We start from the raw sequence: 144,179 nt of genomic DNA, 5'->3' as shown, positions 1-144,179 counted from the left end.
TGGCAAAAATGTAACATCTTTAGAGTAATGTGCTCTAATAAAAGAAATGATGCCCTCCAGAAATTCATATTCATCCTTTGGCAAAGGCTTGTAACCCTCTGGGTTTGGGATAAAGCTACAGATAAATAAAAATCTCCTTTCTATTGCCTCTTACAATGGCAGTACACTAATTTACACTGGCTGATAGTCTGATCCATAGTCGGACATTCGTTGTGGTCTGGCTTGTGAATAATACTTCCAGGCTTGCCTAGTGGAAATGGTCTCTCTCTCTCTCTCTCAAGGAAATAAAGAATTATTTTCTTATCCATTAGTAGCTCCTAGACTATTGGAGGAAACAAATTGGCCAGAGTGGGAGGACTGTTTACAGACAATCCAAAGTTAACATCATGGAAAAAATATCAAATATGTATGAAGCAAAATAAAGTAGAAACAGCTATAAGGTTTTCATGTGTATATTCATCTGCTGAAAACACTGCACTTGTAAAGTTTCTTTGAATACTAATAGGTATGACAGGTTTTTTAATGCACTAATGTGGGTTAAGTCAGACTTGTCTGAGTTTTCAGTGGAAGATCTAGAATCATGGAGCTCTAGGTTGCACAGGGAATTGCATCCTGTAATTATTGTTAGCCTGAAATATACCAGTAACTGGAGACTGTGCACTGAGTTATATGTTTCCCTAAATGAAAATGACAAGTTTATGTTTGTAGGGCCAGATCCTCAGCTGCAAAACTGCTGTGAAAGTCAATGAAACAACACTGATATACCCCATCTTCCACAGCAGCTGGGGGGATTGGGTCACAAGGGCCCAGCATGGGGCCCTGGGAAGAGCATTAAAAACAGCTGTTGTACATGAAAGACTGATGTTTACACCATGGGCCTCTGCTCTTTCTGCACCTGCCTGCACCCTGAAATGGTGTCAGGACTGGCTGGTTCCCATTTGCAGAGAGTGGAGAGGGAAGGAGAGAGAGAGAGAAAGGAAGAGAGAGAAAGGAAACTCCTCGTCCCTGAGAGAGGGCTTGTTTCCTCATTTCAAATGCTGGAGCAGGCCACAGGATAGTCTGGCCTGAGAGGGTATGTCTACACTGCAATTAGACACCCATGACTGGCCTATGCCAGCTGACTCGGGCTCACAGAGCGCAGGCTAAGGGGCTGTTTAATTGCGGCGTAGACAGCTAAATTTCTGAATTGTTTTTACTTTTTCACTGCAACAAAATAACTATGTTAAAGGACTGTTAAAGTTGCACAAGCGAAACACTCAAAAGTTAGGAAATGCCAGAATCAAGGTTCCCTGTGCAACTTTAGCACCCACCCACACATCTATGCATGATGATGACAGATTTCACCCAGCATAACATAGGAAGCCTGTGGCAGAGCCAGGAATAGAACTGTGCTTCCCTGGGAGCCCAGGCAGTGCCTTAACATACGAGAACATCCTCTCTCTTCATGTATTGCTCTCCCTCACTGGCTGCCTGCGCTAGCCAGTCTGCGGAATGATGCAATGGAGGAAAAGCTAGGGGGACAGAAGGGAGGAACAGGCTAAAAGAATAGTGGCTCAATGGAAGACTAATTGGGTTGGAGAAAGAAGGGTGGACACTTATCTGTAGCCTTTTTATCCCCATTCTTTTCCCCCTTGATATCCTTTTTCTCCACAGAGATTGACAGGTCACAGGCCAGTTTCAATTTGATCAGACCGGTGGGAAAACTTAACACAGACAGCACCCCCAAACATACTGCCATGGCTCTTGCCTCCAAGTGTTTTCCTCAGATTGTTAGGTGAGTCTCCCTGAGTAGATTTTTCTTTCTTAGTTTAATGAGATATTCAGTCTCAATTAATAATTACTTTTAGGCACCTTGGGCAAAACTTTGCTAGGAAGATACAAACAAGAAATTCACAGACATAACTAAAGGACATACTTTTTGAGTATTTAAATTAATATAACCTAGTTGTCACTGTGACAGGATGGAAATACATATATAAGAGAGCTCTTGTTACTTTACAATGAAAGCTGATGTCGAGGTGGATGCTTTCAATTCTTTTTAACAATTTGCAATGACTTCCCTACCCTAGTCTAGGTAGAAAAAAAAAGGTGTTTTTTAAAATCAAGTTAATTAGCAGGACATGAAACATTGCCTTTGCATCTACTCCATCTTAATACATTTTAAAATGAAATTAAGCAAAACCACAAAACAGATGAGAAGTGGGGCAGTCCTCAGAGCCTCAGTTACTATTCGTGGCTGCTTGTTGGGTCTCCCACCCACCCCCCACACTGTTGGGTAAAGCCCAATCCTTACTCACCCAAGCCATACTCACAAATTGTTTGACCTGGTAGTGGTCAAGTGGGTGCAGATGAGGCCTCTCGGCTCGACTGCTGTTGACAGTTCTGATGTGTTTCTGCCAAATCTGTTCTGGCCTGCCAATTACTGTTGCGGACTGCTCTGTCCGCTGATGTTAGCTGTATCTGATCTGTTACTATCTGACTAGGTCTTCCCTGTCCCACAGCTGCCAGCTCCTGTTTGGTGCACGGGCAAAACCAGATTTAGAATTCAGGTGTTCCTGTCTCCCAAGCCTGAGTACAGTCCACTAAACCAACATTGCTTCTCAGCTGTTAGCAGCTTTTGCCTGTTGATGCTGTATGTGGAATTAGTAAAGTGAGTACAGTCTGGCCAAGGATTAAATAGGCATTGATGTGCACTCTTACTCTGGATTTCTTCTAGGACACTATTTGGGAAACTTGAACTTCCAATGCCAGTAGTGTACTTGTTTTACAGGGAAACAAAGAATTTCAGTCTGCAGGACTCAGCATCTTTCACTTCCATTCAAGGATCTCAAACCATTTTACAACTATTAATTAATGATTAACCAGAAGTAGGGCTGGTTGAAAATTGTCTATCAGAACTGTTCTTTCACAGAAAATTGGGTTGTAAACTACAAAAATCTGTTTGTGAAAAGTGTCTGCTTTCCATTGAAAATTTTAATTTTTGTTGAAAAACAAAAAACAACAAATCAAAAAATTTTCTGACAATTTTTGGTTTTTAATTTTTTCAGCAAAAACTCAACCTTTTCTATGATTGGGGAGAGGGAGAGAATCATTTTCTGGCCAAGTCTACTCAGAACAATCTAGTAAGGTAAGGAAGAAATTTTATCACCTTTTAAATAAAGGGAAACTGAGGCACAATGGTTAAATGATTTGCCCAGGCTCAAACAAGATAATTTCTGGCTCAGATGAAAACACAATCCAGATGTCCTTAACCACTAAACTACCATTTCCCTCTAGGTACGCGCAATCATGCTGCTTAGGAAATGAATGCAGCTCCATAGCCTTTAAAGGTACTGCACTCATTTACACCAGCAGAGAATTCAGCCCATACTATTTATGGATTAAGGACTGTAGCATTTAGCTCAGAGACAGTAATTTACAAAATGCATTGGAACGTAACTACCTGTATCATCTTGTTTTCAGTGCGATCATGTAATCAGAATCAATGAGGCCACTTGGTTACAAATATCAATTATTAATGACATTTTGCTCAGGCTGTCTGACCTTTTGCAACAATAGATGCCATTTCAGCAATTTTTGTTCACACTCTTGTTTGAGCATAAACTCAAGCATAATTTGCTTTGCTCACTGAATGTAGGAATCGTGATGGTATCTGGAGCAAGTATATAGACAGCAAGTACATGGACAGTGAATTTAAAATAGAGAGAGAGATGGCACCTTTCAAGAACTAAGTTATCAAAGATTAACATGACAGAATTTTCCTTTAAGGAAACACTTCTTGAGTACTTACCTCATTGAAAAATTCCAAGCAGGGTAAATTTATAACCCAGCAATGGACAACGCACAAATAAAAGGTATCTGTAATCCCCAAATTAGAAACTAATACCATTTTTCAGTGAGACGATTAAAATAAATAAAGATGCTGTCATCAGGCATAATGCAGTTTGGAAAAATCTTTGCTTTTTTATTCTTTTTTTGTTGTAACTTTTCAAAACATTTCAAATGTTTGTTAAAATATAACAGTAATAATTTATGTTGCTGTTTTTAAACATATCGTACATGCTGTCATTGACTAGAATTATAATATTTTGTGAAACTGAAAAATTCTCTCCCGTGTTCTTTATTGAGCAGTTTGTCAAGTAACATTACAGTTAACCTCTGCAGAAAAGATAATACTGTATCATACCACAATTCTATTTGGAATTTCTTCAAGCAGAGAGGTAAGAACTTCTGACAGGCCTAGGTTGACTTTATATTTCCAAAACCAAAGCAGAGCATGTCAAAAGTCTCTTTTGTGTTTGACATATGGTGTATTCTGCACACAAGCTACTCTTTAGCCTTTATACTAAAATGTGTGTAAATATAGCAGCACCAAATTAAGAAATTATATAACTTATCTTACATTTATTCAGATTCTTAATTTTTTCTTATTTTCATGTTAAAATGTGGTGAATGATACATTTCTAATTTACTAGATGAACTTTTTACTTGTAATCTGTGTCAAGCTCTGTCTGGATGAAAACGGAAATTCAGTTAAAACACACAAGCAGCATTAGTTTTCATCTTTAAAAAAACTACCTTAAATGTGCTTGTTACAAACCTTTTTTACTTATCAAAACATTTTGCATTTAAAACTAACTGACATATTAAACAAAAGAAGTATCATTTGTAGTTAGTGTATTGAACTGATTGTTTTGGTTACATGACCCTCTAGATTGGCCTATGTTTGGAATCAAATTTTAGTATATGATATATTTGTATTATCATGGCACCTAGGAGCCCTACTCATTGACCAGGAACCCATCGGCTAGGTGCTGTACAAATACTGAACACAGACAGTCCCTGCCTAAGGCGCTTACAATCTATGGTGGGCCTGATTCTGATTTCACAAGTAAAACAGGAGTAGCCACACTAAATTCAATGGCATTGTAGTTGTATAAACCTGGACTAAGTGATATCAGAATCAGGCCCCATAGCATTAGAGTCTAAGGATATAAACAATGATAGCAATGCTTGTAATCTAAATTCCAAGAGGGAATATTGTTACCAGTGTGTGTACAGATCAGAAGGAATAGAAAGTCGTTTTATGCAATCTTATCAAAAGATTTCATTGAAACTTTCCTGTAAGAAAACTTTTCAATTTTCCAAAGCAACATTTCAAAATAAAGCAAAGTTTCATTCTGACATGTTGATCTGGAATGAAAATGCAAGTCACTGATACTATGGGATGGCATTTTGGGAAGGGGGCATTGGTTGTTTTTAATCCCATATCCATAAGTAATGTCCAAAATCCAGATTTCTAGAGGAGAATGAGTTTTAGTAATGTAAATAAAAAAGATAAACCCAACAGGAAATTGACTAAAAGGTTGGATTTGGAAATACCGGACCAGGTTAGGTGCCTAAATACTCTTAACAATCTGACCCACCAGTCTTTTTACAAATCTCTTCAGAGGTGTTCTTTTCTTGTGGTCTTTTGAAAGGACAAGCTGAAGTCACCACCACAGTTCTCAATTCTAAGAGTCTTGTTTGCCTGAATAAATGCATAGATCCCTGTTTGCCAGAAGCTGGGAAATCGGCAACAGGGGATGGATCACTTGATTATTATCTGTTCTGTTCATTCCCTCTGGGGCACCTGGCATTGGCCACTGTCAGAAGACAGGATACTGGGCTAGATGGATCTCTAGTCTGACCCAGTATGGCCATTCTCATGTTCTTATAGATAGGATTTCTTTCTACAAAGCCCTTTGAAGCCAAAGCAATGGTATTGATGGGCTTTCACTCACCTCCAGTAAGAGCACAATCAATTGTCTAATTTCATGAAAGTCAAGCACAGGAGAGCCAAAGTGCATAATGGGAGGTACATTCCTTGGGGCTGTGTTGGATATTTACGGATCTTGAAAAGTTAGCTAAAAGTAAGTGATTTAAAAAAAAACAACACCTGTTTTTAGAAGTTAAACAATGGACTATAACAGGCCTCAGCGTCCACTACATAAGTCTTAAGAAGGACAAGCAGACCCTAATAGGTCATACACATAAAATTCATGATACTAAAGTGTTGGAAACAAGGATTGGAAATGGAAGTTAAAAGCTACCCTGAACATTCTCCACTGTTAAGAGGGCAACAGGACGCTTGGTGGTATAGGAGCCTCACACCAAACATGTGTCTACTCCTCAGAGCACTCACCCAATGACATAAAGTTGCTTTCTAGAGACAGAACATCAGTGCAAAACTCAGCCTGACTCTTACCAAATAAGAACAGGGACCATAAACTAGAGGAATCTGGGAAACCTAAAGCACAGTCCAAACATAGAGGCGTGACTATGAAATAACTGTTTCTACTCTCCTGTCCAAAATATGGGTAAGTGATACATTAACTCAAGTTAGCAGGAATGATAAATTATTGAGGAAGTGATGAGGAAAAGCTGAGTAAAACCCAGGAGGTCAGTGTGGGGGTGGGAGAGAAGAGCAGAGGGCAAAGACAGATTTTAGTTACCTATCAGAGAGCAGCCTCTCTCTTTTTTGGCAACACTTGGGGAGAGAGAGAGAGAGAGAGAGAGAGACTCAGCATCTGTTTAAGAAGTCCTAGCACCATCAATTTAACATAGCCACGTCAATCTCATCTCTGCTTCTCCTGGGGTTTTTTCATCCCCTCCTTCCAGGGCTTGGGTGGGTGGCAGGGTTTCCCCTTCCACATGTTTCACGGGGCAGTTCACCACCCTCTGCCCCAGCTTGGTGCAGCTGGGGAAGAGTAGGGAGGAGTTGTGCTATTGCTCATAGGTGGCGATGGAAGCCACCCTAACCTCTGGAGTCTTTAGCTCCTCCCCTCCTGCATGGCTTGGGGTTTGCTGGGGTGTGTGGTGTGGTATGAGAGAGCTCTTCCTGTAGCTCTGATTGGTTGCTCAGTCCAAGGGTGCAGGCAGCCAAGCAGAGAGAGGGTCTCTTCCTCCCATCCTCCCCCTAGCAAATTTGAAAGCTGGAGCTTCTCCCATCATCATGAGACAGGCTCAAGCCCCTCACTTGCAAAAGTTGGCAACAGTGGGCCTAAGACATGCTATTACCAAACACAGCACCAGTCCATAAAAGTAAACTGCAGACAGCAGACCTATTAAGAACTGTGAGCATTGAGGTTCACAATGATTCAACTTTGTTGGGAAAACAATGCTTCAAACCTCTTTCCCTCCATGCAAATCAAAGTAATTGTGTGTATAAATTTTCCATTTGTGTCCTCTAGCAAGTTGTGTTGGATTAAAATTGTGTTTTTGTCCTTTAATGCCACCTCTCTTCCTTCGGCTTCTACTTTTCATACAGCAGAGGGATGATCTATCACTCTTATTAGATTATGTGCTTTCCAAGTTTCTTATTTTTGAATATTAAGTCATAGGGGTAGAATAGTAAAACAGAAGTGCCATGCTAACACATCCCCATATATTTCAAGAGGACAAAAAGCATCTGGTGCAATATAAAGGAATCATCAAATGGTGAGAAAAACACACAACTTTCTTGGTGAACAAAGAATTCAAATTTTGATCACTGCATGAGAACAAGGTATGATACTTAACATTTTTTTTCCAGCTCTCCCACCCAAATGCAGATTCTCATTTATGTACAAAAACCTAAAGCGTATTGAAAATGTAATACCATAAAATAAATTAATTTCTGAACTTTAAGAAGGGATTAATGTAGTATTATTCCCCATATTTAGTTTACTTAACTACTTTTGAATTTTCCTGTGCTGGCATGCTGCAGAAAATTGGGAGGTGGGGGAGGGTTCCCTGTTTTATGCCACTCTTACATAGGGGCCTCACATACCAAGTGTGCAGAAATTAGTCTCTGCTTCTGCAAAACTCAGGAGATCCAAAGGAGTGGAAAATCTGTAGCTGACTAGAGGCCTATGGACAGTAAACAAAGTGACAAATAAAGTCCCACCCATGTGCACCTAACAATCACATGAAAAATTTCATACGTTGATGTGGTGGTCAGCTCTGCATCTTCATTTCAAAGTGCCACTGCAGTCTGCCACCAAAACAAAAAACAAACAAAACAGTGATCATAGACAGCAAGAGAAAAACGAAACTTGCACCATTACAGATCAGCTAATTCCAAAACCCATAAAAATCACAATTAAATTTAGTGAATCATAGCAACTTTATTGGAATCCAGAGACAGAGTGAGTTGAAGCTAATCCTGAATTTATTAACTGTATTAAATAAATTACATTAATAGATACAGAGTTACAGAAAGTAAAATAAAGCATGATGTTTATGACAGCTGCAGTTAAACCTATGAATTTAATATGGAATATTTAAAGTTTTATCAAATAACAATAGTCATTTCACAAATTCTTATCACAAAGTGGTGATTTTAGCAAAATAATATTTTCAGTATAGAAGAGAATTAATTTCTAAAATGAAGACTCTTTTAATACAGATCACTGATCAACACCTAGCTGACTGAACTGTTTTCTGCAATTATTACACTTTGAGTTTTTTAAATGTTCAAGGGATCCCTAAAGTGCTATGGGGCCTGTGCAGATGCTCAACTCTTGAGGGTCTCTGTGAATATAAATTCTGCAGAGCCCTCTTCATCCCACTTTGGAATTAGTCAAAAGATCCCTATTGATCTTACAATCAAAACGCTGCCACGTTCAAACACCCACTCTATGTTAACTTTCACACCATCCCAACACCACCCCACAAGCAACCTCAACTTGCCCTCTAAGCTACATCTAATAACGTACACACACAAAAACATCTATAATTTTCAACAATTCACACCCCTTTTTCTTACTAGCCCTCAAAAAGAGTTATCACAAAACACTGCACTTCTACACTAACAATAGCGATAGCTAATATTTGACAGAAATTCCTACATAAAGCTTCCACAACATCATCCCATACACTTTCATTTAATACAATATAAAAAACAACCTGATAAACAACCACTACCACCACTTATCTCAATATGCTCAACTATAAAAGAAAATACCCTAACACAATAGATGCAAAGTTAAAATTGAATATGCAGTGTAATTTGGTTGGTGTGACAGTTAAAGCAGAGTAGGTATTTGAAAGTTGCTAAATAGCCGGGATACCCTATCTCCTAGTTTCCAGACAAACATTTAGTTTTGTTTGCTTCTTTTTACAAGCATGATAGGGAGCTTTAAAATATTAGCTGAGGCATTATCTGGAGTAAGCATTAGCAATCCTTTCAACTTTAAACTATCTCAGAGGGTTTTTTGTGTGGAATACAAATACATGCCTTCCTTCCAGTTACATCTTTGCACTGCTAGTAGGAAACAGGGGTTTTGTTTATCAGGAATAGTGAGCTATGATCATATAGCATTGAATTTAAGATCTTTGCTTCATAGATTCACAAATATTCCTCTATACCTAGTGAGAAATCTGTTAGCAAAAACAGAAGTACACATTATATAGTTGGGCAACTAATGTTTTAAGTCACGTATTCAGAACACATTTTCTAAGAAGTGATTATTTGTTTAATCTAAAACCAGGTAGTCACCTAGATAAAACATACATTTGAATTATTTTTTTTTTACTTATCAAAATGGTATCAACGTTTAGGTGGAAATTCTTCAGTTCTGTTGACTATTTCTAATTGGCCAGATCCTCAAAATAGGTAGAAATTTAGTTCAATTCTACGTCACATAACTGGCACTGTTCTGGTATTAAAAGAGGGTTTTCTTAAGGGCTGAGAGAAGAGAGAAGTACAAATAGTGTGCACAATGGCAATATAGGTTCCTCAGTGTCCTCTTTAGGGTGGCCACAGGGCATCTTGGTTCTTTTTTATCCTTTCCAAATGGTTCTAGCAAGAGACTAAGAATGTCAAAATGACTGCTTGCTAAACATAGAGCCCAGATTCCTAAATAGCCACATCTAAATGGCTATGAGGGAATGGTAAAGGTTACATTTCATAAATTAAACCCAAAAGCCCTGTCCTGCTTTTTTACCAGAATGTGAAAACATGATACACAAAGCATGCTTTATAGGCTGATTGCAAAGACCTTTTCTTGGGAGGCCATACATGCTATCAGATAAGATGTATTACCAGTGTTCTCTCACATGGCAAAGGTAGTTATAGAAACAGTGAAAGGATGCAGCAGGAAACTCTTCAATCACCAGTGCTCTGGTTCATCAACAATTTTCTTTTACTTTAACTAATTACTTGAGATTCAGTTTGTTATATACTACTGCCTTTTAACAGCATTTAATAGGTGAGATATGAGTCACTTTGTTGAATTTATCCTTCCAATGCATTTAGATACTATGATTATAAACCTGAAGAGAATCAAGAAAAAAAAAGTTTTTTTACAACAATACTTATTATGAGGTACATAAGGAATACTTAATATTGCTTTAGAAACTCCATTAAGGCATTAAGTTAGTTTAAATTTTATTCACTGTGTGAGATTATTGTACGATTTATGCTGGAAGTATCTCATAATTAAAGGGTTTTCCAATTACTCTGTGCTCTCAGCATGTATTTCCCCTCTGCTTTTCCATAGTTTCTTTTCATTCTTTTTTCTTACTTTTTACCTGGGGGCTTCCACCTTGTCCAGTTGTCTGTATGATGCTGGAAAGAGTACTCAAGATAGTTTTAACAAAACTCCAAAGCAGCTGAAAATTCTCAAAACAAAAGCCAGAAACAAATGATTAAAAGCAGTAAGAAATGAATTACAAAATCAAAGGAAAAAAGAATTGTATACAGATTCATTTATTCAAATAAACCCAAGATGGTTTAAATGATCTGAAATGGACACAATCTCTGGAAAGTAAAACTGGGGCAAAAGCAATGACTTATAGCTATAAAAATCACCGGCAACACCAAAGGAGTGCTTAGTCAGGACTTTGCCCAGGATGTAAAAGGCAAACGATAAATAATGCCTATAATATAATTTAGAGAAAATAACACTGATGAGCTAGTTAAATTTACACACTACCAAGAACGATAAATCACACAAGACTATTATCAAAAAATACTACTCCAAAGTCAAGATGTCCAAATTTCCCCAACACAACTTATACACAGCACAGTTTAAAATTATGAATACAAAACTTAGCAAGATCATTAAAGACACTGTGAAATAACTGACATATATTACAAGATCAATGGCAAAAAAGAATACTTACACTGACTGATTGATTCCAAAACTCGCAAAGGAATCTCTTTTTTAAAAATAACCAGCAGCTGCTGCAAAATATTTTGTCTCCAACTCCAAGTGCGGAAGAAATCACAAAGCTTGGCTGCACAGTCCCAGGCAAGCTGGGAAAGACTGCAAAGGGTCAAGACTCTGGACATAGTTTATTTGGATGGGGAGAGGGCATAAAATTCATCAACATCATTGACTTTGGAATGCACAACACCAGTACTGGTTCTGATCAATGTTATTCCAAACTGCCAAAGGAGCCGCTCTTTTGGAACTTACCAGCAACCACTGCAGAACGTCTAGTCTCCAGCAGTGAAGCGGGATAAAAGCCACGAGGCTTGGCTGTGGAATTCCAGACAGACTGGAAAGGGAGTGCAGTGGGCTGGGACTCTGGACAGAGTTTCTTGGGGGCACGACAAATAGTGACTGAGGAGGTTTGTACCCGCTTACAGGGTGTTCATTCTGACCAGTGGATTACAGTAGCATAATGTCAAGAGACTAAAGGGTAGGAACTCGATTCCTAGTTCAGGGAGGTCACCCGGCACAAATTACTAAAATGCCCCTAATCCCCCATGTACATCAAGGAGGGAGGCAACCTAGACCCTGAGTTACAGGGTGATCAGTCAAATTTTCCAGCTAAAGGGTCACTAATGCCAAGTGAGAAGGGGCAGAGACCTTGCCCTCAATTACAGAGGGGCACACTGCTCAGGGTTCAAAAGAGTTCAATATTCCCCATAAGCCGCAGCCAAGCGATTTACAGCCTCCTTAAAGGGTAGTCGCTCTAACTAGCCAGCCACAAGAGCTTAATATCAAGAGGCCAAAAGAGCCGACCTGAACCTTCATTACAAGGCAGTCAAACAGCTCAAGGTACCAAAGAGCTCAATATTCCTCAGAAGTTAGGAGGAGGCAACATGCACCCTCATTACATGCTGGTCGCTCTCACTAGCCAGCCACAAGAGCTTAATATCAAGAGGACAAAAGTGCCGACCTGAACCCTCATTACATGGCGGTCATACAGCTCAAAGATACACCCCCTGTCTAAGGAAGAGGATGGCAACTCTTACCCTAATTACAGGGTAGTCACTATGACTAGCTGAACAAAAGAGCATAATTGCAAGACAAAGACACATACCCTGAATTACTGCTGAGGGTTCCAAAGAGCTCAATATCCCCATAAGCGACAGGAATGTAACTTGCACCCTAATTACAGGGTAATCATTCACATTAGCAGTTAAAGAAGCATAATGCCAAGAGGCCATGAGAGCACAGAGCTGAACCCTAGTTACAGGGTGGTCACACTGCTCAAGATATTAAAAGGCTCAACAGCCCCACGTGACCCGAGCCTTAATTACTGGGAGCTTACTCTGTCCAGGGTCCCTTTCCTTCTCCTCCACCTTCAGTGACTTGCTTTCCTTCCTCCTATTTCCTTGCCATTTCTTAAAGGCTTCCTCCTCCTTCTCTTCCTTGGAGGTGCTGAAAAGAGAGAGAGAGAGAGAGAAAAGTTAAGACCGCCTTGGCACAGGGCTCAGCAGTCTCCATGTTCCCAACACAACCTGAGTGTGAATGAGCGAGGCATCCTTGTTTTCCCTGAGTCTACAGACAGCCTGAAAATCTGGCCCCAAAAGAGTTCCATGGTGTCCTCATACTCTGCACTGGGATTCCATCACCTCCCAAGCTGCCCTGGTGAGAACACTACCTAATAAAGTCCTACTTCAAAGATAAGACCTCCAGGTCTTCCCTTGACAAATACTACACTAAGCTTCTCTAAATTGTTAATACAAAGTTAGTAGAGGTCAGATGATTAAGACAACTTTGAATTAACTGACATCAGTACCAAAGTCAGTGACTAAAGCAATAGTTATGCTTGCCAGCCTTAGCCTACATTCTCCACTTCAGTGTTTTCTGCATTTGCCTTGCTCCTCATTCATCTCCCATGTCAGCATTTTCCTTCTTCAGCCTGGGATCCCCCAACTGCTGTTGTGTTAGCGCTTCCCACCCCAGTCTGAGCCCCCATCCCTCCCACCACCTTAGAACTTCCTGACTCAATCGGGCCCTCTGCCCCTTCCCCTCCCTCCTCACCACTAGCTCTGTTCCAATCTGCCTCAGTGTTAACCCCTGTGATGGGTTGGATCACAAAAACCCCCTGGGGGCTGCCAACTGATGTGCCAAGACTACTTCTGCCCCTGCTTTCCCTGCCCTCCCAGGGACTTCAGTGCCCTGCCTGGTCTGAGCCAGACCCACTAGCCTGCTGCAAACCCAGACCCAGGTCTGAACCATGTCCCCTAACAGCTGTAGGCTTAATTGAAAGCAGCTTAAGAAGTGTTCCTGTCTTTAACACTCAGATGTCCAACTCCCAATGGGGTCCAAACCCCAAATAAATCTGTTTTACCCTGTATAAAGCTTATACAGGGTAAACTCATAAATTCTTCACCCTCTATAACACTGATAGAGAGATATGCACAGCTGTGTGCCTGCCCTGCCCCCGGTATTAATACATACTCTGGGTTAATTAATAAGTAAAAAGTGATTTTATTAATCACAGAAATTAGGATTTAAGTGGTTCCAAGTAGTAACAGACAGAACAAAGCGAATTACCAAGCAAAATAAAATGAAACACACAAGTTTAAGTCTAGTACAGTAAGAAAACTGAATACAGATAAAATCTCACCCTCAGATGTTTCAATAAGCTTCCTTTTAGAGACTAGTCTCCTTCTAGTCTGGGTCCAGTAATCACTCACACCCCATGTAATTATTGTCCTTTGTTCCAGTTTCTTTCAGGTATACATGGGGGTGGAGAGGCTCTCTCTTGAGCCAGCTGATGATAAAATGGAGGGGTCTCCTGGGGTTTAAATAGACTTTCTCTTGTGGGTGGAGAACCCCTCCTCTCTCCTATGCAAAGTCCAGCTCCAAGATGGAGTTTTGGAGTCACATGGGCAAGTCACATGTTCATGAATGACTCAGTTTTTACAGGCAGCAGCCATTGTCCACATGCTACCTTGAATGTCCTCATGTAGACTTCTTATGTGGATTGGAGCTTTCCAAGATCCATTGTGCATTAATTGCTTCTTGATTGGGCATTTAACTTGCAAATTCTATTCTAAAGAAACTGACCAAATGCCTTACTAAGGTTATTTAAAATCAAGCAAGTATACAGCCAATATTCATAACTTCGAATACAACAATGACAGATGCATACAAATAGGATGAATATATTCAGTAGATCATAACCTTTACATAGATGTGTTACATGGCATATGTAGCATAAAACATATTCCAGTTATTTCACATATACATTCATAAGCATATTTCCATAAAGCCTTATGGGGTGCACCGTCACAACCCCATTCTCCCCAACCTAAATGTGAGCCCTGTACTCCCCCAGCGTCAATACTTCCCACCTTATTGAGTCATACCCCCCACCTGCAGAAAACACTGAAGTGGAGGCTGTTGGGTTGGCTTCAAGGGGCTCTTGACCTTCTTCTGCCCCTTCCCAGGCAGAGGAAGAGTGGAAAGGAGTGAAACTGCTCCCTCTCCACTTATGAGAAGAGCACCCCTGAGCAGCTAGGCTCATTAGCTCCCTCTGAGCCCCACCCTCTAATGGACAAAAGGGGGTCAGAGAGCTGGAGGAGCATGACCTGGGGCAGGGAACTCCATCCATCCCTTTGGGGGATGAGGCACGGGCTCCATGCCTGGGCCTGGGGCCAGGATAGCCCTGTGCAGAGGTGTGAGGGCGGAGCTGACCCTGGCCACCACATCTCTTCCTGCAGGGAACCAGGCCATCCTCTGCTGTCCCGGCATAGCCACCCACCCCACCACTTCCTTCAGGACTAGGCCATCCCGTGCTAGCCCAGCCCCCCTCTACTTTCAAGGGCTGGGCCATCACCCATTGTGCCCCAACACTGAGCCCATCCTGCATCTTCCTTCAGGGCCATGCCATCCCCTGCTGTGCCCCACTGCTTCCTTAATTGCAGTCCTTGATTCGTTTGGACAATGATGATGATGATGGATTCTGGAGATTGTCCTTTGCTGGCTGTCCTCGGGGGTCAAGCATTACAGCTGTTGTAACTGTGCCCTGAAAAATCAAAAAGCTAAGTGTTGTAGCCAAGGATAAAAGGTATCCAGTGTAATTAGGGTATAGAGGTAAAATATAAGAATTAATATTTTAACACAGGGCCTACAGGGCTCAGGCTTGTAAAATATTTACCATAGCCAAATTAGCATTTCGGATAAATGAGCTATATTGCAAAGATAAATTAACATAAGTAAGTTAATAATTAAACCTGCTGAGCTGGTGTCTATGTCCGTGATATGCTGATGTTTTGAAAATATCGGCTAAGTTTGGATAATAATGTCTATGAGAGATCAGTAGACACCACAACATGACTAGCTGGGGTGAACTGGCAGAGACTTCCTTATCTGTTACTGTGGTGATAAGGTGACATAATCGTTAATGAGTAGAAGAGAAATAACAAGTTAGCCTATGAAAAATGGGGCACCCAAAAAGGAGTGAGGTGTGGAGGTTCAAATAAGGAAAAGAAGTTAAAACTTCATAAATATGGATGAGCCCCAGCTAGTGTCAGTGTAACACATTATAAAAGCTGTATCCTGGCCCGCATGCCTTGGTGGGGGAGACACCATGATGATGACCACCGGTGGTGCTGATCATGGTGAGGATAATGATGAACACATCAGGTTTTTCCACAAGGCATGTAGTAAATAATGCAAACACAGGGGAACTCGGTTTATCTCATGCAATTGGGACCGGGGCCAGATTGGATAATCAAAAATTCAGATAATCAGCAGAATGGGCAGAGAGGTTATTTTAAGCTGCGGAGTTGCTTTGAAACTAGCTGACCCTCCCAGGCAGCAGGGCTGCAGCTTGTAACTTCGCTTCACGGCTCCCTGTGGCTTGGGGTCCTGGGCAATTGCAACAAAAAGGATGAGAAACACTGTTCTTGTTTGTGCACTGGTGGTTCGGTTACTACAGAGAGCCGAATAACGGAGGCTCGGATAAGCGGGGTTCTACTGTACTAAAATAAAAGGGATAACTGGTGCAAACACACAGGTGGGGCTACAATTACACGTCACAGATGAAATCATAATTACACTTTCACCTCAAATTTCAAGTAAGGGCATGGAAAAGGGGTCTTTTCCCTTCTCCTCTCCAAATATACATTATGGGCTAAATTTTGTCTTGGCCTCCATCAATAAAGAGAAGAAAGTTGCTCCAGAATTAGCACATCTCCAGAAACATGGGCCAGTGGAGACTCGTTTCTATTTATAATAGTATAGGACACAGCTGAAGCCCGTCTGCACCTGTTCTTTACCAGTGCTGAGCAGCAGAGAGAGAAAGGGAAAGCCCTGGCAAAAATATATATATATATATTACCCCTACCAGGCTCCTTCAGCACAAACCCTGCACAACTTAATCCATCTAGAAGGTTGAATATGTCAGTCCAGAAAACCAAAGCTGCTTCTTTACCTCTCCAACCTCCCTATCAACTTGTAAGATCCTGGCTAATTTGGAGCAGTTTATTGGACTAAGCATCCCATCGTGCTGATAGGGACTGATCCAGCTCTTCCTGAGGTCAATGGAAAGACTTGGATCTTACCCTCAAATTGTGTTACAAGAATGTGAAGCACTTCCAGGAATTAACATTGTACCTTAAAACTTAATGGTATTTCTGCTGTATTTGTATGAGAGAGAATTTTCAAATGTTCACTGTTTTGTCACCGTAGTACTATTTTTCTTAAAATGTACCAGAACAGATGCTACACGTTAAGTACTAGTCACATGCCAAATTCCATGTTTCGAGATTCAGTTGTTTTGAGAAAAGGAGGACTTGTGGCACCTTAGAGACTAACCAATTTATTTGAGCATAAGCTTTCGTGAGCTACAGCTCACTTCATCGGATGCATTCAGTTGTTCTGAGTTATTTCAAACATATACAAGTCACAATAATGAACAGGAAATGTATTTTCTCCTTTTCATAACTAAAAGGTCAAAATGTCTTTTTGCTCTAACTTTCCAAAATATTCACCTCTGTACAAAGATCAAATATCGAAAATGTATGCCCCAAAGGTAAATATTTTAGTAAGTTATGGCCTTTGAAAATGCTGTGTTAGCAAGGAAATGGTTTGCAACCTTAACTATGACATTTACTTGCTTTTGTGTTTTAAAAAGAAATATGCACCCCAGTTCTTAGGAACACTCATACCTGTATCTGTTTAGTGATGGGCCTGGGCCACAAAGTTTAGATCTGGATCTGAACTTGTTTGGGTTGTTCCAGTTCAGGATTTTGGGTCAGTAGCCATCTCTAATTTCAGTATGTGAATGAGTCTGTTCTCTTTCAGGAAGTGATGCCATTTTGATGATACTGCAAAGAAAGGATTCTATGTAACTGAAAGTAAAGTAGGCTTGAGATACCACAGCACCATTAGAAAGCAATTTAAATCAATTCTAAATCATTTGTTTAAGTTAGCATTTGATTTAATCATTATCAAATCATCCATTTTCCCTTCCATTATAGATCTTCACTTATAACTCTGAAGCTTCCTAATGTCCAGTGTCTTCACAGTTTTCTTTACATTTGTATATTTATACTGTTTGCAAGGTAGCATGACAAGCATCAGACAGGACGTAACATTTTCAAAAGCTGAAGCCAATTCTTTCAATTCAACTGTGTAGGAAACAGACACCTTCCAAACTGATTGGTAATGATTCATTTTTATTTTATTTTGGACACCTTTAAAAGCATTTTTAATGATTTACTCTTCTCTGTAGTTAGACACAGAAATTAGGAACCTGTTTCTGCTGCTATTGCCTTCAGTGGGAGCAGGATGTGGATCCTAGAATATTTTTGATATTACACTAGAGATTTCATTTATTGTGAAATTGTTAGTTATCATGGAGGTAACTTCCTTTCTTTCTGCTTTACTATTACTAGTTAGGTATTTTAACGTTCTTACAAAAGGACTCATCCCTTGCAAACTGGTGGAAACAGTAACAGACTTGGGTAACCTGAGAAAGCTCTTAATGGGATCTGAGAAGGTGCATAGCCACAGTTCATCAGGAAGTAGCCACCACACTGAGTGGTCCATCTCACCTTTATGATCCTAAAAACAAATCAAAGCAACATGCAATTACAAGGAATGCTTACTAAATACAATGCAGTCTCTAGTGGACAGCTAATTCCTGTCCATGCCAAACAGTAAAATAAATAAATCAGATTCAGGTAAGAACATTTTTTTGTTTGTTTCACTGGCAGGCAAATTGAGAAGAGATTTTAATGCAAGGGGACAATCTATTTCCCCTCTTCTATTTCTAATATGAGAAATTGGAACCAGGTATTTCTTAATTTTAACCACCTAGATTTTGGGTTAGTTGGCCACAAGATCTGGGGCTTAGCCTGCTGGTCAGAAGGAATGATGATCTAGCATTCTGATCAGCCACACCCTTACTAGTCGGCCTCACTTTATCCAGTACAACTCTCAGAACAATAACAATAACAATAACTCCAGATCTGAAATATTTTGATTCTACTGAGCTCGCCAAGATGGAAGCACAGCCCTGAACACACTGAAGCCACTTTTGGGACACATGAAGAAAGTGACCAACTACCCCTAATTTTTTTTAAGTGCTTCCTATGATTTGCAGACATAAGACCAGATTGTCCTCTACACTGGAAAAGTACAGGAGACAGGAAAACTCAGCGAATGAAATCTTATGACATTTGCACAGCTTTGCCCTGTATGGGAAGAAATTTGGCTCCACATACCTACAAATTCCCTGCGCAACAATGCTTTCTGGTATCACAGCCTTCATGAATGACACAGTGCCCGAAGAACAAGTTTTTCCCTTAGAAATGTGCTAGACTTCACTGTGTTACTTATATTTTATAAAGCTTCCTCAGAGTTGTCATTCAAGATATCCATAGATGGGCCTCATTCCCTGTTTCTTCTACAAATTTCTGTCTAAAGACTAATAAGAATAAGTTCTTTTGTGTGCATAATAGAGTGTTTTTTCATTACCTATCAACTTAATTTTTAAAATAATCTCATAAGAGCTCTCTGTGACGTTGCACTCCATATGATTTATGAAAATATGCTAATAAGTGTGACTAGAATGTAACTGGAATATGCTTCATGCAAAAGGTCTCTTGTAAGGTATCATTACAAAGCTTATAATCTACTGAGTGTGTTCATCCTATTTGTATGAATGTATCGTTCTTGTATCTGAAACTAGAAATATGAAATATAATTCTGAGGTCCTATTGTAATTATGCAAAGTGTGGGCCATTAATGGTGGTTTGGAATCTTGATGGCTCCGATTAACCAGGACAATTAACTGTAGATGGCTCTGTTTACTTGCAAGCCTTCCTGTGCGTCAGGCCAGGAAGAATGAAGGCTTGGGGTCTCACAAGACATGTCACCTGGTACTGAAATCCATTTTAAACCTGGTGCTTTTCCATTTAGAAGGAGGGGTGGGGACCCAGAGAGACAAAAGATTCCTGCCTTGTGCCAAAGCTATAAAAGGGGGTAGAACAGAACAAAGGGGCTGCAGCCATAAGACTACCCTAGTTACCACCTGAGTTGGAACAAGGACTTTAACAGGGGAAAGGACTGGGCCCAGACTAGAAAGGAGTCTAGTCTGTGAAAGAAGCTTATTGGAACATCTCTGAGGGTGAGATTTTATCTGTATTCAGTTTCTTAATGTATTAGGCTTACACTTATGTGTTTTTGTTTTATTTTGCTTGGTAACTTACTTTGTTCTGTCTGTTATTACTTGGAACCACTTAAATCCTACTTTTTATATTTAATAAAATCACTTTTGCTTATTATTGAACCCAGAGTTAGTGACTAATACCCGGGGGAGCACACAGCTGTGCATCTCTCTCTACCAGTGTTATAGAGGGCGGACAATTTATGAGTTCGCCTTGTATAAGCTTTATACAGAGTAAAACGGATTTATATGGGGTTTGGATCCCACTGGGAACTGGGTATCTGGGTGCTGGAGACAGGAATACCTGCTAAGTGGTTTTCAGTTAAAGCCTGAAGTTTTGGGGGACGTGGTTCAGACCTGAATCTGTGTTGGCAGCAGGCTAGCGTGTCTGGCTCAACAAGGCAGGGTTCTGGAGTCCCAAGCTGGCAGGGAAAACGAGCTCAGAGGTAGTCTCAGCACATCAGGTGACAGTCCCAAGGGGGTTTCTGTGACCCAACCCATCACACTCCCCAGTTCTCTCTCTTCATAGAAATTTTTCATAAAAATATAGATATGAAAGTACCATTTTGCTATTCATATAGCAGATACATCAATAGAAAATGTGTTCGAATTAGAAAATAGAGATTCAAATGACCAGATTGAAGTACTACAAACTTTACTAAAAAAGTAAATAAACACATAGAGCAGTTATTGCCTTGATGAATTTGATTAAATATTTTGCGCTGACAAGATCCTTTATTTATAAAGACTGGATCTGTGGTCAGTATAAAGAGAGATTTCAAATTTCTGCAACACCAGCATATTTAATATGCAGCTAAGTAGCTGATGCAGTCACTTACCCAATTTACTGTTTCCTCAAAACCTTGTGTTGTTGGAGTCAAACTCTGAGTCAGAGAGAGATTATTCTGGAATGCCAGAGCTACGTGAAAGTCTATTTGTTTGGTAGTAGAGAGAAATATATGAGGAAAAAATGAAGCAACATTTCCATTTGGCCAAACTATTAATAATCAGAATTACAGAAATTAGAGATGAAAAAGAGCTGTTAATGTGTTTAGTTTACCTCTGGTCAGGGCAGGATTCTTCCCAATTGCCTTTAATGTAAAACAAACAAACAAAAGCAGCAGTAGCATACAGAAAAATGTATTTGGTGGTTCTAGGTATCAGTATCTTGTGATAGTGCCAGATTTGCAAAAGCTGGTCTCCCTTTTTATGACGGCAAATATGGGGGCACTGGGTTGCAGACCTAATTTGTACCATAATTGTGTGTGTGTGTGTGTGTGTGTGTGTGTGTAATTATTTGGGCACAATCATTGTCACGTGGATGCCTGAGTACCTGACCTGCAGGAGCAATTAGATATTTACACCTGCATTTACATTAGTTGGATGTCTAAATAACTATGCCGACAATTTTACAGGTAAAAAAAAAAAGAGAGAGGCTGGTAAAAGCCAGGAAGAAAATGCTGGTGCTTATTCTTTAAAACTAATTTAAATGCAGCACTAGAAAATAATAGTCCCATATTAGTAGGAGGATAGATTACATGGCTTTAACAGGTCTTTTCCATCTCTAATATATCAGACACTCCAGCTGAACAGCATCATTTTGGCAAATACTCATTCAAATTGTATTCTGTCTTAGTCAGTGGTGCAATTATTAGTTGAATTATATTCATTTTTTCTGTCACTACAGCTGCTAACAGACCAACTGAATTATACTTACTGTACATTTAAAAAAAAAATAATCACACATTTGTCAGTCCAAAGGCCACACACGAGAAAGCCTTTAAAACTCTGAAATGTCATACACCATCCTAAATACATTGTCAGTGTCTTCTGGAAAATGAAAAATGCCAACTTTGTAATGCCACTGCTGGAACAGACACACATTTATCTTTGTACATGGAAGACAATATCGTCAGAGATTCAGATGGACCATAATTTCAAGTACTCATTACAGGAGAATATTAAGAGTGCAAGTGTCCACTATATTTCCATTATAGACACAAATTCTGTAAGCAGTTATGTAATCAACCAACATATAAATAGCAGTGTGTCCTAGCTCCTAGGGAGCGCCTTAATTCAAGGCACTGATGCTCGATAGTGAGTTGCAAGGCAGAGCTGTATTGATCATATCTACACTAATTGAGCATGCACATGACACTGAATACATTCCCAAACTCTTGTCCCATCATTCACTGGGCTCAATGTAACTCCTGGAATAGATTTTCTGAGGGCAGACTCTTCTTTGGCTGGTCAGGAACTGGAAGGAGCTACCCCCAAGGCATTATGAGTAGACAAAACAGATTTGATTTATTCAGATGTTCTCATCTGGCTGAAAATCAAACTAAAATACTTCACTAAAACCAGTCCTTATAATCATCTGCACCAATTATTGCTGTTTGGTAAATAATGCTCATAGCAGAAAGAACAGTCACCAAAACATGCCATTTTCTCTGCTACTTTGGATGAGCACAGGAAACTCTTACTCTCAATTTTTCAATCAGAATCTGTGGAACCAGAAATATCCCCAGCATATTCTGGTTACGTTTGCATGTAACCTACCCTTGTACAGTTTTATGGATCTCTTGACTGACCTATTTACATTTCATTGGCCTTCAATTGAGGTCCACAGAAAAACATTTTAATATTTATTCTAATGGTTTTTTTAAAAAAACATTGTAAAAGATGTTTATTAAAGCCACTGTCTTGGAATAGGTCTCTGAAGAGTGACCACTTATTTTTAAAGAAAGGTGACCTGTTTCTCCACAGCAAGACATTGATTTCTACCTTGAATTTCAAAAATTGTTTTGTTCATTTAGGATTGATCTTGTTAGATCTTACATGGTAGAGTCAGGGCTGTCAATATTTATTGGAGGCCTCCAAGGAAAGCCAAAGTTGTTGCAGGACATGGTATTGGCAATTTAGAAAGTGTCATTCCCCTTCTAAATCAGGACTGTCCCAATGCCCAAGCACACTATAAAGAAGCATTGTGATGCTAGAAGTGATGTCTTGCAGATGAGATGCAAACCCACAGTCCTGACTATTTCTGGTCTTTAAAGAGCTTAGCATTTTCATGAGAGGGCCTACAATGAGAATCAAGGGCTCCCAGCACCTCTCTAAAGTTGTTTGGTACCTTCAAGAATCAGTCCTCACACTAGATTTTATCAGAGAAAATACCCATATTACATAAGACAAACGAAAACTGAGGAAGTAATGGGCTTAGAAATAACATTTAGGGTTTTTTTTAAGTTTGTTTTTATCTTTCTGTTCTTCCCTACTGTTGTCTGAATTTATATCATCTTCAGATTCTCTAATCTGTATTGTTATAGTTTATTGATACTTCAGGCTACTGTTTCTTTTTAACTCTCAGGTCAGCATCTGTTGATTATCACTCAATTTTAGTTCCCAGGACAGAGAAAGCACATGGAAAATGCAAAAAAGGTAGGTAGGTAAATGGGAAGGAAGCTCAAGTGATTAATAGGAACATACTGAGTAAGTGAAAATAAAAATACACAAAAAACGTGTACATGATTCCTATTGCATATCCTAATAAAAATGCTATGGACTATTAATATGCTTAACACATGTGCGCACAGATTTTTACATACAAGCATTAGTGGTTTGCACAAAAGCTACTGATGTGGCTTGATAATTAGGTGGTTTCTGCTGAGCTTTTGAAGATGTGGTAGGTTTGGGGTGAGGATGTGCTTTCATCTGTCTGGAATTGACACAGCCGACAGAAAGAAGGAAGTTTTGATAATATTATGGAAGTTAGAGGTATAAGTTAACTGTTAGATAATCAAATCCACCAATCTTACAGCTGATGCTACAGCTACAGGGCAAAATTCTCTGGTGGAACTCCCTGCGACAGATATGGCAATTTCCTGCAATATCCTTGAAAAACCTTATTGAATTAAGTTTAAGTATCTTTGGAGTCTATTGTATTAAATGCAAAGGTTATGTGTTAGTGTGGTACTGGATCAAAGGACTATACTGTACAATGTGGTATAAAAGATCTTTTGGGACAATACATGTAAAGTGGATTTCCCGGGAAAAATCTAGGAGGTGGTGAATGCAAATTCGCCACCCCAGGTTATGCAAAAACCCAGCCTTTTAAAGCTATGCTCTGAGGAGTGGGCCTTTGTCTGTTGATGACCTGTCACATGAGGTCAAGATCAAAGGCTCAAACTGCATAAAGAAAAGACTGATCTATTAATGTGTGTGCGCTTGTTCTCAGCTAAGACTGTATGAATGGGTAACCACAGAAAAAAACCCTATATGGGGTTTGAAGGACTGGCTCCCACCAGAGCCTTTGTGATCTCTGGTAAGTTGTAGGTTCTTTATTGTTTCAATGTTTTTGCTGTAATGCTTTCACCTTAAGAATAAATGTGCTTGCTTTTAACAAGCCGTGTGGTAACTCATAACCATTGGCAACTACATTGTTTGTAGCCTTCTGAAGAGAAAGCAAAGTGAAGACCTGGCCTGTTTAGGCAGTCTGACTTGCTGAGAATATCACAGTACAGGCAGGGATCTGTGCAGAAGGGAAAGAGACATGGGTCTCTGCCCAAGAGAGATGACAGCTGAGGAGCTGGGAACCTTGGGGGGAAAACAGTTGCAGTTGTCCTGAACTGTGACACTCCCTACCACCAGAAATGAGGATGAGCCCATGCCTCAATTCCCTTAGACCAGGGGTTCTGATACTTCATTGCACCGTGATCCCCTTCTGACAAAAATTACTACACAACCCCAGGAGTGGGGGCCAACGCCTGAGTCTGCCCGAGCCCCGCTGCCCTAGGTGGGGGGACCAAAACCCAAGCCGAAGAGCTTCGGCCCCGGGTGAGGGGCCTGTAACCTGAGCCCCGTCAGCCACAGCTGAAGCCCTTGGGCTTTGGCCCTGGGTAGTTGGACTTAGGCTCTGGATTTGGCTTCAGCCCCAGGCCTCAGCAAGTCTAATGCCAGCCCTGGCCACCCCATTAAAACAGGGTTGCAACCCACTTTGCGACCCACAGTTTGAGAACCACTATGTTGGACCTTAATTAAGCAAGGTACTTAAACACATGCCTAATTTTAAGGAAACAAGTAGTCCTGCTGAATTGAACCGCACTGACTAAAGAGCTTACATCACAATGCAAAGCGCACCTCTTTACACAGACCATCCCCCAATAAAATAGCCTCAACGTGGCCAGAGAACTTTCTTCACCCAAAGATACCTTCCCCTAAAGCATTCAAAAAGATGCAAACTAATGGAAGGAGTGGAGACAAATAATCAGCTATGCTTTCTCTCCCCAACTAGGTTCTCAGTTGTACCCATCCTCATAGTGTCTGAGTGCCTGACTAGAGAGTAACTGTCTCTAGTCTTTGCTCACATACTTCAGCAGGTTAAAAATATCTAGGTGATAGGCACAGTAGAAATACATAGATAGACAGCTACTAAAAATAGGATGTGGGGAAATGGCAAACAAATATGAGACCTTTGGATCCCAAACTTGTCAGCTTACTCCTCTTTCACCTTAACTAAATGAGAGAGTTATTAATATATTGTACATTTTAGGATTAGGATTTGCTAGGAAAGGAAGAAGCCAAATTTAAAGATCAGCCGCAAGAAATATAGGTTAAGAACCACATGAAACCATATACTACAGCCAAAAACAACATAGAGGAACTAGGAGAAATACAGTGAAATGTTAGGTCTCAAAAAATCTGTAAGTTCCTTACAGAAAGGAACACTGCTGTAGTTCTTTATGAAACTGCTATTACTGAATCACTCTATGATGAGCTAAATAAGGCAAGATTGCAACTGATTGCATTTCTTGAGCATTCATCCTGTAATGACCCTGCAACATTTCTAGTGGGGACATATTCAGAGTAAACACAGAGGTCTATTGAGAAATGGGCTGGGTGAGCAATTTTAGCATATCGCTAGCATATTTGCATTGTTAATGTGGGATGGATTTCTGGCACCATACCAGGTTATGTACTTATCTAAAGTGAAAGTCTAATTTGTGCACTCATCATTAGGCTATGCACTCTGTGTCCAAAAGCAAACTTTATGCAGGTATCTACTGATAGGAACATGTCTATTATTGAGTTATTGAGAAAACAAGAATTGATAGAAGCTCGTGACTGGAGGAATGCTAATGTGCCAATATTTAAAAAGGGAAAATGGGCTGACCGGGGTAGTTATAGGCCTGTCATTCTGACATCAATCCGGGCAAGATAACAGAACAGCTGATACAGGACTCGATAATTGATTAATGCCAATCAACATGGGTTGAGGGAAACCAGATCCTGTCAAACTAACAATATCTTTTTTTGATGGGAGTACAAGTTTGTGCGATAAAGGGAATTTTGTTGATGTAATATATTTAGACTTCTGTAAAGCATTTGACTTGGTACTGCATGACACTTTGATTAAAAAAAAAACTAGAAAGATATAAAATTAACATTGCACATTAACTGGATTAAAAACTGGCTAACTGATAGGCCACAAACTGTAATTGTAAACAGGGACTCCTCATCGATCAGATTTGTTTCCAGTGGGGTCCTGCAAGGATCAGTTCTTGACCCTAACATTTTTATTAATGATCTGGAAGAAACCATAAAAAAAATTACGGCTAAAGGTTGCAGATGACACAATAACTGGGGAAGTGATAAATCATGAAAGGGACAGGTCACCTATAAGAGCGATCTGGAACGCTTGGTACGCTGAGTGCAAACAAACAATATGCATTTTAATAGGGCTAAATGTAAACATATACATCTAGGAAGAAAGAACATAGGCCATACTTACAGGATGGGGGACTCTATCCTGGGAAGCAAGATCTCTGAAAAAGATTTGGAGGTGTGGTAGATAATCAGCTGAGCATGAGCTCCCAGTACGATTCTGTGGCCAAAAGGGCTAATGTGACCTTTGGATGCATTAGCAGGCGAACCTCGAATAGGAGAGAGATTATTTTATCTCTGTACTTGGCACTGGTGCAACAACCGCTGGAATACTATGTCTAGTTCTGGTGTCCACAATTCAAGAAGGATATTGATAAATTGGAAAGGATTCAGAGAACACCACCACAAGGACTAAATGATTAGAAAACATGCCTTATAGATACAGACTCAGGGAGCTCAATCTATTTAGCTTAACAAAGAGAAGGTTAAGGAGTTAACTTCATTACAGTTTATAAGTACCTACACGGGGAACAAACGTTTAATAACGGGCTATTCAATCTAGCAGAGAAACATGTAACAGTCAAATGGCTGGCCACTGAAGCTAGACAAATTCAGATTGGAAATAAGGTGTACATTTTTAAGAGAGAGAGTAATTAACTATTAGAACAATTTACCAGGGGTAGTGATGGATTCTCCATCACTGACCATTTTTAGATAAAGATCGGATATTTTTTGAAAAGATCTGCTTTAGGAATTATCATGCGTAAGTTCTATGGCCTGTATTGTACAGGCGATCAGACTAGATGATCACAATAGTCCCTCTTCTGGCCTTGCAATATATGAACCTAAGAAAGAGCAGGAAGCAGCTGGAAGAAGTTGGGGGAGAGGAGCACTGTCCTTCTTGCTGACCAGAAGAGTGGAAGGGGGGGGGTATTAATACCCCATCCAGCCCCAAAAAACCCTCTCTTACCTTGACTGGGCTTGCACCTGTCAAATATAAAGGGAAGGGTAACAACCTTCCTGTATACAGTACTATAAAATCCCTCCGGGCCAGAGGCACAATATCCTTTTACCTGTAAAGGGTTAAGAAGCTCAGGTAACCTGGCTGGCACCTGACCAAAAGGACCAATAAGGGGACAAGATACTTTCAAATCTAGTGGAGGGGGGGTGGAGAAAGGCCTTTGTCTGTCTGTTCTGTGTGATTGCCGGAGAGAGATCAAGAAAGCAAGCAATCCAACTCCATTAGAATTAGTAAGTACTAGCAAGGAAATGCGTTAGTTTACTTTTGTTTCAGCTTGTGATTTTCTCTGTGCTGAGAGGAAGGTGTATTCCAGGTTTTCTTTTTGTAACTTTAAAGTTTTTGCCCAGAGGGAAATCCTCTGTGTTTTCAATCTGATTGCCCTGTGAGATTAGCTTCCCTTTCTTTTACCATTTTTCTTTCTAAAAAAGTTCTGTTTCTTTTAAGAGCCTGACTGATTTCTCTATTGTCCTAAGACCCAGGGGTTTGGGACTGTGATCACTTTGTAACCAATTGGTTAGGATATTATTCTCAAGCCTCCCCAGGAAAGGGGGTGTAAGGGCTTGGGGGGATATTTTGGGGGAATAGGAACTCCAAGCGGTCCTTTCCCTGATTCTTTGTTAAATCACTTGGTGGTGGCAGCGTACCCTCCAAGGGCAAAGAGTTTGTGCCTTGGGGAAGTTTTACCCTAAGCTGGCAGAAATAAGCTTAGGGGGTCTTTCATGCAGGTCCCCACATCTGTACCCTAGAGTTCAGAATGGGGAGGGAACTCTGACAGCACTCATGAAATTTTCAAAAGGACCAGTTTTCCTCATGACCCACTGTGGGCATTACCCTAGTCACCCTTTTTTCCTGAGGGTCCAGTAAGGATATTTTCCCCTTACAGTCAGATTGGTGGAGGCCAGTGTGGATAGGAAGGTTCACTTTCCCCACAGAACATCTGGGACTCAGGAGTTAGGTTCTAACATTGTAACTTAGTATTTAAAACCCATGGCAGATGTCCAGTACAGGTACTCCTTATGGAAGGGATACAGTTATCAGAGAAAATGGATCAAAAGAGGATTTACGGGAGCTGAGGGAGGTTGAGGGCCCTACATCTGGTACAGTGGAAAGCTGACTCCCTCCTTTTAGAGCCCCCTTTTAGCTCAGATAAAGGAAGGGCAGCGGAGCACCAGCATTGGGATGGCTGGGACCAGATTGCAGATTATGTAGAAATGATTAAGGAATGATGATGCCCTGCACTGTTAAATTCATTGCCAGGTTCTTCCAGATATTTTAAGAGAATAAACTTGCAGCCTAATTAAACCACATCCATTGCCTACTATCTTTCTTCCAGAGTGGTCAGACAAGGCTCTAGTTTTTCTTCTTTGTTCATTTGTGCTCGTCTCAGTGATGCACAGGGATAAAATCCTTGTGCTGAGTGATCTCACTGAAATAGGGATAAGAATAATATGTTTGTTATGTGAAATCTACAAACCAAAAAGCATAAACAAATCATAGCTCATTCATGATAGGGCCTTCAGCAAGATAATATGGTATATGCCAATGCAGGTGTCTCCAAGAAGATGGACGAGGTGGGGAAGGGGGGAGAATGAATGCATAGATGACACACAAGGTAGTAAATAAGTTATCCATATTTTTAATTGCCTCCAAAATTTTCTTCTACGGTAAAACTCCCCACATCTAGTGTGGGGCCATGGAAAGCCCTGTGTGAGTGATCCCAAAAGAAAAAATAAGCAGTGGGTACTACATATGGTCATGGATATATCAAAACTGCCCAAAATATCCAGAGTCTGCAGCAGCCCCCTGCATACCATGGAGCCAAGCTCCATGGTGGCTCTCCCTATAGACATGTAGAGGGTAAATTATTGTAGGGCAATTGGGTAAGTGGTAGGGGTCAGTGGATCCATTAACTCTGCAGACCCACTGACCACAAATCCTGCACAGTGCGTGTGTAGAAAGCTATGTCTGCTACTAGACCACAGGATATAGTAATGGACACAGGCTGGCTAGGCAAGTGCTTCAAGTCCAGCCTCTGGGTGGGAGAAAGGAGGATTCCATCTTTCTCAGTCCCAATATTTGTCCTCCCTGTTCAAAGCCTGTTTACCTGGGCTTTGGGGAGAGTCGTGGTGGGTACCAGAATTTCAGCCCTATTGACTATTATCCATCTAACACATCACTTTTCTCACAAGGAAGAGGAGAAGATAAAGAAAAAGGAAATGGCAAGGGATCTCATTAAATCCCCATAATAGCAGCCCATTTCTCCTTTTATTAAAGTCACACTTTTCATCCCTGCTTTTGATTAAAATATACAAAATTCGAAATAGATTTGATCCCTTAGAATAGTTACATAGGCTATTTCAGAAGAAAGTTCAGATTCTGGAGTCTAGCTAAACTTCGCCTCCCATTCCACTATCAAAAGTTACATGCTATACATGCATCAAACTGATAGTACATATTTTCATGATATTTAAAATATTTATTTACTTGGCATATCATAGATCTATCTTCCCTGTAGAATCTGCAGTACATTTAGTCTGAGAGATACAGTCATTTTCTTTACTGGTTACTGATTCATACCTGAAGCTGAATATTTTGAGATATCTAGACCATCTTCTTGCCCACATCAGCTGAGATTGGTCTTTGTACACAGTGTAATCTAGATCAGGCAAACAAAAATTGTTGGAATAATATATTTCTTTATTTCCACTTACCCATCCTCAGAGGCTAATAATATGTGTTTTAATACTATGGACTGACAAATGTAGTGCATAGGTTTGTCGTTACAGCACCCGGTAAATGGAAGACAAACGTAACTGAAATCATACCAATGATGTTTTATTAAACTTTTTAGACATTTATTTAAATATATAATGTACTATATATTTGGAGACAATAGACATTCGATGAGCTGCACAGCCATATCAAAGAACATTGAACCATGGTGATAGCCATGTGATAAATGTTATGAACCAATTAAAAAGTTTGCAAAGCCTATTACATATCTACAAGGAAGATTCTAAAACATTCTTTCAGTTAGCTTCTCTGGGTTTAGAAATTTTGTAGTGGCTTTTAAAAAGAACTGTACACAGATTCCTCCCACTAAAGTATTATTAGGAGAATATCTGAATTCTGTCACGTGTGGAATCATTCCTTTCATTATCAGACATTTACATTGCAAATTATTAGTCAGATCACTTCCAACACCACCACTTTCCTTTGGGTAATTTGGCAAATGAAGGCAGACAGCTTGATTCAGATGTTCACACCTCCTGTGTGTGCACGTAAACTCAGATAACAGCCTTATTTCAAGAGGAGACTATTATTTCTCATTAAGTTACTGTAGAGCAAATTAACACATATACATGGAATTATACTACAAGTGTTTATTGAATCTTTATTCCTTCAATGTTAGTGTAAATTATTACTGCTTGTCCTTGTTAATGAACTGGGGAAAAATACAGAGAGCCACACTGTATAAATAGATTTGTTTTAAAGCATCACTATTCATTTAGAAGTCAATTAGGAAATACACACATACATATTAAAATGCAGATTTTAATAAAGCATTTGATATACTCTCTCATGAGAGGTTATACACAAAGTTCATTCAAATTTGGGATTAGAGAACAGTCACATGGAATGAAAACAGACTGAAGGAACAAAAACAAAGGGTAAAGATAAACACCAAACTACTGAATGGAGGAATGCATCAAGTGGGATACAGCAGGGATGCAGTACTTTGTCCTGTCATATTTAAAATGTTCTCTAATGATCCAGAAAGGGGAGTAAACTGACATTAGTAAAATTCGTAGGTAAGATTACATTTGGAGACATTGGCAACATCAGTTAGGACAGAGGAATAATACCTAGTTCTCAAGAAGGTTAAAAATGTGGCCAAAAAATAATAATAAATAAATACAAAAAGATTCAACTTAGAAGGATTCATATAGTTTTACCCAGTATATTAATTTGTAACATATGTTGAATGAGAGAGCGCAATATCAAAGAAAGTAATGCCCAGTAATATAGGATTTAGAATTTTTTTGTCTTCTAAGTCTTGTGACAAGATGGCCTATGTATGTATGGTGGGTGCTGTGCTTTTCTTGGGGGTGGGGGGAGAAGGGGGTAAGACATCACCCCTTACCCCTGCTCTTGGGCGCCAAGAGCCCCGCTAGTGGCCCGGGAAGGTGGTGGAGGGAAATGGGGAGGGGTCTAGGTTTGCTCCTCGCTCTGAATCCCAGTCCCTCTCAACCTTTGCGGGTTTCTTACCCTTGGTCCTTAAACGCTGGGGGAGGGAGTCTCCATGCCCTGCCGGGGCAGGATCTCTGTTACTTCGGTTCTCTGGTCTTTCAAATCTCACAACACACCTCCAAGCTCCAGTCCTCTCTCCCTCCTCCTACCCTGACTGCCTGAAGCAGGGGGATTTATTAGGTTCCTGACAGGGCCTTAATTGACTACAGATGCTCCAATTAACCTGTAGCAACCCTCCCTAGTCTACAGGGAACCACGCCTTAATTAGCCTAGGGCTTATATATTTCCCCTCTACCGCTGCTCCCTCGCCCTCCTGTATCAGAGTCTGCAATATGACATGGCAGCACAAAAAGACCAAGGCAATTTTGAGCTGCCTACACAGAGGCAGAGTATGAAAACAGAACCAACTCTCTCTCAGTATTATTCTGGCAAGACCACACCTGGAGCACACACTTGGTATCACTATGCCAGAAAGATATAGAATTCGAAGACTGCATGGTAGGAAATTCAGAAAAGATTAACCAGAATTAATAGGGGCCAGTAGGTTCTGATTTATAAGTAAGGCTGGATTTTAAATGTCACTATCAACCAAACAATCCTTTATAAGGTGCTAGATGTATTTTCATTGCACACTTGAAGAGACAAAGAACTTCTGCTCACAATATTAGCTTGTAGGAACTTTATTTTGAACTATTTCAAAAGGCTACGTATAATTTGTGAATAACTTGCTTTTATTAAAATTGGTTGTATTTTGGAACCAGTTAAATGTTCTGGAACGCCTTCTTCAGGGAAGTTTTTGTTCACTTGGAAGTTCATTCAGTTCTAGCAATCTTCATAGACACAAATTGCCTGGTTTTACATTCCTGCAGTTATCATTTAGCAATGCAGAACAACATGAGAAGAATATTCTTGCACTATGGACTACCTATGCATAGACACGCTTAAATGCAATACATTTCCAATCTGGACAATATTGCGCAAGAACCTGCAAAAATAATGTCTCTCTTTTCACTGAGTCCAGCTGAGCCATTTCTTGAATTTCTTGCATATAGATTCTAAGGTATGCTTTCCACTGGACACTGTCCTGAAAGGTTGATATACTAGAAAAGATCTGATCCTCCAACTATAAGTATATGCAGCCTAGGCAGGGTTAAAATCTCACTGCTGCAAAGAACTTTGCAGTTGGCAGATAAAAACAACCATTCTGCTCCTGACCAAAGCTTCTGGGCACAAATTACGAGGGTATTTTCTGGCTCTCTACTTAGAAGCCTTCCCTGTGATGGTTAGTAAAGCAGCAAAACTCAGTATCCTGTCATTCACAAGCTAAGCTTTACCTTGGTTTTCCTCATACTTCAGATGTACACTGTGCTAACTTATTAATGATGTTTGATGTTTTATGAAAGGAACAATGTCACATTGTTAGATGCAGGTCTCTTGGCAAGAGATGTAGTCAACATGGGGGGCACAGAGAAACGTTCGGAGGGGCGCAGTGGGGCCCAAGCCAGCCTCCACTGGGGCAGGAAGCACCGGCCAGCCTGACTCTTCCCCCAGCCCCGCTCCAGCCTCAGCTCCCAGCCACAGTGCCGGCCCCGGATCCCAGCCCCAGCTGTGCTCCCTCTTCGCGCTGCAGCTCTGCTCTCAGCCCAGGCTCCGGCCCCGGCTCCTGACCACGTCTCCGCTCCCAGCTGCCGACCCTGGCTCCCAGGGGGGCATGGACAGATTCCATTAAGGGAAAGGAGAGATCGGACTGCAGCTGGAAGCTGAGCCATGGCTGGGAGCAGAACCGGGCCCGGAAGCAGAGCCGGGGCAGAGCTGGGAGCATAGCAGGACTGGGTGATGCTCCTTCTCTGCCACCTGTGGGGGCTGCCCTGGGCCCTGTCACGCCCTCCCCCCGGATGTTCCTCTGCACTCCCTGTGCGGGGCGCACCCCAGTTTGGGTTCCACTCATCTACAATAAAGGACAACCCAGAGAAAACAGAATGTGGCCTTGGCTGTGAGTCAGAATAGCAGCAGGAGAAAGTCCAGATGAATCTCCATGCTGGAGCTCTTTCACAGGCTGCGATTCAGAACAAACGTACATAATGAAAAGGCTTTGGTCACTGAGGCAGTGGCAGTCGGTGGCACATACTGACCACTGAGGGAGAGAAGACTTGCCATTTGGCTACCACTACTACTGCTATAGAACTTTAATAAAAATAACGAACAGCTAAGGACCGGAAAGCAGGAGACTAGAACAAAAATCCTGAGTGAGTCTAACTAGGCCTTCATTGAAAGGGCCTTTGTTCCCCAATGAAGTAGTAAATACTGATGTTTGGCTGAGGCTATGTACGACAAATGCACAAAACCACGATGTATCCAAAAACTTGGGTGACATCCATATTAGAAAGTTTCTTACCTATGAAAGAATCAGAAACAAGCTTCACATTTGTGATGTGTTCCATGCAACTTTTATTCTGATTCTTAGCAATTCCAATCCATAAGGCAATTCATTCAGTAAAAATCTGTGGAGAACACACATTTTGAAGTTAATACAAAAACCTCAATCTTCCGTCCTCTCCCACCCCCCCTTAGCTATCTCATCCAAATACTTACATGGAAATTTTCATCCAGGCATCTAAGAGGACACCTGTCCATTTTTAAATGTCATTCCTTTAATTTGTGATCTTAGTCTATAAAGTATTATAATATACTGTATTTTAAGGGAAAAGATCTATCCTAAAATTGAACCAATATAACCTAAAAGGCTCAAGTGTGTGTAGATTATTGATCGAGAGCTATAACATGTTGAATAATTCTTTTAATGTGACATGAATATGCTGCACATGGAAAAAAAACAATGTAAAAATAGATTTTCCAATAATTAAAGAGAATAGCTATATATATCTGCATCAAAAACCCTGCAGTTTTTATTTGTATTGCATTGATTTAGTAGACTGGCAAGTCAGCCTCCTCTAGCTGGTAGTGGTAGGCATGAAAAATGGACATAATCAAAGGCAAAAAATGTTTAAGCATAGAGAGTACAAAAACCAAAAGAACCAACTAGGAATAAGAAGTGATGAGGTCAGTGGAAATAAACCCTAAATTGCTGCAAGGCAATCCCCAAATATGTCTTATAATTGTTAACTCAATGCTGAAAGAAACACTAAAGGCCTGGTTCAAAGCCTGAGACCCCCATTGACTTCAGTGGGCTTTAGACCAGGCCCTAAAATTGAAACAAACAATCAAAGTATTAGAGAAACCAGGCCACCATTTGCTAATGTGAAGCAGTTATTGTGTTTTTTGTGCAGCACTCCTTTGCACCTTTCTCAAGAGTGGCTTTGAAAGTGCCATTTAGGATCATTCTTTTATAAGAACGGATCATAAAAACGGCCATATTGCGTCAGACCAATGGTCTAACTAGCCCAGTATCTTGTCTTTAGACAGTGCAAACTTCCAGATGCTTCAAAGGGATTGCGCAAAACAGGGCAATTTTCAAGTGATCCATCCTCTCTCTCTCTGTCCAGCCCCAGCATCTGGCAATCAGAGTCTCAGGGGCACCCAGATCAGGGGGTTACATCCCTGACCATCTTAGCTAACAGCCTTTGATGGACCTATCCTCCATGAACTTAACTTGGATTCAAAAAAGGATTAGAGACAGTTTTAGCCTTCACAACATCCCCTGGTAACGAGTTCAACTCGTTGTCTGTGCATTTTGTGAAGTATACTTCCTTCTGTTTGTTTTAAGTTTATTAATTTCATTGGGTGATGCCTGGTTCTTGTGCTATGAGAAGGAGTAAATAACACTTCCTTATTCACTTTTTCCACACCAGTCATGATTTTGTAGACCTCTGTCATATCCTCCCTTAGTTGTCTCTTTTCCAAGCTGAATTGTACCAGTCTTTTTAATCTCTCCTCATATGGAAGCTGTTCCATACTCCCTTCTCTGTACCTTTTACATTTCTTATATATATATATATATATATTTTGAGATGGGATAACCAACATGGCAGGCAGTAATCAAGGTGTGGGCGTACCATAGCTTTATATTGTGACATTAGATATCTTCTGTCTTATTATCTCTTTCCTAATGGTTCATAACATTTTGTTAGCTTTTTTGACTGACACTGCACACAGAGCACATTTTCAGAGAACTATCCACAATGACTCCAAGATCTTTCTTGAGTGGTAATAGCTAATTTAGACTCCCTCATTTTGTATGTATAGTTGAGATGATGTTTTTCAATGTGCATTACTTTGCATTTATCAACACTGAATTTCATCTGCCATTTTGTTGCCCAGTCATCTAGTTTTATGAGATCTGTTTGCAACTCTTCACAGTCTGCTTTGGATTTAACTACCTTCAGTAATTCTATTTTATTTGCAAACTTATGATTTAGAAGTGATGCAGCATGTACTCCTTTAAGGCACTAAAGAGGTGAGTATTCAGATCCACGTGAAACTTGACATTTTCAAACACAATAAAGCACATAATGGATTTTCTTCAAAATTTTATTTCAATTTAAATTATGGGGCCAGCCAGATTTTCTGGTAAGAAATGCATTTTTTCCTCAGGAGAAATGAAATACTTTCATGGAAGTAGAATTACAACTGTATACATCAATATTTAAAAAAAACAACAACCTCACATTAAATAACTTTTAGTAATATCTTTAAGCCTTCACGCAGATGAGAAGAAACTACTTCCAGTACAGTAGAATTTAATATGAATAGCATGTCAAAATGATCTTAAATTTAAATACAACTTTTTCTTGAACGCCAACATTCAAATGCTTTCATATGTTAAAAAACTTATCATATCCACTGTTCCCCAGTCAGAGAGAGAAAAACCAATACCCCAATCCAAATTTCTTCACTTCTTTACATATATAAATTTTAGCATTTCTACATTTTTCTAAAGTGGAAGCCTTGTGTGTTATGGAGAATAATTTGGCAAATAATGTTTTCTTCCACTCAACTATGATAAACCAAAATATAAGACTGTTAGTGCTGAACTATAATACCATCTAATGGCCAATTTTGCCTGCCTACAGAAATGATTTTAAAAATAGAGATCTCTCATTTTCAGTAAGATTAATTTGCTATTTTCCAAGACACAATATGAATCAGTTTGCTGTGGACAGATTAAGAACCTTAAAGAGATCAATGACAATGTTAAGAGCCATTTTATATTAAGAGAGTGAAAACACCCAATTTTCTGGAGCTATTATCTGATTTCCCTCACAATGGCTTCAAAATTAGCTAAAATGTCAATCAGGGTTTTCATCTTGCTAACTGAAAATAACTGTAATTAGTAAGAGGACAGGAAGCAATGAGAAGTTTTATGGCATTCTCAATCAGGTTCAGCCATGCAGAATTTGAACATTCAAACTCCAACTCATAAGTTGGTTGTGATTTTAGCATAATTATAAGATGAATAGATATAATTTTAATAACATTGTTTAGATATATTTAGTAGATGTTTTTTGTTATGGTCACAGTAACAAAAGCCAACATGGTGCAAAATCAGTTTGTTTTTTATAAATACTGACAGTTTGCAGCATTAAAGAACAGGATTTGACAAAATTAAATCATTTTGTTACAAGTAGGCCATCTATGAAATTATTTTTCTTGAAGTCAAGGGGAAATTATTCACTTTCACAACTATTGTACTGAGATATCTACTCCAAGAAAGCAAAGGTGGTCTCTGTAGACTCCCCAGAAGAAAAAGGAATCAATATTAGTTTATCATAATCTTGACCATTTGCAGAACACAGCGCTAATTTAAGTGAATAAGGCCAATATTAACCAGTAAGAATACAGATTAAAGGATTCCAGTTCTATATTTTAGCCTAACCTAATTGATGGCACCCCATTAGATAAGTGAATACAAATAAATTGTTTTTTTCCTTTTGATGCTGCAGTATTTAAGAAATGTTAAATCAGCATTCTCAGATGATCTGAAGTATTCAGCTACATATGAGCATTCATTTTGCAGAACTCAATATTAAGTAATAGTTACAGACTAATACAATAACATTCCTCTGCTGTACAAATTAAATCATATTTTTAAAGAAATGAGCAGCCTAGGAGTTATATACAAAAGAAACCAGCAAGCGTTGTTGAAATGAAATGCGAAGTGTCACTGCTAGCTCTACTGTTTGAAATATCTTCAAAGTAAAATTAACAAAACCCTTAGAACATATTTCCAAGTTTACAACTCAATTCTCAGAAAATCATGTCAAAAAAAAAAATCTATAAAGCAGTGAAAGGCATATTATATACATTTTCCTTATGAACCTCACGATTTCACTCTTTTAAAAGTTGCTAAGTTGAGTTTATTTGCAAGACAACTGTTTATCCCAGTAAGCTCACATCTTAGATACATTTCCCCTTTGATTACAAGTAAAGCACTGCACTTTTTTTTTTTTTAATCAAGGCATACAATTTTATACTATGGTGCCATGTATGCACAGGTCACATTGTGCTCATATCTCAAACAAGGTAAGTGCAAACATACGATTTAATCAGATTTGCAAGCATGCAACCTGTTGCTTAACTACATTAATACCTTCTTTCCTAAACCAAACTATCATCTATGTTTGCTTTCATGAATCTAGTATCTCTTTTTCCAGGACTCCTAAAACAAGCAGTGTCTTTGAATTCTGAAATGACACAAATATCAAGAAAGTCCACATTGTGCAAGAAAGCAGCAGCTATGTTTTTCAACTTGGACTAAAAAAGGAGAGAGAAAACAAAAACCGTTCACTGAACAGCAGATTAGCAGTAATGTTCCTCATGAATTGATAAGAGTGCCTGATGCTGAATATCTAACAGCAAATGCTGAATTTGGGTTTAATATTTTAGGGGTTTGTTGGAGATTAAGCTTCTTGCTGTGCTGGTCTCTTCAAATCCCTGATCTGTTTAACTAAATAGGTCTTCTCATCATTAAATTGTTCATCCTCGGTCCTGTCATTCTGAAACTTGCTGAGGAACTCAATAAGTTTGGTCTGGTTCTTTAAGAGGATATCTAATATAGGCTGTGTCTTGTTAGGATTGGCTACAAACACCTGCAACAAAAGAAGAGGGATTTTAGCATAGGTACAGGAAACAGAAGGCTCAGTTAAAATTACACTTAGCTAATAAAAAGTGAGATGATAATGGTTTAAAATAGGGCTGTCAAACGACTAAAAAACTAATTGCAATTAGTCACGAGATTAAAAAAAATAGTCACAATTCATCAGTTTTAATCTCACTGTTAAACAATAATAGAATACCAATTTAAGTTTATTATAAATATTTTTGAATATTTTTCTACATTTTCAAATATATTGATTTCAATTACAACACAGAATACAAAGTGTACAGCACTCACTTTATATTATTTTTATTACAAATATTTGTACTGTAAAAATATAGTATTTTTGAATTTACCTCAGACAAGTACTGTAGTGCAATCTTTATTGTGAAGGTGCAACTTACAAATGTAAAATTATTATTATTGTTTACATAATACATATATAATAATTATATAATAATATAATAATAATATTATTGTTTACATAACTGCACTCAAAAACAAAACTATGTAAAACTTTAGAGCCTACAAGTCAAAGCATGAAGGAGCGTGTGAATGTTTAGCATATCTGGAACATAAATGCCTTGCAATGCCAGCTACAACAATGCCATGCAAACGGCTGTTTTCACTTTCAGGTGACATTGTAAATAAGTAGGCAGCAGTATCTCCCGTAAACATAAACAAACTTGTTTGTCTTAGTGATTGGCTGAACAAGAAGTAGGACTGAGTGGACTTGTAGGCTCTAAAGTTTTATATAGTTTTATTTTTTAATGCAATTATGTAAAAAAAAGTCTACATTTTTAAGTTGCACCTTCATGATAAAAAGATTGTACTACAGTACTTGTACGAGTTGAACTGAAAAATACTAGACTTTGTTCACCTTTTTTACAGTGCAAATGTAATAAAAACAAAGGGAGCACAGTTCACTTTGTATTTGTGTTGTAATTGAAATCAATATGTTTAAAATGTAGAACATCCAGAAATATTTACAATAAATTGAAATTGTTATTCTATTATTGTTTAACAGTGTGATTAAAACTGATTGTGACTTTTTAAAATCTAGTTAATTTGTTTTGCACTAATCACTTGAGTTAACTGCGATTAACTGACAGCCCAAGTTTAAAATTATGAATGTTTTCTCTCCTAAATATCTGCACATGAAAAAACAAATGGAATATTTGAGAAGATTAATCTGAAATGAAAACCAGTTTTATGTTATTGAGGTAGACACTGAGGGCCCAATTCTGATGTCAATGGGAGCTGCCTGGTCATGACATCCTGCTGCAGGCACTCAGTACCTCATAGGATTGAGTTCTGTAGCAAGTGCATGATTTTATATATCTAGCATCATAGTTAGAGAGACTAGAGATGGTTTAAAACCTTTCTGCAGGGTTACTCCTGAATGGAGCTAACTCCTCAACCTATTACTAATCATTAGTTTATGTCTACTATTAATCAAAAAGGCAACTTGTTTTAACAGACAACCCGTGATTTAGATTTTTCAAAACTGATTAGTTGATTTGAAATACTACATGTATCCTTCATAGTACCATGTAGCAGGACACAGACCTGTTTAAAATCCTCAGAATGATGTTGAGTTATGCTCAGAAATCTTAGCATGCATTCATCCCCTTCATCATGCTCAATTCATACAGAATTTAAGAGGAAGGTTATGCTAACAATAACCATATAAAACCATTTAGCATTTCCTGAATAAGTACTTTTCAGCAAAAGAAACAATCAAGTAATTTTTCAGAGCAGACAGATCTGAGGTTTGCCATCATTATTGACTAACCTTACTACCTGTGTAAATGAGGCATACTACAGAAGCTATTCAATGGTTTTATGATTTTTGATACCATACCTTAAAGACATGAAAGGCCTCAAACTGAATGTTGCGACTCTTGTCTCGTAGAAGATTCATCATTAGTTTCAGATTTTCAGGTTTACTGATGTATTTTGTCATAATTGTAAAGTTGTGTCTGTCCAATAGCAATTCACCAAGCAACTAAGGGTGGAAAAATGTGACAGAACAATGAAGTATTACTGAAATCTTATGAGTTCAAATACAATTTTTTCATAGGGGTTGTGAAGAACATTGAGTAATTGACATCTGTCAAAAAAAGAGGTGTAACCAACTCTTGGGTCTCCTGACTCCCAGTCCAGGGTATTTTGATGTGGTGTTTTTTCCATTCTCTCTCTCTCAGCATGGCTGAAAAACTGCCTGCCTTTCTGTCTCCCCTTAGCCTGTTGTTGGTAAAACCTTTGTAGGTCAGAGGAATGAAAAAAAACACCCTCTGGCCGGCATAAATTTCACTGACAAGTGCTGATGTGGACAGTGCTATGTCAGCAGAAGGGGCTCTCAGTACCCCCGTAACGAATGTCGTTGCTAGGTGATAACTAGCTACCGTACCATATCTATGCTCAGTAGTCTGGTATCTGAAATGGATAATTCGATGTTGTCATAAGTCAGCTATCCACAGTCAAGGTGGCATCCTTCCTCCCAATTTTATAGATGAGGTAAAAGAGGATCTGAGAGGTTGCACAAGACCATTTATACCAGAGTTGGTAATAAAAGCTCGGTCTCTACTATAACAGCTATAAAGAAGAGTCATCCATGTAGCCATGCTGCTTTGCACAAAGATCAGGCCAAATCTGTGTTCCTGGCTCTGGCATCTGTAAAACAGGATTATCCCTACATGGCCATCTCTACAAAGCACTGACACAGACAGAACAGTCTTTAATTATAAAATCTGATACAGTACAACATGGTTTTGTGGTTAAGGTACTGGGACTGGAATATAGGAGGAACCAGGCTCTATCCATGGCTCTACCATTCCTGCATGATGTTGGGTAGGTACTTTTCAGGTGTGGTCACTAATGATTAGAGTCTTTGGTTATTTTTGCATCATCTTAATTTAAAAGGTTACGTTTTCTTTTTAAAAAAGCAAACTTTAAGCTAAAATAAAAAGAAAATTAAACAATGTAAACAGTAATTAGCACTATGACAATTGTATTAGTTTGTGGTTAAATGGACCAACTCTGCTTTTTAGTCCTTTGTTGCACTTTTGAGGTTCCCAATGAACACTTAATCTTCGGAAACTGATCTTTTCTACTACATCTGTTTTTTTTTACCACTCTGAAAAATGTTAAAAATTGTCTAGTAAATGATTACAAAATGAAAACACTGACTTGACCTTCTACACATGTTCCAAGTCTGAAATTACCACCCAACCATGCAAACATACATAACATTATTGTGGGGGAAAAGGAACCTGTCTCTTATAATCTACTAACACCATACACAGTTAAAAAATAACAAAAAAGAAAAGAAAATTCCAAAAGAGAAAAAATAAACAAACAGTTGTGGTTGCTTAACAGGAAACCACCCTAATCACAGTGGTACTGGAACACATAATAGCTGGGGTGCTGAAAGAAGTTTTTACTTTTTACCTCATGCCCCCACTTATCCCTGTCCGTGCCGCCCCACCCTCCAGAACCGGGGCTGGGAGCAGGGACGTGTCTCCAGGAACGGGGGACCTGGGCAGGGCTAAGGGGCCAAGGCTGGGGCCACCGGGGGGCAGCCGGGACCCTGTGTCCGGGACCAGAAGTGGAGCCCTGGGCGCGGGCTGGCAGCTGGGGCCCCAAGAGCAGAGCCCAAGCCACGGGGCCGGGAGTGGGAGCCTGGGAGTGGAGCCACCAGATGGGGCCCCAGGAACAGAGACAGGGACTCAAGCCCCAGGCGCAGGGCCCCAGGAGGGCGGCCAGGGAGTAAAGTCCCGGGTGCAGGGCCAGCAGCTGGGGCCCCACATAAAACTTGCAGCACACCCGGCACTCCTAGTTCCTGCGCCTATGCTGACTCAAACACTTAGAAGCAAGCATGTGTGTCCAGTTAATGTGTCTTTCTTTAACATATCAATGCCCACACACTGCACTCGCCCATCTATAAATAAGTCCCATACACCTCCAACATGCACTGTAACTGATTCCTGACAACTGTGCAATACCTTCACTCCAACCTCATACTTCCCTATGGAAGATTAACACATCACACAGCTGACCAACACGGATGTTCAATAGATATCTATGATGATGTTGCTGTGGTTAGTGATTATATCTATTTAAGTGTATTTTTGCAGAAATAAGTCTAAAACTAATCAGTGCTTATACTGGTAAAGCTATTCTCTCACAGAAAAGGGGATAAACTGTTCCAGTATAAGGCACGTTCACATCAGTGTAATGGCATCACATTGCTTTACTTGTACTACTTTATCTATATCTTTATAAAATCACACCCCGATGATATATATTATACCAGTGTAAAAACTGTGTGCAGACTGGTCTAAATCATCCCTTGGACAGTTCCACCCAAAAGCCTGACTGTAAGCTCTTTGGTGCATGCGCTGTCTTCATGTGTGTTTGTACAGTGTTTTATCACAATGGGCCCTCATCTCATTTAGGCCTGTGGGAGTTTCTACAATATAAGAAGATTGAATAATAGCCAGTCTTCATAAAAAACAATGAAAGATGTCTCTTGCATCCTCAAACTGGAGAACTGTGGTTGAAGACACCTGGCTGACAGTCAACATCAAGTAGTCTCTAGCTACAAAATTTTCAGTCAACAAATATCACTCACACAGATACATTCATCCCTATTTGTGGGGTAAGCACTGGGGGAGCCCTGCTGCTATCAAATCTGTGCCTCTAGGATAGGTAAGGAAGCCCCAACTGACACATCTGTGGGGAAATGGGGGCCCCTACCGCTGCTCCAGACTCTTTGGTTCTGCCTGCTGTCCATGCTTCCCTTGGGCTCCACCCCTACAGCCCTAACCCTGCCGCCATCACTCCAAGTGGACGACAGGGCTATGCTGCAAGGGTGTGGCCACAGGGGCACCTGTGTTGTTGTGCACCTCGGATTGCTTTGATTCAACCATGCTAACAAGTGATGAAAATAAACTCTTTGGCACGTCCACAAATAAAACCTTATTAAAACAGCTATTTAAATCAACTATTTTTACTCTTTTAAATTGGGATTTAAACCCGTTATTTAAGCCATTGTGATTTAAATCGATTCACCATGAAATTGAAGTAATTGTCCTGGGGAAAAAAAGGGCACTCAAAGTAAAACTACCTTACCTTAAGCGACTGCCTTTTTGTCACATAATTTTCTGAATGAAGTAACTTCTCATACTCACTGAAGAACTAAATGGAGAGAAAAATCAGGAACTTTACAAGTGGCACAAGCCCTGCTTCTGAATGAATTTATTAAACTGGGGGGATCCGTAATAGGTATGTAAATAAAAACTTAGAATTCTACTGAAACCAGGTTTGCAATATTACATTACAGGTGTTTAAAATTCTAATAAGCTTTTTTGAAGCTTAATTTCTTTGCTATTTTGGGAACTTTAAACATTTGGACTACCATATAATGAAGGAAGTTCTTCTTTAAGCAATACAATTTTGTAGACTATGAAATGATTTAAGCTTTTATTAATATCAGAATTGGCCAGCAGATGGAGCAAAACTATCACATACCTTTGTGAATAAAGCTTTCATACAAACAGAAAAAATGGGAAAGGGCTCCCTCTAGTGGAAAACACAGTTTCACAAAGCGAGATCTATTCAAAATCTTAGTTTTAAGTTTTTGATGTTGAAATGCTGAGAATTTTAAAACAAATTTCTATTTTAAAAATACTATGGCACAAAAAAACGCAAACCTAAATTTGATGAATGCAATATGTAAACTGTCATTGGTAATTCTTAACTAAGAACCCAAGCAATACGACACAAAAAATGAAAAAGTATTAACTTTTTCAGTCAAATGAAAATTATTCTGTATCAAACATCAAAAAGTTATGAGGAATTAAATATATTTACTCACCCTATCATAATGCTGTTCCAAAAATTCTGCACTCAGCAACTTGTGTCTCGTAAGTAAATCCTGAAAAAGTATGTTACGTTTAAGCAATATTTTCGGATTTAAAAAAAAATATTTATTCAAATAATAAATATTCATTCTGGATGCCTCTGAAGAGTTTGTCTAATTAATCCAATGAAGGATTTTGATATACTATGGAAATAAAGAAAAAAAGTTGGAATATAGGTGTAGATCCTTGGTTGGGGTTGTGAAAACTCATAGCACAACTTAGGAAGGGATCTGCTATATGCTGTTCTGGTTCTCATAGAGAAATCAGAGCAACTTGAAGGCTCTTAACTTGTGCTGGCTTCCAACAGCTCCAAGGGCTGATACAGCTGTTTGGATCACTGGGGCACAGGGAAACCCAGGCCTACTCCTGCAACAGGGATGACACATAAGCCACTATACTACCAGAGGAGCTCTACAACACCAAAGGGTCCACTTATGCTATTCATTATTTGTATAGTGTTAGCACCTAGAGGTCCCAAATCATGCAAGGACCCTATACAATAAGACAGTCCCTCCCCGCCCTGAAGAGTTTACAATCTAAGTAAAATTATTAAATTTTAATTCTGGAATAAATGTTACCCTGAACACTGCACATGTATCCGAAGCAATATCTTATCGCCATGTGCTTAGAAGGAAGAAATGTTCAATTGATCCAGCCCCTTTACAGAGAATGTCACAAACTTTGTTCTCTGTCTCCATATGCTGACTCCATATGTGACTAATACCTGACATTTGGGATTATATATTTGAGATGCTGGAGAAATGTATGCTATTGTAACTATTTAGATATGGTATGCAAGTTACCTTGAACGTGGCGAACGCATCTGAAGCAATGTCAAATGTTGACATTTCCACATATCTGAAGAAATCATAGAATTGTTCTGACCACAAGATTATTTTAGCAAGTGGTTCATGTCTAATGCATTCTCTTAACATTATTCCACAATTTAGAGCAATTTCTGGAGATTCGTACCTGCAAAATGAGAAGTCTATATAAATACCTTTAAAATGTGGTACTGTAGTACTGCAACTTTATATATAATTAACAATATGCTATATGATGTTATCAAGTCAACTTAAACATTTCAATATTAAATTCCACTTTCAGATGTTCTACAAAACACTACCAAAAATCAGATGATCAATCCATTGCTCGTATGAATCACTTGTATAAAATTGGACAGCATAACAAACATAACTTTATGTTCAGACTCAAAATCAACACCCTCGTCTCATAACTGCAGGTGGAACTTGACTCATAGCAGGCTTTTCTAAATGTGCAGTAGGTGCTCTGCAGGTTGGGACAGCAGAAGTTTGCCCGCTAGTGGTATGGACAATTCACAACTCCCGGTATACTGCCAAACTTCATTTTATATGGAATACCGAGTATGACTTTTTAAGGGGTGAACTTCATAAGTGAACAAACAGACCGTTCCACGTGGTCAAAAGAATAAGCATTTGCACTGCAAGTACCATTTGTCAAAATTTGAAAGTAAAGTCACCTGAAATCTATGGGTCTCTTGTACCTCCACATATTTAAATCAACAAGATTCTGGCAGATCATATACCTTTCACGCTTTTCAAAGCCTAGTTCCTTCTGCTAATGGTTGGTTCACATTCATCATAATATCTTAAAATTATGTAAATTTGGCTATACCAGATGCATCATATGTAAGACATACAACAGATCAGTAAGTACCTCTATAAATCATAAACACCTGTTTCAAACATTTTTACTCATGCACACATAAAAATGTTTCATGGTTGCTGTTCTAGGTTATGCTGTCCTAAAAATCAGCAGTGTGGTCCACTGAACACGATCCTGGACTTGAAGTTAGGAGAAGATTCTGCAACTGAACAGTCTCACAGTTTGGGCAAGTCATTTCACCTCTCTGTGCCTCAATTTCTATGCCTTCCTTTGTAAAGCACTTTGAGAAAGCATGTATAAGAATTTAATATAATTAATTTGTTCTTACTATTATACTACAGTTAATAATACTAATCTTGCCCTTTGAATCTTTAAGATATCTTGGGTTCTGTCAAAAGGAGACTGAAGCACAGGAAAAGTTAAAAGTTCACTGTGGAACACTGGATTTCTTTACAATTGCAAAGATACAAAAGCACACATTTTGTTGCTCCTCTAAACTGTTAGGGGGTTCTTAGTGCTCATGAGGAAGACAGGGATTAAAATGTGCAAAGTTCCTGCTCTCGTTGTAAAACAATTATTTTGTATGTATCGATACTCTGCTGGCTCAGACAAGTAGCACAGATAAAGAGAATGAAGAGACAATGTGACAAAAACATGACATCACACATTTGGTAGGTTTCAGACTTGGCAGCATCTCTAGTTACTACGTAATGCAAAAACTTTAAGGAAAAACTAAAGAGCAGATTTTTTGTTTAAACATCCAGAAAACAAAACCTGTTACTTTAACATCTCATTGCTGTCAACATGATGTGGCAAACTACTATTCCAAGGGATTAACTATTTAATCTGATTCTTTATTTTTTCTATAGATTCTTATACCATGCCAATCACTGTAGTATTTGAGTACAGCTACAGTATACCCCCATTTACCCAAACCTCCATGTTATCCAAATCCTTTTCTTGTCCCCCGAGCATGCTGGGGGACAAGAAAGGGATCCGGATAACATGGAGGTTTGTAAAATAGAGCAGTACTGTGAGGAGCAAGACGAGCCCCCAGTTGTGGAGGAGCTCCCAGTTGTGGAGGAGGGCACCCCACTGCTCAATGGCTGAATGGGTCCTGCTCTCCTGATTATCCGAACTCCCAATTATCCAAATAAAATCAGTGTCCCTCAGTCTATTTGGATAATCAGGAGTATACTGTACATCATGATGTATGAGAGCTTACTTGAACAATATCCATCAGTATACATGCTACAGCTACCGATACAAAATTAGTGCTTGAAATGTTAACATTTTAAAAATGGTTTTATTTAAGTCATTAGTGAACTTTCCTACCCCAAAATGATAAAATGGGATTGCAACCTCTAATATTTTCTGTTATTCATGCCACAGAATAACAGAAATGTAAACAGTCCTTTTTGAGGTGGGGGGGGGGGGAATGTTTGTTCCCTAATTTAAGAAACAAAGGCTTTTTACTTAAATTTCTGTTTTCAAGAACACCTCTATTTTGGTATGCAGCTGCAGACTTGCTAGAGCACAGTTGATGTGGCACAATTCTATGATGTAACAATGCAGGTAATACAAGAATAGAGGTGGAAACAGCAATCTGGCATACAGTAATCTAGACAAGTTGGAGCTGGTTGATCTCTCTGTAGTTGTATTACCCAATAGCTATGAAGCAGGAGCCACACAGTAACTCAGAGGATGGGACAGCAAGTTCATTTAGCCGGAGGTTAGAACAATCATTCAAACAATTGGTAAATAACTAAGATCAGGAATAACAGTTTAAACTTTGGACAATGAAGTAATTTCAGTGAAAAGGAACAGATTTCATTGTTACATTACCCCAACAAGAATGTTTTTAGCGCAGTTTTAGTTCTCAATTCTCACCCTGCCACCCTTCACGTTAAAGGATTCATATTTTGATATTCTATTGCTTAAATTAGCCATTTAACTTAAGTTACAGGCCCTGTGGCAAAATTATTTAAATAAATTGCAAAGGAAGAAGGGACATTTCACCACTCACTATCCTACTTCTACCTGAAAAAAACACTCCAATACTTCGTATAAAACTATTTACACCGAATACTATACATACCCTTTTAATAACATGAACAATATATTTTGCTGAGTGCAGATGTATTCCACTGTGGGAGTTCTTGTACCAATTTGCCTTCTGAGAATGTTGTTGAAAATTTGAGCAACATCTTTTTTGCCCTGTCAAAAAAGTAACCAATTAAGCATATAACATTTAGTACAAGAATGTATAGCAAGAGTTAATACATACATTAATATACATAAACATGACCATTTCACAAAAAAGTTCCCCAAATTCTTCGTTTTTCTACACCTATTTCAAATGTGTCACAGCATTCAATACATCATTGTATCAACTTACATTCGGACAGCTTGAATAACCTACTGATAATATTTAAAACAATAAAAACCCTTTTATATTTCATCTGATATTCCTTGAGTTTTTCTGGATTCATTTTGTACCAAAATTTTGTGAATACTATGGCGATTTTTAACAATGCCATAGCCCTGAGTAAGATGGAATTCTTCCATGTTCCACTCTGTCACCTCTGATTTTCAATGTGCATGTGTGCAGGTCCTTCTACTAGGGAAGACTGAGACACATCTTGGGCTGCAATACCAACAACATGCAGACTGCACTACAATGTACAATTTTTTTATTGTGTGTTTTCATTTTATGATGGAAAACAATAACAATTATAATTAAAGTCAAAGGTAAGTATAACATAAAGGCATATTCCTCATATCATACGATCTAGGATACCACAGCCCCCCCCTCCCCCCCCGCAGTTTTCTCAATACTTGATAAACATTTGGATATGGGTAAGAGCAAAATGCTCAAATTCAACCTAGATTAGATTAAATGAAGCTGGTTGGTAGCAGCAAGCACTGGAAAGAATGACAGGAGCTCTGCATGCAACCTATATTGGATCCACATATCTACCATTTGCCAGCATTGTTTGTATCTTTGGAATCATATTCAGTTCATCGTTACTTTGGGCCAGTTAGTAGGAGTGCCTAACAGTGTGTGTAAACACTACTTCGAATTACCCTTGAAGAGGACTTGGAGTTATTTGTTTCTATATGCAGCTCAAGGAGCTGGTTACCATCTTGGGCAGAACAGGATCTAGCTACAGGTCCTGACCTGGCAGTAAAGATCTGTTAAGTAACTCTTAATCATGGTTACTTGAATTTTATAATCTGAGACCAGAAGCAAACCATTATTGATTATCTTTGTTTGTAGAATGAACTTATCCTGGCAACATCTGAATCAGTGTGTAGCAAGCTTTAAGCTAAAGAAACACACCTTACACTTTATGGAGGCTTCCAACAGATATGACAGAACTATAGCTTATTATTTTAGATTTGTTTTAATTACGGTATTGGACTCCTGATGCTGTGGCCATGGATGCTCCATGAGTAGAAAATAAATCAATTTTTTAGAAAAACCCAGGAAGATCACAGTCTTTAAAAAATGACATTTTTGTTTGTTAATTAGCATGGAGAGTTTGCTGCAGTATTGTTGTCAGGATATAAGTGTTAGTTTGTTTTGTAAATGCTTGTTTTCTGATTTATAATTCTATTGAAAGCCTGCCCAAAGCACATCAGAACCCTTTGTTCTGGTAATGAGTAGAGCAGTGTTTTGAGAAATATAGCCATCAAGTCTCATCCACTAACACTGACAATTTTGCCCAGAATCTCATTATTCCCCCTATTTACCGCCAGCAACAGCTCCCCCTCTTTATTCATATAATTGAGCTGGTGACGGTACACAGTAAATCCAAATCGAGTTATTGTTAGAAGCATCTATTACGTCCAAGTGATGTAAGGGTCTATTTAACAAGGACACATACAAATTCTCATGCCAACAGTCATGATTCCCAGAGGTGAAGAGTAAAAGTGTGCCAGGACTGTTGGATTCTATCTCCCTGATGCCAAAAGGTTTTGTTTTGTTTTTCTGTCTTTTTAAAAAAACTTTTCAAAGCATGCAATTACTCCCACCGACAGATACTTTAATACAAGTCAGCAGGAAACTGACTGACATGTTATTGCTCTTTGAACAGTTTTGTTGATTGCCTTACGTGAAAAAACATTTCTACATATAGACACAATTCCAAACAAATGTTAATATTAGAATAAGGATTGGATGTTTCAGGGGAATTTCTTAATGAGGACCTAAAATAATTTCATTTACGTTAGGGGTCCCACCACCCTGGTATTTAGAGTCAAATACAGTGTAGACAGAGCGCAACAGTCAAAAAAAAAATCCCTCTCTATCATCCCAATTTATAAAGATAACTCCCCCAGGAACAAGCCACAGTCAAACAAATACTTAGTCAAAAATGTGCACTAATCCATGCACAAACGACTTCAGGTTCTGTCATACCACCAGAAGGAGCAAAGAAACATCAGCAAAAAATTTCTCATCTGTTTTCAGCTCTGGATATAGTTGTCTCAAAAAATAGTAAGGTCCAAGCCACGCACAGCTTAAGAGACTAAAACCAAGATCTTGAATTGTGCTCAGTAATTGATGGGAAGTTAGTGCAGGTGGTGAAGCACAGGTGTGCTGACATCAGCCCACAACATTAGGTAAGCATATTGCCACATTCTGCATTAAAGAGCATTGCTGTAGTCCAGGGGTTCTCAAACTGGGGGTCGGGACCTCTCAGGGGGTCGCAAGGTTATTACACGGGGGGTTGTGAGCTGTCAGCCTCCACCCCAAACTCCACTTTGCCTCCTGCATTTATAATGGTGTTAAATATATTTTAAAGTGTTTTAATTGAAAGGGAGGTCACACTCAGGGGTTTGCTATGTGGAAGGGGTCACCAATACAAAAGTTTGAGAACCACAGCTGTAGTCCAACATGAGTGGCTCTTAACATGACCTGAAAAAGAGCTCTGGAAAGCTTGTCTCTCTCACCAACAAAAGTTGGTCCAATAAAAAAATACCACTTCACCCACCTTGTCTCGCTAATATTTATCTCAGCAAGGAAAAGCTACATCCTTCTCAAGTAACAGAGCAGTTGGGAGTCCAAAAATAGGAGGCTATTACCAACAATCAACAGCCCCCACAGACCGAAACATACAGCTACCTCTAATACAGAACAATCCTACGCAATCCCATACCATTACAGATCTAATAAAACCAATCTGTACACAACCATTGTCCATCACCAGAAGACTGCTTTCCGAATAACGAGAACGACTAAAAACTGGACTGGTAAAGATCTGAAAAGTCAGCAGAATCTAGATGTGATTTCTCAAGATCTTTCCCTCAATAACCAGGAACCATCTCAATTGCTTTCACTCTGAATTTCCTTGGGTTTTTGTTATCTAGAGACATGTATGGATGAATCTACTCTGGAATGTACTTTATAGGAAATTCAGCGTATGTCAGTTTAAAGGACCAAACGGTAACAGAATCAAACAATATTCTGGGGGGTTGGGGAAGAAAGTTAACTTAATTCTGGAATGTAACACTACAACATCGCTTTAGACTGTTGTGTTTGCTTCCAACTTTTTTTCTGAACAGTACAATTTTATAGCAACTTTAATGAGCAGGATAGCCTAGTCAAGACACTAGAGTTCTGGGCTCTGTTGCTAGCTCTGCCATAGACGTCTTATGCAACTTGTAGGAAAGTTACTATGGGCTTGTCTACATAGCAGAGGGGTGTCGGTGTGTTGCCAGAATGGTCTACATGGAGCAGTCAGAGCACAACACATTAGTGCACTCTACAATTCAGATCCCATAGTCCACACTGCGCTACCACATAAACAAGCCCTAAATTGGACTGTGCCTCAGTTCCCCAGCCATAAAATGAGGATGATGATACTACTTCCACACCTCAGAGTGGTGTTGTGAAGAGACATTAATTATTGTGTATGAAGTGCTCAAATATATAGTGCTGAGCAACAAATAAAAACTCACAGAAAGGTAAAATTAATGTTTATATTTTGGAGTGATCAATCAAATCTGACTTTCCTGTCTGAACAGAAAAATGATTAGGGAGAATGTAAAAAAATATGCTTTTGTTTCCTATAGGGAGAAGAATATTAAAGATTTTAAAAACGGCTAATTAGTGACAGCATTAATGGAAACTTTTTAAATGAAAGGATAAAGAAGAATAGTCATGTGACTCGGTATTATACTGTAATAACTCAAAAGAGATTTAAATAAGACTATGGGCATTATGGCATTAATACTATCTAGGATTTTAATCTCTCTCTGACACAGCAATTAAATTACATTAAAGATTAAGAAACACCTCTATTAGAGTTTTGGGATAAAGATTTGAGCTATTCATCTACTTTTCATTTTTATGTGATCTATCCTTCCAAACTCATAGAAAGTTAATCTCATGCATCTGGTTAATTTACCAAGTAGTTCATAGCAATGTTTCCTAATTAAATCTTAAAATACAATTGCAATCATTAGCAGCATTGAAAAAATAAAATTGTGTAGATAGGAAGTGAACCTCTTACTCAAATTAAATAGGAATTCCGATGGTCAGAATGCAACTTACCATGTGTGTGGCTCATGAAGTTTTGTAACTATTTTCTTACCTCAAAATCAATGAGTTGTAAGTCAGCTACTAGGGTGCTAAGAAGACCACTGTTGTACAGTTCTTGAGCAAGCTGTGCCACAGCTTCTGTTTGTGGCTCTTTTTCATTTGTGCCATATAATATTTCCTTCATGGCAACCAGATTTTTTGAAACCTCTTCAGTGGCCTGAAGATACAAAATAAAGAGTAGATACAGTGACTTCCAAAGCTAAAAGAATTCTGCTTGTCTTTGTAAACCTCACAGTGTTTTGTTCTGATCAACTGCAAACTTTCATTTAAAAGAAAAAATCACAACATCACCTGTAAAAAATCCTGAGACTCTGGGGATTAAAACTATTATTTGGTACATATATAACTAATCTGACCTAGAGGCAAGATGCAAGAGACTCAGTTGACAATACAGTAAATTATGAAAACATCTTCCCTTTTCTCATCCTCTCAACCTTGCACTTACAGAAACCAATTTCAGTAATAATAAAGAGAAGATAAAGAAGAGCCAAATTGTTCCCAATCTGTAAAATGGATTCGTGCATGTGATCAACCCAGAAAACATTACCTGGAAACACTCCCATCACTAATAAATTGCTCAGGTAAATATATTTCTATAAACTGTGTGCCTATCGAGTCTCTTTTATGCTGTTAGGCTTCCATATCAGTCAATATGAAAAGAACATTTCCATTTCAGTTGATACAAGTCTGAAGAAGCAGAGTGTGCTTTCCTTCCAGTAGATTTCTTGCACTAGCAAATCTCATCACTAATATTCAGGTAACAGAGATGTCTTCAATTGCTGGGACATATGTCAGCTTGTCTCTTTGTAGTGCAACATGCCAGATTACATCTCCAAGGTCTACAGGGATGGTTTTGAATGGTTTACAAACCAAGCAAAAGTAGGATAGACAGGTTACTGTCTGTTCTACAGTGGGTTATACAGTCACTCAAGTGGTGGACGGACCTGACCAAAATGCATCAGGTATTGTTCAAGAAGGGTTCTCGACCCCAATCCCTAGAAGTTGCTTTTCTCATCTCCTGGATGAAGGGTCTTTTGTATGTGTATCCACTGACACCATTACTGTTAAAGGTTCTCAACAAGATCAAACAAGAGTTGGACAGAGTACTATTGATTACACCAACATGGCCAAGACGAGTTTGGTATCCCTATCTAATCAGATTCTCTTCTTGCCCTCTGTGGGGTCTTCTGATCTGTCCTCTTTTACTGATTCAAGATGCCAGTCGAACAGGTCACCCCAACCTACATATTCTAAGGCTCCAAGCGTGGTTCCTCAACAGTTGTCAGGACTATAGATATCTTGTTTGTCAGAGGTACAACACATTTTATGAAATAGTAGAAAAGAATCTACAAGAAATATCTCCAGAAATTGAAACAATATTATCTTTGGTGTAGCAGTCATCAGATTTCGCTGACTCATTCTCCTCTTCCTATGGTATTAGATTACTTGTTGGAATTGAAAACATTGGGTCTTTCTACGAATTTCATTAGGGTTCACTTAGTGGCAATAACAGCTCTTCACACACCCATACGAGGTTTTTCCACTCTTCCCTCACCCAACTATGGCAAGATTCCAAAGAGGTTTGTCAAATTGCTTCCCACAGATCAGAGATCCTACTCCTAGCTGGGCATGAACCTAGTCCTTAATTGCCTTATGATACTTCCTTTTGAGCCACTAGCTACAAGGCCTTTAATAGATTTATCAGTGCAGACAGCCTTCTGGATAGGTATCACTTCTACCCAAAGGGTTTGAGAATTGGAGGCTAGAAGTGGAGAACTGGGGACTTTAATGTCAGACCCCTTCATTTGTAGTATTCACCACAGAGTAAGTGTGGCTGTGGGCCTATCCAAGATTTTTAGCTAAGGTGTCCTGAGAATTTCATGTAAATCAAACCATTCATCTCTTCTTTGCCATCCTCCCCAAAAAACCACAATGTACTAGTCAAGAAGCCATATTCCATTTCCTAGGTGTCAAGAGGGCATTAGCCCTTTGCCTAGATAGGAACAACCAACTTAGAAGCTCTCCTACACTATTTGTATCCATTGCAGACAGAAACAAGGGTTCAGTAATTTTGAAACAAAAATTAGAGGACATCTCCAGTTGTATTTAGATCTGTTACAACAGAACTCGGGGTTTGAGAGTAACAGCATTCTACAATAGCACTGTCTGCATCTATAACCTTACTTAAGGGTATATCAATTGCAGACATCTGTAGAGTGCCAATTTGGTCCTCTGTTCATGCTTTTGCTAGTTATGTATTGGTAGCTGTGGCAAGATCAGATGCTGCTGCAAGTAATGCAGTTCTCTCTTCCATATTGAACGCTGCTCCGAATCTTCCACCTCCTGAGGTGGGTACTGCTCAGGAGTCACCTAATGTGAAGCACCCACAGCGACACTACTCAAAGGAGTGGTTACTCACCTCTGCAGTAACTTGACTTCTTTGATATTCATGTCTTTGTGGGTGCTCCACTGCCTGCCCTCCTGCTGTGCTTCAATGTGTCCCTTATGGGACTTTGCAGTGGAGAAGGAGCTGAGGCCAGTTCACCTGCGCAGCCCTATATAGCCTTGGTGCAGTGCATAAAGATGTGTGGAGCACATGTGTGGGCCGAACAGACCCTGCTACCAAAAATCTCTGCTCAAAGGTGCAGGCGCATCTGAAGTGGAGCATACACAGGGGGACGCATCTTGAACTCCAGTTACTGCACAAGGTGAGTTACCTCTTCATCAATGTATTACAGACAATTGTAGTTCTCAGTGTTCTAAGGAGAGCCTTCTCTAGGTTATAGCATATTTAATGATGATCTTGAGTCAAACAGTCAGACCAACAAATTCCAGACCTTGCTGCTCACCAGTCAGAGGGAAAACATGATTGCATTTGCTTGCAGACTGGAGCTGTTTTAGGGAGTGAGGGAAAATTCGGGACAGTCTTACACACAGCTTTTGTATCACTAGAATTATATCTATAGAGAAATAGACATATTTAAAGCAGTACAATTCTCTAGTAAACTGATCTTTTCAGACACAGGAAGTGCAGTAGATATAATCTACCTGGATTTCAATAAGGCATCTCATACAGATCCACATGGGAAATTATTAGTTAAATTGGAGAAGATGGGGATTAATATGAGAACTGAAAGGTGGATAAAAAAGTGGTTAGAGGGGTGTCATAAATATAAAGGGTAAACCCCTTTAAAATCCCTCCTGGCCAGGGGAAAAATCCTCTCACCTTTAAAGGGTTAAGAAGCTAAAGGTAACCTCGCTGGCACCTGACCAAAATGACCAATGAGGAGACAAGATACTTTCAGAAGCTGGGAGGAGGGAGAGAAACAAAGGGTCTGGGTCTGTCGGTATGCTGCTTTTGCCGGGGATAGACCAGGAATGGAGTCTTAGAACTTTTAGTAAGTAATCTAGCTAGGTATGTGCTAGATTATAATTTCTTTAAATGGCTGAGAAAGGAACTGTGCTGAATAGAATGACTATTCCTGTCTGTGTGTCTTTTTTGTAACTTAAGGTTTTGCCTAGAGGGGTTCTCTATGTTTTGAATCTAATTACCCTGTTAGGTATCTACCATCCTGATTTTACAGAGGGGATTTCTTTACTTCTATTAAAAAAGTCTTCTTGTAAGAAAACTGAATGCTTTTTCATTGTTCTCAGATCCAAGGGTTTGGGTCTGTGGTCACCTATGCAAATTGGTGAGGATTTTTACCAAACCTTTCCCAGGAAGTGGGGTGCAAGGGTTGGGAGGATTTTGGGGGGAAAAGACATATCCAAACTACGTTTCCCAGTAAACCCAGTTAGAGTTTGGTGGTGGCAGTGGAGATCCAGGGACAAAGGATAAAATTAATTTGTACCTTGGGGAAGTTTTAACCTAAGCTGGTGAAAATAAGCTTAGGAGGTTTTCATGCACGTCCCCACATCTGTACCCTAGAGTTCAGAGTGGGGGAGGAACCTTGACAAGGCGAGACTACAACAGGTCATACTGACAGGTGAACTGTAGGCTGGAGGGCGGTTACTAGTGGAGTTACTCAGGGATCAGTCTTGGGACCAATCTTATTTAACGTTTTTATTACTGAACTTGGCACAAAATTTGGGAGCATGTTAATAAAATTTGTGGATGACACAAAGTTGGGAAGTATTGCCAATATGGAGGAGGACTAGAATATCATACAAGATGATCTGCACGACCTTGTAAACTGGAGTAATAGAAATGGGATGAAATTTAATAGTCTCTACCCTGCATGACCTTTCTATTTTCACTAATAAGAATTTCTGCTATAAGCTTGGGACTCATCCGTTGGAAGTGACAGTGCATGTGAAAGACCTGGGTATATTGGTGTTCATCACAGGATGACTGAATTGCCATGTGATGTGGCTATGAAAAAGGCTAAGGCAGTCCGAGGATGCATTAGGGGAGGTATTTCCAGTAGAGACAGAAAAGTGTTAGTACCACTATACAAGGCACTGGTGAGACCCCATCTAGAATACAGTGAGCAGTTCTGGTCTCCCATGTTTAAGAAAGATGAACTCAAACTGGAACAGGTGCAGAGAAGGGCTACTAGGAAAAACCTACCTTATGGGAGATGACTTCGAGCTTGTCTTGTTCTAACTAACTAAAGTTCTAACTAAAAGAAGGCTGAGGGAGATATGATTGCTCTCTATAAATACATCAGAGGGATAAATACCAGAGAGGGAGAGGAGTTATTTAAGTTAAGTGCCAATTTGGACACAAGAACAAATGATGGCCAGTTTATATCCAACAAGTTTTGGCTTGAAATTAGGTGAAGGTTTCTAACCATCAGATGAGTGAAGTTCTGGAACAGCTTTCCAAAGGGAACAGTGAGGGCAAAAAACCTAACTGGCTTCAAGACTGAGCTTGATAAGTTTATGAAGGGGATGGTATGATGAGACTGCCTACAATGGCATGTAGTCAATCTGTGACTGCTAGCAGTGTGTATCTCGAATGGCTGGTGATAGGACACTAGATGGGGAGGTCTCTCAGTTACTACAGACAATTTTTGCATAGGTGTGTGGCTGGTGGGACTTGACCACATGCTCAGCGTCACTAACTGATCTCTATATTTGCGGTCAAGAAGGAATTTCCCCCGGATCAGATTGGCAGAGACCCTGGGTGTTTTTCACCTTCCTCTGCAGCATGGGGCACAAGTCACTTGTAGGTTTAAACTAGTGTAAATGGTGGATTCTCTGTAACTTGAAGTGTTTAAACCGTGATTTGAGGACTTCAGTAACTCAGCCAGAGGTTAGGGGTCTATTACAGGAGTGGACAGGTGAAGTTCTGTGGCATGCAATTTGCAGGTGGTCAGACTAGATCAGCGGTTCCCAAACTGTGGGTCAGGACCCCAGAGTGGGTCACGACTCTGTTTTAATAAGGTCGCCAGGGCTGGCATTAGACTTGCTGGGACCCGGGGCTAAAGCTGAAGCCCAAGCCCCACCACCTGGGGCTGAAGCCTAAGGACTTCAGTTCTGGGCTGTGTGGCTCAGGTTACAGGCCCGCCCCACCCACCCGCTGTCTGGGGCTGAAGCCCTTGGGCTTCAGCTTTGGCCTCCTCGCCTAGGGCAGCAGGGCTTGGGCAGGCTCAGGCTTCGGTCCCCCCTCCTGGGGTTGTGCAGTAATTTTTATTGTCAGAAGGGGGTCACACAGTGCAATGACATTTGAAAGCCCCTAGACTAGATGATCATGATGGTCCCTTCTGACCTTAAAGTCTATTTAGACTAATGTGGATGCAGTTATGCTGGTATAAAGGTGATTATATTGATATACCTTATTTTGCTAAGGGTAATTAATGTTTCTAAACTAGAGCTGCTAGTATAGTTGTACCAAAACTGTGTAGTGTAGACAAGCCCTTAGAAGTTGATGTCTTTACTGCTGTCTATGGGATGTCTAAAAGTTGTAGTGGAGTCAAATAGACTTTTCAAGATTGATATGAAGGCCCAGGTTGTGAAACAGACCACACACCACCATTTACTGACACCAACACTTCCCGATACGATCTACCCCAAATCAACCAATTGTACAGATATGGGAAACTGATTATATCCAAAAGACCTAGGAGGGCAGCAACTACTGCCAGAATCGATGAGAATACCCTCGGGCAGAATGATAGTGTTCATCGTTCATTAGAAAACTAAGAAACCTCTTGAGTGAAGGGTGAATAGTGACATAAAAATACGCATCTTGTAGCTTGAGGGTCGCACACCAATCTCCTAATTCTAAAGAGGAAATTATCGCTGCATGGGTCACCATCCTGAATTTCCTCTATTTTACATATCTGTTTAGAGACTTGAGGTCCAAAATTGTCCTCCACCCTCTATTCTTTCTGAGGGAGAATGGGCAGAAGGGACAGATTTGAAATAGACAGCATAACCAGATGTTATGCCTTCCCAAACCTATTTGTTCAATGTTATGTTTGTCCATGCAGCCTAAAAATAAGAGAGGTGGCATCCAAAAGGTGGAAGGGAGGTAAGGTAAGGTGTTGCAGCTGTAAAATCTTATTGATTGGATGATTGAGACTCTTTACCAAGCCATCAAAACTGTGGCTTGGAGGACACAGATGGCTGAGAAGATGTAGATGCAGCTGAAGGGTTTTTTTTTTGTTTTGAGTATTTTGTGCCATTTGTGTTAGGGCTCCTATGTTAATCTATCTGCCTGCTGCAGACACAAACCTTTAGCATAGTCTATCACAAGCCCAAGACATAGCAACTCAAGTTTGACACAGCTTGCTCAGGATCATGTCAGTATGCACTATTGGTGTTTGTGACAAATTATCAAAACAGAAACTGAACACTGGGACTGACTAAAGTCTGGATAAAGGATACTAAAGGATCCCTGAATAGAAGCTGTCACGCTGTCTGGAGTGGCTCACTACTATGAGTGCCTATCTCAGGGCTGACTGTCAGAAAAAAAAAAAGGAGTAGACACCATAAACTGATGGTATGTTCTGTAATTAAATTTCACCAAGCCAGTAACCAATGTCAACTCCTGGATCACTATGCCACTCTTACCACAGAGTCACAGACAGTCCTCCAGTCCCTTTTGCCACCCAGACAAACTGAACTTTGTGATAAAAGGTTATTAAAACAAAAAAAGCACACCACATCAGATTTCTCCCAGTCCCAAGGGATTAGTCATTTATCCCAGATCTTACACCAAAGACAATGCTGGCAACCAAATCTATAATAGACTAACTTAAGATTTATTAGCAAAGAAGAGAGAGTTAATGAGAGCTTAAAGCAGCTAAAATATAACAGATAAATCACAGTTTGTAACTCCATATGATGGTGCAGATGTAAAACTGCCACCCAGAATAATTCTAGGAATCTCCATCTTCTCGTTCCGTTATTCGGCCCTGTTAGAATCCAAACAGTCCAGATACAAAGGATCTTTCTTTGAATCCATATTTACAGTATCTTCACACAGAAAGCAAACTGACAGTGTCTCTACCCACATGGGCTTTTCTTTGATGAGTGTGGAATGCACTTTGAGTCTTTGACCTCAGGTCCCCACCACAATGCCCACTTATTCTGAAATTTGCACCTTTTCTGATAAAGTCCTTCATTAGCATTCCCCAATGCTTCTTTGATGTCTATTGATGACTTATTTAGTTACAGGGGTATTTACAATATAAATGTTTACTATTACATTATGACAAGAACAGACAGGTGAAAACAATGCAAAGAATGTTCCAATAGTTTTCATTAAGTTTAAACACCCAAACTTTTTGCACTGGCGACCCATTTCACACAGCAAGCCTCTGAGTTCAATCACCCTCCCGACCCCCAGTTTGAAAACCCCTGCCCAATGCACTCTTATAATCTAACCATTACTTTGATCTACACAAGTGAATTGACCTGAATATACTTTAGCATGACCTGGTCAGCCAGCGTCACAGAAGCTACAACCAATAACACTGTGTCAATTAGAATCATTAGATAACTCCTTTGCTGACTGTGAACAGAAAATAATTAGCTGGAATGTTCTAGTACCCCTGAGGCTGGCACATGCTTAATAAGACAGTCTTTGAATCAAGGTACATATGCCACAAAAATATTGAGATAAAAAGATTTTCACTACACTCAGAGACACAATGGACACTCCTGCTTTCCAGGCGACCTCTGAAGATGGCAGTTGCAGAGTGGATTTGTTTCATTCATCATTATCTTTTCAGGATATGCGTGCTCTCCAGAGTATTATGCTGGTAATAGCTCATCTTAAGTGATCACTCTCCTTACAATGTATATTTTTTCATGGTCTGTGTGTATATATAAAATCTCCTCACTGTACTTTCCACTTTATGCATCCGATGAAGTGAGCTGTAGCTCATGAAAGCTTATGCTCAAATAAATTGGTTAGTCTCTAAGGTGCCACAAGTACTCCTTTTCTTTTTGTGAATACAGACTAACATGGCTGCTACTCTGAAACTTGACTACTAAGAGACTCTTACCTCTCCATAAGTTCCTCTTGATCTAACTCTATAGACAACAGAACCAGAAGGCAAGCTCATTCTAGAATCCAGCTCTGTCCCCCTACATGTCATATGCTAGAGGAACTGATCATTCATGATTATCAGTGCCACTTTTAGATGGATTATGGTCAGAGTGAAACCTAGGCAAAACACTATCTGGAGAAAAAAAAAAAAAGACATAAGCAACTTTCAGTCTAAAGCGACTATGTTCCCACACTATTAGTAAGTACGATTTTGCTTCACCTTTACTAGAAAGCAGTAAGATCGTCTTAACCTTAACTATACTCGCGCTACTATCTAACTAATTTTTGCTGGTAATTTGTGTAGTCATTGAAGATCAGTTTCATTGTATTTAAAGCCAATACTAAGTAAGACTGATTCAACTACAGGGATCAAGCAAGAGCTCTATTATAGTATTGTGGAATTTCTCTTAATAGACATTAAGACAGGTTTATAGTGTAAGCTAAATATCTACACTAGAGTGCTAAGTGAAAATAAAATTAACTAAGATATTAGTACAAAGAAAAGGAATTGCCACCTACAAAAGTACTGACAAGATTTTCCTATGTAACAGAAAGGGCTATACAAATGTTCAACATTCATGGATCCCTCCTTTGGGTAAGGAGTCCCCAGTGTAAACTGAAAGATACAAAGCAACTGATCTGAAAATTGAAGAAAGTCAAGTGAAAGGTAAGGTTAACATTCAGCCATCAGAAAATTTGTCATTTTTCTCAGAATAAGCCAGGTAAACTTTTCTAACTAAATGCTGGCAAAGAGTGAGCACAGAGCATTGTTTGACAAAAAAAAAAGTTGGGAAAAACTGACCACATTTGGGAATCAGTGGAGTAAATGTCCGAAACTAAAATATAAATAAAGGAAAAGAGGTTTAAGAAACAAACAACATGTTCACTTCAGTAAACTAGGGCATCAATTAAAATACAAGGTATGAAATCACTTATTATACCAGAACAGGTTGTATGTCTTTCAATATCCACAAACATCCCTATGGTTTACTCTCAAAATAGCAGTGGAGACACATGAGCCTATTTTACATAGACACATGCAGCCCTTCAGGTTTCCCCCACAGTTAAGCCATGCAAATCCCAAATATTTTGTTTAGAGGGTTCATATAGCTACAGTTTTTGAGCTGCAAAATCTTTCATGAAGAAAGGGGGCTTAGAAGCATCATCTTAATTAACAGAAATGATAGAAAAAGGTTAAGGGTGAAAATTCACATGTTAAATATCTAAGCTAAGGAAAGAATACATTGTTTTTGCACTTTTATGCTAAAATCATCACAAATGCTAACGAGCTGTAGCTCTGCATCTGCATTTACTATTTGTTATCTCAAAAGAATGCATTCTACACAGCAGCAACTGGTGGAAAATACTGAGGTTACTGAATATTTTATTTTAGGTTCTTCTTATTATAGTATTATAAACGTGTTTTGGAAATACCACTAAAATGTATGCATTTCTGCACAATCTCTCATTACGACCACCAATTTGGATCAGCATTATTAATCTATACTTTAAGGTAAAAATTACACCAATTTTTCAGTAGAGACCCATTTGTAAAGGCAACATTAAAGAACCGGATTCCTTAGTGTAGGTGCATACTCTCTAACTTATTACTTCTAACAACTTGTATAACTGACTTCTCCCTCTGACCAACAGCTCCATGAAACATACAAGGCAGAGAACCAGTTAAGATGTTAATCTTTAACTTTTCCTTCAGCTGTGAACAGACTTTATATATCTGCATTTCACAGTGACTCAGTGTAAAGTAAGACATTAGCTCACTGAATGAAACTACGATAAAAGCTTTATTTATGACTTTTAGTCAATATGACACTATATTTCACTTTGAAAATTAGGATCCGATACAACAGCATCCTGCATAGTACATATATACAGTACAGGCCATTTTAAGGAGTCATTAGCTAAAGAAGAAGGGAAGGTTTTGATTTCAAGGTCTTAGATAGGAAGTTACATTCCCCCTCCCTCTTCTGTGATATGGACTACATATGCAGTGTTGTAGCGGTGTTGGTTCCAGGATATTGGAGACACAAGGTGGGTGAGGTAATACCTTTTATTGGACCAACTTCAGTTGGTGGGGGAAACAAGCTTTCGAACTCTGAATCAGAAGAGCTCTATGAAGAGACTCTTCCTCCCCGCTCTTCTCACCCCCTCCAATAACTATCTACGTCAGCAGGCTGCTCCCTCTGACTGAAAGAAGTGAATGGATTGCATTTCAGCAGAGTGGCACAAGCATATGTAATCAGAGTAGACGAAAACCAAAGAAAGTGTTAAGAGAGGTAGTATCAGCTTCCTTTTCAAAAGATTTAGTGTCTAATTAGCCAATTTAAGTCTTCTAGTATGTATTGCAAATCTATAAAACATTCAGAAATAAATTATGGAGAATAAATTGTTACCCTAAAAAAAAAAATCCTTGAACTCTAAGCTATAATGAAACACATCTTGTTCAGATACTAGGAAGACTACTCTTGTATTGAAAAAGATGTGACACTATCTCTAATGTCTCATGTATTTGTATCTCTCAAAATTTCTTCCATGCTGATCATGTAGCACATGCTTTGTGTGAACGTGTGCATACACTGTCCAGCATCTTATAATCGGCCTCTTTCCATCTTCTGAGAATGAAAGAAAGGCAAAATGTGTAATAAAGATAAATCATCCTCCTAATGGAATGTCAGGGTTATCATTTAAAGTTGAAAAAACTTCTGTTCAAATTTTCTCTTTACAATCCTACATTCCAAGAGCATCAATTTATAAAATGGTGTATCAGAATAGTAACAGGACTATATGATGTCATAGTAACAGTAATATTTTCTGCTACTGCTCCATGGGAAATATTATAAGCTACATATTAAATACAAAAACTATGCTAATGCAGTGCAATAGCAAAAATATACAAACTTTGTGTTTGGAGTCTCAGCCATAAGAGCTGAAGAGAATAAGTACATTTACAGTGGAATTCTTTTGTACTGCAAAAACTTTTCTTCCACAGAATTTCCCTATAAACATAGGTTCGTTTTAACCAGAACTGAAATTTTCATACTGCAATCCATTAAAAAGGCAGGGCTTCCCTTTGTCTTCACTATAAACCAGTTCTATTGTACTGCATTGTGTAATCTTTAGATCACATATTTTAAATTTCACATGGCCAAGCGTAGGGAAAATATGAAATTGCATGTACTTGTTTACCTGTCTTAAAATTAAGTGAAGAAAAAGTAAGTATTAAAAAACAAACAAAAATTCACTTATCCTGGAGGGACAAGGATATCCTTTACATCACAGGTAATCAACACTAATACAATGGACACACTGCTCAACCTGTGTTCATTATGGCTATTTGGCAGGTCCCTGAAAGGAGCAAGAAGAGTGAAAAGTGGAACAGAAGAAGAGATAAAGACAGAGAAAGAGGGTAAAAGTAGTACTAGCTTGGAAATCTGGGAGAGAGATGTGATTTTGCTACCCCTTTGGTAGCACAGAATTATGAGCTATGATATGGTGAACTACCTTCCAGAAATAACTAAGGGGGGAAAAATAAGCCTTTTTTTCCTCTTGATAGGCCAATCTTCCATGATACGTGTTGAGATAACCAGCTTCCATTCATCTTGAGGTAAGGGTGTTGATCTTTTAAAAGAGTAACTGGAAGATTATATTGCAGAGAGGATGAAAACTGCAGTCTAGGCCTTAAAAACGAAGATGAATAAGTATTAAGATGTAGATATGCACAAACATTTTTTTCAATATGGGCTGACTTAGGCCAACACAAAAAATAAGCATATTGTCCATATGTAGGGCTGGGTCAAAAGTTTTCCATCAAAACTGGTGGTCTACGGAAAACAGGGGTTTTCCACCAAACGATTTTTTTTCTACAAAAAGTAACTGCTTTCTCCAAAAAAAATTCAATTTTTCATTGAAAACCAAAATATTTCCATTTGGAAATGCTGCTGTGGTGCCTCATGTCCCCAGTTCTCAATAAGCATGATTCCCTAGCCAGATTACATCTCTTATGATGCATCATTGGGGTCCTTGGCCACGGTACACTCCAGGAGGACAGAGGAAACAGCTCTACAACAGTTTCCTATTTGGGGATACAATTATTTGGGTAGTATAATCTAACAAAACACAAATCCACAGGGATCTGACTCCTTAGATTTTCAAATGTCCTGTTTTCAAACCAAGCATGATTAGTCTCAGATTCAGAGGCAAGAGAGTGGGCTTTCAAGATCATCAGCCTGTATGTTTGTCCCAGGTGGGCCCACAGGATAAAGCTAGCCTATTCTGAGAAGTCTCTTGGTGAATGCTCTTGTCCCAGACATTTCAGACAGTAAATGTACATTCATCAACTTTTTTCCACTGGGTAGGAGGCATAATGCTTGATTACATATGGCATCTACAAGAAATCAACCGAACAGTGATGTGTGGGTTGTGCAACAAAATACCGATATGTTTATATGAGAGGAAAAAAAATCTGATGATTTGGAACTATCAGCTTGTGCAACAACTCACCCATGTAACTTTAAAATATGCCCTCCGCAGTTTTCTCCTATTGTTTGTTACCTGCCTTGTCTCACCTCATTTCAAATTAGATTGGAAGGTCTTTGAGTTTCCGTGTGATCCACAATGTTTCAGATCCATAAGCTAAACTATGATGATACTCAGTTAAACTATACAGTTACACTAAGCAGATTGCCAATAAAATATTTTTGTTAAAAATAGTAAAACTAAATCATTAAAAAAATTAAGCTAAAACTACCAACAGGGAAAAGGAATAGTAATGAGAGAATAAGGAAAGGAATTAAGTGTGCTTGTGGCCTTCAGCCCTTTTATATCCTCACTTTGAGTATTTAGATGTGAGTGACCTCAAGAACTATAGCAATATGTTGCAGGAGGTAAGTGTCTCTTGGTGTCACTGAGTCCAGAGAGGGAGTTTTGCAGAGGAAGGACAATTATCATTTTAGTATAGTGTGGATTTGAAAGTCAGTATTTTATATCCTGAAACACATACAAAGTTTAAAATAATCTGAGTGATGAATACCCCTTTGGTTTGTATCCCCAGATAACATGTACAGCTTATTTTTCAATCAATTTTTTCCCCTCCAAATTCAGTGCACTACACATTCTATAGTCAGGATACAGTATGTACGCATCAAGGCTTCGATTCTGTGAGCATTTAATGCAGCATATACATAACTTCAAACAAATATCTTTACATAGTCTCATTGAAGAGGCCTCAAGTTTAGAGTTTCACATCCAAACAATTTGTTGTTTCTACCTGAAAATGTTTACACTCTGGCTACAGAAAATTTAAATAAGCCCAGAGTACTAATCACTGAAGTAAACTGTAATCACATTCTTTTCTTTAGGTTACCGTTGATCTATTTTCAGAAATTACCCTACATCCATTATACAAGTTTAAAGGCTCTCTATGAATCATTCTAATGAAAGATCAGTCACCATTTATCTCTACTATGTGCTTGAGGGACTTCCCCTACCCGGAATACTATTTGTACAGAGAACAAATTTACTTTTTTTTTTTATTATTATTATTGTTTATTAAAAGATCTGGAGTTTGAAAGTATATTCTGAGATCTCTTAATCAAAAAAGAATATCCAATCACTACGTCCTCTGTGTAAAAATTTCCAGATTTACTTCACACTTCCCATCAAGAATGGGCAACAATATCCCATATTAGCCAAGATAACAGAATGTTTATTTTGATGTACAGAGCAATAAAAATTGCATGCTGATTTACACCTTTGCTTGCAAGCTGGCTTGCAGAACATTTTAAATTTCATCTTTAGTTATGGCTTTGGGATTTGTGAGTTTTATTGTTTTTAAATACTGGTTCCCTTTGTAGAATATTACCCACTCACTTACTGCCTCTTTCAAGTTAAGGTCTTTCCAGATGAACTTCTTGCACCAGCATTGTAGAGGGAAGGCCACATGGTTCTTGTACCTTACTTGAGAGTACTTCCTTAAGCAGTTATTTAGGTGGCTGATGGCTTGTTCATATTTTCCTAGATAACTGCCAAAGGACAAGGCTGTTTTGGAAAAAAGAAAATTATCTAACAATGCAGGTTGAACACTAATTAGGAAAACACACTAATCCTTCTCTTACACGATAATGAAATTTTTAATTAACACTTAATTCCATCCACTATTGATGTGTATGTCCCTCCCATGCTATTCATCTCACCAGGAGACCTCCAGATACTTTTTACCGTTGTTTATTAACAACTTATTGGCACTGAAGTAGCACCCCAAAGGCTCCAAAAATAAGGGTTAGAAACCCACTGTGTTTGCTGTTGTACAAACACATGGCTCCTGCACCAAAATGTTCACAATATAATCTGAAACAAGATGTAACAGGTAATAAGAGAAACAGGGAAAGAGGACAAGAGTAATGATTAAGATCAGGTTGCTACATGGGTCAGAGTTAGTCCGTAACCTCATCAGTCCTGACAGTTCCAAATCATAACAAACTTTATTTGAAACAAATAAAATACACTACTGCAGACACTGATACACAACATAACCATTACTTAGCTGATTTCTTGTAGGAGACATGGGTCTTAGTGCGGACCTTCCACAGGTGTCATTTAATAAAGAAGATGCAGTGTGACTTGTCTTATGTCATCAGCTCAAACAACTGACAACGACTGGTTGCTTAACAAAGGCGATCTTCTTATACAATTGTAGAATTGTATTGCATATGTTGGGGGCTATTTTGGAACAGTTTCTTAACACAGAAGGTTGCCTAACAAAGATTCTCATGTAGAGGTATTGGTGTACTTTTAGACTAAACACTCACAACTTCAACTGAAGTTTTTTTTAATATCCAGGCCATTATTATTTGTATTCTGGTACCATATGTGTATTCCTCGCGTGGCTTCAGGGTAATGGTTGTTGCTCAATGTCAGCGGGCGTGAGGTCACTAATATGGAATTTTCCCCTTATGTGCAAGGGTTGCTATTGATAGTCAACAACTTTATATCTTTTTTCCATTAAAATTAGATCCATAGAGAATTAATTCCTTCTAAGTTGGTTGCTTAGAGAGAAGTTAATTCTAAACATATCAGTGGCCAAAGACAGAAGGATCCAAGGTCAACAAAGATCAAAGTACCAGTTTAACAAAATACACAACTTCTCTTCATCTTTAGTGTGTGAAGGGAAATCAAAATATTTCTATTTAGCTCACATACGTTAATTTATAAATCTTGCAAATTCTGTTTTCCCTCCCCCAATTAAAGTTTAATATTTCACTAGCAAAAGATTAAACCCCATAAAAAGTACCATAAATATACCTTTTCTGCCTTTTTGTCAGAGATATCTTGCTTTTCTAGAACTGCCATACTCTCCTTCAGATTCTTCACTATGTCTGCAGGAGACTTGTGGGACTTGCCAAAGGGGAATGGCATTATTGCAAACTGTACAGGTCTTCCTTCTGCAGTTTCTACTTCACCTGGAAACAGAAAACAAAAGGACTATCAAAGGTGGAAATAGTGGGTCAACAGTGATAGCATATATGAAGAGCTAGAAAGCATTATAAAGGCGTCAGTATAGTCTGCAGTGTAATTCGGTTAAACTAGAACACGAAACCATCACTAAATTGTACACTATTTGAGTTTCTAACTTTTTAGAAGATGGAACAAAGAATCCAAGAGATCAAACCAAAATGACTATCCAGTGTTTCACACAGATATTAAGAATTATACCCAGGACCACGGGACTGTACAAATAGCACAGTTCAAAGTCACATGCTAGCAAGATAAAAATATACAGGTTATTCCAATTTATGCTGGCAAGAAAAATCAAATCACTAACAATAGGATTTGTCCTAGCTTATTGTTGCTGCGTACTGAAACTTATTTTCAAATGAATGCATAGGTGGCTGCTGGCAACAGAATTTTATTACCAGTACCAAGGACTAAACAAAGCATTTAGGGTCATACTCTGTCAGACTGAAGATCACATTAACAGAGACAGTTCTTTCAAAGATGAGGAATGCCCTCTGCCCTAAGTTACCAGACTTTTCCAAGGGATAGTTAGCACTTGCATTAAATATATTCATACCTTTGTATAAATTAAATACGAAGCAGAAAGATTTTCTAGTGCAAAAGTAAACAACTTTTCCAAGAATAAATGCTCCAATACCAGAGCTTTAGTTCCTAAACTTGTTTATCTTCATTCATACCACAATAGCTTCCCCTGAAATGATTTCACAAATTGTACTTCCAGAACTCTAGACCAGCTACAAGTGAACAGAAAATCCCACACTGAAAAATGCTGATGGGTTACTTCTATAGAAGACAAAAGACATTTGAAGCTGACAAAGCAGAGGTTACAATGTCATTACAAAAAAAGGATGTCACCCTGAACATCAGTTATTTTCTATCTCCACCTGCCAATGAGAACGATAACCAGCCAGCATGGATCAGTATAAAAAAACAACTAGCATCTAATTTACAACAAAGCTTCTCATCTAGTATAATACAAACACTTGTTACATGTCACTTAAATAAAAAGTTGCTCCCATAGGTCATAGAGCTAGAATACTGAAATTTGGTACATTCACTCATTATGGAGTCCATATGTTTTAGTTTAATCTTTCCATCACAGGTCACTAAAAGCTTTTCAGTTGTAAGATTTCAACCATTCAAGTACCTTTACTTGTAAATTAGAAGTATTAATTTGCAAAAGTTTAGTTTTTTACATGAGCCAGTTATGTCAGGTATGAGACCAACCATTTGAAGAACTGAATGTCATAGGATACCAGATCTATTTAAGATTTTAGCCAAGAAAATTCCCATAAATATGTAAACTAGGTATGTGATTATAAAACTTACTATAACAGTTGCATGCTGCTGGGTAAGAAATAATACAGCTGCTCATGAGGAGACGCATTCCTGCAGTAAGTAGTATTTAAATCAGTCTACTCTTGAAGAGAAAGTAGCAAAACATCAGTATAATGGAAGTGATCAGATCTCACACACTTCCAAATACAGTATTTTCACTTTTTTAACTTATGCAAGCAATATGGCCAATATTTAGATGCGGTGAAATTACTCTTTTTCCACCATATCTCAAAACATCTTAATCAGCACCGATAAAAGGCTGAAAAATTGAGTATCTATGAATAGAGAATTGATAACTTAAGAGATAATAACATCCCCGTTATTGATGAAAAATTACTTTCAGACAATAAAATTAAATAATGTCTCAATATTTTGCCAAATGTGAGTGCAATACAGTACCATCTTCAGAGAAAACATGACTATCAACTATTATTTAATAAAAATGATGCTATTTTCAAACATTAGGGATTTACAGGTATTCCAGGATTTTTATTTGGCAAGAGAGGGGGCAGGATGACACTCCTTTTAGAAACTGCATGCAGCATTTAAAGTATGCCCTTAAAGTATGATTTCACTCTGAAAACTGCTTCTGTACAAGTGGCATCACAGCTTTCCATATCTGTCTCAATCACTTCCAGACAGATTCTGTTCAGTTTACCAGTTTAAAAGATTCCCCCCCCCCAATCACTAGCTCTGTCAACACAAACTGGGATCTAAAAGTCAAGCTGAATTTTTTATGGGTTGTGTATCACTATTGGTAATAAATACAATAAAAACCAAATTATCCACCAGTTACACCTGTATAACCCCTTTATCTTCAATTAAGGTTGGACAGGTGTAAATGAAGGTAGAATTTGGTCCAAACTGTTTTGCTGAAGATGTGAGAGAAAGAGTAGAAATCAAGCTCCAGAACCAAGACAGCTATGGGAAATAAGTGTTACTAAATGTAGAATTTAAAAAAAAAAAAATCATCATGAAATAAGCAGTTATGACAGAACACAATGTAGGAAGCAGCTCTATTGAATCAAAAGGTAATATTGTTATATACTCATTTTTCTGCCCACAATTACACTGCTTTCAGAATAAAAGCTCTCACAAAGAATTACACTAACTCATTTAACTATAGGCAAACAGTCAGATAAATCCAATTTCTAGGTTTACAGAATGAGTGGGTTTTATAAACTTCCCTCTAGAGGATAGTGCCTTCACCTTTTTATTTAAAATGGTCTAGCCCCTACATTTGCAGGAAGGCCTGCGATTTGACTTACCTGTCATTGTTTTACGAGCTCCATATCAGTAATACGGTACATGGACATATACATGATTTTGGGGTATATTTGCAAGAATTTTAATTTGAAGATTTGAGGATAAAAAATTAGGACAACTCAATAAATTCCCCAAATGTAGCTTATTCGTATTTGAATATACTCTATCCATAAATAGAGAAGTTTCATTATGAGTTTTTGATAAGCAATTTATAAAAATAAGCCAACTGGCAATAGCAAGCAAATCCAAGCCCTCAGTCACAGCAGGTGCCGGGAGAGATCATTGCTGCAAGGTGCTTTATGTATTATATAAAACTAAGCAAATGAGTTATTTGTGCTATTTCTGTTGCAGGAATAGAGTGACACTAGTGGGAACCTCACTTGTGTCTCCTGAGAGTGAAAAAGCCAGTGCTGCATCTTGCTAAAGAAGCCGGTGTATCCCTCTATATTCTAGAAACATAACGGATACAGTTGTGAAAAACATATGAAGTGTGACAGACTGACAATATCCTAAAATACCCTGAACAAACCTTATGGAATTAAGATAAACTTCACTGAATAAGGTTAGTACGTTTGTGGTAAACTGTATTAAAAATGAAATTGTGTATGTGTTGCTGTGGAATTATATGTACCTCCTCTAGCAGGGAGGGGATGCTCATGTATTCCTCTGTTATCAGCCTTTGAAGCCACACCTTTGGGGAGATATGCATATACTAGTTCAAACTTCATTCTCCAGAGACCAACAGACAAAGAAAAGACTTTTGGATAAAAGCTTGGGGTTTAAACTGACTCAGGGCCTTCTTCCTGATCCAGCAAATGGACAGGACCTCTGGTTCACGGAGGGCCCCAATCCTTAGAGAATTGGAAGTACTTGGCCTACTAAGGCTTCATAAGACTGTGTACCTGTTCTGAGCTGAAGCTCTCATGAACTTGTAACCACAAAGAACCCGCAGGGTGGGCTGATGCCTAGGAAGCTTATTAGCATGCATGCAGGTTCTTTTATTGTTTTTAATGTTTTCTCTGTAATGTTTTTTACCTTAAAAATAAAATAAGCTTGCTTAGAAAGACCAGTGTGGTAGCTTCCAATTATAGTAATCACTGTGTTATCAGTCTCTGAAGATTCAAATATTAAGGCCAGAAGGGACCATTACAATCATCTAGTCTGACCTTCTGAAAATTGCAGGCCACAAAACCTCACCTCAAGCAGGTATGTTTAGGCACTGTCTTCACTGGGAAATGCACAGTGAAGGCAAGAAACTGTTCAGCCTAGACGTACCCTGGTCAGAAGGAAGTGAGATGTGGGTCTCCACCCAAGAGAGGCAACAGCTAGGAAGCTGGAAGCCTGAAAGTGGGTGTCCTTGCTGGACCCTGGAGGAAAAATACAAGTCCAGGTGCCCTCAACTGTAACATGAAGCACTTAGGATCTCTCTCTCTTGCTAACCTGGCGAAAGTTCTCTAAAAGGCAAGCTACAATATTCGACAACAGTGTGCGTGTGAGGCTGGGAAAAACTGCAATACACCACATCTGTCTAATAAAAAAGGAAAAGTCCAAAGGAACTGCCATGTGATATTCATCCACAATCAGCCACTTGAACCATATCAAATTATAACAATTTTCCCAGTATCAGCATCTGGGTTGTGGTTTTTTTGTTTGTTTGTTTTTGCAGACTACTTAAACAGCTTTGTTTGCCACTTTAAAAACTACCTTCAGACCTTTTCCAATAAGTTAGTCTCCTAATAAGCACCTGGACAGCTTTATCTTTTGAATTAGCATGTTGCTTTCCTTCATCCCCCATTCTCAGTAATCTGGACATATTTATTCATTTGTCAATTGAGGCCACGAATAACCTTCCACTGAGCACTTACAATATCATAAGCACACTTTACTGTCTGCACTCACCTAACAGGATCTGGTAGAAAGAGAAAAGTTTGACCCAGGCAAATGAAAAACAAGATGTTTAAAGTATCGATATTGGGTTCAAATTTGGAAAATACAGAATGTAACCCTTTTTTTGTGTAGTACAAGCAGATATCAAAAACAAAAACAGGGCACAGTCAATTCTCCAAAAGCTAAACATCGCACTAAGCATGCGATATAGTATCTTTTCTCTCTAAGTCAGTGTTTCCCGAACTTGGGACGCCGCTTGTTCAGGGAAAGCCGCTGGCGGGCCGGGCCGGTTTGTTTACCTGCCGCGTCTGCAGGTTCGGCCGATTGCAGCTCCCACTGGTCGCGGTTCGCCGCTCCAGGCCAATGGGGGCTGCGGGAAGCGGCAGCCGGTACATCCCTCAGCCTGCACCGCTTTCCACAGCCCCCATTGGCCTGGAGCGGCAAACCGTGGCCAGTGGGAGGCACAATCGGCCGAACCTGCGAACGCAGTAGGTAAACAAACCAGCCCGGCCCACGAGGGGCTTTCCCTGAACAAGTGGCGTCCGAAGTTTGGGAAACACTGCTCTAAGTCATTGGTTTGAAATTAACACACAAGTAATGTCTATAAATGGTTGCCACAGAATGGCTACATATGAAATGCATTGGTGTTTTTGGCCCAGTTCCTACTGGACATGATAAAGCTGGATCCCCACCACCACCCGGGCTCGAATTCCCCCTCCCCTCCACTGGGAGACAACCCACGCTCCCTTCCCCTTTCCTTCTCCTCCTACCCCTGCAGTCCCTCACCTGGAAGTGGCAGGGCTCTGGCTGTCAGTCCCTGGGATGGCAGCAGCAGTGCAAAAGTAAAGGCTGCAATGGGGCACTAAGTCTGCTGTGAAAAGTGATATTGATGAACGTCAGTTTTCACATTGCCACCCTTACTTCTGTGCTGCTGCTCTACACTCTGCCTTTAGAGCTGAGTTGCAGGGTACATAAACAACTACAGACACAAAGAGGGGGGGGCCTGATCAAATAAGTTTGAGAACCACTGCTTTAAATCATAAATAGTTGTAACAGCTTTATGGAATACAGGTTAAATAGTAGCCAATTTTAAACTACTATGGTTAACATAAATTACATTCTGAAATGTTTAAGATTGCCTTGCTGCTTTTAAAAAAAAATAGATGCTTGAAAAAGTCCATCTACAGGGACACTTGTTTCTCTTTCTGAAGAAAAACTAGAACAAATGCAAGAACACTGACATGCAGTTCTTTTCCTTGTGAGCAATTTAATATACCGAAGAACAAGACTTCTACTTTGGACTATATTCCCTAATTTTAAACCTTTTTTCTTCTCATTTGAAATATCAGAAAATGCACTTTCCTACAGGCTAATTTAAATACGGGTTAGAAAGAGCTACACTGAAACAGTGTAATCACCCAATAAGGGAAGTTATTTAAGCAAGGAGTGACTAAATTAAAAATAAGTTGATTACATGACGATTACTAAGAAAAACATTCTGAGAACAAAGTACAAATAGTAGTACAGTACATCTTCACTTACTGGCATCTCTATTAAATTACTCCTTAGAAAGCTGGATTACAGACACTCAGACTTTACTAGTGTGGACCTCAACAACTCTCGACACTAGAATGAAGTTCAAGGAACACTGGAGAACAGAGGAAGGCAGAAAAAAATTGTCTTGCTGTGACAGACTGTACCCTTATGTTCACCGTTGTTACAAAACTATGAAAAAAATCTGTACAAAGTATCCATTTGTGAGGTATTTCAAAACTCATAATTCACTGATCATTATTGTCCTAACAATGCTGCCATGCATACTTTACATGTAAAGTTACGAGATTCTACCGTACGATGTTACTAAAGCATATTCTAAATCTGGGGAAGTAGCCCAAACCAGTTCCTCAGAGACAAAAGGCTAGTCAGCACCTCAGCCAGGTTTCAGCATAATCAAATAGTCTATCACCAGATTAAGGGGACATTTTTGGCAGGAAGAAAGGTATAAATGAGAAATTTACAAATTGGCAAAAACAGCTGGGGTTCCCACTCAAAACAAACTTGCTGCGACCTGAACTCAAGCTGGAGGGGATTCTCAAAGAAGAGAAATGCTATAAGACCCCTCATTTTTATTCACTGCATCAACAATGTTTGAAAGATAAACTGAGTGAATGGTCCTGATTGAAGGAGTTCAGCCAGTAAAAGCATGTGATGAGAAAAACCTTTGGTTTGAATTCAATTAGCTTGTTCAGTTAAGTATTCGTTTACATTTTACCTTTTATTTCTTTGTAGCCAATTCTGACTTTTATACCTCATTACTGATAATCACTTAAAATCTATCTTTCTGTGGTCAATAAATGTGTTTTATTATTTTATCTAAACCAATGCATGTTTGGATTGAAGTATCTCTACCCTCCATTTGAGATAACAGGGTTTGTGCATATCATTTTCTATTTATGAAATGACAGAGCTTGTACTTCACAGAAGGAAAGAATTGGGCAGTACAAGATGCACATTTCTGGCGACAAGACTGGAACTGGGAATTTGCTGGAAATTATATCTGCAATACAATTTAGAAGTGGCTGGCTAGAAACACTCATATCATTTAGCTGTGAGTGATTTTGCATGCGATAGGCTGTGTGTGACTAGGCCGTGTGTGAACAGGCCAGGAGCGGCTGCTCTCACTGCTGAGCAGTGTGAAAGCTGGAGGGTTGAAGGGATATAGCTGTTCAACTGCCCAGATTGTACTCTGGGGAATGTCACACTTGCATTTTTGGTTACGTGTCAGATCACAAACCCCGGACTGCCATGCTCTAGGGGAAAAAAAGCTCTCTCAAACTTGTCGAATTTCCCCATGACTTCTACAAGTCAATTACATTAAGTAAGATATAGTTGTACAAAATTCCTACTTTCACAAATTTGGAAAGTAATCAGCTACAGTAGTCTAAAATTCTAATACCACCTACAACTTTATTCTTTCAATCGTAGGGCTTCTAATTTAACAATGTCTTTTGTCTGTCACTTTTTAAAAATGTACCATAGACCAAAACAGTGTCAAATACTCAAATAGATTTATGTTGACTCATTTAGAGGTGAAGAGGTTGAAGTGAAATGGTAATATTCCATTTAATATGTAATTAATGAGGGAAGCAGGCCAAGAAAAATAAGTTATCTCTTGGTAGCCATAATGAAAAAGCACCTTTTGATAACAATTGCACAGATACGTTAAGACCTAACGCCTAATGAGTAAGCACAGAAAACGTTCCGCTATTGTGTGAGCAGATAAGAGGTAGCAACTTGTTAAAAATTAAACAAAATCAGCATAATTTAAATAAGGCAGAACTACAAATATCAAGTCAATTATTTAGAAACAATGTTAAAAATATACAGATTACTTAAACACAAGAAAAGATGACAATGATGAGTCTAAAAGGATAATACACATATGCACAACAATTTTTGGACTTTTCAACAAGACGCTGTATCTGCTGCCAGTGATAGGCTGATAAATTCTCATACTAAAATCTGTACTATGGGATATTAATTTATTACCAACATGGGATTGTAATGTAAATTAGTTTCTATCCTCTATAAAATTGATTTACCTAAAGTACCTATTCCTTTATATATGTATATATTAATTTTGATTTATTGTTAAGCCAATATTAAAAACAGAAAAACGATTTACAATCTTGCATCGGGCGCCAGTGTCAAGTATCACTTTTTTATCTATGTATCCACAGCCAACAAGAAGGTCAGAAATATTGGTCAGAACGGAATAGCATATGCACTATGAAATACAGTCAGCATGTTACAGCTACTACTACCCATACACATTTTTGCAGAAATACAGAAGGTTGGGGGGCCTTTTCCTTTATCCCCAGAATCAATCTTTTATACAACAGGTTTTTTAATTTTTTTCACAAAATAAGAATTCATGTCCACAGCCTACTCCTGGGGGAATTCTGCACCAAAAAATTAAAAATTCTGTGTAGTGTTATTTTGGCAAATAAAATATCTAATCACACTAGTTTCAATTATTTTGGGAATTTATTTCAAAATACCTGTCAGCAAGTATGTCTGTAACAATACAGACACACAAAAACTTCCCTAGAAGAAGAGAGTTGAAGAAATCCCTACAATAAACCAGTTCCTATTTCTCTACCCCCTCTCCCCCAAAGCTCAGCTGCAGGGGCACCCCCCCAGTCCAGACACTCACTCCCCCAAGAGCCCAGTTATGGTACCCTGCCAGCCCAGACACTCACATCCTCTCCCCCACATAGCCAAGGAATCCAGAGGGAGAAACAGCCTGATGTTTGTGAGGAGTTTCCTGCACACCATCTTCTTTCTTCAAGGCATGCTGGGAAATGGAACCCATCCATCTCCCTCCCCCTCCCTCCCCCCAGCAGTGTCTTCTGTTTGCAATCTGGGCTCTGCTGAGTCCAGCATCCCCTAGTGGCAACCAGCAGCTCTGCAGCCAATTTCTGGACGGGAAAAAGGAAATTCTGCATACAACACTAATTTCTGAACAAATTCTGCATTGTGCAGTGGCACAGAATTCCCCCAGGAGAAACAGACCTTATGGCCAGAAGGGACCATTAGATCATCTAGTCTGACCTGTGTAAGACTAGATGTGCATTTCACCCAATTACTCCTGTATGGAGCCTAATAACTTATGTTTGACTAAACCATATCTACCAGAAAGGCATCCACCCTTGATCTGAAGATATCAAGAGATGGAGGATCAACCACATCGTTTGGTATGTGATCTCAATAGTTAACCACCTACACTATTAAAAATTTGTGCTGGATGTTTAATTTGACTTTGGCTTTAACTTGCAGCCAGTGGTTCTTGTTACATCTTTCTCCACTAGAGTAAAGAGCCCTTTGGTACGCAGTATTTTCTCCCCTGGAACATCTTATAAACAGTTATCAAGTCACCTCTCAATCTTTAGACACGCCAAATTCATTTAACTCTTTTAAAGCTCTCACTGTAATACAACACGAGGATTTTGTCAGTATAGTTATATTTGTAAACTCCTATAGTGTGGAGTATAAGTACAGTTATATTGGTATAACTGCACCTACATTAGGGCTTTTACCAGCATTGCTATGTCAGTAACAAGAAAGTCTCACACACACACCAAATAGACACCCACTATGCCAGTATAACTTGTGTGTCTAGACCAGGGGTGGGCAAACTTTTTGGCCTGAGGGCCACACTGGGTTTCCAAAATTGTATGGAGGGCCGGTGAGGGGAAGTTGTCTCCCCCCAAACAGCCAGGCGTGGCCCAGTCCCCGCCTCCTATCCACCCCCCCGCTTCTCGCCCCGACGGCTCTCCCGGGACTCCTACCCCATCCACCACCCCCTGCTCCCTGTCCCCTGAACTCCCCTGGACCCCCCACCCCTGACTGCTCCCTGCCGCCCCATCCAAACCCCCCTGACACCCTCTATCCAACTCTGCCCTCTATCCAACCACCCCGCTCCCTGCCCCCTTACCGCACTGCCTAGAGCACTGGTGGCTGGCGATGCTACAGCCGCGTCGCCCAGAGCACTGAGTCAGGCTGCAGCTCTGCAACTGCACTGCCAGGCTGCCCACAGTGTTGCGCCAGCAGTGTGCTGAGGCTGCGAGGAGGGGGGACAGAGCGGGAGGGGCCGGGGGTGAGCCTCCTGGGCCAGGAGTTCAGGGGCTGGGCAGGAGGGGCCTGCGGGCCATAGTTTACCCACCTCTAGTCTAGACCATGCCAAGGGCATTTTTTCTAAACCTCAAATAATTTTTGTGGCTTTTCTCTGTACCCTCTCCAGTCTTTCAAGTCTTTAAATATTGTCACCAGACTATACACAGTATTTCAGGATGTGTCTTGCCAATGCCTTATGGAGATAAAATCACCTCCTTTCCCAGCCTCTATTGTCGCCGTCTATACATCCAAATATTGTATTGACCCTTTTGGCCACAGCATCACACTGGGCGTTCATGTTAAGTTACTATGACCCCATAAATCTTTCAGAATTACTGACCTGAAGAGCTCTGTGTAAGCTAAACAGCTTGTCTCTCACAAACAGAAGTTAACCAATAATACTACCTCACTCACCTTTTCTCTCTGCTATCCAGCATATAGTCTCCAATTCTGTAATTAAGGACTACGTTCTTTTTTCCCAGATGTACAACCTTGCATTTAGCTACATTAAAATGCATTTTTGAACGAGCCCAGTTAAGAAGCAATCCAGATCACTGTGTATGAAACTGCCCTATCCTTATCATTTGTCATTATGCCAATCTTTGGCATCCAAAAATTTTATAAGCAGTGATTTTATATTTACTTCCAGATCACAGATAAAAATATTGAACAGCATCAGACATAGAGCCAATCCATGCAGAATACGACCAGAAACATTAGCATGTAAAAGTAAACAACATTAAAATCAGAAAATGCTCAACTATAAGGCTCGGCATGAATTAACTGTATACAGCTTATAAATGATACTTCTTATAAGTCACTAAAAATCTTTTAATCTATATCAGTCAAGAAAGGCATGTACAGTGGCTGTTAGGGCTGGAAGTGCCTACTTTCCTCATCAAGATTATTGTACTCCATCCAATGCAAAATATTAGCATCCTGCTTGTAAAGTAGAAACACTAATATCAATTATTTATTGTGCAGTAGAACCCAAATGCCTCAATCAGGACTTTTTTTTAAAACTGTTCCAAATACTATTGTTTACCACTTTGTTTCATGCAGCAATAAATTATTTGCAGTGTTACCAATTGAAAGGTGGTAAATTTTAAAAAAATCCTCTTTTCTAATCAAAGAACAGAATTTTAAATGACAAATGGTAAGTGACAGCTATTAAGGGTTTTTCTACACAACAAAATTAGGTTGACTTAATTTAGGTCGACCTACAGACACTACAGTAATTCCATTGGCTGTTGGTGTCCACACTATCCTCCTCCTGACAGTGCAGTGTGTCCTCACCAGGAGCGCTTGCAACAACTAAAGTGGGGCATTGACAGCTCAGTGTGGGGCACTGATAGCCACGCAGGGCTCACAACTGGTGCCCCCCATCCGCCCCAGGGTGACAGCCCCAGCTGTGAGCCCCACGCAGGCTCAATTTCACAGCACAGAGCCTACCAGCAGAGAAATTGACATTCTTTTCATTTTCACACTGCTATTGTCTCTGTTCAGGGGAGGTCCGTGGGGAGCTGGGGCTCTCAATGCCAGCAGCCAGGCTTGGAGAGGGGAGCCCAGGCAGCAGCCTGCTGGGAGCCTGTGGGGCAGCAGGGTTCCCAGCAAGGAGAGGGCAGCCCAGGCAGCAGCCTTCTGGGAGCAGGTAGCCAAGAGCCCGAGGGCAGCCGGGCTCTTGCAGGAGCCTCCCACTCACCCCAGGGGTGACAGCGCTAGCTGTGAGCCAGACACAGGGTTCACAGTAGGAAACCTACCAGACTTTCTTGTCAATTTCATGGCTCCACCAGGGAGTCGTGAAATTGACAAGAATTTTAGCCAATAGCCAATGTAAGTAAGGCAGTGTCTATAGGGCTACTGCATCACCCTAACTACACCAACATAAGCCCTATGCCTCTCATGGAGATGGAGTTATGATGTCAGTGTAGTACGGCACTTACACCAGCGGGAGCAAGATTGTAGTGTAGACAGCTGCCCTACTTTGACCTAACTCTGTAGTGTAGACCAAGCCTAAGAAAGCCATTGTACTGGTCAGAACGTGAAGTGGAGCTGAAGAGATGGGTTCGAAGTGATCATAATGTTTTAATAACTAAGTAGAGTGTCCAGGGTAACAGAAGACTTACAGGGATGTAGGGGATACAAAGGCAAGTGATGGCTTTCAGGAATCTGCTACTATTAGATTGCAAACATAAACCCTGTTTGCGAACAGAATGTCAAATTAGTAACTGAGTTTTGATTTGACTGCTCAGACTTGTTTTATTATTTGCTGTTAACATATTATGACCTAAGTTTTGTTTGTAACAATGTTCACATCCAGCCAGTTTCTGGTTCACAGCAGAAATTTAATTAATAGCCGGTGAAAGCTGATGTAGTTTATAAAGGTTAGCTCATCAACAAGGAAGCAGAAAGACCATTATGTAACTCAGGTGATAGTCAGTGTTAGTTCCACATATTGACTATTGCAATACTGACCAACCAACCAAATAATCCATACGAATAATCTGCTAACCTTCCATAGCTCAAATATGTTCTGAAAAATTATTGATTCCAACACAATCTTTCATGATTTTCTTCAATTAGAAAGCATGCTTTTTAGTTAAAAAAACAACGAAAGTTTTAGATTTTTAAATGAAACAATATATACGATATAATTCAGTTAATAAGTACATTAATTCCTCAAACACAAATGTGCATTGTCAAAATAATTAGCTTGCTGCGCTGTATGTAAATCCCAAATACTTCAGTCACTCCAGTCTACTAATTACTTAGACCTATCTTTTTTCATATTCTCTCTCAAATACCAATACACTTATCAATATTTATACTTTTATTTATTTATTTATAAACACCTACACTAGAAAAACGTTTCAAACAAAACAATAAGAATGGGCTAAAACACTGATTCTGAGCTGGATGGACCAGAGCGCAGGTCTTTTAAAAATTAATTAAATTCTCAATTCAATTTTGCACCTTCCATGATTATTACTTGCACAATATTCTAGCAGTGAACCATTTCCTTAAAGTGCTCATCTTGTGCTACATTTAAGATAATGTAATTTTGTCAAATTTCAGTCTTTGCTTTTCAGCTGATTGCACAACAATCACAACTTATCTTTGCCGGTTTTGGGATAACAGAGATTGCTCCTGCATGAAATTCATGTTGAAGAGTATAATCACAAGTACATTTTGGTGCTAATCACAGGAAACGTCTCACAGAATCAAATTCACCAATCTTCTTCTATTCTACTTTTACAGTGAAAGTTTTGTTCAATGGCATATTTGATCTTTCAGAACCAAACCAAATGTTTTCTGCACTTATTGAGATGGACACAAATCCTTTTTCTCATACTAACTTGCTTGATAATTTTTACATTTCATTTTAGAACAATCTAGTCTATAGTTTCCTACCTCTTCCATCTGTTTTAGGCATGTTAAGCGAGATGAATTCATACTCAGATGTTTGACAACCACTAATCACGTACTTGCATTATTTACAAACATATTTCACATTTACTACAGGTTTCAGAGTAACAGCCGTGTTAGTCTGTATTTGCAAAAAGAAAAGGAGTACTTGTGGCACCTTAGAGACTAACCAATTTATTTGAGCATAAGCTTTCGGCATCCGATGAAGTGAGCTGTAGCTCACGAAAGCTTATGCTCAAATAAATTGGTTAGTCTCTAAGGTGCCACAAGTACTCCTTTTCTTTTTACATTTACTACAGTGAGTCTGAAAAAAAACTTAGTAAATTCAACACAAGACTGAAAAATCAGATTAGCAATGCAGCTCACAACCATACCTACACTTCCCACTAGCCACACTCCTCTCTCCAGTCACCAAAGACTAAGATTCTACTTGTTTGACAGATGAGGAACAAGATCACCTATACCATGACGCAGAAAATTCACAGATTTTTATTAGGCTTCATTAGCTCAGTGTCAGAGGTTCCCCTACCTAACAAATATAACCCACATTTTGCCCATGGCAACTGAATACACACACGAGCACATTTTCATAGACACTCAGATCAGTAAAAAGACAGATCACAACTTTTGAGGGATTTTATGGATGAATTTCATACTCGAATGCCACTATTATTCTTAATATTTAAAACCCAAATCCCAAATCTTTGTAAATATTCAAGGAAAATATCACAGATTTATGACTTAGCTTCTCCTCCTGATATGCAGTTTAAAGTCACTCCACCCATTCATTTGCCCAAAAACCTTTATGCTGTACTACATATGGTACACAGACAGGCACATAAAGGCCTCACCCATTCCCTTGTAAATATGAAAAGCAAACAGGCAATTCAAAAATCTTAACATGAAAGATGACCAACACCTATAATACATCGTGCAATTTGAAAAGTTTACTTCAAACCTTTAATACTATAATGCAAGTCACAGTAAAAGAAACTGGAAATTAGCCTTTGCAGGCAATTTATAACTTTGAAGATCATTTATTTAGAAAATGTATCTGATTGTATCAGGAGAAAGCTTTGAGAATCAAAGGTCCCAATCTAAGAAAAAGTATTAAGGCTAAAACCTTCCTCAAATGTGTTCTGTTTTTTATGATGTTTGGGAGCTTATAAACCAGGTAAGAGCAGCTTCTTTTGGCTACAGTAACCAAAGGCTAGTCCTAGAAACCTTCACAATTCCCTTAAGACGGGAGTCACAAAATCAGTGACATTAGAAATGGAAAAAATGTATTAGCCCACTTAGCCCATCCCATTGCCGCATACAGGTATCTACCTACAGTTAGGGGTTCCATTTTTTGCTATTCTTTTCCTGGAATTGTGTGTTTATTTTAAGCAAATTTTCAAGATGCATATTCTGGGTATTATTGGTTAATTTTCTTTTTAAGAATTCCACAGCATTTCAATCAACATTTTCCTTTCAGATATAATTTTAATTTCAAAGACTGCTCTTTCACCAACACAGGAAAAGCTACACGCAACAGAACATTTTCAGTTCCTGTCTTTAAGTGTATTTAATTTTACAACAAATATGGAGACATAATACCATAGCCAAAGTTGAAAAAAGGAAATTTCAAAATAGCTAAAATACTTATTTTAAAAAAATGTAACCGTGAAAACTGACTTTGTGGTTGTTTATTGGTTGAATCCTAAACCCAGAAACTCTATACATAGTATTTTCTAGTGCTTTGTCCATTCTAGTTGTCCACCACTTCCTTCAGGGCAGGGGTTCTCAACGTGCAGCCATATCAGCACACAGCTGCAGCCCATGTGACATCCTCATGGCCATACAGGTAGTATATATTGTGTGGATGCAACCCACAAAACATATAGAGCTGCATATGTGGCCAACAATGGTAAATAGGTTGAGAACCAATGCTTCAGGGAGACTATTTGACAGCCTGTAGCTCTCACAGTAAAGGAATTTTTCCCAATATTCAACCTAAATTTTCTTAAGTTCATTGCAATATAGTTCTCCACACAGCTCATCCGAAAAATGACAGGATCATTACTAGTATTTGAGAGAAAGTAGGGTCATTTCAAGGGACAAACCAGATTAAGGCATGAAGCTGCACGAAGCCTGAAAACCAACACTCTGGAGTGCTTAGTCTTTGCAAGTTCGCAACTATAAAAACAGTCTAAAAGAAAAAATATTGCATAATAAGGGTGTCGAGGTTCCTTCCCCACTCTGAACTCTAGGGTACAGATGTGGGGACCTGCATGAAAACCTCCTAAGCTTACTTTTACCAGCTTAGGTTAAAACTTCCCCAAGGTACAAACTATTTTACCTTTGCCCTTGGACTTTATCGCTGCCACCACCAAACGTCTAACAAGTATATAATTGGGAAAGAGCCTGTTTGGAAACGTCTTTCCCCCCAAAATCCTCCCAACCCTTACATCCCCTTTCCTGGGGAAGGTCTGATAAAAATCCTCACCAGTTTGCGTAGGTGAACACAGACCCAAAACCCTTGTATCTTAACAACAATTAAAAAGCATTCAGATTCTTAAAAGAAGAATTTTAATAGAAGAAAAAGTAAAAAGAATCACCTCTGTAAAATCAGGATGGTAAATACCTTACAGGGTAATCAGATTCAAAACACAGAGAATCCCTCTAGGCAAAACCTTAAGTTACAAAAAGACACAAAAACAGGAATCTACATTCCATTCAGCACAGCCTATTTTCTCAGCCATTTAAAAAAATCAGAATCTAATGCATATCTAGCTAGATTACCTACTAAGTTCTCAGACTCCATTCCTGTTCTGTCCCCAGCAAAAGCATCACACAGACAGAGAGAGAGGCTTTGTTTCTCTCCCTCCCCCCAGCTTTTGAAAGTATCTTGTCTCCTCATTGGTCATTTTGGTCAGGTGCCAGCGAGGTTATCCTAGCTTCTTAACCCTTTACAGGTGAAAGGGCTTTTCCTCTGGCCAGGAGGGATTTTAAAGGTGTTTACCCTTCCCTACCCTTCCCTTTATATTTATGACAGGGCTTTTCTACACTTACAACAGTGCAACTATGTCGCTGTAGCACTTAGTGAAGACGCTACCTACGCCAACAGGAGACCTTCTCCTGTCGGCTTAGGTACTCCACCTCCCTGAGAGGTAGTAGCTATGTCGATAGGAAAAGCCCTCCCATCAACACAGTGCTGTCTACACTGATGCTTAGAGGTGTGGGTTTTCCACACCCCTGAGTGACACAGTTATACCAACGTAAGTTTGTAATATAGACCAGGGCTTAGTGTCAACAATGTAAGTGAGACAACTCTGTGGCAAACCAGTCATGAAAAAACTTAACACTATAGAGCTGAAGATGCTGCTACTACATGACTAACACTGAACTAAGACTAGCTGAGACAGCAGATATGTTACAGCTGACATGTTAAAGCATAGTTTAATGCCTCCTGTTCTGACTACTTTTCTGCTTTTGCAAGAAAACCTCGTCCCAAGGTATGTCTATGCTACAGTGGCATAGACAGACATGTGAAAATGTAAAAATTAAAATAGCCATTCTGAAATTAACTTGTTCTCATCAACCCAAGATGTAGTTGACACTTGTAAAATGAAACTCACAAACTGATTGAGCTAGGTACATAATTTAAGGATGACATATTTCCACATATTTCCTCTGAAAGAAACGTCTCATTGGAAGTTATATACTGATTAATGTAGGAAGCAAGAGACAGCAGTTAACGTACAAGTTTCTATTTTCAGACTTGGAGTCATGGCCCTGTCAATATCATGAAATCCTTCTATCTACTTTGTTGTGGCCCTTGCTCAGTGAAGAGAACAGAAATGGCAAATTGGTCAATTAAATTTTGGTTTGTTTTTAAGCAGAGTTCCTTATCCAAAATTAGCAGCAGCTGTACAAGCATTACTTGTTGAATCTACCGTTGGTAACATATCTCAGGTAGCAGCTTTGCTTTTCAGCAAATCTTGTATTTTTGCCTCCCACCCTAGATCCAAAAACATAGTATCCCGCATATTCCATAAACTAGTTACTAGCGGATCTATTATATTAAAAAATGGAGTTATCCATCTCGCTTGCCCTCCTCAAATAGAAATACCAATTCCTCAGCCAATCCTAGAGAAAGGATGCAAGAACGATGAAGGAGGCGGGAGGAAAATTTCCCAACAGGTGAGAAGACATGATAAGATCAACTTTCTGCTCAGATCAGCAGAGCTCAGACACTGGTAAGGGGTAACTGTTCCTCTGCCCTGAGACTTCTTACAGATAAGGTCCTAAAAGATACAACTTTATGTCTCCCTATTCATCAGCATCTACACAAGCCCACTTAATGAGAGAGTATGTACTCACAAGAGCCACCGCCAACAGTATGCCTATGACACTTGGTTCTGTATCTCATTTTCCAAAGATGTAACTAATGCCATTAAAGAGTTAATATACTTACAAGAAATCAGCTCCTGGATGAAAAGCAGCTGCTTCAAGTTGAATCCAAACAAGACTGAAGTGATACTGGTCAGATGGAAGAACACACACCAAACAACCAGCCAGGAGGCTACCCCACTTCTTCCATTAAAGCTCTGTGCCTGACTTGCCTCATCACTGAGCCTAGACCCCAAGACAATTAGCAGGGTAAGAATCAATTTTTTTTTCTAATTCAGATTATTTTAATCTATTTTTATTTTTAAGATTTTATTTTTTTAACAATTTTGATGGGTAAGGTTTGGGTTAGGGTGGATGCAGTGTTGACTGCGGGAGGCTCCCTGTACAGCTGAGGGACCCAAGACAACACGGAGGATGAACCTCTGATTGGGGGCGTGAGGGGGGGGCATCCCACTGCTGAACAGTTCCTGCCCAGGGATGGCTCCCACACTTCTGGCTAATGATTGAGAGAGAGAGAGAGAGAGAGTGGGGCCATGACAGCAAAGCTGCAGAGGGCTACTTACATAGCTGCAGGGCCAATGATGCCCAATCCCTGCAGGTGAAACGTGTGAGAAAGGTTGCAGACATCATGGGACAAAGCAGAGATCTCTGGCACCCCTCGCTGGTGAGTGACAGAGTGGGGTCTGCGACAGCGGGGCTGGAAAGGGCTCTCTACAGAGCCAGTGACACCTCATCCCTGCAGGAAGGACAACTATTACCAAATGATTTTTTTTCCTGGAGATTTCAGTGTGTCAGCTGAAATCTATGTTTACAGGCAGTTACTGATTAAACTCAAATCCTGCCAAGCCTACTTATCAGCTAGTGTGCCAATGACCAAAAACAATGCCTTCTTTCACCTCCATTTTGCTAAGAAACTTTGCTTTTTTTTCCCCCATTCGGACCTGGACCCCGTGATCCATATATTTGTCACCTGCAGACTAGATTACTGCAATTTTCTGTATCTAAAGGTGATATGAAAACAAAACAATGCAAAAACACCAACTATATTCTAGTCCCTCAGCTGGCCCCCAGTCTGCTTCCACTGTCAAATCCTTCTCTTGAAAGTCATTGCAACATGTTCCAATTGCCTCGGTCCGGGTACCCTGCCTCGGTTTCCCCTCTTCAATTCAAAAACTCACAAAAGGCTTTCAAGAGTTCAAAATAATTCAAGCAGCTGTTCCTAGGCCTCTCCTAGCTGGAATACTTCCACAGGCATCTGCTCATCTTGTCCAACTCTCTCTCTGACTGAGAGGTCAGTAAGAAAATCCCCTCTGCTGTTCCCCTGCTTTCTCAGGGTCCCTACAGGAGCTTTACACTAGTTTCCAACTGGTCTCAACACCCTTTTTCCCCCACAAGGTCTTGTCTTTGCTCCAGCTCTCTGCCTGTCTCTCACTGGCCTTTTAAAGAAATCACCCAGCTTATCAGGATGCGGGGGGTGGGGCGGGGAAGAAGAGGAGGGCAAAAACTAATTCATCAAATGTGTGGCTGAATCCAATTACCCTTAAAAGGCCAGCCAAAAACTCTGACAGTCATAAATGGATTAAGTACCAGGTACATAAGAAACTACATTGCCAGCTCTAAACTGCCAAGACAATTGTGCTCCTCTGGGGCAGTACAGGTCATATAGGCCAGATGAGACATGTTGGGGCAAGGGGATCCAGCTGTGGAACAAGCTTTCAGAACATAATAGACTAATCTAGAATCAGACCACCTTTAAGGTCATTCTGCAAGATCTACCTTTTGCAGTAAATGTTCTGGTCACGGTAAAAAAAAAAAAAAAAGCAGCTTAATCAATCACCATCTGCCCCCCGCCCCAAATATCCTTCTCAAAGCAGAGCTTCCTGTAACCGGGGGCAGGAAAAAAACTGAAGACTTCACAAAGTCCACTATGGACCTTGTCATGCCAATCAATCTGGAAGTCACTCAGATTATTCACTGATGGGACCACTACAAAGACTTGAAATGGACTGATAGCTAACTTTTAGTGTAAATTTTCTGGAATGCCAGATATTCTACTAAAACCACAAAAGAAAAATTTCCTTTTCTTCTGACAAAATCTGCAGGAGACTGAATCTCTTCCTCAGAGTCTTTTACTGGAGAAAGCTCCCTCTCATATTCCTCTGAGCACTATGGCTCCAGTCCAGTTGAGAAATGGTTGTATTACAATTTAGTAGGCAGAGTTTGTTAAATTGCCATATTGGATGAAGTGTGGATCCACACCAACCACCTAGTCACCAACATGTCACTGCTCAGGAAAGATTACAGTTCCTCCACTGGGATTCAGAAGAGAGAGTTTCACAAGTTACATTATCTTACCTTCTAGAATAGTGAATATCATCAGAGTCAGAACTGAAATGAATCTCACAACTCTATGGTGGAAGGGGAGAGAAAATATTATTTGATTCTAGTGTAAATTCTCAGGGTAAGTGAAATGGAAGCAGGAAGGGCATAGCAAAGGTAGAGATCACTATGGTGGGCTGTATACGTATCAGTAATTCTAACTCTGTTCTACCCTTACACCACTCTTTTCTCTTCTGAGACCAACAGACTTTCTTGCTATGAACCACCATCACTGTAACAGATGCTGCTTTGTCTCTGATGAAGACAGAAACAATCAGGAAAGACCAAAAGAGTGGATCTTAGAAGAAGTGTCACAAACCAAAAGTTGAGAACTCCAACTTCATGTCAGATCACCCGAGAGTTCCCAAAAAGTTCACCGTACCCAAGTATTTACTGCAAAATAACTGCACACCTTGTATCTTAAAGAACATTCCATTCTATGTAGAATGGTAGTTTGAAGGAAAGACTGACATCAACAGATAATGTAAAAAAATTGCCTTTCAACTGATTACTTATATATACGCACATCAGGCATCATAAAGGACTTTAGCAACTCTGTCTTGCCAATCCCTTAGTTTTCTTAGGGCCACATTTCTTTCTTCAAATCCTTTAAGCAAAATTACCCGAGACACCAGCTTTTAAAACAAACAACAACAACAAATTGTAAAGTTGTGGCATTTTAAAGTATTTACTTTTTTATATGCTGTACTACACTATTCTACAGCAATGCAATAGTAACATTTTCTACAACACCAGGAGGCAGATTGACAGGTACTAAAAATCAGATTTATACACATACTGTACTCTCAAAAAACCTGCCTTTGGTAAACTTTAAAATTGCTTATGAAGTCTAATTTATTTTTCTGTTGAACCGTATGTTGTTTCCAATGCTGAAAAAAGTACTTCTATATATGGAGGCAAGTCAGCAAAAAATCATAACTCTCTGCCAAGCATTTATTTAATTTTAGTTTGTATTTCCAACAATAATTATATGGCAGAAATTTTAAATTTAGAAGGACTTATACATAATTATATTTGGAGACAGTGGTAGAAGCCTACAGCCAAGGTCATAAAGTTGAAGTGTGCTTTTGGACATAATTAGTGTAAAAGAAACTATAAGATGTTCTATGTTTTCAACACTTCTGATATTGCCAAAATAGGTAGAGATGGTGATGGTTGTTTTTGCAAATTGAATACCTTTCTGCTAGGTACCGAACTGAAACAATCCATTTCACACAATCCAGCTAGCTATTAGATGTCAAAAACTTTTGTTAATGAATTACTACAGGATTAATTAAATTAATTAAAAGTGAAAGTCACTGTATTTTTATCACCTCTCTCTTCACCCATCTATAACTTCCTAGCTAACCCCCAATTGTAACTTATTCCTTTTATTTTCAGGCTTCATATTAAGTAAAAAATTCCTTCAAAGTTGTCTTCAGCTGAATTACATAGTATCTATTTCTACAGTTTGGATAAAAAGGCAGAATTTCTCAGCTTTATTAGGTCTTGTCTATATGGGAACATCGATGAAAATTAAAGTGAATTAAGTAAAGGTGTGAATCTGAAATAAGTTAGTTAAGCTGCATTAAACTCCTATGTGAACACCATCACTCAGAATTCAAGTATCCTTAATTCGATTTAGCGTAATTCAGTTCCAAAGTGAAACTACCAGAGTAAACAGACATGTCAAATAGTAGAAGCATTTTTTGTACATACTAACATTATTTAATCCTTGTAAATATTCTTGAAAGTAACAAATAACCCATATGACAATTAAAGATGCAACATTTCTCACGAAAAATCTTTCCCCATGTTCATTAAAGAGCTGGAGAATGAACTAATTCTGAAATGTAGACTTATATCTGAACTTGCAATCTTCTCCCAACCTCTTGCTCCATAAAAATAGGCTACATCAGGGGTGGCCAAACTCACTGGCCCTCCGAGCCACAAACAACGATCTTCAGAAGTTTGAGAGCCGAGCTCAAGCCCCTAGACCTCCCTCCTCACTGGGAAGAAGCCCCTACCCTACCACCCTACTGCAAGGCAGAGGTCCTGAGTTCCCCCCTCCAATCTGGTGAAGTGGGGGCAGCATAGGAGACTTCTGAGCTGCACTTTAATGGTAAAAGAGCCACATGTGGCTCATGAGCAACAGTTTGGCCACCCCTGGGCTAGATGGTCCTTCCAATACCAAGCTACAGAGTTGGACTAGAATCATTCTATAGAGGCTATGCCAACCAATTGACTGCAATAGCCTCCATTGTTTATTCAACTCACATCCCTTCCCCAACAGCAAGAGAAGACCAAACACACAAGACTCAGAAAAAATAATCCTCCTTTTGTTGGTTGACATACTACAAAATCCATGCTCGGAAGCCCACTATTAGATATTTTTATATCTTCCCAAATAAAGACTGAAATCTCACTAAACAGACAATTCATTTTTCTAACGGACATGATAAACACGTCTCTTATACAAGCAAGAGGTAAGTATTACTGAAGAATATATAATTACAACCAGAGAATTTGACATGTGCTGCCAAAATACTGATTTAGAAACAGAAACTTTAAGGCCAAATCCTGCCATCCAATACAAGTGTACATGTATGTTGACTTAACTGAAAAGAGAGGGGGGCTAAACATGTATATCTAAAGGTAGAATTTAGCTTTCGAAAAGTAATTTTCTCAGTTATGATTCTTTAATTATCACCTTTTTAATGACAACGTATGCCTCAAAAATATGATAAATGTAATAACTGCAGAATTGAATACAGAAATACAAATACAATATGAATGATGCTTGGTCACAGGTGGGAAAGAAGTGCCTATGTTTGTCTAACAATGAAGTCAAATTAATTTTTTTAAAGGAACTGTATTCCAAACGAGGTGTAATACACACATCTGAGCTCCCATCTTGCACATTATATCAATAAGGGAAGCACACAAAGGATGATCACAAAAGCAAGAGACATTGAATGAATTACATCCTACTTTAGATATTAGAAATTATTCAGAATCCTGCATACTAAATGTTTCCCCGCCCCCGCCCCCCAAACATTTAAATTGAGTTTGCACCCACAGGCTTCTCTGGGTAGGTATACTAAACATAATGGGATGGTTGGGGGGGGGGGGGGAATCTTTTACCTTTTTGTTGAAACTCTTGGAAAAATAGAATTTTTTCAATGTTACAACATTAAAAGAGAGGTTAGCAGTTTTTACAAGTAGCACTTGTAAAAGCACTACTAGAAGTAAAAGATTTAGAGAAAGCTTCTATTTTTTCAGTTTGTTACTTATGCATTTGATCAGTGTAGTGGGGTCGTTTGGTTGGTCAGTATGCCTACAGGTCTGGGCCTTCAACTTCAGTCTTTCTATCAGTTCAGGGTGTCCCAGTCTTCTAGATGAGGTCCTGCTGGAATGTCCTCTTTGCCGGTAACCCCTAGATCTACTCTCCTGGGCGCCAGGAGTCATAGTTCTGGGCCAGGTAAGGGGACCCTGGTGTTCTCTCTCTACCAGGTTCCAGCCCAGGGCCCTGAAAATGCAGCAGCTTGCTTGCTCTCCTTCCCCAGGCCACTTCCTACCAGACACTGCATCTCAGTTTGGGATGTGGTTGTAGCTGACAAAGTATTTACTTCAAAACTCCAAGTCTAGGGCCAATGCCTGCAGCCCTCTTGTGCCCCTTGCCTGTGGTTCTCCCTGCCTCTTGGGGAGCATCTTGGGATATGGGGCGGGGAATGGGACTCATAGCTGGATCCCCTTGGTAGAAGCTTCTTCACCTGTTGCTGCAGAATGGTGCTCCTCCAGGGAATGCCCTCTCTCCTTCTTCCATTGTCTGGAGCTGTTGAAGCACACTTTACACGGATCTTCTCCACTGGTGCATAGTTGGCATTATCCAACAGGCAGGCTTTCCAAGCCCAGTACTGCTCCAGCCCTTCCCCTGCCTCAGCCTCAGCGTAGGGGTTTGTAAATCCCATCAGTCAGTACTGTGTATTAAGAAAGTTTTCCCCATTTTGTATGGAGCTTTTACTCAGCTATACAGAAGAGAAAAATATTAAAGCAGGAAAATGGTGTGAAACAACAAAAGTTGGGGGACTGGGACAGATACAGAAAAACTATTAACTCATTTTTTAAAGCCTAATGGTCTCCCTCTAACGAGATGATTTATTTAACATCAACATTCAAAAAGGAAAAGAAGTAGAGAGTATTACATACGTGCAATGTAATTAGTTAACTTTTTTTGCATTAGCATTGGCTTTGTTTGGGGGAGTAAGGAGATTATATTGCTTTTACTTATATGAGAATTATCACCAGTGCCCTTTTAGAAAGCTTGTCAGTCCCCTGGAGCAAGGAGCTTTCTTGGAGCCACAACCATGGATGCTTCAACAATACCACAATCTACAGTATGGTAAGAGGCGTTCAGCTTCCCTCTCTATGGCCAAGTCAGTACTATGCCACTAGTGGAGCGCTTTGCTGGTATAGCTATACCAGTAACTGCACTTTGCCAGTATAATGGCAACTACTAAGGGCTTTTGCCAGCATAGCTATCTCAGTAACAAATCACATCTATCATATGCCTGACTGACATAGGCATGCTGGCAAGTTCGCAGTGTAGATATGACCTGCATCAGAGACAAGAAGTTAGTAGTGGCAGATTAACAGACAGGGACCGCGGCCAATTTGGGGGCCCTTGCAGGAGTGCTGGAACTCTGTCCCCGAGGCCTGCCACCCTGGCTGCTCCTCTTCCCCCAGGGTCCTCCCACCCTGCTCCTGCGCTGCGTGGGGCAGGGCTGGCCCAAGCCCCACCACTTGCCCCTCCAAGCCCCTTTTTGGCAAAACTGGCCTTTAATCCTGTTAGCTCTTGCCAACTGATGATCCATTGGCAAGAGCAAATGGTATAAATTCCCAGTTTGCCAAAAAAATTGGGACATCCAGGGAAGGGCTTAAAAACGGGACATATGGTCATCCTAGGCTGTTACAAGAGCTGCCCAGCGAGCCCAGGCCGCTGTCCGGAGCCCTGGACCCTCCAACTGCCCTGGGCAGGGGGCGTGGTGCTGGACAGCAGCCCTCAGTCCATGTTCCTGCCACTCCCAGGGCACCCTGCACTGGGCACGTGGAGGCTCCAGGACTCCTCACAGCAGCCCGGGCTCCCTGGGCAGCTCTTACCACAACTCCACAATAGTGGATATTGATGTTTCAATGTAGTGCTTTTTTAAGAGATTATAAATCTGAATAATTTTTAGAGCAACAGCTGTTTACAAAGTTCTATCATATTTTTAAGAAGGTACTTCAAGTTTTAGGTCAGTAGGAGCGATAGATCAGTCCTGTGTTTGAAAGGTACAAATTTAGGATCTTGAGTCCAACAATCGCTATCATTCTTCACTCGCCACCATCTCTGTCCCTGAAGGCTTACCTCAGTTCTCTCAAGTCACTAAAAGAGCTTTCATCTGACAATTTGCACAGTATGCCTCAAAATACATTCTAGAAATCTCTTCTCAAAACCCATTTTTAAAGAATTTCACAAGCCTTATTCTATTCTTCTTATAGATTTCATGATGGAATTGTATCTATGCAAATACTTACGTAGTATGCAATTAATAGTTTATTCTTCCTACAGTTATAAAAGAAATTCCATATCTGACTGACAGTTTCCATTGTAATCTGAGGAAAAGGTAACTCATGAAAAGGAAGATAGTTAAATACAATGGTAGCCATTAGTTTTATTAAACATGTCTTGTTCAGAATGGAACCTGCAGATAATTGTGTGATAGGACAAGTTATCTAAATAGTTAGGACTAAATGTAAGACAGACATGTATTGCCTATACATTTAAAAAGGTGTCTATGCATTTAAAAATCATCAGGAAACAGAAGCATGGAGCTTTAATTTCAGTTTGGTCCATCAATTTCTTGTTTGACTGTAAATTTCATTCTGTTTCTGCCACTAAAAATAAGCTTGGGTAAGAGCAGAGACAATATTGCACTAATGAGGATTTTGCATGACGCTCTTGCTAAGGCGAGGCAGCATGTGTGGAATGCCTCATGAAAGTGCAAGTTTAGAGGAATCTTACACCTTATTTGAACGCTCGCAAAACTGAGGAGAATTGACAGAACCAGAAAGTTACATCCACTACCTAATCTACAAACCTTCAATCTAAAATATTAATCTCAGCCTTCATTTCCAGCAACCACCGTACCACAGAAAGATATTTTGATCAGCTCCAATGTTCCAGACAGATCAACATGAAAAACTAGCAGCATTTTTGTTAGCTGTATCTCCAAACGTCTTCTGTTCTATCACATCATTTGAAATCTGCTATTGCAATTATTGGATAGGCAATTTTCAACACTGGAAACCAAGTTTTATTATATTATAGTGAAGGTTAGCTGTAAGACTTTGTTTTCACTAGAGACTGTTTCAGGCTGAATAAGCACAAGGGGGGTTGAATTAAGACTGTACAGGCAACACCACTTCTGCCATTTGCTAACTTCTGAGTGCTTGCCTTGGCATCCTTAATGTTCTTTTAATGCATCTGTGTGTGTCAAGTACGAAATGTGTTAGTCTTGATCATATCCCCCTATGGATATTACCTATAGTTCCCCATAAACAATTCTGAATTATTGCCAAGCTTTGCTCAAGAAAAGTTTAGGACTGGAATGGCAGGTGTTGCAGGTTCAGAGTGCAATTCATTCGTATGGTGTGTTGAAAAGCTTCTCAGTGCCAGTTTGTGTTGTACTCAGTTTAAGACAATGTTAATTCCTTACTTAAAAGCAGAGGTGATGCCTGTGGTGTGGGGGGAAATGCAGGGTCACGTGCTCCACCCCGCCCCAGATTCGCTGCTTGGCTTGTACTGAGCATGCTCAGTAACACTGCTGAAGCTGGCTGCCCTCACTCTGCCCTGCCCCCCCCCCCACACACACACTATCAAAAGACATGGGTCATCTCTGCTTGAGAGAGAAAGAAAATCATCCACATTTTAGAAACAAATCTGAATTATATTCTGTAAGTGAAGCATATTTTATTAAAGATGATATTCCATACGGCACAGATATTAAATACAGGTATATTTTATAAGCTATAACAGGTTATAAGCTTTTCCTTACTGTAGGCTTTGACACCTTCCTTTAAAAGGAAAGAACTAGTATGTGGAGGGGTGCATGTTGTTTTCATCGGATTATGTCATTGCATTTTAGTTCCTATATACAATTGCAGCATCAACTACATAGAAACTGCTTAGTCACATCTACAGTCAGAGATTCCATCGTAGCAGGATGTACTGAAGTATTGTCAGCACTCATATCTGCATAATAATCACTGTACGAAATCTTACTAATAGTTCCATTTCAGGGGGTTTTGGCAGGGGGATGGTGAGTGGGAGGGAGGGGATTTTTGTGTCTCCTCTGCACTTCCAAACACGAATACTAGAAAGAACCTACTAGCCGGAGGACCAAGGCATGAAAAATTCATTCACCAATAGAAAGTAGCAAGCATTCTCAGGTGAGCTATTGGATCAAATTGGTAAAGAAAAAGACTATACTGAAGATGACTGAAGACTCAGGAAAACAGAAAAGTATCCTTTTATATTTGAAAGGTTCTCCATAGTTATAAAGACTAAAATACTTTTTTCTTTTGAAAAGTGTAAACAAGTTCTGCAGAAATGTATTTTGTTAGATTTAAATTGATTGTGTAGGCCCCACTACTAGCCAGAGAAAGATTTCTACTCACCGACGGCAATTGGAGATTTCATGCTCTACATTTCCAAGAATATTTATCTTCATAATTATCACTTTTGATAATTTGCCTTAATATAGGATTCAATAGAGAATTACATTTCTGCTCATTAAACAAATCTGTGAAAATGTGAAACTGGATGAACTTGTATGGAAATAAATGCATTATTCCCCCACAAATATTCATCCTCTCAACACACCGGAAAAGTAGACATTTTAAGCCCTTTACTGAGTCTCCGTTCTACTCTTTCCTAACTGCGCTCCTTTATTAAGAGTTTGAAATCTGTTTTTCCATTAGTTAAGTAACAAACTGCTAGTCTCACTTCCTTTAGTAACAAAATGAACTACTGTAATATTTGTTAGCAATGCTGATAAAAAGTGATATACAACAGGGCGGTAACCAAAAGCACTAAAGTTACACTTTATTTCACATATGGAGTAATTTGTGTACAGAACACGTAAAGAAAAATATGCACTCAAAAACATTTTAAGATTAATTTTAAGAATTCAATCTAGCCAAAAAAGGTAGTTTTTTTACACTTAGAAAAATATCTTACCACTGTGTTCCCAGAGTTCCATTGCTCTCAACTGATATGTTTAAATATCTTTGCATCAATTATAACTTTTCAGTTTTCTGAAACAGCTAAAAATGCTAAATTAAACTTTTCAGCAGAGACTTTTATGGGGGGAAAAACAGCATAACACAATGTGCTTTTAAAAATAACTCACCATCAAAGCTGACATTTTATTGGAAGCATTATAACGTTACCATTACATGAACAGGTGAGCTAGTGTTAGGTATTTCCCCCCCAAAATTGTCATTCCCCTTTTTACAGGTTTTCAAGAGGGAACTAAGTTTGAATTATATCCAAAAAAACACACACTTTTTTACATGTTTAAAATCTATAGCTCAGGACACTTTTATAATGCTCTGTGAACACATAGGGTACTAGCTAAAACATTCAAAACTGTGGAGTCTGAATGAAGGTTAAAGTAGTTATTTAAAATAAGAAACTTACTTCCTGAATTGATGTTTCTTTAAAAAAAAGTCACAATCATTTCTGAGGAATGAACATGGTTATTCCTGTACACACTGAATGTGTATCTGCTTCCTGTTTGGTTCATTCCTAAATTCATCTCTTTACAGAGGGTATTTGAATAAGTGATAAGTTAATACGTTATTTCATTATGAGGTAATATAACGAGTGCAAATTTGTTTAGATACAGAGGGACCCAACTCAAATGACTCCAATTTAAGTTACTGGATTCTCAGTAACTTTTTAAATTTAGACCATTTATTTAGGTATCTAAATACAGATTTAGCAAGCTAACTTTACGCACCCATTTTTTAAACAATTGGCCAAGGTTGTTAAGGCAAGCCAATACTGCATCACCTTACTCACCTTTATTTTTGGTGTGTTTCTTATTATGCTCTCCTCCTTCCTATTAGAGTAGAACTTAGTTTCATTAACACACAGACAACTCTTACTATGCAACAGGTACAACGTAAGTGTTACTATGAGGTTTGAAGAGAGAGTGGGGGCAATTAAAACATGTAAAGAAAAATTCATAATATTGTGCACAGAGAGTTAGGTGCCTAACCAAATAGGTAATTTGCAAAAATAATTCTCTTACTCAAATACTGCATGCTCTGGAGCATCTAAGAAAAATATCAAGCTTTGCATGCATATATATGTTTTAGCCACAGCAATGTATGGTGGAAGATAATACAGCAGGGGAAAATTAGGGGTTTTTATGGATTCAAGTTAGATACAAAGGACACCCACACTAAAATCAAACCAAGCTTTCACTCCTGGATAGCAAATCCCGTAGTCAGGATTGCTATTATATCTGGTATTAAAATGTAAATTACTGAGAAGTGTGATTAAACATGACATCACATGGTCCATATTCATTCTGCAATTTCCTTATAGACATCTGCAAGATTTTTTTTTAACTACTCTATATTTGAAAGTCAAGATGTGATTCTCCTTTGTACATATACCATGCAAAATAAAAGTTCTCGAATCTGAGCACAGCTGACAATGTTATTGGCTTCTCTACAACTATTACTATAAATGTTGTAGTGCAGACAATGATAAAACCTTATTTTTGTTTGTAGAAACAGCAGAGAAGTCTTGGAAAAGACCCTCAGAATAAATATGTTCAATCACAATGTGTTCTCAATAATCACTCTTTTAATCACATTAAAATGTCATTACCAGAATTCTACTTATGGCAGAAAATTCTCTTAATTTACCTACAATTTATGTAACCTAGACGTGTACTACAGTAATTACTAAGTTTTAAAGAGAGGATCCTAAATAAAAGTTTAGCTGTAAGCTCTCAATATGTTTAAAACATAAGTTATTCAGCTCTGCATCTAATTCTATTATACATAAATTGCTCATCTCTTTCTCCTCCCCCACCCCCAAAAACTCTCATGATCCAGAATGAACTGTGGGGAGGGGTTACAGCCTAGTAATTCTAGCCTTCAAAAAGAACTTGAAGAACCGAACAGACAGTGCACAATACTCAGCACCATAAAACTAAGGTCTTGTTTGACTAGCACCAGTTACCTAATGAGAAGCTACAGAATAACTTTGATGACAATGTGAAAGATCAGTGTCATTCCCCTCCTGAATAAACATTTTACAATAGCAATCACGGAATTCCAAGAGGTGGAGTTTTCTTGACATATTTACACCCCATTGGGAATACACTGTTGTCTGTGCCTAGTTTATAATGTTACCAGAAATTTAAGATAAAATACAATCTCATCTTATGCTGGGGTACTTATCTTCTATGAGAGAAATCCTAAACTATTATAATGCAACCAACAAGATTACAGTATAATTCACAAAAAATCTTAAAACAACTATGTGCTGGCTGACAGGCTCAGTTACTTCTCATGTCACAAGACTATTGCTGAACTAAATGTAACAAACAATTCTCTTACAATAGCAAGTCAATGACAGACAATCTTACAAGCTCAAGTAGGGCTTTGGACATCTTTTTGTGATTTTTATTTTTAAAGATCAGATAAGTTTTGTACCATTACACAGGAAGACTGAATAAACTGTCAAATGGTACTTCTGATACGAATAACTATTTTGCTTATTCTAATTTACACAATATTATTTTGTTTAACCCCTTTAACTAGAAAAGCCATGCATAAATACGCATTACTATGTATTATAATGAAAATATACATTGTTTTGATCCCATCTGTTAAATGAGAAACTCTCTGTATTTAAAAGTGAACTCAAGAATATTTTTGGCTGTGAATAGCTCAGAATATTGCATTTCCTCTGTAACAGTTTAGGACCTCATAAACACCTAAAAACTATAAAGAGATGCATTTCCTGATGATACCCTAAACTGCTGTAAGGGAAACATAGGACCCTGCACTGGAGTTTTTGACAAGTAAAAATATTAATAATTTTCACATATTTTGTTGTAAATGGAATAGTTCCTTTTTAGATCCACATTTTACGTAATTATTTTTTAAAAGATATGTCTCTTGCCTTAAAGAAATTGAAAAGTGGCCAAGTCACAGTTTAATCTTTTCCCTTACACTGGCTGTGCTAATTAATTCATGTCGTTTTCTTAAGGTAAAATACAGGTTTTAAATACACTTGCAAGTAGGTTACCATTTTTTCATAGAAATAAAAATTAGTTAAAAAAGGCAAAACGTACCCTTAGACAAAACTAGAGAAAAAAATTCCCTTTCACAAAAATGTTAGGTCACATTAGATTTTAGGGGAGCCCTTTGCAAAGTAAAGGCTCAGTCCTGCCAAGTTACTCTCACACCCAGAGTTATTCCTGCATAGAATCCTACTACGACTATGTAGGATCAGGACCTAGTGCTGGAAACTGTGTCACATCGGAATATTTTTATACATATACACACACAACACACACACACACACAAAGTCAGTCTCCTGTAATATAAAGATATAAATAAATATAAAAAAGCATTAACTGAAGTAGAGATGAATACTGTGGTGTCCTAACCAAATTCTAACTTAGGTAATTAGTTTGCCTACCTAAAATTCTCCCTGGGGTTTCATTTGGAAACAGTATTCTTCTTCAGTTCCATCCTAAAATGTTGTGCAGTGTTGCTGTGCGTTGTTAAACAGTAGCCGTTTTACATCCCAGAAGTGGCTCCATTTCAGTGATGGATGAAGTGGTCCCTGTTACAGTTTGTATACCAATTTGTTAAGTTTGTAAAAGCATTTGGGGAACCTTCAGGATGAAAGGCACTATACAAATTAAATATAAACAACATTAGTGCCCATTCATCCTCTTCAGAATAGGCCTAAAACCAAACCACACATACAAGGCAATTCAAGATTTACACAGAGCTATATCACCAGTAAAAGCTAAAAACCTCTCATTAATGACTGCTAAAATCTAAAACAAATTTGTAATGAAATGTCCTAGATTCAAATCTGTTAATTTGAAAGGGACTGAGCGTTCTAAGCAAAGGTGATTATCAGCCTCAATCATGGATTCCACTTGAGGATGAACTCTTAAAAAAAAATTACCACACATTTCCCTAAATTTTACTGAATAACATCAGCTTTGCAAGCTAACCAAAACAGCAATTCTGCAGCATACAACAGTGATATACAACTACAAAGTGATAAAACAAGCAAGTAAGAATTAAATGTATTGACTGAAACTGTTAATGGAAATTTGCTGTCATTTCATGGCACTTAATTTTTCATTTATTTTCTCAGTGTCCAAGAAGTCAACTAAGAGTTTCACAAGCAGGAAGGAGCAAACAGTCCTACCAGACCAGGGAAAAAATTTTACCGAATGTGTCAAGATGCAAGGGGGCTTTGCCCCTTCCTATCACCTGCCCTTGCAGCATTCCCGAGCTCAGCCTCACTATTTACTATTTCAGTACAAAGCAACTAAAAAAAAAAAAAAAAGGCACTGAGCTTGTTAGCTGTACATATTAGAACAGCCCAACTACTGAAAGGCCTCATTTATCTTTTGTATATTGGCCTACTCTGGGCCTCCCTGTGGTGCACTTTTGCAAAGGTGAAAGTCACTTATACTATTCTTTTTCCTCATCATTACTGTGCTGGGAGATCAACTCACTAACAAGACCACTAATTTCTCTTCATTTCGACAAGAATTCATACTCCTAATTAATTCATACTCCGCAGCTAAAAACGTGAAGCATATCCTGGTCTCATTAAGACACATCATTTTCTCACAAGACACTGACAAGCAGATTTTTGTCTCCACTGGTTTTGTAACAGGAAGTTTGTTCAAACCCCATATCTGAAGAGGAAACAATGCGTGTCAACATCAAGCCAAGACAGCAGCAGCTAGTGAGGCCTGGAGACCCTCCCCCCGGTTTTTGTCCTCAAACTGAAGACACGGAACTGGCTCACTGGGCCTGCCCCTACAGAGGAGAGGACCCACGCGGAGTTGGGGGAGGCGAGAGGAGAGCCCGTGCCCAAATCACCTGGCTCTGCCCACAGGGGAAGTTCCTCACTCAGATACTCAGGAAGGAAAAGACCACAGAGACCTTCACACCAGCCTCCCCCTCGCCCCACCACGGGGCCTAGGGTGGGGAGGAGCAGAGCTCGACAGGAGCCTCCCCCTTTCCCCAACCCCCGCGGGGCCTAAGCCGGGGAGGGCTCCACACCAGCCTCCCCGCTCCGCGGGGCCTAAGGGGTGGGGGAGAGGCGCCAGACACTCCTGCCCTCAGGGCCTCCAACAGCCCCAATCCGCCGCCTCTCCCGGCCCGGGCCCGCGCTCGGCGGCAGAGCCCAGCCGGGGCGGAGGAGCTAGAGGCGGTGGCGGCGTGTCGGTACCTTCGCTCGGCTGCGCGGACGGGGCCTGGCGGCAGCTGCCTCCCTCCTCTCGGGGTCGGGTCCGCGGCCGGGCGGCGGGTCGGTAGCGTCTCCGGCTCTGCCCGCTCCCACCCTGGCGGCTCTGGAGGAAGCGCACGACGCGAGGCGCTGCCTGACGGTCTCTCGCTCGCCCCGCGGTGTTGCGCTGCGCAGCGGCCCTTCCCCGCCCTGCAGCTGCGGCGGCGGCAGCAGCCTGCGCCCAGCTCCCCGCCTCGGCCGCTCTGCTGCCCCCGGCGGCGCGGCGGGATGAGCGCCGCCACCCTCCGCTGGGCTCCTGCGGCCGCTCCCAGCTTCCCCGCCCCGCGGCTGCTCTGCTGCTCGCCCCGCGGCTACCGGAACGGGCCCCGCCAGCCCAGCTGGGAGCGGCCCTGCCCGCCTCGCCTCGCCTCGCCTCCCCTCCCCTCGCCCAGAGCAACCCTTGGACCCGCTCCGCGAATTTCCTTAGGCACAGGAGACTCACTACCCCCCCAGCCCCGCCCCCACCACACACTAACCCCCCCTCCAGCACCGCTCCCACGCCCCCCGGCCCCACCACACAGTAACCCCCCCCCACGCACTGCCCCCACATACCCTCGCCACAACACACACTAACCCCCCCCAGCACCGCCCCCCCAGCCCCACCACACACTAACCGCCCCCCCAGCACTGCCCCCCGACCCACCACACACTAACCCTCCCAGCACCGCCCCCACGCCCCCCAGCTCCACCACACACTAACCCCCCCACAGCACCGCCCACAGCCCCACCACACACTAACCCCCCCCCAACACCGCCCCCATGCCCCCCGGCCCCACCACACACTAACCCCCCCCAACACCGCCCCCATGCCCCCCGGCCCCACCACACACTAACCCCCCCACAGCACCACCCCCAGCCCCACCACACACTAACCCTCCCCACAGCACCGCCCCCACGCCCCCCCAGCCCCAACACACACTAACCCCCCCATAGCACCGCCCCCACACACCCTCGCCCCAACACACACTAACCGCCCCCCCCAGCACGCCCCCCGGCCCCAACACACACTACCCCCCCCACAGCACCGCCCTCACCCCCCTCGGCACCAACACACACTAACCCCCCCCACAGCACCGCCCCTACGCCCCCCAGCACCAACACACACTAACCCCCCAGCACTGCCCCCACGCCCCCTGTCCCCAATACACGCTAACCCCCCAGCACCACCCCCAGCCACAGCATACACTAATCCCCCACAGCACCGCCCCATACTCCCCAGTCACAACACACTAATCCCTGCAGCACCAACCCCATACCTGTGAGCCACAACACACACTAACCCCCCTCCCCCATAGCACCGCCCCCACGCCTCCCCGGCCCCAACACACACTAACTCCCCCCCCATAGCACCGCCCCCACGCCGCCCCGGCCCCAACATACACTAACCCCCCCCACAGCACCGCCCCTACACCCCCCAGCACCACCCCCATAACCCCCAGCACTGCCCCCCCGGCCCCAACACACACTAACCCCCCCAGCACCACCCATACCCGCCAGCCACAACACACACTAACCCCCAAGCACCACCCCCAGCCACAGCACACACTAATCCCCCACAGCACCGCCCCATACCCCCCAGCAGCAACCCCATACCTGTCAGACACAACACACACTAACCCCCACAGCACCACTCCCATGCCCCCCAGCCACAACGCACGCTAACCCAACACTGTACCCATTCCCCCCATAGCCACAGCACCACCCCCATGCTCTCCAACACTGTACCCATTCCCCCCACAGCACACAGCACCACCCCTATGCCACAGCCACAGCACACACTTCCTCCTCAGCCACAGCACTTCCTCTTACCCCCCACAGCCACAGCACCACCCCCATGTCTCCCAGCACACATTGCCCCCTCATGCCCGTGCCCCCAGTACACATTTCCCCCCATGACCCCCTGCCCCCCATAGCACCACCCCCATGCCCCCATTTCCCTCCTCACTGCCACAGCCACAGCACCATGTTCTCCACAGCATCACCTACCTACCCCTGCCAGCCACAGCACACACTGTCCCCCACACACCATTCCCCCCCCCACACACACACACAGTCTCCAATCCAAACAGCTACAGGTGCGACAGAGTTAGCAAGGCTGCACAGAGGTTTGGGGGCGCTTGATGCAAAATCTGAAACAGAAGCCACCCACCCTTTTTTTTTAAAAAAAGTGCAAAAACACAGAGGGGAGGCGTGGGGTGGAGGGGAAGCAGGGGGAACAGGGGTTGGAGAGCCCAGGGCAAACTGTCCCTTTTGCCCCCCTCCATCTTTTGGGGTGGTCCTGGTTAGTAGCAACATCAGCAAACTATTTTGTAGCATCCTCAGTCTGTCCATAATATACTATCTGATCAGCAGTAATGTCACCCATTAAAGTAAAATTTGATTCCTGTCTTAGAAATGAACTGTGAACCACACCATTACCTTATAGTTTCTTGGTAACAAGCATATAAAAAACAAAACACAGGGCAAGATAGCATCGTGCTTTATGGATTTTTTTAAAAAGATCCCACAAACCTTTTGAATTTATTTGGCAGCCAGGACTTACCTTTAGATTGCTACAAAATGGAATTGGGGAGAAAACATTTGACTTATTTGAACCCATGTACTAATCCATGAATGCACAGTAAAAATAAACAACATACAAACCAAAATCTTCAGGCAAGAAAGGGGAGTAAAACAAAGATCTAACCTCAGTTGACTCTTATCATACATCAATAACCTGCTGTATCAACCCTTTTGGAGTACTCTCCAACCCCAGGATTCTCACTAAACTACTTTGAGATAAAGTGCATACTGCATATTGATAAGCTGCTCATATCACTTACATACAATAATTTTGATAGGAACTTACACCTGTTAGAGTACATGGGCCTCAGGTGAAGCCTGAAGACCCCCAAACCATGATATTTTTAAAAAAACGCCCTTGAACACTAAAATCTTATTGCAGAGATATAAAAATGGAATATGACCTAAATTATACATACCTGAGCCTCAAGATAAATGCATCAGGAAGATTCAGACTGAAGAAAAAGCTCTGTGAACCTTCTGTGCCATAAATAAACCATAGATTCCAAGGCCAGAAGATACCATTGTGATCATCTAGTCTGACCTGTATAACATAGGCCATAGAACTTCCGCAAAATAATTGCTAGAGCACATCTTTTACCAAAACATCCAATCTTGATTTGAAAATTGTCAGTGATAGAGATACCACTAGATAGATACAATCCTCCAATAAAACTACTGCTAAAGTTATTCAAGTTATCCCATTCCGCTATGTGGGAGGGAAGTCTGGCCCAAACATAAAAGCCAGTTTTAACATTTGGAACAAAATCTCACATCTGGAGTTCTGCAAACAAACACTCCATGTACCCAAAACTCCAGCAATAATGGAGGGGCAGAACTGTGGCATTTCCTCTTATTCAACCCATAGAAACCCCACTATCATCCCACTAAACTCCTGGGGCCATCTCACCCAATGCAGCTAACACACCCTCCACTGTAATGCATTAAGGGATCAAAAATTAAATCCAACTGAAAGCCTGATTCACTCCTATTTATCAGCACTCCTTGAATTCAGCAACACTAACCTTCTGACCCATGCAGCAAGTAATTTTCCTAAAGGGGTTCAGCTTTCAGAGGTTTTGAAAATGCTGCTCTAGGCTAATACCTAAAACACCCAATGTATGAATTGCTGGGATGAACAATTGAAAAACAACAACCTAGACTGCTACAGAACCCCATACAGAAGTATCACACTAACAGATTACTTCACTACCTTGAAACGGTACAAAGCTAAGGCAGACTTTCACCCAATGTAGCATCAACAATGACCACAAACTAGAGGTGGAGACTAAAGACAGACCAAGTGGAGTTCAAGCCTTGACAGAAGAATCTGGAAAAAAAAAGAGAGAGACTTTCTATTTTAATGTCCAAACCACACAAGAAAACGTGACAAAGATATTTCCTTAGATTATCAGGAATGATAAGAGACTTTTCATCAAAAAGCAATGAATGCCTAACCCACACAAAATTGTATCTGTGAACTAAAGTTGATATCTGATTATACCCCAACTACCCCACTTGTTGTATTTTTAGATTGTAAGGTCTTTGGGCTAGATAGAGACTGCCTTAGTTTACATTTGAACAGGATCAAGCATAAGGGGATCCTGACCATGATTGGAGCCACTTGGCATTACTGTAATAAAAAGTAATAATCATAACGAGGAAAGGAGAGATGCCAGTGATGGCATCACACTACTTCGCAATCTGCCGTCTGATCAGGAAGGGATGTTGATGACAGTTGAACATGGCGTAAGACCTTGATCACAGGGTGAAGAATTGTCTTGTCCTTTTGATTACACTAGTACAGGTTGCCATATCAGTAAGTATAGAACCTAACTGATACGCATCCCACAAACTGCATCACACGTGCATGCCATATACACAAAGTGCTTGGGTGTTCGGCTCGGGATCTGGTTCAGGTTCATCTCTGCTTCTTAAACATGAGCTGTGTCTAAACTAGCTTTTTTTTTCACTGAAATTTCCCACCTTGGGTACAAGTGCAGTTCCGCTGGCCATCAGCATTTTAATTACTGAAGTCACCTTATGCTGTTCAGTGCAAGTCAGGATAACATAGTGGTTAAAATGTCACAACCCCAAGGGCCTTACCTACATTGGGATTACTACCACAGTTGGACCTGCACTGAGGGTGACAATACACTTTTCAGCCAACATATGCAAAGCTCTTATCGATCAATCAACATTTCCCCCTGGTTTTTGAATTCTTTGGTGAAAACATGCTCTTTCATAAACCACATTTCTCTGTAATATAAAGTATGCATTAAACATAGCCAGAACCCTTTCATAGTCACCTTTGTGACTGTCTTCAGAAAAGTCAAAGAATTTAAAGATATGTTCTGCTTGCTTCCCCATACCATAAATTAAAGAAGGTCTCTGTATAATGTCAGTTTTCTTGTGGAGCTTAGAAGCAATGTGAAATCTAACAAAATATTATTCCTGTCTGTCCACTGTGAAGCTTTTCAAATCTGAAGTTCGCTGGGGCATTGAAGAGTGACATGTTGATGAGATCCTGCAGCCTTTGTTGCTTTGTTTCTTCTGTTTGCAACCTTTGTTGCTGCTTCCCTTCTATTTCTATTCTTTGTTTTCTCATGACACCATGTGCTTTTCCTGTACCAAATAGGGACTGGCTACAGAGCTTGCTTATACACAGCAGATGTATTCCTTATATGATCCTTTAATGCTCTGCCAGGTATGGCTGAGGTTTGTTCCAATAAGGTATTTTTCACACAGTGTCACCTAGTGGCTGAACAGTATAATACAGTTTAACAGTCCACTACTGAGTCAAGCTGAGCTCTTGGAGAACCAAATGGAAAAGTTCTCAGGAAAACGCCAACAAAAGTACATGAAAATTGCATGTTAGCATGCTGACATAATCTCCACATCTGCTGTATTTGCATAGCCCCCTTGAGAATCAGGACACCATAGTCAGATCTCTGGTGGCTCTCCCCTCTTCTCTCCACCACATAAATCTTGGTGAAGGAGAGAATCTGGCCCTCAAAATCAGGGTCCACTTAAGACAATACCCCACAAACATTGGCAAGAATGGAAATGCAGAATTATAGTAACCTGAACAACCATAATTCTGCCCGTAGCGCTGCCTGGTAAATAACCAAAAGTTCTGAGACAAATCTATCCATTTATTGGTTTCAGAGTAGCAGCCGTGTTAGTCTGTATTCGCAAAAAGAAAAGGAGGACTTGTGGCACATCCGATGAAGTGAGCTGTAGCTCACGAAAGCTCATGCTCAAATAAATTGGTTAGTCTCTAAGGTGCCACAAGTCCTCCTTTTCTATCCATTTATTGAATGGGTTCAGTGGAGTTTTGCTGTCTGACACCAGCTGAGGGTCTGATGAGCCACTGTATTCTACTACATTCTACTCATGTTATATATTCAGTTCTGTTTGCTACCACTTGTGTTCTAACTGTACCTCTATCTGTCTACCAACTCTCTATTATTTCACAGTCAGAGTTGTATCTTTTGAACCCTTAAATAGTTATTTATGCTCTGATCCCTTTATGTATTATTTGGATACAATCTTTTCTTTTGACCACCTACCTCTCTTCATTCCTCAAACCCTCATTCTCTTCATTGATTCCCAATGTTAAATTTCCCTGGGTTTTATTGGTATATGTTGAGAGAAATAAAAAAAGTATTCTTAACAATGGAAATTGACAACGAGGAAAACATTAATGTGGGTCAAGAAGTGGGAAAATAAAGATAAGTAACTATTTCAACCTCCCTTCGGCTTTCTCAACAGCAGCAATGGTGTTTCCTAGTAATTGAGCTAATTAAGACAAGAGATTTCTGACACTGGTTTTGATGTTGAAAGATCTCATACAATATGTGTGAGGTGCTTGGCAAAGCAGTCTTTTCCACGTGTTTCATCCTACCTGAGAATCAACCTGATTGAAGAGTCATGCATTCTGCCTCCGATTCAGGAAAACAGTTCAGATCATCCCTATTTAGGACAGCACTTTAGCACGTGCTTAATGTTTTAATCCCATTTACTTTAAAGTTAAGCACATGTCCTGGCTAGAGATGCTTTCCTGCACCATAGCCTGAGCTCCATTTCAAATGGAAGGGTCAGATCCTGTCAGGTGCTGGGTGCCACCTGTGAGGTTGTTCCCTCTCACTTCAGTAGGTGCTGAGTATACTGGGCACCTCTCAGGACTGGATCATCAGTGGTGAGTTGAGTATGAATGGTCATAGTGGAAATGAAGCTGGAGCATAGAGCAGAAAAGCATGTAATTCACTTTGGTTTTACCGCTTCCATACACAAGAGAATCCAACAAATGGGGTGGAGAGAAGCAATACAGTGACATTGTGGGCCAGCATGGCTTCACTTTAGAGACAGTCTGCAAAGCTTTTCCAGCCCCATATGTCACAGAACTAAAGCTGTGGCTCCATGCTAGCAGTTTGTATGCCCTACTTGTGAGATGGAAGTAATTGCTTTCAAAGCATAAGTGGAAAGGGCGTGTATGTTTGATTTAAACTTGCTAGCTTATAATTATGCTAAAACATTCAAGTTTAAACAGATAATATACATAGTACTAAGAAGTAAGTATTAGAGACAGGCACAAGGCAGGATAATTTACTTTTAGACCCTTATAATGGAAAATAAAGACACTACTGCTTTATAAAGGACCATTTAAAAAAATGGGAAGTATTGCATTACCTATGTCATTACAGTCATTGTGCAGCATACTTTTGGGTAGCCAAGTAGACTGAGCACACTTTTTCCCAAGCCCCTAGCATTAGAAATCAAATTCAACAGACAAAGAAACATCAAAGTACAGTGGAAACTCACTAATTCATACGGATGACCAAGAGATCCATTGTGAATTACTTAATGTTTGCAAATTAGTAATTGAATAAAAATTATTTTAAAAACCCACGAGATACTGCACTTTAAAATTTATTTTGTTCAGTATTTTGGGCAATTGCTATTTAGTTGTAATTGTATATATTGAAGTGTATATACTGTAAGTTGTATATTACTGAAGTGATAAATGTACAGGAGTTCATGTTATAAAACTAATTAAATCTTAGTAATGAGACATTGCTACAGCATCTGTCTTTAAATCTTTGCTGAGAGGTGGGGAAACACCACCAATTTTTTGTGCAGTGGCTAGCCCTTTTACCTGGTGTAAAAAAGCCAGAATGGGGTGAGGATCTCACCCTAAAAGCTAGAGGGAGTCTAAGGATTTGCCTATATTAAGGAAATTCACAGCAGGGCATCTATACAGTTCAAATGCCTAATGTAAACATGCTGCCCTAATGTAAATTTGGGTTTATACCAGTGTAACTTTATTCCGTATACCACCAATTTAAGCTACACTGGTTTAAGCCCCATTTGTCACCTGTGCAGCCTCTCTAAATTGGAGATTCGCGCTAGCATAATTATCTTGATTTAACAATACCATTGCAAATGTTCTTAATGTAGAAAAGTCCGATGTCGAAGCGTAACTGACCCTTTCTTCTTGTTCCCTCCGAGTTTGATTTTTCATAACCTTGCATTTTGTTCAGTCACTTATGCTTGTGCATAGCTAGTATGAGTGGAGGGGTCTGATCTGATAGCTTTTCACAGCACCACGGCCTTCATTTTACCCAGGTGAAAATTTATCTTTTGTTTCATCCTGCTCTTGCGAATTGTTTTATTTAGTTATAACACAGGGTATAAATGAGGACTAAGGAGCCAAAATTCTTTGATTCACCTCAGAATCATTCTGTGATTAAACACAGTGTTTTGATTCCATCCTGAACAGCTACAAACTATGGGCCTGATTCAGATGTCCTTACTGAAGCAGAACTCCTGTTGAAATGATTATGGATGGATGGATTTCTCTCCCTGTCCACTAGGTGCTACACCCACATAAAGCCTAATTACTTTGGTTTTATGCAGGTGATATGAATGTCACCACTTGGAACCTCTCAGCTTGGTGCCATCTCCCCTTAGCACAATGCAAAATCAAATCCTAAATGAATTTGATCATCTGGCTCATTGGTTTATCTTATTGTTCTATAGTCTGCCATGTGGTTTTGGAGAAACAAGGTGGGTGAGGTAATATCTTTTTTGGGGCCAACTTCTGTTGGTGAGAGAGACAATCTATCCACCCACACAAAGCTCTTCTTCAGGTCTGGGAAAGGTACTCCCAGCATCACAGCAAAATACAAGGTGGAACAGATTGTTTAGCACAAGCAGTTAGCACATATTGTAAGGGACCATTGCAGGCAGAGTGGCCGGTTTAATGTATTTATTTCTGCCTATGTGGTCCTATTCCTGTATTCTTTTCATGCCTTGGTGTCAGGACTGGGACGAGGGTGGTCAGAGGACGAGTCAGGTACCAGAAGGTCAGAGTCTGAGACAGGCCAGAGGGCAAACCAAGAGTTAGGCATCAGGCAGGGTCAGACGCCAGATTCTGGGATTGCACACATACAAGGTCTGAAGCAGAGGCAGACAGTCTATACTGTTGCTCAGACAGCTCCCCATCATGGCTTCCTGGCTTAAATACTGGAGCCAACCAATCAGTGGGCTTCAAGGAGCTGCCACTCAGCTCCTTGTGAGAGGTACTTCCTGCCAAGCCCAGCCTCACAATCTCCTTCCACAGAAACCCAACACAAGCCTCCTAGGGTGATATAGAGATCAGCAGGTCCCTTGGTCCCAGGTTCTAGCACTGCAGGTTCCTACATTTGGGGCTCAGCTTTGTAAACTTTATTCATGTGAGTAATCCCCATGACATTAATGAAACTATCTGCATGAGTAAATGTTCACCACCATGAGTGCAGTTTGTGTAACCAAGCTCCTTAGTAGGAATCTGTTGTACCAACCAGGCAAGGTACTAACAAGCTTCAAAAGGACTTTATTTTCAAAGTGGAAACCTCTTTACCAAGCTGCTGCTGCACCCTCTGTAGCTCTCTCCCAGCCTCTCAACTCCTCCCCGCTCCTTCCTGTTTCCTGTCCTTTCAGACTCCCAGCAGCCAGTGCTCCCAATTCTAATAATTACAAGCAACATCTAAACACCACATTCCCTCCTCTCTTAAGAAACTCTCCCAATTAAAATAAACATTATTGTTCTAACCACAGGAACAAATATGAAACAAGACACTATACTGTTGGCAGAAATATTTCACTGAAAAACTGGAGATACTACATAACATAGTCTCTAGTCCAGACAGGCGGTTGTCTGGGTCTGACAGGCCGTCTCTCAGGCCCCGGTTCCAGAGCAATGTCTTGTTGTGTTGGTACTATGGTGAAATCATCAAATGCAGACTGGGTGTTGGCATAATCTCCTTTCGGTGCATAGGCAGGTGCAAGATAAGAAGCATTTCATACCGGCCTATCAGAAAGTCGATAGGTTTAAGGTCCCTTCTTCTCTATGATTTTAAGAGGAGCTGTGAATTTATGGTCCCCTTTGCGTAAAATTCCAGGTTTTTGTATTCTAACGAAGGAACCACACTCAAACTTTGTTTCCTTAGCACCCCACCGCTTGTCTGTGAAAGCCTTAGACTTTGCTTGGTTCTGTTCAACTCTTTTTCTCACATCATCCTAATTTGGGGCATCAGGTAGTGCCTTTAACAATCCAGCAATGTTCAGTTTAGGATTCATCTGTTTCCCATGCAGTAACTCTGCAGGTGATCTTTGCATTGTGGCATGTCATGTAGCCCGGTATACTTGCAAGAAATCAGTAGTGAAGGATATCCACAATCGCCCTTCCAGTTTAGCCATTTGCAAACTCTTTCAAACTTCTATTAAACTGTTCGATTTCCCCATTGGCTTGACGGTAATATAGGGATGACCTTCTGTGTAAAATGTTCCTCTGTGCTAGAAAAGTTTCAAACTCCAGGGAAGTAAATTGACTACCATTATCTGAAACCAGTTCTTTGGGGTTACCTTCCCTGCTAAAAACTGAAGAGAGGAAGTTAATTACTGTAGCAGAAGAGATTTGCAATGTAAACGCTACCTCAGGCCATTTACTGAAATAGTCTATTAAAGTGATGGCATAACGACAGTCAATTGGAGCAGTATCAAAGGGTCCTACAATGTCAATTGCCACTTTTTCCCATGCAGATTCAGGAAGAGGAACAGGCTGTAATGGAGGGGTACATGTCACTGCTGTCTTATCATGCATTTGGCAAGTGACACAGAATTTTATGAGTGCTTCAGTTTGAGAGTCCATCCCTGGCCACCAATACAGATCCCATAGTTGTTGTTTGGTTTGGACAATTCCTTGATGAGTATTGTGTGCCAGGTGTATGAGTTTTGACTGTAATTCTTCTGGTACAAGGTGCCGGTGTGTACCTCATAGCACACAGCCATCAAACAAAGAAAGTTAATCCCAAAGTCTAAAATAAGGCAGCAAAACTGGGTCAAGGTTTTTAGGGTGACTGGGCCATCTCTTTGTCAGAAAATCCCATAGTTTTTGTTGAATTGGACACACTGAACAAGCAGCTTGAAATTGTTCTCTTGTAACTGCAGTAAGAGTGCTTGTAATAAGCGCAACCATTACATCCTCATCCTCTGGTGGACCATCTGGTGAAGGCAAAGGCAGGCAAGAAAGGCAATCAGTGACCACATCTTGGTTTCCAGGCTTATATTCCAGTTCATAATTGAAAGAGAGTAGTCTTGCAGACCATCGAGCAATACGGTATCCTGCTCTTCCTAGTCCTTTCATGGTGAGCAATGTCATCAAAGGGCTGTGGTTTTTGCGCAACTTGAACATGCGGCCGCACAGGTAAGTTCTCCATTTTTTCAGTAGCCCAGACACAAGCTAGTACTGCTTTTTCGACTGTAGAATATTTTCTCTCAACTTTACTTAGTGTCCTTGAAGCAAATGCAACAGTCCTCTCTGTGTTGTCCTCATGCAGTTTTGTGAGAACAGCCCCAAGTCCATAATCGGAAGCATCAGTAGTTACAATTGTGGGCAAAGCAGGACTGAATAGTGCAAGTACTGGACTATGTACAATCAAGTCTTTCACCATTTCAAAACTAGCTCGTACATCCGTTGTCCACACTAAGGTTGAACTTCTCCATAGTAATTCCCATAACGGTTCAATGACAGAAGCATAATTGGGAATGAATTTTGCATACCAGGAGGTAAGACCCACGAAGGAATGTAAGGTTTGCAAATCTGTTGGAGGAGGAGCATTTTAAATTGCCAGGATATGATCTGGATCAGGTTTTAGTCCAGCCTGTGAAATTGTATGCCCCAGAAAGGAGAGTTCAGTTTGCCTAAATTTGCATTTGGACCTATTGAGCTGGAGGCCTGCTGTGCTGATGCAGTTTAGTACAGACTGCAGGTTATTGTCATGCTCCTCAGAAGTATTTCCAAACACAATAATATCATCCAGATAGCACTGAACTCCATGTTGATTCTTCAGAATCAATGACGTCATTTTTTGGAAGGCACTTGGGACTTATGCGAGACCTGTATGGAACACGTTTAAAATGAAATAGTCCCTCATGTGTAATAAATGCTGTGAGGTCTCTGCTATCTTCATGCAACATAACCTGGTGGTATGCGCTCTGCAAATCAAGAGTAGAAAACATCTTTGCTCCACAGAGTTCTGCAAATACTTCTTCTATGTGAGGAAGAGGATGGCTGTCAATCACAATAGCTTTATTTGGCTCCCTTAAGTCCACACAAAGGCGAATGCCTCCACCCTTCTTCTGCGTCACTACTATAGGTGAAACCCATTCCGAGGGGTCACTCTCTTCAATAATGTCCTTTTGAACAAGTTTTCTAAGTTCCTCTGAAACAGCTTCCCTGACTGAAAATGGTAAGCACCGTAACTTCTGTAATATGGGCATCACATTATTCCACATTTTAACTTTATGCAGAAACCCATAAGCACAGCCGAGTTTCTCCTCAACCTGGTTTTGGGTTCCAGCTGAAATTGGTGTGTGTACTGCAAGAGTGCTTTGCTGAGGAAGATCAATTCGTCCATTAACTACCCTGAGATTTAAAGCAGCCAATAAATCTCTGCCAAGGATAGGAGTGCCTTTGTGGACAATAAAAAGAAAAGGAGGACTTGTGGCACCTTAGAGACTAACAATGTAGAACTCTGCAGTTACACAGCAATCACCAAAAGTAACTATTACTGGCAGGCAGCCATGTAGTGGAATATGGTTTTTCAAATAGCACAGCAAGTGAAGTTTGGGTTCAGTAAGAGGCACATCTTTAAAGTAATGCAGATAGATGGAATCAGGTAGTATAGATACTGCTGAGCCAGCGTCCAACATTAGCTGAATAGAGTGTGGTTTGCCTGCGGGTATGGTGGAAACATTTACCGTGCACTTTATCTGTTCTGGAATATGTGCAGTTGTGATTTTGTCCATGCTCAGCACAGTAACATCTGGTATTGTAACTGCATGCACCTGTTAATTGAACTGGCTACTGCGACATACTTTAGCAAAATGTCCAATCTTTTTGCAATGATTGCACTGAGCTACTTTTGTCGGACATCCTGTGTAGCTTGCAAGGTGTTGTGGGGATCCACAGCGAAAGCATGTTTTTACTGTATTTTGAATTTGCTGATTTGGTGGTTTTTCATTAGTTTTCCTCTTGCGATTGTGTGTCTGCAGAGGTAGTGAACTTTTCTGCAAAGGAGTCACAGCCTGGAATGTGTCTCCTGTATCCACACTCATTATTTTGGCTTCAGCTGTAGCTGACTCAATCTGAGTAGCAATGGTTATTGCTTTTTCTAGTGTAAATTGTGGTTCTAGAAGTAAGTGTTCTCTTACATGAAACATGGTTGTTTTCTCAATGAGCTGGTCTCTAATCATCTCATCTGCCATATTCCCAAAGTCACAAATTACAATCAGACTCCTCAGGGAAGTAATATATTGCATTATAGTTTCCCCTGGTTTCTGCTCACGCTGGCGAAATCTGTAGCGTTTAGCTACTACATTCACTTTTGGCACAAAAAAATTCTTTAATGCAGTGAATACGGTCTCATATTTATCATCTGCAAGGGGAAAAGTGTAAAATATACACTGCCCTTCTGCTCCAAGGCAGTGGATTAGCAGAGCATGCTTTCTTACTTCAGAAATCTCTGTAGCACTGATTGCAAGCAGGTAAGTCTCAAACATACGGATTCAGGTAGTAAAAGCAATTGGAGACTCACCTGGGCTTTGCAGAAAGGGTGCAAGTGGGTTCAGAGGCAGAAGATCCATCCTCGTCGCCAAAATATTGTATCAACCAGGCAAGGTACTAACAAGCTTTAACAGGACTTTATTTTCAAAGTGTAAACCTTTTTACCAAGATGCTGCTGCACCCTCTGTAGCTCTCTCCCAGCCTCTCAATTCCTCCCGCCTCCTTCCTGTTTCCTGTCCCAACAGTCAGTGCTCCCAATTCTAATAATTACAAGCAACATCTAAACATCACAGAATCTTTAGTGCACAATGCATGGAGACATGGGGCTATGTGATAGGCTCCAAAACCATATATGAAGTGTAGCTGGAGTTGGTCCAAGGATAAGGATGTTAATGGGCTACTCTACCTTGAATGGTCCCTTACAATACGTGCTAACTTATGCTAAACAATATGTTCCGCCTTGCATTTTGCTGTGATGCTGGGAGTACCTTTCCCAGGCCTGAAGAAGAGCTGTGTGTAGCTCGAAAGCTTGTCTCTCTCACCAACAGAAGTTGGTCCAATAAAAGATATTACCTAACCCCCTTGTCTCTCTAACAGCCTGGGACCAACCCGGCTACATCTACACTGCGTATATGCTTGTGAAGGCTATCGCACATGCCCCATGCCTGCATTCATTGTGCACTAAAAATTCCAATTAATGAGCTTGATTATGCAAACTGCACTCAGAATGGTGAACATTTGCTCATGGACATAGTTTCGTTAATTTCATGGGGACTATTTATATGAGTAAGAGCTCACCCCACAAGTACAATTTACACAGTTGAGCCCCAAGGCATGAAAAGAATGCAGGAATGGCACCACAAGGGCAGAAATAAATACATTTATTCCATATCACCATCATATAACTGGTATATCTATTGATGACACCACCATAGGCCCATATCTATGTAATGACTCTGATTAACAACCGTGCTCTATTCAAATACATGCACAGCAGCTTCACTCCCCAAACCAATTAATCAAGTCAACCAATCAATCCACTGAGCATACTACAGATTGTTCAAAGATTCCAGGAGAAAATAATCTGGTTCTTCTCACCGGCTTGATTCATGTACAAGAGTGAATAATGTAGAATATCATAAGATTCAATATTATAGTTTAATTCAAAAACGTGTGAGCCCCAGCAAGCATCAGTTACTGAAATCTCTTTGGGTCAGTGACTGTCTTTTTATTCTGGGTTTGTTCAGTGCCTAGCACTATGGGTCCTGGTCCATAACTAAGAATCCTACGTGCTACAGTAATACATATAAATAAATAATAATTTCCAAAATTCACCCTGGTATTTCCTGATGGCTATACTAGGGGAAAACAATTTGGTGAAAAATTTTTGGACTATGAAATTCTTCACTGGTGCTGAAGATCCTCTGCTATCTGACCAGGAATAAAAAGAAGCTTGGAGGCTTTCTATTATCTTCATTGGGCTTTGTATCGGGCCCTGACTGAAACAACTAAACAGAATTGCCAGGGCTCTGCAAGTGGTCATGAATCTGATTGATTCTTCCCTTTCATACTCTAGGCTGCTGCTGAGGTTATTCTTATTTCTTTTCAATGTCAGCACCAGCCAGGGAAATTTTTCTTGAAGACACCTCTATTGTCACACTTCATGCTATCTTTCCATTCATTGGAAAGGGGAAAACAACTATTTACAGTATAACAACATAAATAAACGTCATTGTTGCCAGTAAGAGGAAAACCTTGTTCCCTGGAATACTATAACTTATTCAATGCTACTTTAGATTTCAAATCAGAATTAAATAAAATTGAAATACTGTTGGAAGTACACGCAGCACATAAAACTGGCCAACAAAAGAAAAGTAACTGGTAACAGAATTATAGCTGAAATTCTGTTATAAATTAATTCACTGCAAAGCAACAAGAACAGTTTTTCATCCTAGTGGCACTTGCCATTTTAATGAACCTTATAATATTGTAGAAAATGGCTTTTAAAAAAAATTAGTGTAGAACCCATTTCCTGAGAATCTATTATACTGAAAATTAGAAGAGTTCTCTATCAAATCCTTAGGCATGAAATAATGGAACTCTCTTTGAAAAATAACACTCTTTAAACCCTCTTATCAGAATACAGTTTCTGGGCAACAGAAGGCAAAATAATTAAGCGTTGCACCATTAATTCAATCAAATGGTCAAAACATACATATCTCCAGATCCCAAAAGTGCAAAATATGCAGGGAAGTAATGGAACCATTAATACTGATGAAACAGTTAGAAAATATGTTCATTACATTGGAATCTGGCTTTTATTTTCATTGCTGTTTAAAACATCTGCATAATATTTTGGCATTGTGTAGAAAGTTTTGTTTTGATCAAATCCCTCAGTATGAATATATACCCATTTATATCAATCAAGAGATGTCACAATGATCCTTTTCAGTTCTCCTGTGTACACATAGCCGATAAGATGAAGTAAAGTCAACATTACTGGCCATGAACCATATGACTGGATTTCCTGTGTGTAAGCAGAGCACATATTTGAGAAGCAGTTAGTTTCTGCTGATCATGCAACATGTCTGAGTGCTTGCAATCTCGGTAGGTCCATCATGGAATTCAAAGGTACATTTAAAAATGAACTGTACAAGAACTGAAATGTCAAATATTAACACAAGTTAATACACCAAAAGGAGAAATATTTTTTAATTACTTACAAGTTGGAACGTGCAAGCGGAAAAGGAACTAAGTCTGATCAGAAAACTCATCACAAAATTCACCCAAGCACAGAGGGCCAAGCAAAAGGTCTATGCTAGAGCTGAATGAATAAGGAGTTTTTCACTTTGGAGACCAAACTGAAAAATGCCCCAAAAATCCAGTTTACTTTGAACCAAAACCAATTTTTTCCATTTTTTTTTTTTTTTTGGTCAAATGGAAAAAATTGGGGGGAAAATCATTAACTGGCCAAATTTGAATTTGAAACACTTTTTCAGAATCAAAAAGTCAAAGTAAGATGTTTTAAATGAAACATTTTGACTTTTAAAAAATTATTTTTTCTCATCATAAAATGCAATCTGAATTCACAAATAGTTTTGAAGCACCAAAAAAAAAAAAATCATTTTTCAACAAAAAAAGTCTACTTGTCAAAAAAAATTTGCCCCTCTCTAGTCTATGCACCGCTTAAAACCTATTTAAACTCTCAAAATAGGTCTTAAATGGTGAAAAGGCTTTGTGCTGGTCATGGTGAAGTTCTTTTACCATACTTTAGGAGAGAACACCTCATTTTTAATTTTTATTTTCAGTTACTTGTAATTTTTCCCCTTTATTCTCTCTCTTTATCATTTCTTCTTAACAATAAAAACTAAGAAGGATTTTTCTTGCATAAGATATCAGTGAAACATTAAATTTGAAAATCCAGGCAATGCAGAGTTAAGGCTGATTGGTCATGTTCTTGAAAGCTGACTGGTGTAAGTATATTGCAAATGTGGCTTCGTCATACTGAAAAGATTGTAGAAAAGCTCATTAAAAAGCAGAAATGAGATGACGAGCCAATGTACCTTATCAGCTCTGAAAATGCACATCAGTAGATCTTACATTGCCATTGGCCACGGTAGGAGTGAAAGCATGATGAAAGAACATGTGAATAAATATGCGAACGCCATGAGAGAGTCTGTGGAACTTCCATATCTTTGTAAAGACAGTGGAATGTCAGTGTGAACAAAACCTCACAACACCCGCAATTACTGGCTGATAGATGTTCCCTGCTGTTTGACAGAATGCAATTAAGTCTAATTTATTTATTCCTTTGGTTGATTCGTTAAGGGAACAAAATTTAGGCATGAGATTAAATGCCTTGTCTTTTGACCAAAGGCCTAAAAGCTGAGTCCTGGCACCTTTAGGCTTCGCAGTTCATAGCCTCGGCAACACTGGATTTGCCACATCCGTTATGAAAGTAAAAAAATCGCTTGCGCCTCGGCACCTCTTTCATTACAAATTAAGCACTGCCTGAAAGGTTTGCTGATTTGGTCAAATGCTCAAAAGAAATGGCTATTTGATCAAATGACTGAGGTCTGGATTCAACAAAGCACATACGCACATAGCTAACTTGATTTCAGGGGGAGCTAGGCGCCTAGGCACTTTTGAAAATCCTTCTAGAAGCCTGTCTGCATTTTCAGGCACCTAAACACTGTTTTCAAAATCTGCCCCTTCGGTTCTTTTGAAATTTTTGCCCTGGCCTCTACACTACATAGAGTTTACAATCTAAATATCATATAGCACAGTACGCATGATAGTAACCAAAAATGGGGTGGGAATGGGGCTCAAAGGAGGACAAGGGTACAAAGGGAATGTAATGTAGTTCCTTCGGTTTTATGTGCACATCTTGGTGGCATTAGCTAGAATGTTTGAATTCTGCTGTCAGTTACACTGGTGTAAAGGCCTTGTTTTGAGAAGCAGCCTCACGCTTTGCATTCACACGTATTTTACAGGTGCAAATGAAGTTTATCAATAATTTCTGTTTGCACAAAAGTGCACCTACATTTATCTGTACCTGCAGAACTGAGGCTGCAAAATGGGAGGCCAGGTTGAGGTTCCTGTCAAAAGTAGGCCCTAAATCAAGAGTGAGTCCATTTACTTCAGTGTCATTACACCAATATAATTGGACTAAATGAAAGAAGAATTAAACCCAGTATACGTAGTAGACAAGAGTTAATGCAACTATAAGAACTCTAGTCTTTTTTATTTCCTGTCATCTGAGCTCTACGTTTACACTATAATGCAGATGTGGCATTAACTTTTTTTGGTCATTAACAAATAAATAAGGAAAATAGGAACTGCTTGAGCTTTATAATTTTCCTATTTAAATCGTTCTAATTAAGCTTTGAAATCCACACCCATTTGATAACAATACTCTGTCTGCATGGCTGAGTTAAAAGGCTGGCAGCCCTCTAGTTGTAACTTTGGGACGACTGGGTCTTTGGAAGGGGGAGGAGGGGGAACCCAAAAGCTTTTCTTTGAAACATTTTCAAAATATTGGGGAATGCAGCAAAAAAATTGTAGGGATGACCTATTTTAAGGTCTCTTCACAATTTTTTTGCACCCCTGATTTTCTCTTGTTGCTATTGTTAAAGAAAACTACCAAGGAAAAAGAACAAATTGCACTTGTGCTCTTTTCTTTTTTTAAATGTATAAAGATCACCCCCTAACTTCAAATTTAGGCACATAAATAAACGGCCTGTTTTTGAAAAGTGGTGAACCTTCAGCTGTTCCCAGTGAATTCAGTTCAGTATGGTGTAACAACATATGTGTTACAACTGTAAACCATCACTTTAAATTTCAGGAGTTTTTTTCCCCCCTCAGTCCACTTGCAGGGTAGGGGGCTCCCTGGTAGACTGGCCATTCATCTGGTTTTAAGCCATTCATCCGGTTTTAATATTTTTCTATGGTTTTGTCCCTTGTCTGGTACTGAGTCAAAACTGGACGTAGTATGAACAGGGAATGCCATTTTGAAGGGCGCACTACCCCACCTCCACCAGTGTGACCTCGCATGCACCATGCATGTGAGATCACAGCGGCAGAGGCAGGCCCACCCATTCCCAGAAGTACAGGAATGTGCGATATTCTGGGGATATGGCAGCGGCCACTCTATAAGGAAACATGCAAGCTGGGCCTAGCAAAAGTCAGGCTGCAGCCAGGCAGCCTATAGTAAAGGGGAGTGAATTGTGCCTCTCTATATTAGGAAAGAGCAGCTTTATCTCTCTGTTTACTGTGTGTTATTGTTCTGGATTCTAAGAAATAAAGTAGGGTTACATTGCAACCTTCCAGCAAAAGTGTTTTTATTATTTTTGTCTAGCTTTTCTATGTGTACACCATCAACGTAACCCGCAGCACTTCTGGAAATCAGGCCACCTAATTACGAGACAATCTGATTTGAGAAGTCTAAATTTAGAAAATTTTGGACATGTACACATGTGAAAGCGTATGGGTTTGTGCATGTGCTTGGCCTTAGAAATGCAAGGAATGCCAATCTGATCTTGGCTAGTTTTCCTGGCAGTCTCTCTGGAGGGTTCAAACATGTGTTGGGAGCTCTCTCAGCTCTTAATGGAAGAGGCATCTTCCAATTATCCATAGAATCCGGCCAGACAGGACCAGAATTTCGAATTTTAAAAATAAGCTGGGGGAAAATCCTTTACATTAAGGGTTTTTAATAACTTTTTTATAATGAAGCTTTAATAAAAATAAATAAATAAACTCTCTAAATCTTTTTCCTTTTCAGACAGTCTTTGAAAAGGTTGTGCAAATTGTCCATTAGCCTGAGACCATCTCATAATCACTTTATGCCACCCTAAAAAGTTATGTGTAATTCTCTCAAGTCAGCATCATGATGCCCTGAAGGGTTGGGGCTTCATTAAACTCTGCTCTGTAAGTATCAGTAGAGAATTTAGCAATTTTAATTCCCCCTCCCCCCCCATGCAACGTGATGACAGGTCTTGCAGCTAAATTTGGGAGAAGTGAGCAAATTTTAAAAATAAATAAACTGGAAGCATATTGGGAGGCATGAAGAGAGAGAAATAACTAAAAGCCAGACAGTATTTGTATAACACAACAAAAGCAGATGGGTATGAAGTTCCAGTATGTCAAGCTTTGTGCTTTTGCCTTTCTTCCATCCATAAAATATGGACATAAAACTACTATGAGGAGCAGAATGTGAACCTATTGTTGAGATTCTTTTATGTACAATCCAATCTGTATCTGGATTTCAAAGGTCACCTTGTTTCTTTCCAGGAAAGACACTGGGCTAAATTAATTCCTGGTGTAATTCCACTGAAGTTAATTGTGAGAAAATGAGCTAAGGGCTTCTATTTCTTTAGTTTTTCTGGGGCTCCACCATTCTAAGCTCTATAGAAGAGGAAAAACAAGGTTCTAATTCGCACTGCTTTTTAAACATTTTGCACTGCTGGCCCCCTTCTATGCACAGCTGATGAATCCTCTGTAGAGAGGCTGAGGACAGGGCCTTCATCTGTATGCAGTTAGAGGCACTCCCCCACAAAACACAGAATTCATGATGACCAATGCAGTATTTCATGCAGACAACGTATTCTGTTTCTGGGATCAGGCAGTGCACCAACACACACACACACACACACACACACACACACACACACACACACATTTAAAAAAGGAAAACAGTACTGGCATGTGCCCAAGCCAGGATACATTTCTCTCACGTAACGTATAATCTGTACAGTGTCTTACTCACACACTTTCAAAGGCATCACTCATCCTCCGAAACTATTTTCCCAAGACCTTGAGAAACCAAGAATGAATTGGAAATTTAGCATGTGCCCAAGGCCTTGGGAATGTTGATTACATTCTCCTGGCTGCACTGATGAAGGTAGAGTCATAGGACAGGTGCATAGGACTCACTGGAAAAGTGAAGCTAAATGTATAAAACCGTTAGTATTAGTTGCAGGATGTGTGAGGTACATTACTAGATGGCACCTGGCAATAGTGCACACATGGGACGCGTGAGAAGGTTTAGAGCTGCCAAGTTAGGATAAGTAAATGCTGTGTTACCATATGAAGAAACATCCAAGAAGTGCTTTAAATACTCCCCCTAAACCTCCAATATACAATATTCTCTTATTCTGTGTGCTTAGCACACAAGGGTCTCTTCAGTTCACTCAACCACTTCACATGGCCTTTCCCCCTACCTCCTGACTGGGAAAACACACCATGACTCCACTTACAAAGTGTTTACTTTAACTCAGTCACTAGACCCCCATGTTGCAACCGCCATCTTTCTGGGTGAGGAGGACGGGATGGGACTTCCTCCAGGGCCTGTGAGCTCTGCCATACAACTGGATAGACAGGTCACTGTTGAGCAATGTCGGCAAAGGCAGATGTTCCTCAATCCGAAGGGCTGAGGGTGATAGGTGTGTGATTCTCTCTCTCTCTCTCTCGCTCTCTCTCTCTCTCTCACTCACACACACACACACACACACCAAAGTACTTCAGGATTTTTAAAAGCTGAAAATTACACTACAAATGCATAGGTATTACAATTATTTTTAACCGGAGTCCATTCCTGAAATTGGTGTAACCAACTGATGCTAAGTAGCTTTGGATCCTGAGAACTGAAGAAATTGAAGTATCTGCTAAAACAGCAGCTACTTTCCATCAAACAGTGCAATATAGGTGTGCTGAGCTATTAGTCTGTCTAGCGTCATCTTCAGGGAATTGCATTTCCAGGAGTACCATAGTAGAAGACTTTCTGATGCTTCTCCTTCTTAATGTTGAAAGTACTGCTCCTTTGAATGGTGTGAGGTTCCCTTTCTTTAGTAGCCAGAGCCCCCAGTTATGAATTATGAGACTCTTACTCGATTTAGTTGCACCTTTTCCCACAAATGCCTCACTAATTTCAAGGGGACTATGCATGGAGTACAGTACTGTTCAGTGCAAGTGAAGCTATCACAATCTGGCCCCAGGTTAGGTTATACATTCTAAAATTGCACTTTGTTCTACTGGAGTATGAACAGCTGTCCCAAAAATACACTGGGCCACATCCTCAGATGCCATAAATCAGCACAGCTACAATTATACTGATTTACACCAGCTGAAAATCTGGCCCATGGTTGCTATACAGAATTCCTCTGCTTTTGGACACACACTGCCAAGCGCCTCTGTGTGGAGGGATCTTTAGAGCTTATTGAACATTATTGGTTATCGCTTGTGAACATACAATAGCTTCAGAAACACACCAAACACCACTCTGCAGGGCTTCTGGGAGTTAGCAACATAGACACAACCCGTGAGTGTTTGTGAATTCCCCCATACCCAGTTCTGAGCACTATTTCATGAGCTGTTCAACCCTTTCTCTGTTCCCAAAACTGTCACAATTGTGCTTCTCTCTGAAGATGCAGTGATGTATAATTCCAAGTCCGCTTCTCTTCTAATTTGTGACAAGTTTTAGTGCCTTGCTTGGTGCAGGTGGTACCTTTACCTTTTCATTTGTATAGACAATGTTAGACTAGGGTATGACAGAGATGGCATTTTCCTGGACAAACCATATTGACTGTATGTATCATTGTGGGCCATGGATTGTATGTAATTCCATGGGGGAGAGGGATCACAGCCTTCCAGGAACTAAGAGCAGTGTGTGGGGGAGGGGGAGGGTAGGCAAATTCAATCAGGTTGTAACACCCCCAGAGAGCTACCCACCCCTGGAGAAAGGCTCATATGTACTGAGTCAATCTGGATTCTCCAAGGACTAACAGACAAAGAAAGGATGCTGTTTAAACAGTCTGCGTTAAATCTGACTCAGAGCCTTCTTTCTGATCCAGCAAACAGACAGGTCCTTCTGTCTAACGGAAGGGGTGGAAAGACATGGCCCAGTCTGTGTTCTGGTTCTGAGCAAAAGAAGTTATGAAAAACCCTTGGGTGGGGCTTGAAGGACTGTTCACTGGCTCGAACCCCCATTGGAGTCAAGGGGACAATCTCTAGCAAGCTTGTTAGAATTTGTGTAGGTTCTTTGATTGTTTTTAAGGTTTTCTCTGTAATGCTTTTTCCTTAAGAATAAATGTGCTTGCTTAGAAAGAGCTGTGTGGTAGCTTTACTGTGACAATTACACCGTTATCCATCTCTGAGGATGTAGGTAGGAAGCTGTGCAGCCTGGAAAAAACCCAGTCAGGAGGGAAAGAATGTTGGAGTCACCACCCAAGCAAGATGACAGCTAAGGAACCAGAAGCCCAGAGGTGGTACACTTGGTCGATCATGGAGCAGGAACTACAGGTGCAGCAGCCCTGAACTGTGACAAAGGGAAGCCACATTTTTAAACTTGGATGCTAATAAGACACCCAGTTCTGCATTTGGATGCTCTGATCAGCACATGGGCACCTGACAGGGTATTTGGATACGTAAGTGACCATTTGAACACCCAACTGCAGATATGGGTGTCCTACATTAGGCCCACACATTTGAAAACTAGGACCTCAGTACCTGCCTCCTATACTGACATACCTACAGATGTGGAATACTAGCTAAAATACTGTACGTGCACCACTCTGTTTTGGAAAAAAAACTATTTAAGAATAAAGTTACAAAATGCCATTTTGCAATTAACAAATACAGTGGCATAGGTAGCAAGTGACTCACCCTCTGTATAAACCACTGGGCTGCCTGGTTTCCTGTGTAATACCGCACATTTTAGAAGTGGAACACGCTCTACAGCTCTTTTTAAGATATAGATCTTCTACTGTAGGCATCAATTATTTTAATTGTAACAAGTGAAGCTCTCTCCTGCCCTCTCCCTTCCTCAGTCTTTCCAATTACATAGTTCCTTCAAAAACACCCAAAGGATTTAAATAAAACAAATGAAAATTGTGGTCCTAGCATGACATTTGCAAACCATCACTCTGCTAATATGTTCTCTTTCTCCTACCCTTTGTTTGTCTTGTCTATAAGTTATCAGGGGTAGGGCGATACTGTCTTTTATTCTGTGTTTTTACAGTGGCCAGCACAATGGGGCCCCATTCTCAAGCTGGCTGCAGGCACCACCATTATAAACATTATTAATCATAATGTTTTTGTTAATAACAACAGACTACAAATCTGTTATTTTCACCAAGTATACTTAGACCATTCCTAGCAGGTGATTATCGAGCCTATTCTTAAAAAGATCCAGTGACAGGGATTCAACAACCTCCTTTAGAAGCAAGTTGCACAGCTAATAGCAAGGACGTTTTTCCTAATATCTAACCTAAATCTCCCTTGCTGTAGATTAAGCCCATTACTTCAGTTTGGTGTCACCCACAAACTTTATAAGCATACTCTCCATGCCATTATCTAAGTCATTAATTAAAATATTTACTAGTACTGGACCAAGGATAGACCCTTGCAAGACAACACTAGATACATCCTTCTTGCCCCTCCCCACCCAGTAGGGCTGTGTCAAAAGCCTTACTAAAATAAAGATCTATCACATCTACTACTTACCCCCATCCACTAGGTCAGTAACCCTGTCAAAGAAGGAAATTATATTGGTTTGGCATGCTTTGTTCTTGACAAATTCATGTTGGCTATTCCTTATACCCCTATTAATCTCTAGGTGCTTACAAATTGATTAATAATTTGTTCCAGTATGTTTCCAGGTATGAAAGTTAGGCTGACTGGTCTATAATTCCTTGGGTCCTCTTTATTTCCTTTTTAAAAGATAGGTGATATGTTTGCCCTTCTCCAGTCCACTGTGACCAGACCCCTCTTCCAGAGTTCTCAAAGATAAACAGGGGCAGTTCAGTGATTGTTTCAACTAGTTCCTAGGTACTAAGGTGCCTTTCATTGGGACCTGCCACCTGAAGACATCTAACTTTATCTAATTATCCTTTAACTTGTTCTTTCCCTATTTTGGCTTGTGTTTCTTTCCCTTGTTATTAATTATGTTCAGTATGTGGTCACAATATTAATTATGTTCAGTATGTGGTCACAATTTACCTTTTTAGGGAAAACTGAAGCAAAATACGCATTGAACACCTCAGCCTGCTTCATGTCAACTTTTATTAACTCCCCTCCCTGCTAAGGAGAGGACCTACACTTTCCTTCATCTTTCTCTTGCTCCTAACATAGTTATAGAACCTCTTCTTATAGCCTTTTATGCCCCTTGCTAGGTGTTAGTCATTTCATGCCTTAGCCTTCCTGATTTTGTCCCTGCGTGTTTGTGATATTCTTTTGTACTCATCCTTAGCAATTTGTCCATTTTTCTATTTTTGTAGGATTTATTTTTGATTTTCAAATCATGAAAGAGCTCCTGATGGTGCCATATTGGCCTCTTACTACTCTTCCTACCTTTCCTTCTGTGACGTTTTGGGGAACACTCTGACCAGAAAGAGGTTCCATCACTGCCTGCCTTGTAACTTTGGGTACTTTAATGCTATGCTGCTATGGGTTAGAACTCTGAAACTAGTAGCCAGCCTACAAGTATAAAGGTCTCACCCTGGCATCCACCCACTTAGTTACTCCTTGCAGGGTGACCCCAGTATCTCCTCTGCCCCCAGGTCTCCCCAATCCAATGCCCTAATTCTCAACTACCAGACACACAGATTTTTCCCTTCTGGTTCGCCACCCCCACAGGAGTGAAACCTGCCCCCAGTTACCTGTTCACTTGGGGTCACACACTCCATCCAGTTTGCACAAAAAAGACCTGCTAAGGGTAAAAGTAAGAAGTTTATTTGAAAGAAAAATCACAGATTCAGAGGTGAAATAGTAAGAAAAAACAAGTTACACAGAAAATAAATATAAAGATGCAACCTCTGGCTCTACACTTCTATATTAGCTAAATTCCCTTTTCTAATACAAGTTAACTATTGGCTCTGAACAGTTTCCCAGTATGCCTCCTGTCATAGAAGAGATCCAGTGCTGCAGGGACAGCACCCCGCTTAGATGCTGGCTTTCCATTTCTGGATAGCTTTCACTTCAAACCCATGCCCTTTTAACAGGCTTTGCAGTATTTTTTCTCTCTCTCTCCAGGCTGGTCTACACTGAAAAGTTACACTGGCATAGCTAGGTTTCTCAGGGGTGTGAAAAATCCACATGCTTGAGAGACATAATTAAGCCGACCTGTAGATAGCAGTAGGTCAACAGAAGAATTCTTCTGTCAACCTAGCTACCACCTCTTGGGGAGCTGGAGTACCTACGCCAATGGAAGAAGCCCTCCCGTTACTGCAGTAAGTGTCTACATTGAAGAGCTCCAGTGTCTATATTGAAGAGCTCCAGTGTAGCAGTGCCCCTGTAGCGTTTTGAGTGGCCATCTCACCACCACAAAATTAGATCTGCCCAACTTATGTTAGCACACAGCCAGTGCAGTTATTAAATTGCTTGTGTGCATGCACATTTGGCTCCTTGTGTTGGCAGTGTGCATGCTCACAAGGAGCTCTTGTGCTGATTGTACTGTATGTGGCACTGTGGGACAGCTCCCACAGTAAGTAATCCAGTAAGAGTCGATGTAAGCAATGCAGTGTCTACACTGACACTGTATCAACCTAATTACATCGACCTTGGCTCGACACCGCCCGGGGAAGTGGTGTTATTAAATCGGAGTAGAGAGGTACTTACATCAGCGAGAGTGAAATTTAAGTGAAGACACTTCCGCAGGTAGGTCAACACAAGGCAGCTTACATCGCCCTAACCATGTAGTATAGACCAGGCCTTAGACTATGATAATTCATGATTACAAAAAGTGGAGAAATGCCCTTCTCCCTTAGCTTTCCAATACCTGGGTTTTCTTTTCAATTTCAATGTCTTTCCATTAACTGTATTTAATTGTCCACCATTGTCTTTCCCTGGACATAGTTAAGCCGACCTAATCCACAGTGTAGACAGCGGTCGGTCAACAGAAGAATTCTTCTGTCAGCCTAGCTACCACCTCTTGGGGAGGAGGAGTACCTACACCAATGGGAGATGCTAGGTGTTTGGAGTTAGTTTCATGTGAACAACTGTCTTGTGAGGTGCCTCTCCCTGTCTGATTGTTTCCCTACGCTGCTGGTAGGTGATGGTGTAGTTACAACCTAGTTACAATTACAGTGTTCTACACATATACACAAGCATGCATTGGTAACCATAACCTATACACATATCTCCTAATGACCATCAAGTTCAGAACGTTACATGCTTTCATAAAAGATCTTACTTGACATATAGACAATCAGTGGATTCAACTGCTTATTTGGGGTTCAGATGACTTATTCTCCCCCAGAGATGTCTGTACCCTGATTGTCACACCTTCGTATCAGGACAGTTTGCTGTTGCACTTGTAATACTGTCTCTCTGAGAAAGTGCCAGCACTCCTGAAACCCTAGCTATAATAGTCATAACCTGCAATTCTATATCTGTTTTCTTTAATGATAATGTGAATGATAACAGCCTAGTATGGAGAACGTAGTCTATTCTATGCAAGGGATACAGTTTACAAATGAGGCAGCCCAGTGTCATTTTACAAGGCAATTTCCTCCACTAGAGGAAATCAGCAGAGACGATCATAGCATTCCTCTACATATATGTAGTATCAATGTAAGCCCACAAGAGGGCATGCTCTGCATATGTCAAGTATTGGGAGTAAGATTTCCCTCCAGTGTAACTCTGGAATGAATTACTCACATAGGTTTGTGAGGCCTAGAAGAGAAGCAAATCACAGGGAGTGGCCCAAATGCATCAGAACAAAGGCTCAATGAAATACAAATACAAAAAACCCAGAAGGGTTGGCTTTGGTCCTTTTTTCTTAGGCTGTTTGTGGCTGAATTTCCTGCTCATGGAAATGAGGGACAGCATGGTGCCCTTTCCCATCCTGTACCGCCAATCTCAGGCTCTGTCCCTTTCCTGAGGCTCTATCGCTTAGAAACTGGCAGACGTGCTGAACTCTAGCACACTGCCTCCTATTTTCAGAATCTGGACAAACGGTGAATGGGATAAAGCCACCCAGCTCATTTGAATTTGAGATGCCTGATCCAACACCCACTGAAGTCAGAGGATCTGTGGAGCTTGGGGGCTTCACACACTGCTATGTCTGGAGCGTACAGAAGAGGGCCAAACCCCAACACTCAGCAGAGGAGGTTGGAGGAAACTCCATGAGGAAAACCTTCCAGGGCCCCGGCCACAGATACGATCATGGAAGGGTATGATTTGACCCATACATTTTCCCTACAGCCAAAGATACACATGCATCTTTGGGGGAAGGGATAGCTCAGTGGTTTGAGCTTTGGCCTGCTAAACCCAGGGTTGCGAGTTCAATCCTTGAGGGGGCCATTTAGGGATCTGGGCAAAAATTGGGGATTGGTCCTGCTTTGAGCAGGGGGTTGGACTAGATGACCTCCTGAGGTCCCTTCCAACCCTGATATTCTATGATTCTGATTCTATGTAGTATCTTTCTTGTTCACCCTAATTTCACAGTGATAAATAATCCAGTTCATCTTTATTGACCATACTATTTATATACATTCACTTCTTTGAGTGGTCTACAAGCATGTGGACAAGAGTGATCCAGTGGATATGGTGTACTTGGATTTTCAGAAAGCCTTTGACAAGGTCCCACACTCAAGACTCTTATGCAAAGTAAGCGGTCATGGGATAAGAGGGAAGGTCCTCTCACAAATCAGTAACTGACTGAAAAATAGGGGGGAAAGGTAGGTATCAATGGCCAGTTTACACAATGGGGAGAGGTGAATAGCAGGGTCCCCCAAAGATCTGTCCTAGGACCAATCCTGCTCAACACATTCAAAAATGATCTGAAAAAGAGGGTGAACAGTATAGTGACAAAATGTGCAGATGATACAAAGTTATTCAAGATAGTTAAGTCCAAAGCAGACTGCAAAGAGGGATTTTGCAAAACTGGGTGACTGGGCAACAAAATGGCCGATGAAATTCAACATTAATAAGTGCAAAGTAATGCACATTGGAAAAAATAACTTCAACTATGTATATACAATGATTGGGTCTAATTTAGCTGTTACCACTCAAGAAAGTGATTTTGGAGTCACCATGGATTGTTCTATGAAAATTTCTGCTCAATGCACAGCAGCGGTAAAAAAAATCATCATAAGAGGAGAAACTAAAAAGATTAGAGCTGTTTAGCTTAGAAAAGAGATGGCTAGAGGGGGATATAATAGAAGTCTGTAAAATCATGAATGGTGTGGTAAAAGTGAATAGAGAAGTGTTATTTGCCCTTTTCCACGGTACAAAAACCAGTGGTCACCCAGTGAAATTAGGAGCAGCAGATTCAATACAAACAAAAGGAAGTACTTTTTGACATAACGCACAACTAATCTGTGGAACTCCTTGCCAGAAGATGTTATGAAGGTCAAAACTATAACTGGGTTCAAAAAGATAAGTTCATGGAGGACTGGTCCATCAGTGGCTATTAGACAAGATGATCAGGGATGCAACCTTATGCTCGGGGCTACTCTAAACCTCTTACTACCAGAAGCTGGGAGTAGAAGATGGGCTCGTGTACCTTTCCATAATTGTCCTGTTTTATTACCTCCCCCTGAAACTTTGGTACAGGCCACAGACAGGGCTAGACGGACCATGGTCTGACCCAGTATGGCAGCTCCTATGTTCTCTCTAAGACAAACATTTTTAATAATTTTGTCAGCACTCACATATTATATACATAACAGGTCAGAGTTTGTTCGAAGAGAGATACATCTCCGAACAGTATTTTAGGTCTTGTCTACACAGGGAGGTTAGTGTGTGAATGTAACTACTCCGCCCTAACTCCCTGTTTGGACACTTACCGTGCACTGAGAGTGCTCTAAGTCAGTTTAGCTAAATATACTTCCAAAGTGCATTAAGCTAATTCATACAAAGGCATTTTCAGTACACAGTAGGAGTGTCCACACAGGGAGTTAGTGCAGAGTAGCTAGTGCATACCAGCTACTGCTGGCTTTTTCCACAAGCCTCTAGTGAGTATTGTGAATCGCAAGTAGATTCATAAACAAACCTGTGGGGCAGACCCTTGAGTGCACCGAAGCAGCGCTCAGAACTGGGGTGGGGGGCAAAGGAGGCTTTACGCCATCTTTTGCCCCTAGACTCAATTAAGTGAAACTCAGAGCAGCCTCAAGGTTGTCTTGGAATGGTCTGGAGCTTATGCCCTCCCCCACCCAGGGGCAAACAGAAAGGGGTGGATTATTTTTGACCGGGGGTAGGGGAGGGTTTCAGCCCCATCTATCAAAACTCTAATCTGTTGCAGAACCCCAGGTGAGCAAACAGTGAATCTGGCTGTTGACATATCTCCCCTCTCAGTGCACTTGGCAAAATGAAACACACACACACACCCCAAAACTGTGGGAAAAGGACAGGAGAGGGCAAGGGCAGCATCACTTTCCCAATGCCCACATGCAGACAATGGCGTGTCCTGACAAGGAGTTTGCACATAGGCAGTGGCACAAGGACACATTCTGATGAAGACAATGAGGAGTCTGAGGGCACCTTAAAGACAAACAGATTTATTTGGGAATAAGCTTTCGTGGGTAAAAAAATTCTTCAGAAGTGGGTTCTTTACCCATGAAAGCTTATGCCCAAATAAATCTGTTAGTCTTTAAGGTGCCACCGGACTCCTCATTGTTTTTGTGGATAAAGACTAACACGGCTACCCCTCTGATACTTGATGAAGGGCATGTTCTGACAAAACACTGGCTTTACATCACTCTGGGCTTCCTCTACATAAGGGGAATTCTCAGCTGTCTACTTAAGGCACCTTTGTGCAGCTGGAATGGGCACTGTGTTCTGAGCGTGTGATCTACAAAGCTGGGGTAAAATACCAAGTATTTTTTGCAGGGAATTTTCTTCCCATTTTTATCTAAATTTCCCACTTTTTTTTCATATTTTCAACAACAAAAATCCAAACCCAAAACATTCTCAGGTATTTGGTAAAAGAGTAATAACAACAACAACAACATTTGGGTTCTGTGGTTTGTTTTTGTTTGTTTTTTAACAGAAAGTAGAAAAGGTTTATTATTAAAAATTAGTTTTCCATTGAAAGTCATTAAAATTATTTGTTCTGTGAATTTTTTGTTTCCCCTAAAAAGCTATTTTTACTTAACCAATTTACTTATTCATTTTTAAACTAGAAAATTTGGACCAGCTCTAATTTACAGTGTACGTTTTTATGATTTCTTTGACAGTCTCTCTTATTGAGTAGTATCTAACTTGTAGATACTAACCCCGCCCGCAGCAGGAGGAACAAGCAGTCTCCTCTTGGTTCCTGAGCTGTGCCCAGCACCAGCGCATGAATAAATCCTTCAGTTAAGGCCTTGTCTTCATTAGGCTTTTACCATGTGTTGGTTAGCATGTGTTAGCTACCACAAGGTCAAAGCACACCCTTTTTTCCTCCAGTGGGGAGACACCCTGACAAGAAGAAGTAGGAAGAAGTCTTCAAACTTCCAGTTGCTCAAACCAAACTTTCCCTCCTCTCTAAAGGCTCATAGCTTAGGAAAGATCCTCTTATTACTTCTCTTCTCACATGATTTTGCTTTGAGGGGGCCTAGTGTTCTTGTTTGTCCAGATATTATCATACCCCTATAGCTCAGATCCTCCTGCTCTGCCTGCTTGATCACCCTTTAAATCTGCTTAGTGCTGCACAGAAGCCCTTTCACTTTGTGCAAACACATCCCCCGAGGATCCACTTAGAAGTACCGTGCTAGGGCTCTGTTAAGAATTTTGATTTACGGGTGTGTTTACTACCCTGACAGATTTCATGCATTCAAACAGAATAAGCCTTGTGCAAAGACAGCCTGCCACCTGCCTCAGTCCTCATCAGCTTCCCAGGGTTTAACCCTTCACTGCTTTGTAGCAAGGCATGGCAGTTCAAGCTAGCTTATGGATGCACATTGGAACAGTGAGATACCTGCTAAAACAGCCTAGTTTTGAACCTCTCTTGTCTCCTCCCAAAAGGGTTAAATGAAATGTAACACACCATGACACCAGTCCCAGTTCAGTCTGTTAGTATGTTTGGGCAACTAATCAGTTAAGCATGATGATACTAAGATTGTAAGATCTATTCCTATGGAAGAAGTCTGTACTAAATGAAACTTCTCAGTAATCAATGCCTGCTCTAATTAATACAACATAATTTATCAATGTTATCTATGCAAATCCCTCTTTGAATACAGTAGTTGCTACACTGAGATGGGCACACGTGTAACTTCAGATACAGAAAGAGAAAAGGAGTGCACAGAGAAAGTAATTGAGTCTAACTGTAAGCCCTTAATAGCTGGATATGTTTGAGAATTTCATTCATGCTCAGAAATAAGAGGGAACTGGATCAAGTACTTTTGAAATAGATGTACATTGGTATGTTTTAATAATACTTAGCACTTAAACATGATCCCTTATATCTCTCCTGTTAATTATCCTCATTTTACAGATGGGAATACAGAGACTGCGAAATTAAGGCCGATGTTTTCAAACTTGTCTAAAGTTACTCTCCTAAATTCATATTTAAATACCAAAATAAGCAGCCCGATTTTTTAGGCAAGTGGTAAACACCTAGTACCTGTGGAAATAAGGCCTCTTTGCTTAGGTACCTTGCTTCGGAACTGGAGACTGAAAACGTTGGCCTATGTGATTTGTCCAAGGCCATAGTGAGAGTCTTGTGTCAGAGCCAGAATTAGAACTCACACCTTCCTTTTTTTCAACTGGGGTGCTCAGATCTCTGGATCATGTCCCTCTGCGATTGTCAAATGCAAAGAAACTCCATTCCTATCACTTTATAAATGCTATAACGAGATCACTGGGTCTTATACTGTTTGACAACTGTTTCCCTCCCCCTGCCGCCCGCTGCCAAAAGTCACCAGCAGATCTTTGGGGGAAAATTACCAGCCTGCGCCCAGTCCCTGTCTTCAGACTTCCACTGATATTACTTTGCTCAGGTATCAAGAAGTAGTCCTTGCCAGGTGCCAGGAACATCCCATACACCACAGAACTGATTCCAGCTGAAATATCCTGAGACTCTGCAAACAGATTCTGGGGAACATAGAAGGAGTGGTTGAATGTGTGGTGACATGGATCAGACATGTACAGAATTGTATAGTGTCTGTGATTACTCTGACAAGCAAAGCGTCATGTCTGTATGATACATCAGATGTGGAACAGTGTCTCTATCGAGTAGCAGAAATACAGCATTCTGTGACTACACACTCCCATGCTGCAGTCTTGCACAGTGCTTTACTTAAAATAAACATTGCCACTGGGGTGCACTATGCTCCAGAGATTACAGCAAAGGGCTGTGAATGAGAAGGGTTCGAATCCACACCAAACCAACCACTCACCATATCGCCTTGGGTAAGTCATACAACCCAGCTAAGTAGAGAAAAGCGTACCTAAGCAGCTGATACAACATTCAAATAGAACTATTCTGGAGAAATAAAAGTTCTTCATCACCAATAGCTTCATCTCGAACACCACACTATGAAAAGCAAGCCCTCCACAGTGACCACTTTTGAACGAGCTGTTGTCCTAATAGGAAACTAAGACTATTGCTTAAGTATAACCACCAGGCTTCTCCATCTGGACACTGACATCATTGATTATCGCACATCCAATGGCCTATGGAAGCAACAAGAATGCTTGGATTTCCTCATGGCTTGGACTCCTCCAGCCCACCCGGCAATCTGATAGGTGGGTGGCCCAGGCAGCCTATTGGACACAGTGATCACAAGGTATTTAATTTACACTTACAGCCTCTGACATATCAGTGTACCATAAAGGGAAACACGCTCTTTCCTGAGACCTGTCCCTGCTCGTGTCTGTGTATCTACAGTTCTAATCGCAAACTAAACCCACTCTGTGAAATGTCTTCTAGCAGACAACTTCTTGCTCAGCACCAAGTTCTCGATAGCTGGTGATGACTCAGAACATGGACCAGCAGAGAGTCATATATGGCAGCTGAATGATACCTGAAATGGAAGAGAAAGAAAGAACACCTTACTGAGCCATGATTCTCTCATTTGGCTACACATTACAACATCTCACATCATGCAAGGGAGCTGTCGCTGGAATTCATTTCTCAGTTAGTACCTGATCCATAGCCCATAGAAGTCAGTGGGAGTCTTTCCACTGATTTCAACGAGCTTTGGATCAGGCCCTTGTTTTATCCCAGGAAAGCAGAAAGGGTTAAAAACCTTCCCCTTGTGCCATTATAGACTTGCTGTCCATTTCTCTGCTGCTTATTAGATTGTTCATGGCTATTAGGTTTGTTTGAATAAGCTCTTTTGTTCTATAGAGTTTTCCCACATCCCTTCATTCGCTAGGCAGTCGCGTGTCCTAAGTCAAAGAGGGGCTGTGGCCATGAATTCTTAAAGAAACTTTTTTCAGAGCAAGACATCTGCCTTGGAGGGAACCTGCCAACATCTGCCACACTTTTTCCATTTTCAAGACCCTTTCTTTCTGTCTTAAAAAGAGCGGGAACAGATGTTAAAAGTTGTTTTCTTGTGAAAGAGTGTGAAATGTAGACAAATAGCAAAAAAAGAGCAGTCAAAGCTGAGCTGCCCCTTGCTTTTCGGGAAAGCGAGGTGCAAAGACAGGCTTTGCCTAGTCTGGAGAATCTCTCTTTTCAGTCAGATCTGGCAGCGTGCAATGTAAAAGTAAAAAAGAAAATTGCAAAATACTTCCTTTAATACTATAGCAACATTTGCATTTGCCTGCATATTTCCCAGACAATCCCAGGCACAGATGTCCCTGAATGAAGGGTTACTTTTTAGCCATCACAGCTCTTTGATTCCAAAATAAAGACCTGAGCCCTGAATGAGAAATGCCAAAGAACTGTTTACAGCTAAAGCTGCCCTTATTGACATTTTGAATACTGTCTTACAAACCAATTTTGAAATGCTCCTACCAAAAACATAAGTCATTTGCAAAGGCTGTGGTATATGAGATTAAAATGTTAGATCTCACTCTTCAGAGCACACTGCACAAAACAATGGGTCAAACTCACTCCAACAGAAAAACATACACATCATAGGAGTTACAAGAGGAACAGATATGGCCCCAAATGGTCAGATAACATTTAGGGTGACCTTTTCCTTGGGCCTCATTTACTGCATCTGCAGTATGTGTGGGCTAATCCATTTCCATATTCAAAACCCATCATTTGGATCTAAAAGCAGCCTGGTAAAACTCACATGGACTTCAACAGGAGCAGAGTCAGGCCAATGCTAAGTGTTGTTGAAAATCCCACATTAGTCTCTGACCCAAACTTGGGTACGAGCACATGATTAAGCATGTTTTACCTTTGGATAGCACCACTGATTACATGTGTTGCCTATCATAGTCTAACTGTCCTTTTACAAGCATCTCTTTCCTGCTTGCAAGGAAGCAGTATATCAGTTTTCAAGACTTTGCCTTCCTGACTGGTACCACTGTTGGAAAGATTTTCAAACTGAAGGAAGAGATATATTGAAATATAGCTAGTGATGATAGCAATATACAGAAACATGTAGGTAAGAAGTTATAGCTAAATGTGCAAATATTCATATTCTCATGCCCCATTGTGGCTGCAGCTGCAAAAATTATGGCCATCATTAAAGGTTAAGAAATTATATTTTTCTGGGACACTCCCAGTTTTTCATAGGATGTCCCATATCCAAGGAACTTTCTTTAGGATGCCTGAAATGCCTCCTCCACCCGATTTTCCTCCTATTTCATTAATCAAAATGTTTAGGGTTTTTGTGTAACTATAAAATGGTTGTTCCAGACTTATTGCTATAACGAATAGTAAACATTTCTTGCATCCATTTCACTCCCATCACGTAAAACGTGTGCATTTCACATCAGCCATTATTCAAGGTCAAAATTTGGCATAATATGTCAGGCAATGACATTGTACAAGGAGTCTGATGAGTCCATAATGCTCCTAGTCAACACAACTCCATGCTCTGACCCCTCAGGAATGGGAGGGAAAATACAGGGAGCTGATGGGGCACAGGAGACTGTGGGGAGGTTGTAAGGGGCACAGGAACTTGTGCAGGACAGGCAGTGGGATGAGACAGTGCTAAGAGGGAGGGGGATGGAGCTGGATACAATGGCAGCTCCCCAGGGGACAGGAGAGGGTGAGGGAATCCCCTCCAAGCAGCCAGCAGGGAGGCCTGCATTTCTGTGTGTGCATTTGAGATCTAGCTCTGTGCCTGAAATGATCCCACGTAGATCAGGAGGGGGAGACTTCCCCCTAAAGGCTCCAATATCAAGAGGCAGGTGAAAAACAAGGAGACAGATCATTGTTAGGCCAATTTTGGGATTTTGTGGAGTCCGACCCCAGAGGTTTGAATGCCAGGGGTTGACAGTATTGGGTATGATGACCCATGCCATGGAGAAGAGGGCAGCAAGGGGCAGGGGTGAGAAGGGAGAAGAGGCAGAATTCCGCCTCTCTCAGATCTGTTTTGTCACTGTCCGTGAGTACTCTGCAACCCTGCTGTGACAGTATCAGGTTTTGATTTTGAAAATAAATGGCCCCCTTAATCGCTTCCTTGGGAGGGTTGCTCCTGGGAATGTAATTAAAGGCCACTGAAACTAGTAGATTCAGAGTGACAGCACTGAAAGCACAGGTGCAATCACAGTGGGTGTGGGACACTGGAGGGGAACAGGGGACAGACATGTCCTACAGCTTTTCACTCTCCTGTTAATGTTCCACATGAGGCAACCCTAACCCTCACTCCTGATCCTCCTCACTGAGCCTGGATTCCCACAGGAAATCTCTGGGGAGATCCTCTTCTAGTTTCCCCCTTGTTGTGCCATAGGGCCCCTCCTCAAACCTGACAGATCGCAGGAGACGCATGGGAGGCCAGGGCTATTTGTACAACAGCCCTGTGCTTCTGCACTGGCAATGGCATGAAAGTGACGGGGGAAGGATGAGGGAATTGTTGATGCACTGTCAGCAACTGGAAGTGTGTTTATGATTAGAAAGGCACTCAAGTTGCAAGAGCCAGAAACAGGTCTGGACTGGAAACACCCCTGAGTTCTGGGGGTTTGGATCCAGCACAGGAGGACAACACTGGGAAAGAGATGGAGCAAGGAACGAGTCTGATGGTCAGACAGGGAAAAGACTTACAGGGACCACAAGGCCAAAGATCAATGGAGCTCATTTAAATCACCAGATAAAGAGCTCATCCAGGGAAAGATGACAAGAGACCCACTGGATTGCAGAGAACCCCTCCAAAGGCAGTCAGGTTGAGGACAGGGGAGAGGCAGCAGCCCTCTCTCATCCTCCCAATCTGATGCAGTTGGTTATATCTTTAATAAAAATATCAGGAGAGTCCAGTCCCTTCTGCTCTCCCTGCTGGAATCAGGTAAGGCAGTACAGGGTGAGGTCAATGTTAACTCCCACTCCCTGTATGGGTGAGGGGGTTGGAATAGGAGCTGAGCAGCCTGATGTCCTTCAACTTCATTTACACGAGTTCCCCACCTCCACACCCTGAGCAGCTCTGCAATGCTTCCCCATCCAGCACAGGAGCAGGACGGGAGGGGAGGCGGGGCAGGGCAGATCCCTTCCCTTCCCCAGACACTGGGCCAGGCTTTCCTAGGAGACATACACTCTGTTGCAGGAGGGTACATGACCTTCTGGGACTTAATCATATTAAAAAACTGTAACTGATGGTCAAGAATGAACCTTATAGCGGCCATCCATCCACCAGCCTCCAGTGCTGCCAGCTCTTACGGTTTCATTGCAAGTAGGGTGACCAAACAGCAAGCGTGAAGAATCGGGATGGGGGATAATAGAAGCCAATATAAGAAAAAGACCCAAAAATCGGGGCTGTCCCTATAAAATTGGGACATCTGGTCACCCTAACTGCAAGTCTCATGACATATGTTGTTCTTCTTAAAGCCCCAGCTCCTGGAGTTATGTAGTTATGTCAGAATCTCAGCTCTTTTTTTTTTTTTTTGGTTAGGTAAGTTTTTAGTTCTCCTGACCATGGAGAAAAGCTTGAAAATGTGAGCCCTGAAAGCCCTCAAATCAGAGAGACATGCTCATGGTTTGGGGGACCTGGCTCACGATTTTGAATACTTGGGGATGGCAGTACTGAGGACCTAACAGGAGTATCTCTCAGGGGGCAGTGTAACACCCTTTCATTTTCTATTGATAGGGATTACCTGGTATAATCCACCTTTCACTGCTACCCTTGCAGAGTTAGGTGGTCACCCTTACTTGGTATTAAAAAATGCATCCTGGTGCCCATCTCAACACACACCCTCTCTTGTATATCAGAGAAAATGCATAACAATGTCCCACTTTCCCACAGAGTGAGGTCACCACAGTCCTTTATTAAGCAGGGCACTCCTTTCATCAAGAAATACTCTGACAGCCTCGCTGTATTTTGATAAACTGAGAGCCTCCACGGGTAGCACAACACGTATGTAGATACAGCTCCAGTACAAGCACATGCACAACGAGCAGAGCGGTAAACAGAGTATCTAGATAGACTGTACAGTATGTATATGTACATACATAAACTCATACACACATGTATTGTTTATGAGAGAGAGAAGAAGCGTGTATTTTGTTCTCACGGGTCTGTGACCCCCCCACCCACCCTTGGGGGAGCCTGGCGCTCAGCGTCATCATTTTGTAGATGTGTGGTTGGGGAGGTATGGGAAGAGCTTACAGTAGAAGGGGGAGAGGCTTTTAGTTCTTCTGAAGCTACCCAAGACTTTCCTGTCTGCTAAAATAAAGTGATACATTCAACACCTCTTTAAAAGAGATAATCTATCAGACTCGACAGGATACTAGCAAATCCTTCTTATTAGCAAAACAATCAGAAAAGAAGAGCTTGTTCATGAAAACCCCCTGAGATTTTCCTTTAAAAAAAGTATAAAGGGAAAATATAAACACATAGTGAGGAGATATGTCTAAGTGTTCCTTAAACAGCCATATGCTTTTGCATTAGTATTTCAGATGATGAAAAAACACTTTCAATAGTGTAGTCAATAAAGATACCCTTATGGAAAAATCCTGTAGAATTTAATAGGCATGAAACCCAAACTGTTCTGTAGAAAAGCAACAAAGGTCTATAGATAGTTGAAATATTAAATTCTAGGATGATTAAAAAAATAGAAAGGATTATTTTCTGTTTTATAAACTTTTTAGAGTACTTTTATACAGCTGGATTACACTTCTATTGAATGCTATTGGTTTCACCCATATTACATAATGTAGGACTATTCCATGAGGGATTTTCATATATGTAAATGCATAGTTTCCATAAAGGCAATTGTCTATTGACTTTAAGGTAACGATGCCTTGTTAGGATATTTGTGAGAGACATAAAATAACCACTGGATGCATTATTATTTCTAACAGTGGAGATTGTTTTGTGTTTCAAAGCCTCCGTTTGGATATACAGTAGGAGGGGTTCATATCTTGCAAGTAAAAAGTGGAATCAGTTCAATATGATAATAAAATAGATTAAAAAGCCCAGAAATTTAGAAGAAATTCTCCCAGGTGTAACTCAACTGGTTACAGCCTATTGTTGCTCCCTGGGAATCTGTGTAAATTGAGCAAGGAGCCATGTGATCTGCTCAGTGCTCCCATTTTGAGTCTCTTCTTCTTAACAAAAGCTTTCTGCAAAGCAAAGCTTTTGTAGGCAGGACATCTGTCGCTGTTTGTGGGGGCAAGTTGGCCATTGAAAAGAAGCAGTGACCTGTCAGCCTTGATTGATGGCCACAAGCCTCTGGTCTCGACCCCTCATGTGGGAAAAGAAGTCCAGCCAAGGAATGCCCTTATTCACATGTTAATTCTGGGCTATAAATACAGGCAGCCTTACAGAGGAGAGGCAAGAGAAGCAAAGAACCCTTCTGAAAAAGGAACAGCCGGCTACCCAAGTGCTTTCTTTCCCCCTTGCTTCCCAGCATTTAGGGGCAGACAAGCTGGATTATAATGACTGCCACGGCTATGGCCAGCAATGTGCAGAAACTTTCCAACACCAAAGAGGAAAGGAAGGTAGGTCATTTTATATACAGATTTACACCTACCCTGACATGTGTGGTGTATGGATACTGCACATAAGCGTGTGGACTATTACTTAGACAACACTCACTGTAGATGGTGCTTCACAACTGCAAAAATGATAGACCAAAAATAATTCCTTTCATTATAAAGATGTCTACAGGGTGTTTTTAACACTCTGGGCTGCATTTTCCTCTCACTTTACACTGGTTTTACATTGGCACATCTCTGCTGACTTCAGCTGAATTACTTCTAATGTACACCAGTTTAAGGAGAGCAGACTCAAGCTTAACATGCATAAGAGTTAAACTGGCAGAGTGGTAATGAGATTATAGAGCATACAATGTCTCTCCTACTTCGTACCACATCACCCTTGAATCCTCTGATGCCACATGTAGAATGTGGCTCTTAAGGATTAAAAATGAGGGGCCCAATCTGTCCCCGACACTGTCCCCAATGGGAGTTCTGCCAGTGAGTGCAGTGGGAGCAGATTTTATTGTGATAAAACCTTGACATTCCACCTCATAAATCCTATTTTCTTTTTTAATATCTTCCTTTCAGTTAAGAAAGCCTCTGATTGAGAGAAAGCGAAGGGAAAGGATTAACAACTGCTTGGAGCAACTGAAGGAAGCAGTCGTTGGTGCATTTTGTTTGGACGTAAGTGTTGAGTTTTTCATGTCTTCCCCCTCACCCCCCTTTATTTTCTAAAAAAACAAGCCCGGCATCATACAAAACAGTTCTTCTTTACTGACCTACTTTTTTTTTTAAATAGCAATCTAAACTTGAAAAAGCAGATATCCTTGAAATGACAGTAAAGCATCTCCAGAATATCCAAAACAACAAGATCATGGGTGAGCTTCTTGGTTTTGCATTTTTCTTTCATTCACTGCATCTTTCAGATGTGGAATTTATTTCCAACCCTGGGTGGGGGCTGCATTTTTAATCAAGTAATG

At 40.3% G+C, this 144,179-nt stretch overlaps 2 protein-coding genes across 6 annotated transcripts in view; one reads left to right on the top strand and one right to left on the bottom strand.

Annotated features, from left to right (window-relative positions):
- Window positions 1-36,304: 36,304 nt before the first annotated feature.
- On the bottom strand, window positions 36,305-103,271 carry CAB39 (calcium binding protein 39). Of its 5 annotated transcripts, XM_074963976.1 has the most exons (11): window positions 103,016-103,271; window positions 101,228-101,374; window positions 93,228-93,482; window positions 68,875-69,032; window positions 53,047-53,211; window positions 48,546-48,664; window positions 45,604-45,772; window positions 44,755-44,814; window positions 44,010-44,075; window positions 40,738-40,881; window positions 36,305-38,865 (listed from the first exon to the last, which is right to left on the bottom strand). In XM_074963976.1, the coding sequence occupies exons 4-11, from the start codon at window positions 68,986-68,988 to the stop codon at window positions 38,677-38,679; spliced, it is 1,026 nt and encodes a 341-aa protein (XP_074820077.1). In that variant the 5' UTR covers window positions 68,989-69,032; window positions 93,228-93,482; window positions 101,228-101,374; window positions 103,016-103,271; the 3' UTR covers window positions 36,305-38,676. The 5 variants fall into 5 exon arrangements, with proteins under 5 accessions (XP_074820077.1, XP_074820076.1, XP_074820078.1 ...); XM_074963975.1 differs by lacking the exon at window positions 93,228-93,482; XM_074963977.1 differs by lacking the exon at window positions 101,228-101,374.
- Window positions 103,272-142,823: 39,552 nt separating this feature from the next.
- LOC141993442 (transcription factor HES-4-like) overlaps window positions 142,824-144,179 on the top strand; it is a 2,850-nt gene continuing 1,494 nt past the window's right edge. The window contains exons 1-3 of the mRNA XM_074962985.1: window positions 142,824-143,220; window positions 143,788-143,883; window positions 143,999-144,077. Coding sequence (XP_074819086.1) covers window positions 143,158-143,220; window positions 143,788-143,883; window positions 143,999-144,077 — 238 coding nt within the window. The 5' untranslated portion in view covers window positions 142,824-143,157. The remainder of the gene's footprint in view (window positions 143,221-143,787; window positions 143,884-143,998; window positions 144,078-144,179) is intronic.

Source organism: Natator depressus, chromosome 9, assembly GCF_965152275.1.
Source record: "Natator depressus isolate rNatDep1 chromosome 9, rNatDep2.hap1, whole genome shotgun sequence".
Taxonomy (NCBI): Eukaryota; Metazoa; Chordata; order Testudines; family Cheloniidae; genus Natator; species Natator depressus.
Note: the sequence above shows the minus strand (reverse complement) of the source record. Positions and strands in the feature narration are given on the sequence as shown.

Coding starts and splice junctions, on each gene's coding strand:
- CAB39 (XM_074963976.1), bottom strand. CDS start 68,988: ATGCCATTCCCCTTTGGCAAGTCCCACAAGTCTCCTGCAGACATAGTG. Junction 48,665..53,046: donor TACAACTCATTGATTTTGAG/GTAAGAAAATAG, acceptor CTTTTTTGACAG/GGCAAAAAAGATGTTGCTCA. Junction 38,866..40,737: donor AGGCCTTTCATGTCTTTAAG/GTATGGTATCAA, acceptor CTTTTGTTGCAG/GTGTTTGTAGCCAATCCTAA.